The sequence below is a fragment of the Myotis nattereri genome, assembly GCF_964212035.1.
Source record: "Myotis nattereri genome assembly, chromosome: 7".
NCBI classification, from domain to species: Eukaryota; Metazoa; Chordata; class Mammalia; order Chiroptera; family Vespertilionidae; genus Myotis; species Myotis nattereri.
Window position 1 is genome coordinate 34,457,807 of NC_138082.1, and position 121,896 is coordinate 34,579,702.

The following is a 121,896-nucleotide window of genomic DNA, read 5'->3' on the forward strand; positions in this document are numbered from 1 at the left end:
CTCCTGTGGAAACACACTGACCACCAGGGGGCAGCTCCTGCATTGAGCATCTGCCCCCTGGTGGTCAGTGCACATCATAGTGACCAGTCTGTCTGCTGTTCGGTTGATTTGCATATTAGCCTTTTATTACATAGGATTCTGAGACTTCTCTCTTTTTTATTTTTTGGTCAGCCTAACTAATCTGTAGATTTTTTGGGGTTTTTTTTAGATGCCCTTTATAGATTGAGAAAGTCCCCTTCTAGTCTTAATTTTCTGAGTTTTTTGGTGTGTGTTTTTCTAAGCATGGATGGGTGCTGAATTTTTAAAAATGTTTTTTCTGCTTCTATTGAAATAGTTCACTCCTCACCTACCACAGTAAGAAGACAGTAGGTTTGACAGAATAAATACTATTGAACAGGACACACGTAATGACAGTAAGGGCTATTATTTCACTGTAAATATTGTAGTGGTGTTTTACTTTTAACTTGTGTGCATGGTTTAAGTCTTTTAAAATAGTTTTAAAAGAAAGTGTAGAGAAACTAAGATGGCGGCATAGATAAACACCGGGAAATAGTCGCCTCCCACAACAATTGACAAATATCCCAAAGGACGGAGCAAACATCGTCCAGAACAACAGGAAGGCTGGCTGAGTGTAATTTCTACAACTAGAAGAAAAGAAAAGCACGCTGAGAGCCAAAGGAGCTGCGGAGGCTGAGTGCAGAGGTACAGCGGCGGCTCGCGCACGCGGAAAGGGGGTGGCACCTGAGGACGCGGCTGTCTTTTTGAATCACAAGCTCCTGACTGCTCTGAACTCCGATTCTGGGAAGTCTCTGGGGACCCAGGACTCATACGGGGAGAGGCTGCTCTGTCAGGCGGCAGCGGGCGAACTTGAGGGCGGATTTCCCTCAGAGGTGCTTGCAGCCGTTACCGGGACACTGAGACGCGCGACTCCGGATGCGGAGAATCAGCCATAGCTTCTTTCTCCGCCCTTTTGACTCCCTGAGACCCCGCCCCACCCAGGCTGCAGCAGAGGCTTTTGCATGTGAATGTACCTAACTACAGCCCAGCCAAGCAGACCCGGAACTTCCAAGAGAAGGCCCAAGGCCCCGCAGCGGCTTGCATTGCTTCACAGCTGAGCCTCTCCGTGGCTCCGGCTGTGTGGCCTCAGGCAGGGGCTGAATTAGCACCTCCTTAGATCCAGGAGCCACTGTACCCAGTGGTCAGAGGGGGACCATTCTCCCACTTCAGACACAGCTGCTTCCCACAGCCAATTGACCTGGAGGTCAATTCCTCCCAGTGATCCTACAACAACCAAGGCACCAAGAGTGTACCAAGAGTGTCCACCCCAGGTAACTGGGGAGGCTGAGCCACTGGGCCCTACAGGACACCTGGCGCGCAGGGCCACTCTATCAACACAGGGAAGCAGCCAAAATGCGGAGACAAAGAAACAGGTCACAATTGGCAGAAAAGGAGGAGGGCAGACGACTGGATATAGAGTTCAAGGCCACGTTTATAAGGTTTGTCAAGAATTTTATGGAAACCGCCGATAAATTTAATGAATCCCTCAAGGAGTATAGTGAGACCATGGAGGACATGAAAAAGGACCAACTAGAAATTAAGCATACACTGACTGAAATAAAGAATAATTTACAGAGATCCAACAGCAGACAAGAGGATCCCAAGAATCAAGTCAAAGATTTGAAATACAAAGAAACAAAAAATACCCAACCGAAAAAGAAAAAAGAAAAGAGATTCAAAAAATATGAAGATAGTGTAAGGAACCTCTGGGACAACTTCAAGCGCACCAACATCAGAATTATAGGGGTACCAGAAGGAGAGAGAGGGCAAGATATTGAAAACCTTTTTGAAGAAATAATGACAGAAAACTTCCCCCACCTGGTGAAAGAAATGGACTTACACATCCAGGAAGCGCAGAGAACCCCAAACAAAAGGAATCCAAAGAGGACCACACCAAGACACATCATAATTAAAATGCCAAGAGCAAAAGATAAAGAGAGAATCTTAAAAGCAGCAAGAGAAAGACAGTCAGTTACCTACAAGGGAGTACCCATCCGACTGTCAGCTGATTTCTCAACAGAAACCATGCAGGCCAGAAGAGAGTGGCAAGAAATATTCAAAGAGATGAACAGCAAGAACCTGCAACCAAGATTACTTTATCCAGCAAAGCTATCATTCAGAATGGAAGGTCAGATAAAGAGCTTCACGGATAAGAAAAAGCTAAAGGAGTTCATCACCACCAAACCAGCATTATATGAAATGCTGAAAGGTATTCTTTAAGAAGAGGAAGAAGAAAAAGGAACTCTTACCATTTGCCACAGCATGGATGGAACTGGAGAGCGGATAAATACCACAAGATCTCACTTATTTGTGGAATATAATGAACAACATAAACTGATGAACAAGGACTGATCCAGAGACGGAGAGGCTTTGATTGGACTGTCGGGCCTTGGAGGGAAGGTAGGGGAGGGTGGGGGCAAGGGGGAAGGATCAACCAAAGGACTTATATGTAAGCATATAGGCCTAACCAATGGACACAGACAACGGGGGGGTGAGGGGATGAGCGGGGCGGGGGGGGGGGGGGTAGAGGGTACACATATGTAATATCTTAATCAATAAAAAAATATTTAAAAAAAAAGAAAAAGAAAGTGTAAAATAACATGCACGCTGTGTTTTTATAAAGAAGAACCTATGTGAATATTAATGATCTCTAAATATATCCCTAAGTTCAAAGCGATGCAATAAAATTCCAGTGGGAATTTAGCAGGCTGGCATGACAAAAAGAACAAACGAGGGAGAAGAACTAAGAAAAGTTGAGGGTTAGGGAGAAAGGAGAGTAATCAGACTCACCCTGTCAGATACTCAAATGCATTGTAAAGCGACAATGAAAGTTAGAACTGAACTTGACTAGAAGACAGATCAATGGAATAGAAGGTGAGTCAAGAATACAAATAAGCATATGAGAATGTAATTTATGATGAAAGTGTCATTTGAAATCAGTAGGAAAAATGAATTATTCAACAAACATTTTGAGGACATTTGTAAAAAAAAAAAAATCTGGATCTTTGGACCATTCTTAATATTAAAATAAATTCCAGATGGATAAAATATTTCAAAGCAAAATATAAAATCGTAAAAGAATGAGGAATTATTTTGAATGAAATCATTAATAATACTCAGTAGAGTGATTTCAAAACAAAAAAATTATAAAGGAAAAGAAATGGATTCAAATATATAAAATTGTTATTTAGCAAAAAAGAACAGTTAACAGAACTTTGCATCATCAGTGATATATTAAGGAAAAATCTTTGCAACATGTAATAGAAAATGATTAATTGCCTTAACAAACTGTCAGTTTAATAAGAATTTGAATGATTAGCAAATGATTCAATTGTTCCTGTTAAATATTTTCCCTAAGTTTTTAGAGAGTTAAAATGTCAAACTCAGGTTTCACTACAATCTTTTCCTTCGTGATTTCTTCTTTTACTTTTATAAATAAAGTCCCTTCCTATTTTGAAATTAACATTTCCTTGTAATTCCTGTTTCTTAAGGGAATTATGTTTGCATGGAGCTCTCTATTCCATTTAGAGTCTGCTGTGGTTTGACATAAGGTAGAAATTCAAAGCACTTCACTTCCGAATTGTCACTTGCCCAGGACTGCCTGTTGTGCAATCCTTCCCTCCCAATTGATAAGGACGCCGACTCTATCATGTGACTTAGATGAGTCTCCACAAGTTGGACCCATGCTTACATCTGCATCTGTTTTTGTCCACCGAACATCTCGTGGTGATGAAGAAAATCTTCATCAGGGAAAGACCGAGCTTTGCCTCAGGTCACACAGCTGGTGTAGGGTGGAGTGTGGGTGTGGGCCCATGTCCATCCCCAACCCCCAGCATAGTGTTCTTCCCCTAAGCTTCGCACCCTCTCAACCAGGCTTCCTGTTAGGTGGGGAGTGATGAGCCCACCCGTCCCCCCCAGAATACCCCACCCCCTGTTCAGGAGGAGAGGGACCTATCTCTTCCCTCACCATGTTTGTGGAAGGGAAGAGTGTGACTTTGTTCTGATTCCTGGGCTCAGTTAGGTGAAGCCGGGTCCCAGGAGAGAAGGTCAGTCTGGCTGAGAACCAGGCCCTGCTCCCTTCCCCTTCCATAGGGGCCAGGGCCCACCTTCAGGAGTCCACCTACCTGGCGCTGGACTCAACCTATCTCAGTGCTAGACTTGACCTACCTGAGTTTAAATCCCAGTTCTGCTGCTTCCTACTTGGGTGACCTCAGTTCTCCATCTTGAAAATGAGAAGAACAAGAGTGCCTGACTCTAGGGATTTTGTAGAGATTAATTGCATTAACCCATGTAAGGTGCTTAGCACAGAGCTAAATAAATGTTACATGTAAAGGTTAATTTTTCTAATTCTATCCAGCTGAAGGTTGGCATCTAGTCGAATTTACAGTGTTTACTTTAGAAGACACATCTTTTTCTGTTTAGTACTGAAATTGGCATCTTGGATGCTTGTTATCATCTCTTAACAAAACACCCTACTGAAAGTCACACTGTCCCTCCGCTCGTGTGGCCAATGAATTATGGATGCAGGTGGTTCGCTGACTGAAGGGGGAAAGGAATCTCCATGACACACTTCTTGTTGAAAATGCACTTGGGAAATGAGCGTTTGCTCATGGAGAAAATATTTTTTGCATCTCATTGAGTAAAGAAAAATAACAGACTACAGAGACAGAAGGTTACTATTATAGCATTTTTGTCTCATGAAAAACTGATTGGCTTCACTACCTATTGATTAAACATCAATGCGCAGTTATTCTCTAGACAATAAAAATCCTGTTATAAAGTAACCGCGCAGGCAAAGTTCATTTATGGTCAGGGCGGCTTCACCAAAACAATAAATCCCAGTGTTACGATTCTCAACACCAAGTGCCTGCAGTCTCCTTGGGGACTTGGTTCTGATTAGAGCACAAATTGCTCTCGCAGCTACCATTTCCTACTGCTTCCTCAGTTTCCCTAAAACTCAACAATCTGAGAGACAGGGTGAAGTTGGGGCACATTTAATTGTACACCTCTCTGCCCAGTCGCGTACGGTCCAGATGTGCCCAGATGTGTGAGTGGAGTCTGCTCTCAACTTATCTATTAGAAAGGGAAGCAACAACAGGGTGGATCTCTGTGTTTGAACACGGGCTGATATCACCAGCACACTCCCAAGAAATGCTTTCCTGTGCTCAGATAGGCAAGCAAAAAAGCCCTTCTCCCTGCCTTGTGTTGCTGTCCTTACTGCCTCAGAATATTCAAAGGGCCTTTCTCATAGCCTCCACCTAAAACTTCCCTCCTTCTAGATCACCTTACTTCTAGAGAATTCTGTTAGGAGATTTGTTCCACATCCGTCCCTTTTATACTCTGGTTCTGTTGTTAGCCTTAATGGTCTTCTTGTAGGTCCAAATATAAAATATATAGGCAACAATATCAAAACCAATAATTGCATTCTACAGTAAGATGCGTGGCCACACGTCTCCAGCCAAAACAGGATGGAAGAGCTCTATAGAGTCATGCGAACTTTTGGAATTGACTGAAAGCCATCTATTTGTATGTCCTATGCCTTGCTCACATGTCCATCTGTACACCATGCACGTTGGCACACATTGCACACCAACTTTTCCAAGACAATTAAAGTGCAAGGGTCAAAAAGAACTCAGGATCCTAAGGGCTGGTCTCATGACAAAGCTCCAAGACCTGGCTCCTTCTTGAATTGCTGCCAGGCCCTCATCAAGTCTGGGCTGGAAGTACCCAGGAAGAAGGTGGGCCTGGTCTAGCGTGCCGTACGTGGGCCACCCCAGTCATCTTGGCATCTGAGATGGACCTGGATTCAGAGCAAATAGGGATCTATTGAAACCTTGTGGTGACACTCCCTGTGCCCTGGCCAGATGTCTGGGCACCAGCCTCCAGTTGCTGTGATGTTGGCTGCTAAGGACTCACTGCTGCCCTTTTCCAGAGAAGTATCCTTAGGACAATGACAGCTTCCTGGCCCAGAAGGTCACACGCACACACAAGGCAGGCAGAGGCTGATTCCTAAGTACAAGAAAAGGCCAAACCCCTTGCCCACAGTGGGACCAACTCTGGTGTGGTTCTGATTCACATTCCAGTGCTCCCCGCGGGAGTAGCAGAAGCCAGGCTCCAGCCAAGACCACATCCTTGCTCGGCCCTTCCCCCTGCCTTGTGCTGCTGCCCTCACTGCCTCCCCGCTGACAGTGCTCCCTCAATAAACCCCTTTCACATGAGTCCCCTCTCAGGCTCTGCTTGAGAAAACCTTCATCTTTCCACAGATCACTGTGCCCATATAGCATCTCCCATATAGACAGTCAAACTCCCCCCAGATTGGCAGGGACATTGACAATATTTGGACCTTCAAGATGACTGGAACAGCCACTGTCCCTTCACCCTCTGCCCTGCAGTAGAATTATCATCAACATTCACCAAACCCAGGAATAGACTACTCAGACTCGTAGAGCAGGAAAAGAAACACTTCATATGTAAATGGTAGCTTTAAAAATGCATTCAGATATTAATAATGCAATGATATTTATTTATTCAAAAGCATAGAATGTGAGGAAGCTGAAAATACATTCTACAAGAAAATGTGCCAATCCACAGAGATCCAGGGCTCCGAGGTACCACTTGAGTTCATGACCATTGTGTAAAATTCTAATGTGTGAACGTTTGAACTTTATCACTGGCTACAACTGCTATAAATGTTTTCCTCGAAGTGACAGGCTCACTTCATTGTCAGCAATACTCTGTGAAATAGCTATGTCCAAATAGCCATAGTTTGTCAGTTTTTCTTTCAAATAAATATGATGTCCTATGAGGGGGAAAAGAGATTCGTTCAGCTCACAACTCAAGCACTTACACAAGTGTTCTTCGAAGTACCCCGACTTTATATTTCGGTATGCTAACATGCTGTAGGTGTAATTCTTACTTTGACACTCGGAATATTCAAAGGACAGCCCTCAGGGATCAAGACTGAGTAAAAGTGATCATCTGCACGGCGGCAACCACGGCAGAAACAAGGTCCCTGGTGGAGTTTGACGTCACAGCCCAGACTCCTGCGGAGGTGTTGGCAGGTTGTTTTTACACATCAGGGAAAACGTCAACACAGTGGGAAAGGTAAAAGGTATTCTAGTGGGTCTTTTTAAATAAGCTTTGTTATTGTAGAGCACTTTCAGGTTTATAGAGACATTATTAGTACAGAGAGTTCCCATGCGCTCCATACCCATTTGCCGTCATTATTAACATCTTGCATGTGGTACATTTGTGACAACTAAGGAACCAACACTGAAACGTGATTATTAAACAAAGTCCCCACTGTATACAGATGTCCTTAGGTGTCACCTGATGTCTTTTTCTGTCCAGGAGCCCATCCCAGACACCACACTGATTTAGTTGCCATGTCTTATGCTTGACTGTCAGTTTCTCAGACTTTCCTTGTGTGTGTGTTGTTTTTTTATTGATTTTTATTATTTATTTTTTAAATATATTTTATTGATTTTTTACAAAGAGGAAGGGAGAGGGATAGAGAGTTAGAAATATCGATGAGAGAGAAACATCCATCAGCTGCCTCCTGCACACCCACTACTGGGGATGTGCCCACAACCAAGGTACATGCCCCTGTCTGGAATCGAACCTGGGATCCTTCAGTCTGCAGGCCGACTCTCTATCCACTGAGCCAAACCGGTTAGGGATTTTTTTATTGATTTTTAGACAGAGAGGAAGGGAGAGGAAGAAACAGAGAGAAACAACAATGTGAGAAAGACACATCAATTGATTGCTTCCCACACGCGCCCTGACCAGGGCTGGGGATTGAGCCTGCAACTGAGGTATGCGTCTCTGACCAGATCGAACCCAGGACCCTTCAATCTGCAGGCCAAAGCTCTATCCACTGAGCCAAACCAGCTAGAGCTGGGGTCTCGTTTATAAGGACAGTGATCCTATTCACGAGGGTTCTGCCCTCATGGCCTGGTCACCCCCCAAAGACCCCACCTCTAAATACTATCACTTTGGGGATTAGGATTCAACATAGGACCTTGGGAGGGACACAAACATTCAGCCTGTATCAGTAGTATCACTAGTTAACTGCCCCATCTGGACAGTGAGAGGCGGGATCCAGTACATAGATGTTCCATCCTGCCCACAACCTGACACTGACTCCCGCTCAGGTTTCACGTGTCCTCTTGGAAGGTTTCATGGTGAGGAGCGCCCGGTCTCCTATAGCACATGAGCTTAACCACACATCTGACACTGGCTGCCTCTCCTCTGCGGAAACACTTTCCCCAGCACGTAGTTTGTCCTTGGCAGCACTTCCCAGCGGCAGTGCTAATGCACAGGGTTTGTCTGGGGCTCCTCTCCCTAAGGAGCTCAAGCCAATACTGCAGCCGCTGTGATGGGGGCAGCCCGCCGTGCTGCTGCCGCTGGTGGGAGGTGGGCATTCAGACGCATATGCCTTGTCCCGGTCACACACATCGCCCAGAATCCTTGGGGTGCGGGGCTCCCCCAAGCTGGCTCTAAGTGTCTTCCTAGAAGTGACTTCTTTTCATGGGCTCCCTTGGCAAAGCCTTGCACACATTTTAACTCCATTAACTTCATCCGTTAGTTGAGTCACACTTCAACGTGCTGTGGTAGAGAGTCGGTATAACGGCTTTTGTCTCAGTTTCTCCAGGAAACAGCTTCCATGCCTACACACATTTTGCCCGTGGGGAGTCATCGGCTGGGACAGCCAGTGATTGTGACAAAGTGGAACCAGATGTCCAGGGAGTTTCCATCTGGGAAAACTCTCAGAGGTCTGACTTTCAAACTCTGTTTTTCATAAGGAAATGCAATTTTTGAAATAAAATTTTATAAAGAAAATATATAAAACAGGTCCAGGAGGAGTAATTCTGACTAAGAAGCAGAGAGGCATCCCCCAGCCCATCTCCCAAGGTATGAGCATTGAGTTTAAAGCACCTGACCCACCCCTCTGATGACTATGGTCTTCTCCATAAAGGCCACTGGAGCAGGAATGTCACTGGAGCAGCTGGCCCCTGGGTGCAAATTGGGATGGGCCATGGGGAGTCAGAGTGCCTCCCGGTCAGGCCTCTCCCCAGGGGAAAACCTTATCTGTGGCATAGCCTCCCTCCAAACGCATGACCTCTGGATGCCTGAAGTCACAGAGATCGGAGGCAGAAAGGGTCTGCATCATTTTGGATTCTTTGGTTACAAGCAACAGAAATGGACTGACTAGCTCAATCCAAAAAGAAATTTATCAGACAGATACAGGGTAGCTCACAAAATTGGAAAATAGCTAAAGCATCAGGCTCAGAAGGGGAGCCAGAGAAGTTCTAAACACCGACATAATGGACAGTGTGATCTGGTGTGCACACAGGTGAACAGGTCCCATGTGGAAGAAGTGCTGCCTCCAGAGAAACCCGAAGATTCTTGGATAGCCAGCCGACTGCCAACTACAGGACCCACAGGTGACTGGACTTATTGCTAACAAGGTCACTAGAAAACTCAAGCTTCTAGTCCCCCCACTTGTTGCTCTGTCTGTCCCTACAATGCCTCAGCCTCATAGGTAGCACCTAGATCATTCGGCAGTCAGGTATGAGAAACTATCCTGGCCGAGATCCATATAGCTTTCAGCTCTGATGTTGGCCATGTGACCTGCTCTGGAGTCTCCTGCAGCCTGGACACTCTTCAACTCTTCGCTCATGTCATGTTGCTGTCTCTCCCAGCTGTTCCTGTCCCACCAGCTCCCCCCCAACCCCCAGCTCTTACGCTGCACCCACTGTCTCAGCAGAGAAACACTTCTCCTCCCACAAGGGCCCCACTGATTTCCGATCTCCTGTTGGACTCCAAGGCTGTCATTTCAGGCTGCATTTTGGGTGGGCTCACCTGGCTATCATCTCATACGTTGAGAAAATCAAGAACAAAAAAAAGAGTGAGTAGGTTGTATGGCCAGGCACTAGGGAGCATGAACAAAGGACCAAAGTCCCATCCAAGTGAAGAGCACAGCCAGGATGTGGTGGCCTGAGTCTGGTGTTGGAGCAAAATGGTGGGTCAGACTGCAGCAGGACCATCGTCCACATCCCACAGAGGTAGACATACTGAGTGAGCATCAAGGTGTGAGTCCAGGCTGACGCCTTGCCTGGGGGCTTGGGCAGGCAGAGCCTCACTGTGAGGGAGCTTCCCGCCCACCTCAGCACCAGTGTCACTCACTGTCTGGAGAACCAAGGACGTCTTGCTCAGCCGTTCCTCTGGGGACCCTCTTGTTTAGGTTGCCACCCCCCATCTTAGCCAAAGTCACTTTTCTTCATGGCCAGGCAGTTAGGTTGTCATGGAAACCTTTTATTTGATGCCTAAGGAATAACAGTGCTTCAGAAAGATCTTCCTTCTCTCTCACTTTGGGTCAAAGATCCTTATTTAAGACAACATAGCTGAGAAGGCTCGGCTGTCACCATGCAGCTCAGAGGAGCTGTGATAGATGATGCAAAGGTTGGAAATGATGCCAAAGAAACAAACATGGGTCAGCTCGTGAACATTCTGGAAAATGAAGCCAAGGAGTTTGTCTCTTTTCGCTGGTGCTAAAAAATGAGAAATCAGTAAATATTTGTTGAATGGATAAATGAGATGTATTAGAATCAAAATGTAGGTAATATTAGTGACAAGAGTGACACGGTGGATACTACAGGCGAGCACTCTGGTTCTGAAACAATTGTTAACACCTGGAAATGGGAGGGAGGCCTGGACTGGGGCAAGTGCAAATGGAGCTGAAGGGTGGGGTAAGGTGGACAGACCTTTAAGTGGAATTGAAAATTGACTGTGGGGAAGTAAGAGGAGCAATCAAGGAGACCTCCAATGTCATGAGGCTAACAAAATGTGACAGTTTCAACAGCAAGGGAGACTTGAGGAGAGAGATGGATTTGGAAGATAATGCATTTGGTTCAGTCATGAATGTGCCATATGGAAGTGTCATGGCACACCAAGAGCTCAGGAGAGAGAGAGGCTGTGTCAGAAGGGCACATGGCAGGAAAGTGAGCAGGAGTTGCAGAGCTTTCGCCATGCCTGTCCCGTGAGTCCACCACATCCTGACCTCGGCTCCCCCACTGCCTCTGTCCTATCTGTCCCATTGTGCGGTTGGCTGGCTTGAGCTGTGAGCCCACCCCAAGAAAGAGTGCCTAGCCCAGCTTCCTCCCAGCACCCTCCCCTGAAGCAGAGTTTGACTCAGAACTTCTGCACAAAAATTTTATGTGAGATGAGATCTCAGAGAATAGAGTGAAGGACCAGGAAGAGCAAAGGAAGGAGAATAAGTCAAGTAGATGTGGAGCTCATTTTAGAGGTCGCTGCTGTGGGCAACTGGTGCTCAGCCCATCCTGGACCTCAGCACACAGAATGCCCTTAGAATTGAACCCTCAAGGGTGAAAAAATAAATCATTTGTTTATCAACCCCATGCCACAGTGGGCATCCCCAAGGGAGTGTATTACCACTCCTACGCTTCTAGGCTGCCTTTGTATGTGTGCCACATGGGAACCAGCCACATCTGCAGCGCTGGAGAAACTCCAAGGCAGAAAGTGAAGGATGTGGGCTCATGCTGGAAGCCAAAGATGTCTGCTAAATGTGAATAGAAGCCCCACAGAGCTGCCCACCACAGTCACAGCTGGAATCTGCAGGAGGGGCCTGGAGGCATCTGAGACACGAACCCCTTTTACTCCTCAGATCCACTCCTGCCCTACATTACATCCCACCCAACCAAGATCAAGATTTTAAGACTCAACAGACACGTTCGTGGAGCCAGGTACTGTCCCACTGTTGCAGTTGACCCAGAGACCTTTATCACCTCCCTCCTTCACCATCCTTCCCAGATCCCTCTCTCCTCTACCTAACACTTCAGCTGGTCTAGGTTGGTTGCCTGATCAGACAGCCTAGACCAGGGTGGGCAACCTTTTTGTGAGTGCGTGCCAAAACCAGCAAAATCTCTGACTTAAAATTCTTCTGTGTGCCAACCCTTATTTTTTGAGAACATGTTACGCCTACTTGATATCTCTTAAGGTGTACATATGTGGAGAACCTTGAAGAAATAATAAAATTCATTTGAGCGACAAAAACACAGTATATGATGATGAAAAATACATTTATTTTTTAATGTATACATGTACACTGATAGTCCAACAGAAACTTTTATGACTCCATTTGATATTATCAGGGGGACTTTTCTGCTGCATCACTGATGACAGACATTTTACATCAGGTTTATATTTTGTGACCTTCAGAGATATGCACGAGGTACTACTTTCATATATCAGACTATTCCTATTATGAGACTTAACAAAATTCATCACTGAGAACAAAGATTCACAAGCGTATGTGGATGAAAACATGGAGAGTAATGCTGTTGCAAAGTTTTTTAAACAGAAAAATTTTCTAGAATGGCATTCCAAGCCCTCAATAGTTTGTTTTCGACACTATTGAAATTGCTCTTCCCCTCTCTTGTCAATCCATGTCTATGGTCTTTAAGATAACTTATTATGTAAAACTACTTATTTATCTAAGATGCACCTACACTGAATTTATCTGAAAAATAAAAAAGTCGATATTAAGAAAAAAATTGTAAATGGAAGATTATAAAAGAAGGTTTCGCGTGCCAGCATAAGTTACTGGCATGCCATGTTTGGCACGTGTGCCAGGGGTTGCCCACCCCTGGCCTAGACCTTCCCCTCTGAAGGGCGTGAACACTTGGCTCCCTTGCCTCTGGCAGGCCATGGTGGCTGCAATTGCCTGTTACTGACATCACTGGCTTAACAGTACCAGGAAAGGTTCCAGTGAGCCCTGTGAGCTCCAGAGGCCCTTCTCTTCCAGGAGCCACCCTGGCTCCTGTTGACAAGAGTCAGTGACCCCTCCTTACTTGCTTGCTGACCAACGGCCATGACTGGTCCAAAATGAACACGCTGTACTCACAGCTCTGAGCCAGTGAATTCTGTGTCTCTGGGGGAAATAAGTTCCAGGCCTGCAAATTATGGCCTATTTTCCATCAGAGCCTGAGAGTAGGAAGTGCAAATCCCACAGTGGATCACTGGGGGTGACAGTGTGAGAGGCCACCCCACTTCCACCCCTTGGTGACCACACTTGTATGTTCTAGCTGATGGGGACCACACACCAACTGTGAGCGTAGTCCATATGTTACAACCTGGGCACGACACCTCCCACAAAACAGAAGGCCTCTGCCTCTCATCTGTTGAGCCAGATAAATATGTGACATGGTATTGTGCTATATGGTAAGGTCTTTTGGTCTGAAGCAATGTGTTGTGACATTGTGTGTCAGAGGAATTGTATGTAGTTGTCAAAGGAATCTATGTGGTGGAGGAAAACTATATCCAGACCAGGTGTTCATCTCAGCAAAGATGAATCACTGCCCTTCCAGGTGTAGGGATATGATGGAGTCAAGACCTGCAGGTGCCTGGCTCTTATCCTGTAGGGATAGTGCCAGAGGGAGGGCTCAGCATGGAGTCCTGCTGCTGACAGTCTAGACAGTCATTGGTGGTGGCAGCATAGATAAGCCTGGTGAGAGTGAACTCACAAGATGGGCCCATGAAAGGCCTCCAACTTTACCCCCGAATGACACTGAGGGCAAAGGAATCTGCATGTAAGTACTGTGCTCTAGTAGATAAAGCTGCTTCCCGAGTATACAGCTTCACATCAACAATGAACTGGACAGATGGCAAATGGTGGGAACCTGGGTTCTCATGCTGGAGAAGGAATTCACAGATAAACAGGGAATGGAGGTGGCGATGATTCACGTGGGAATAGATTTGCATTGGAGACATCAGTATGGAGACTCGTGTTTAGTTTAATATAGACACAAATATTTACATACAGAATTATTTACTGGTATGTATGTATACACGGGTTACCATACACATGTGTACTTTTTTGCTCTGTTGACAGAGAGGGCCTAAAAGACACATAACAGCCGGAAGCAACGAGCACAGCTAGTTCTCAGGTCTTAGTTTACGAGACCATTTTCCAAAAAAAAGAACCAGGACTCCTTGGAGAAATGGCTGGCTCTCGGGTGGACAGGAAATGAACAAGATAAGCCTGAGTGTCTTACTTTGCCAGAAATAAGGAAGTGATCAGACATGGAGGGAAACCACACCGACAGGCGTGTATTGAAGGGGCTCAGGAGCCAAGCAAAAGGGCTGGAAAAATAAGAGCAAAAAGTCAGGTGGTACTGTGTTATGGCCCAAAGTATAAAATACATACCCATGATTCACCATGATATAAACTGGACAAGTAATAAATGGGTTAGAAGTGAGACAAATCTCCCCTGTAGAATAACTTCAAATAATTTATGAAGATATCCTGCCCTCTGGGAGGTGGATGTGACTCCCCACTGCTGAAGTCTGGGCTGCACATGGTGACTTCTTCCACAAGAAGGGATGTGCAGGGACAGAGAGTAGCTCTACTGTGGATACTCTTCAGCCCGGTGATCAAGGTCATCAGCAGTCATAAGTCACACTGATAGTGTGCATTCTTGATACAAAGTGATGAGAATGGCCCCTCTCCTTCTGTGGTCTTCCTCTTAACCCAAAATCCCAGTCTTATTATAAGAAAGCATCAGACAAATTCCAATAGTGCAACATCTTTCAGGACACATACCCAGGCCTCCCCCAAACTGTCAAGGTCACCAAAAACCAGGAACGTCTAAGACACTGTTGTTGCCAAGAGATGTGATAATTAAGTATAATGGCACCTGGGTGGGCTCCTAGAACAGGAAAAGGATATTAGGTATATATATATATATATTTGAAAAAACACACGAAAAAACAGAGGAAATCTGAAAAAAGGTATAGACTTTATAATGCACTAATATCAATTTATTAATTATAAAAATCCACCATAGGTCTGTAAGATGATAATAGTAAAAGAAACTAACTAGGTGTTGAAGGTATGGGAACTTTATGTGCAATTTTTTATAAATATGAAGCTGTTCTGATGAGTAAAGTCCATTATTTAAAAATGAATTGTTGTTACACAAAACAACGTGGCTGAATCTCAAATACATTCTGGTAAGTGAAAGAAACCAGGCTCAAAACATCACAGACGCTAAGCTGCAGGTCCACGGCTTCCCCACCGGACTGAGCCTGGCTGGAGAAGTGACGCTCTGAGTCCCCAAACACACAGGTGGGCGGAAATGCTTGCTGAATGGAGGCGTTTGCAAAGTATGGCTCCCAGGGAAAAGCAAGCTGGCCCTACAGAGAAGTCACGCAGTGTTTGATCAAAGGGTGGGGTTGAACATGACTTACTGGTTTTCGAGAGGAAAAACACACACATGCCAACATCAGTCAATGTTGCTAAGGCACCAAATTTCTATTTTAAAATTTCGTGTGGAGCCAAGTATGAGTTTCACCTCCATAAAACAAAAGGAAGCTTATATATCTTAGATTCGGCGTATCATGCAAGTTCGAAGTTAATAAACCTGTAAGCGTAACAGCCTGCAGGAGGTAGGACAATGGAAGTGGGTCAGGTGGGCAGAAGCAGGGTCCTGGCAGGACTGCGCCCATTTCCACAAGCTGGTCTAATCTTTCCTGGCTTTGCTCTCACTAATTAGTTCTGTCCTTGATGCTTGTAACCCTACCTGGGCCTCTGCATCCAAACCCCGCCTCTGAGCCTGGCACAGACCCTGCCCTGTGCCCCATACCCAGAGAACCCCCAGGATAGCTCTTGTCCCTTCTCAGATCTCTTCTCTTTCCAGTGGATAGTGAGCCCCGTGGGACAAGCCCAGCGACCAGCAACATGTGATTTTTGAGTGAACAAATGAATGAATGAAGTGAAAGAATGAATGAAAGATAAAGGAGTTAGTTCTGGATCACCCTTTTGCCTCAGATGCCTTGGCTGTCCATCCCAAATTCTCCTTTCTCCTGAAGTCATTCAGACTTTGGAATCCTGACACTGTCCCCCAGTGAGAAGCAGAGCCTAAAGGCATCATTCTGAAATCAGCCACCCCAGCTGCTCCTTCCCCACCACTTCTTAACCCCTGTAATCTCGGTTCAAACTCAATTTTCCCATCCGTAAACCTGACGTATGAAGAGGACTAACCTCATGAGGCCATGGTACCCAAAGTATGTGCCAAGGATGTCACTGCAAACTCACAAAGGCACCAAGGGACACTTCAAATTCTCAAGGAATCATGGAGATGTCTGCCAGATACACAAGGACTCTCGGTGAACCCTCAATGGATGGTCCTGAGTGGCATAGACCCAACAACAGGTAATGGGTTGGTGTTTCTCTTGTTCTAGGGGCCCTGGGACAACTTCTGAGAAAGGTTGGGGATCCATGTCCCAGGGTTACTGTGAGAACTTAATGACAAACTACAGGACACATTTGCTACTTGCTCGGTGACCCACAACATTAGTAAGGATCCTTAATTACCCCCATTCTCTGGACAAACTTCATCACAGGATTCTACTGGTCATGTAAATCATCATTTAAATGATGATCAAACTAAAATTTAAGCAACCAAATTATAAATAATAATTCAACTTTCCTTATTTTCCCTAATTACAAATTAGAATGACAGAACAGTTTAAGAAAAAATATCTACGTGGGAATGGGCAGGCAGAAGAACTCCTCAGGGCGTTTCTTATAGGAAATAAAACCCACAGCACCACCCAGACTTCCTGGGGCACAGACCACAGAGGAGAGTCAATCGTCCCTGAGCCCGCTGCACTGGAAACGCACACCAGAAATAGCCTCCGTCCCATGAGAGAAACCCTCTGGACATAGACCATTCCAAACAGGAATTTGAATAACTCGCTGATTGTTATTAACCCAAATGTCAAGTGCTCTGCTTCTAAAACACCAAATGTCCTAGAAACTGTTAATTCCATTACCTTTTTTAAAAAAATGGATGTCTTGTTTGTTTGTTTCCAAGGTATCCACCATTACGTTCACTACTGTTTTTAAACCAAATGCTGTGACTTGGTCAGTGATTAATAATATATAAATGGTATGGGCTTGGGTGGGAGTTGCCATGTCATCTTTACAAGAAGATGCTCAAGAATCACTACAGCCAGAAATTAGCTCTTTGTTCAAAGGCACAAACACCAAACAAGACATGCTGGCTTTTTCTTCCCAAAAGTGTCAAACCAAGTGCATTGTTGAGTCTATTCTTTTAAAATGGAAAGACTAAGCACATTCAGTTACTCTGGAGTCCTGCCTATGGTCCGAGCCCCTGAGGAGTGTAAGCAGGAGTGGATGGAGCCGGCCACTCACTTTCCCTGCAGGCTGTGCTGCCTTGGTGTTCCAGCTGCTGCATCTCTTTTGTTAACTGGACAGAGACCCTTTCTTTTCACAGGCCAGCAACTTCTTGCACCGGGAGTACCAGCCGTGGGAGATAAAAGCCTTAGATTCAGCCCTAGCCAGTTTGGCTCAGTGGATAGAGTGTCAGCCTGTGGACCAAAGGGTCCCGGTTCGATTCTGGTTGAAGGCACATGCCTGAGTTGCGGGCTGGATCCCCAGTAGAAGGCATGCAGGAAGCAGTCAATCAGTTATTCTCTCTCATCGTTGATGTTTCTCTCTCTCCCTCTCCCTTCCTCTCTGAAATCAATAAAAATATATTTTTAAAAAAATTAAAAAACAGCAACCTCAGATTCAGTTCGAATCTAAATTGACCTTAAATGGTTAGCTTGTGTTGTAAACACTCAAACATTTCCAAACAGCAGATTCTTCTATGATAAACTGTAAGTGTGAGGAGCATGCAGACTTCAGAGATCTGAAAACCTCCACTCCAGCCTGATGGTTTTATGTTATTCATCATCCAGTAAACCCAGACGTCTTGAGCCCATACAGTCACAAACACATACTAAGGGTTGGAGCACGCTGTTATCTGGGATTTCAGTGCTAGAACCAGTTCTGAAATCATTGCCTCTGAAAAAAAAAACACTGGAAGTTGTGCAGTCACGCAGGGAGCTTGTGTACCTTTGCTTTATGACTTGCGTCATCAGAACGTAATGATGTTAAGGGTGGGTGTCGTGCCCTCCTTTCTTACTTACTGCTGTGTGTCCAGTGTGTGCATAGCCTCAGGTCGGTAGTGAATGCTCCATAAACAGTGGTGCGATCAATAGTGTTGGGAAGCAGGTTCCAAGGTGATCCATTCAGGCCTGCATGCATCGCTTCATTTAACATGCACAGCACTCTACAGGAAGTTAATATCATCTCTGTTTTGCAAATGATAAAGCTAAGATTCAAGAAGGCAGGGCGATCACCCTAGATCACCCAGCCAGCAAGCACCAAGCACAGGCCCGGAGCTTGCCACATACTCAAAGCTCAAGAGAGCTCTGTGGACATGAACAGAACCATCCCTGCGGGACCACACATCTCCTGGTTCCACAAGTACTAGTATTTCCCATGAGTTAGGGTCTAGAGCTTGTGGAAAGCCATAGCCAGAGGCAGAGGAAAAGGGGTAGGAATATGGCGAGGAGGCTGGTGGAAGGGCAACCTCTCCCCACATGACTGGGAATTGGAAGACACATCTCCCCAACCACCTGTTCATAACCTATTTCTTTTTTGGAAAATGGCAGGATCTGTCTAGATTGTGAGGGGTTCCCAGGGCTGGGGTCTCACCATCTCCTAAGAAGATTGGCACACTCCCATAATGCACTGAGGGGCCCAGGAATGAGGCACAGTGGGGTCTCCCAGAAAATTCTCCAAATCCCACGGGAACTGTGCTTGCCCCCATGGGAATGGCAAAGCTCTCACCTGCCCCTTCTCCCTCACCGCCCACAGTGGACCCACACCTGAGGGCCAACTTCCCTCCATCCCCAATCCCGACCCACACGGAGTCTTCTGCCAGTGGACTTCCAAAGCCTTGATCACACACTGCCCTTTCCGCTTTTCACAGACCACCTCGGGGAATAATGTCCTTTAAAAACATAGCCATCGCCCTAACCAGTTTGGCTCAGTGGAGAGAGCGTCAGCCTGCGGACTGAAGGGTCCCGGACTGAAGGGTCCCAGTCAAGGGCATGTACCTTGGTTGTGGGCACATCCCCAGTAGGGGGTGTGCAGGAGGCAGCTAATCGATGTTTCTCTCTCATCGATGTTTCTAACTCTCTATCCCTTTCCCTTCCTCTCTGTAAAAAATCAATAAAATATATTTTAAAAACAAACAAACAAAAAAAACGTGGCCATCTTTGTCCTGCGGGTGGGAGTAAGGGAACGTGGTGTTGTGCACATCTCACAAGCTGCACATACCATTGGCAAGAGGAATCCGTGGCTTATTGCTGCCACGGTCTTTCCAGGGTGGAGTTCTTGACCAGGAATTTGGGAGCAAACATCAGGTATTACCATTCCCGAGTTCGAAGGAATCCTAGCCTCTCTCATTGCCAGTGTGGACACGGCCCAGAGCAGGCAGGCAGCTCCCAAGCCTGCGCGGTGAGTTCACCAGGGGGGAAATTCATATTTTCCTCCTGGCACACCACACCCTCATCTTCCCAGAAAAATCCCAGACGCACTGGGAAGAATGACAAGGCTGCAGAAGGCACGTGGATGTGAACTTTCTGGCCATCTCCGGGGAGATGCTGTCCCCTCTCGTTTCAGTTCGCTCGCCTGGCACGCGCGGTCTGTCCCCAGCTCGGGAATGGGCACAGCACACGCATCCACGTTTTCTGCTTCTGATTCACAAAGCAGATGAGAAAGGGGCTGTGAGCTGATCGGAGTGTGCAGACAGGACCTGGGGCAGTTCAGGCCCATGAATTCAACAAACAACACAGCTGCCTTAAAAAAAAAGTGACAAATAATATTTTATTTAGCAGGTGGGAGAAAGTAACACCAGCTTCCCTGGGAGAAAACTCCCAGAAATCCAAATCAGGTCTGTGCCGGCCTGGCCGCCCGTGAGGGGAGCTCCCACCTGGCGGTCCCGACGGCGGCCTCAGAGGCCCGCTGTCAGGAGTGCAGGGACTTCCCAGTTCATATCCGGTACAGCTGTGTGGGCTTCGCTCTCAACTGCCATCCACCAAGAAATTAAAAGGCAACTTTCCTTTGAAGCCCTGGGCTTTTTTCTTCATTTAAGATTACAGCTGGAGGTCAGAAAAGGAGACACGAGGATTTCACAAACACGCACGCATCCTCCACACCCCATTGTCAATGGTGACGGCCCAGATGGCCGACCGCTGGCCACGCTCAGACCTGCACGCGCTCGGCGGATGGGCGCACCGCATGTTCCTGAAATGAAGGGATCTTATGCACCCCGCTGACGGATGCTGAGGAAAAGAAAGCCTCGGACAGCCCTTCCATCGTATTTTGTGAGGCTAGCCTAGAGATCAGAGCAGAGCAAAACACACGCAGGAATCACAAGTAGAGCCCGTGAGGAATGTTTCCCATGGCAGCCCAGTGAGCACCAACCATGTTGCCTATTCAAGCAGAACTGAATTTTACGTTTTTCAAACTTTCATTTTTTTCTCCTCAAAAGATTATAGTCGTGTGTCAATTACAGCTCAAGCAGGAGACAGAAACCACATAGCAATTTAGACAGGGAAAGTCGAGTTTGAAGAATTAAATAAAACAGGGGACTGGCTAGTAAAGAGTAAAAAGACCCCTGAGGAACATGGGTCCGGCCGGCAGAGGCCACTCTTTCCCTGGGGCTGAGGTCCAGCACTCAGGGAAGTCCCGACCCCACCAGGGCTGAGAAGGCCCAGGTCTGTTGGAGAGGGCACAGTCCTGTCTCATGGGATAGCAGAGTGGTTGCTGTGCTGTGAACCAGTAGAACTTGCTGGAAACCAGCCTCTAGGACTGGCTGGAAAGGTGTTATGAGACCGTGTGCTGATAGAGGTACTGCTGTCACACCACAAACACCACGAGGGAGGTGCAGGGGGCTGCCGTGGCTGCCACAGTGCATGAGCAGGCGCCAGGAGACTGTCCTCGCCGCAGAAGGCGCAGGACAACCCCGCGTGTTGCAGGAGCTGAGCTTCTGGGAAGCCACACACAGCAAGGGAGCCTGCCAAGAGGACACGCTAGACCCACCAAGGAAAGTCCCTTCCTCTGGCAATGTCTCCCCAGGGGCACTACTCACAAATATTGTGATAAATGCGAGCAAGGGAAAGTATTTAAAGGGTCCAGAAAGGGTAGATTTGGAGCTGAGAGGCAACAAATTGGCTACTCAGTCCACCTCTTTGGCTACTCAGCTTTCATGGGCACCTTCTGCACAACTGTAACTACTGTGTAACCACAAAGCAAGTCAATATTTCTTCCTACGAAGTACAGCTATACAGCTATGTGTCTCGTTCCCCAAAATGTGGAGGCACGCCATCACAATGCTTGCATTGATTGTTGGCTATTTTCACCATTTCTCAAATTCAGTCACAGTCTGAGTTTTTTGCATAAATTATCAAATTAATGTCCAACAACTTGTACATAAAATGAAAATGGGGAAAGGTGTTAAAAATGATTAACATAGCCTCAGCCAGTGTTCCTCAGTGGTTAGAGTGTCAGCCCACATACCAAAGGGTCTCAGGTTCAATTCTTGGTCAGGGCCAAGTACCTGGGTTGCAAGTTCCATCCCCAGCCTGGTTGGGGTGCATGTGGGAGGCAACCAATCGATGTGTCTCTCTCACATCAATGTCTCTCTCTCGCTCTCTTTCTCCCCACTCCCTCCTTTCCACTCTCTTTGAAAAAGCAATGAAAAAAAAATTTCCTCAGGTGAGGATTCACACACACACACAAATAAAAAGAATCTATAATAATAAAAGCTTAATATGCTAATTAGACCAGGCAGTCGAACGATCTTCCGGACGTCCTTCTGGATGAGCCACCATGGTGGGAGCCGAGGCAGAGGTGGTTAGGGGCAATCAGGCAAATAAGCAAGCAGTTAGGGGCGATCAGGCAGGCAGGCAGAGTGGTTAGTGGTGATCAGGCAGGGAGGCAGAGTGGTCAGGGGTCATCAGGCAGGCAGGCAGAGGGGTTAGGGGTAATCAGGCAGGCAGGCAGGCAGAGGGGTTAGGGGTCATCAGGCATGCAGGCAAGTGAACAGTTAGGAGCCAGCGGTCCTGGATTGCGAGAGGGTGCAGGCCAGGCTGAGGGACCCCTCAACCTCACCCCCCTCCTCCCATGCACAAATTTTGTGCACTGGGCCTCTAGTACTTATATAAAGAGCAAATAGAAAACATACAAAGCGCTTCAGTCCTGCTTCTGTCATTGGTCATGAAGTCTATCGATGTCCACGGCTTCTTTCTCCCACTAGCTCTGGAGAGGCTGCTCTGGGCTCTCTATGTGGTAGACGAGCCCAAGTCTTCACTCCAAAGGGTATGAGTCCTCGGCCATCCTGTCTTTCCTTTGGTTTCTCTAATTTTCCATTAAACTTTAACATTAGTTAGTTCTTACATGGAAGAACTAAGAGGCACTCAGAAGATCCCCTGGTTCCAGACTCATTCCTTGGAGCCCCCACGGGGGTCTCAGCAACCCCATCTACCAGTGACAATCAGAATCGAGAGTTCCTGCCAGAAGACTCACTCTTTTCGGCTGTGGTCCAGGGGCATCAGGACCTCACAATGCCCATGCAGGTCTCTTCTTCCAGTTGAGTGGAGTCGTCATCATGTCCCTGATGGAAGCTTTCTTACCTGGGAGCCTGAGACCTCCACGCCATCAGGACTCCAAGTGCCAGCATGTCAGCTTCCTTCTCGGACCCAGAATGGCTACGGTGGTCTCTGATTCTAAGTGCATAGGGACCCCCCTAAGATAGAGTCCTGCCTTTGCATAATACTGATGTTGTTCTTTCAGGGATGCAAGCAGAACAGAAAATTCACAGGAAGTGAATATGAAAATCACTCAAGAACACTTCGGATTCTGAATGTCATTCACTGATGCTGATTTTTTAAAATTTCAAACTTGTGTGTTCCCCCCTCACATCACCATCGCCTGTAAAAGGAAACGCTGAGGGGGCCTCTGTCCCAGGCTCTGTGCTTTGATGCCACGTTTGCCACCTATTTTATCATCGTCATCCCACCTCGCGAACAAGCACCAGACTCCAAGTTTTGCAGAAAACCAAAAGGCTCTCAGATTCACTTATTTCTGTAACCATAGTTTATGTCACAACTTGGAAAAAATCACATAAGTAAAGGCAAAGTAAGGTCAAATTTTAAAATATGGTTTAATAACTGCAGACTTCTGGGAACATTTTTATGATTCTGGCCAGTGATCCTGACAACCATGGCTCCGAGTTGCCTTTGGTGGGAGTGGTTCTATCAGCCAGGATTTGGGTAAAACGATGTGGGCTGGGCTTCCACAGCCACATAGACTCTTGAGGAAAGGGGGGGACTTAAAATGACCTCGCTGGGGGAACTCCTTTGATGCCTGGGGACGTCATTTACTGATAAGTCTCCGAAGCCTGAGGATTCCCTGGGAAAAAGTGTTTCTCATTCTGTTTCCTGTAAGAAGTAAAGGAGGAGAAAGTCAGGAAAAGAGGGAGGAGGGGGAGCAAAAGATGGCAGGCAAAAGAAGCAGGATTGCTACATGTGAGATATTTTCTGACGCGTTGCTAAGAATTCCCGTCTCCGAGAGATTGGATCACTTCCTAGGAGTGGTGGAGCCATAAGTTATAACCTTCATCTGCCAGTGGCTTGCTCGGTGGGCTGGCAAGTTGGTTTCCCCTCCACATCCTGCTGTTGGTGTCGCACTTTATAGGGGACTGACTATTCAGGGCTCTGCACAGTCAGCTCTTTCAGGACCACTTTCCATAAAACCAGTGGTTCTCAACCTTCCTAATGCCGTGACCCTTTAATGCAGTTCCTCATGTTGTGGTGACCCCCAACCATAAAATTATTTTTGTTGCTACTTCCTAACTGTCATTTTGCTGCTGTTATGAATCATAATGTAAATATCTGATATGCAGGATGTATTTTCATTGTTACAAATTGAACATAATTAAAGCATAGTGATTAATCACAAAACAATATGTAATTATATATGTGTTTTCCGATGGTCTTAGGCGACCCCTGTGAAAGGGTCTTTCGACCCCCAAAGGGGTCGCGACCCACAGGTTGAGAACCGCTGCATAAAATGATTAAAAACGAACATAAGGTGAAGTGGGGAGGCAAAAGGACAAGTGGCTTCCAGGCTAGCTCACTAAGGAATTTACGGTTTTGTACCCTGTGGGGTTTGACGGCAAAGCAAAAAGGGGAGGAAAACATGGGTGAAATCATGTGGTTCTTGACTTTTTCTAACTTGTTTTGCTTGGCATGCTGTCCTCAGGGTCCATCCATGTTGTCACAAGTGGCGTATTTCATCTTTTCTGTGGCTGAGTAGTGTTCCCTTGTGTGTATGCACCACATCTTCTGTGTCCAATCATCTCTGGGTCGTTTCCATGTCTCTCTGCATCCTGGCTTCCAGCCAGACCGCCCACAGGGGCTGTTTTGCTGGAGGACATGCGTCCATACTGCTCAGTCCAGTTGACACTACTCATCCCACATCTTGTTAGACGTTTCTGTTGTATTTGGCATTGTTGATGGGATCCTTTCTCTTTCAAACTCTTGGGCTTTGATTTCCGAGCACCAATCTTGTGGTTTTCTTCCTTCTCTGACAAATCCTTCTAAATTCACTCTCTTCCACCTACTCCATAAACATTACTATTTCCCAAGTTTTCCCTCCAGAGTGACCTCAACCACACTCACAGTTTTAGTAACTATCTGTACTGGCAACTCCTCACATCATATCTCACCTCTGATTTCAATTCAAACAAATATTCTACTAGCCTGCAGGACACTGAATGCATCGTCGGTCCCCAAACCCATTTCTCATCAATAAATGTCATCGCCATGCATCAAAGGAGTTCCCCGAGCGAGGACATTTTACACTCCTCACTCACACACGAAAAGGGGGAAGAAAACAACAGCTTATTTCAAAACACGCGTGGAGAGACCCCACAGCAATGGGACTACAGGACAGAACGAGCGTGGTGGGCGATGGCAGCCTCACGCATGAGCCGGCCCTCGCTGATGAAGAGCTAGTTTCTGACACCCACCCTCAGTCTGGCCTTCAACGATAAACTGAACCCTTATGTTTTACAAAATAACAAAATCGGGCATCTGCTCTGAGCAAGGACCTTCTGAAGCTGTGGCCACCCAGAGTCCTCAGGGATAAGTAACGGTTTACTTGCTCCCCGTTGGTGGATATGAGTATATACCGTCTTTAGGAGGGAACAAGGGATGATAGCTGGGTGTCCAGGGGACACCACAGACCAGAGCAGGGTCAACAGCCTGTCTGTAGCCTCTCCCTTCTGGGATGAGCAGTCATGATGGGAGTGGGCTGGGCAGGAAGAGCCCAGAGGCCCTTCCATGGCCAAGAAGATGCAATACACCTGTTTCTCCAGCAGAGGTGACAGATCAGCTCACTTTGCAGCAGTTCTCCACCTGTGGGTCGTGACCCCTTTGACGGTCTAACGACCCTTTCACAGGGGTCGCCTAAGACCATCCTGCATATCAGATATTTACATTACGATTCATAACAGTAGCAACATTACAGTTATGAAGTAGCAACGGAAATAATTTTATGGTTGGGTCACAAGATGAGGAACTGTACTTAAAGGACCAGAAGGTTGAGAACCACTGCTTTAGAGGTTACTCCTGCACATCTTGAATTGGAGAACAAGTCCAGCATTTGGAAGAACTATTGAGGACCCCAGCCTGTGATCACATACATTAAGTTTGGCCAGCTTATGTTAAATTTTAAGATTATTCTCAATATTTCAGACCAAGCCACTTCTCAGACAGCTGGGCCTTCTTGCACGCAGCTCCAAATGTTCTGTACTCACAAAGAGTCTCCCTGACACTGGGAATAAATATGGCTTCCTGGGAGCATTATTTATATCTGGACCCTCTCCAGTTATTACAAAATGCTGCAAACTATTATAACTTCTTCTTTTTTCTTATAACTTGGACTGTAAGTTCTTACCAGGATTCTATCACACTGACAGCAGTATTTCAGTTATGTTTACATTTCTAAATATTTTTCTCTGTGCAGAACATATCATTTCTGCTGTGCTCAAGCAGCACTCTTTAATGAAATTGCCATTATGTCTGGGTGATTTTTTCACTTAATTCATATACACATTTCCCAGCCACATCAGTTATTCAATTAAAATTAAAAGGGCAAGTCAGAGAAAGGCAAGTATCACATGATCTCATTTATATGTGGAATCTAATGAACAAAATAAACTGATGAACAAAATAGATCCAGAGACATGGAAGCGTGTAACGGACTGAGTAATCACAGAGGGAAGGAATAAGGAGCAAGGAAGAGATTAACCAAAGAACTTATATGTATATATGCATAACCCATGGACACAGAGGATAGAGCAGTAGGCCTGGGGATTGGGTGTGGGGTTGAAGGCATCATGGGGTGGGCGGAGGGGGTGGGGGAGGGAGGTGAGAGGGACACCTGTAATACTTTCAACAGTAAAGATAATTTTTTAAATTAAAAATTAAATTTAAAGGGCCTCTTGAAATTTTCCTTCTTTATTATTTATTAAATTTTCCATGATACATCTTTTCCTTATATTGATCATAGATCTTATCTTTATAATTTGTTTCATGCTATCATAATTTGAATTCATTTTGCACAAATATACTTGTTAAGGGAACATAGAATTTTTTTTTTTTTGCACATCACTTGACTTGCTCTGATTTTTCTTCTTGGAACTTTTCTTGTTCTTTTATTTTTGTATTTTTAATAGGGCTCAAGAGAACATATGAAATATCTTCTCATTCTCCTTTTTACTGCACGAGAAACAGTTTTTAAAAAACACAAAATGAAACATAAAAGGAGGGCCATCAAAATGACCCCTAGAATCAAGGCTAGGTTGTAGAATTTGGGCTGCTTTTTATTTTCTCTTTCACGTTCTTTATTCTTCCAGTGTTCCTCAATAAATATTTATTACTAATAAAAATATTGTTAAAAATACTTTTTACCTCCACTTCTTTATAAAAGGAATGAAATGGCCTGGGAAAGGACACAGACAGCATTTGCATAACCACAGGAAACAAATTCTACTGTTCAGACGTTTACAGGTTTTCTTTTCATGCAATAAGTAATAGGTTGTTGTTCAGCCTCTAACTCATGAATCTCACTTTTCTGTGATATTCAGTCCTTATGCTTCATCGGCAATAAAATGATCAATCACTTTCTTCTGGAAGGTCCTTCAGACCCACCAGTGTGGTGGGAATTTATATACTTGATCCTCATGCACACGGGCAGAGTCTCTCACTCGTCAACCAACCGGCAGAAACGCCTGCAAGTTGCTTTATTCAGGAACAAATAGAAAGGTGAAACGGTTCTATTTCTGTCCCAAGTGACCTCAGGCAGTTTCTTTGGTAAAGAGTCTGTTTCTATGGAAAAGGTTTGCAGAGAACTCTGGGGCTGCCCAGCTCAAACGTGGTGCCCTTTCTGGAATCATGAGGAATGGATGATGGTGCGTTTGGATCAACTTGAAAGCATCGTCTGCCAAAGAAAATAACTCGGATGCTGTCATGTCGGGCAAGGCATTTGCCTCTTCTGGAAGTTTCCAGACCTCCTCTCCTATTATCAGAGACAACCCTTGGCACCCTGACCCAGCTTCGGTGCAGCCGGCTGCCCTGTGAACAGGAACTCAGGGACCTCTTCACTGAGCAGTCACCCCGAAGCTCCTCCTTTAGTCAGGTCCCAGGACTCTGTGAAGACCCGGCTCTCCTCTCTAGTGCCTCCCCTGCCCCTGTCCCCACTCCCCTCCGCCCCTCTGGGACCAATCCTCTCCAGCGCCCAGAGACCAGGTCTGCCTTCCTCTGCAGGCACAGTCTCCATTCCTGTCTCTCTTTCGCACTTGCCTGCTCTGTCCCTCGTACTGGGTCCTTCCGGCTGGTTGTGGGGTCCCTCACCCACCTGACCGCTTGTTTGCATGAGCTCCTGAGAAGGCAAAGAGCTGGGGCTCTGGGGTTGGATCCTGGCTCAGCCCCTCAGCGGCCGTGGGGTCTTGGGGAAGTCCCTCAGCACCTCTGGGAAAGGGGGTAGTGATGGGCCCCGCCCCACAGAGTCACTGTGGGAACAAAGGTGAGGAAGCTCAGAGCGCTGGTCCCTGTGTCTGAGAGCGCCCAAACCTGCGCCAGCTGGAAAGAACGAAGCAGCCAGCGTGTACTGAGCATCTAGTTACGTTTCATATAGTTCTAGTTCATTCCTGTAAACCTCCTCTGAAACGTTACCGACAGGGTAAACATAAGACTGAGGCTCAGCGAGTTCCAGTGACAAGAGCTGATGGGGTTGCAGATACACCTTGTGCCGGACTGTGCTCCTCTCTGCTTCTCTGTGCCCTTCCATTCAATCAGAGGACGGCTCCAAACACAGTGTCCCCCAGGCGCTCTGCTGGATATAACTAGACACAATAACCACCGAGTCATTGGGTGCAATTATTGTTTATCCACTTGGCTAATAAATAATCACAGCCACGTAAAAAAAAATCCCAGTTACTGAATATGTAAATGCAGCCACGAGGAAGCACCCCCGGGGTGATAGTTGACAAGGTGAAGGGCAGTGGCCTCCTCTAGTCACAGTTCACCTTCCGAGGTTTCAGCTCCACGGTCCCAAAGTAGTAAATAGAAAATTTCGGAAATAAGCAATTCATATGTTTTAAGCCGCTCACTGTTTAAAACATACGAGCAACTGGCTATCAGACCAGTTGCCAGGAAGGGAAAGTGAGAGGCAGCATTTAGATAACTTTTATGACAGTATGTTGTTATAATTGTCCCATTTTATTATTAGTTATTGTTAATCTCTTCCTGTGCCTAATTTACAAATTAAACTTTACTATAGGCATATTGGAAAGGAAAAGTATAGTCCCTATGGTGTTCAGTACCATCTGCGGTTTTGGGTGTCCACTGGGGGTCACAGGACGCATCCCCTGTGGAGAATGGGCTTCCTCCCCGTGAACACAGGCTCGGGGGCTGCTGAGCTCCGGTGGCCTGCCCCTGGCCTTGGCATCTGTGAAAGGCTGGCTGCAAAGCTGTAAATGGAAGTTTGGCTTCTTTTCCAAACTGGGCACTTCACTGCCAAGTGGGGAAGGAATTAGCCTCCTGGTGCCAGCTGGCCGGATCCCGGGAGGCCACAGTGTCCAGTCTGGGAGAGGAGAGAGCGCGCTCAGCCCTCACCCAGAGGTCAGGCTACCCAGGCTTGCGAGCCCCTCTTTCTGTGTGTGCTGGCAGGGAGGAGCGGGAGTCCCGTAGATGGGAGAGGACCTGGCAGGCTCCAAGGAGGCCACAAACTCAGAAAGAGGTTTCCTCTTCCCTTGGTCACAAAAGGAGGCCGGTGCCTGTGTCCGCCAGCGGTCACACCCTGTGATCACCGAAATGCTGACCTGTGTTCATTTGTGACCCACCTTCGGGAGAACAATTTTATAGAAAGAGATGTGCCTACTACACGTCGCTTTGTATGTGACCCAGCAACGCTGCCTTAGAGTTGCTTTGCCGCATATTTAAACACCGAATGGGCGGTGGCTTCATGTCATACATCACATTCGCATCCTCACGTGTGTACTGAGTGCTGCTCCCGCTGCCCGGGCACCTGTGACTTCAGACTGGAGGGGAGACCTCTCATTTTATCTCTTACTGCCTCTCAGATCTGGGCCTGGTTCCAGCTATCCCATCACCCTCCCAAGACCTCCGAAACCCCAGTATTGGCACACGTCCTCCATTCCTCCGGCACAGAGAGTGGGAGGAGACCGGAGACCCACACACAGGTCCGATGGGGCAAGGCTGTGCAGTGAATGGCAGGAAAAGCAGGAGACGGCAGTCATGGCCGCTGAGGGAGGAGGTCTTCAGGTGGTCAAGGGCACTAAAGCCACGGCAGTTTAGGCAAAATGACAGCAGCGTTATACCCATGGAGTTTGGCGGCATGGAGGGCACAGGTGATCTGGGAAAGAGCCACTTCAGTGGGCACAGAAGCCCGACTCTAGCAGTTATTTATTCCAGAGCCTAGAGGCCACAGGTACCTGGAGAAGTTTGTGGAATTAAAGAAACTGGCCGCACATTGCCTTGCTTTTGTTTGTTCTTTTAGGTAAGGGGACCCTAGAGCTCATGTTGTGGATGGAATGATGGGAAGAACATGCTGATGGTGTAGGAGAGAGAGACACCTGTAGGATCCAGGGTCGCAGAAGGAAGAGAGGAAATGACTCAGAACTCTGATGGGAGGGGAGCCGCTGCCAGGTGAAGGTGGGCACAGGTCTGCCCGGGTGCGGGCAGGGGGACCATGAGGGCGTGAGTCCTGAGGCGGCACCGTCAGAAGGGCCTCTCACTTCAGGTGCCGGCTTTAGTCAGAGATGGCTGTAGACTCATTCATGTGATCTGAGCCAGAAACCTAACCTCAGATGAAGTGAGAACAGGAAGAGCTTTTGTCACTGAGATGTCATTGCCCACGCTCACTGGTGGCTCCAGAGCAGTGGTTCTCAACCTTCTGGCCCTTTAAATACAGTTCCTCAGGTTGTGACCCAACCATAAAATTATTTTCGTTGCTACTTCATAACTGTAATGTTGCTACTGTTATGAATCGTAATGTAAATCTCTGATATGCAGGATGGTCTTAGGCGACCCCTGTGAAAGGGTCGTTCAACCGCCAAAGGGGTCGCGACCCACAGGTTGAGAACCGCTGCTCCAGAGGAAGCTCTTCACAGGGTCCTGTCCGCATTTCTCCTGGCCTCTCCCATCGAAGCTGGGCATGTGGCAGGACCAGCAGCCCAGCACTGGGGAGAGTTAGTGCAGGCTTCCGGACGCCACTCCAGTCCACTCACTGTATGGAGTAGGAGAGAGAAAAGTGAGCCAGAACAGACTAGATGTAAATGTCTGCCCTTGAGTTAAAACCTGACATGGGTTTCCGTACATGTTCGCCATCAGAGGACACTGGACAACTAGCATTGGTCATGTGGGGGCTGAGCTGGCTGGGAAGACCCAGTACACCCTCCTCCCTCCCTGTGTCCGATTAAAGTGTCCCATGAACCACAGAGGGAAATGTCTTCAGCAGCATCAATACGAACCATGAGAATTGCCCCCAGCTGTGTCCTGCAGGAGAGCAGAAGATCCTGTGGTCACCCACACCAAGGGCTGAGATTAAAAATTGGTCCTAACGAGCCAGCTGACCCACAGCCTCTGGGTGAGGTCCCTCCCACAGGCCCGAGCCGGGAGGAACTCCCTCTGGATGAGCTACATTCTGTGCACTCGATGACCGAGATTTCTTATTTCGGCAACATAATCTAGGTCATTCTTTCAATGATTTTTCATCTCAATTTCATTTTTAAACCCCCATAGCAGATAGAACAGGGTCTCCACACAGGACTACTCAAAGCTATGTGTCTATCCCACCATATAATAAGACCAATAATTCCTATATTGCCGACCGGATCAGGTTACCAGAGGCATGAGGGAAATTACTACCAAGAGGCTTAGCAAATGTGGAAGTCCTCCGGTATTTAGCCCTTTGTGATGGCCTGTGTAATGCCTCCATTAACTAGAATTCATTGTGATTGGGTTTCTGATTCATTTAATTGGGGGGTTATTCAAATAATTTGTTTCTTTCAACCTATGCTTTAAAATATCCTATATAATAAAGATGAAATATGCAAATGGTCATTACGTAACGACCGGCTGTGTAACAACCAGATCACAGATTAGCAGGAGGGTGGGGCAAGGAGCTACAAGTGAGTGGCAGAGAGCTACGAGGGGGCAGGGCAGCAAGGTGTGGGGGGGGAGCAGAGGGAGCAGGCAGCGAGTTACTGGCACACAGATGTACACAGGGCTATCAGTCTATAATGTTTGTGCACTTTCAATCATTGGCAACACCATCTTTGGGCAGCTCTTGCTGAGTGGAGGGACATGGGACACAGGGCCAGGTGTGAATGGTTGGAGGTGAGCTGGAAGGATGCTGGCATCATGGAGATGAGTGCCATGGAGACAGGATCCTTAGTGCAATGCGACTTCCCTTCAGTAGCCACACAATAAATATCTGTTACATGAAGCCACTCCTGATATTAATCTTGTTTTTATTTTTTTCCTTCTAAAATAGAGAATAATTAGTAATGCTGATATTCTAATAAGTTGAAATAATTTAGGTTCTTACCATCTTCAGGAATTAATACTTTTCAAATGGAAAATCAGAATATTCAGAAAATGACCGTCGATTACCCTGTCCACAGAATCAAAGGGTAAAGTGAATTAAGACCGTTTAAATCAATGAATCCTAATATCTGGCATTATGGCAGCAAAACCCAGAGGTTCTCCTGGGCCTGGGGCAGGAGTCAGGGTCTGAGTGGAAATGTGGGCGTGAAGTTGGACATCAACAATGGGCCACGTTAATGATGAAGACGAGAAAAGTCCAGACAGAAAGAGTCCCCAGGAAAGCCATTCTAGAGGAAATTTGAGGGGCCTGAAGAAAATTGTCTGCATCTTCTAATATCATACAGTCAGCATCATAATGAAATTACCATAACTTTGAAACAGTGGAACCAGGCAACAAAAGCCTTGCCCTAAGTGTACATGAGAAAGGGCCCTGCCTTGGCGTCAGGGTCACTGAAATGTCCGTTTACTAATAAGGGTTCAATGTAAAATGCAAGTCATTTTGCTTCCAGACTGGTCTCAGGCACCGAGAGCGTAAGCAAAGACAAATGGTAAGACTGTGGCTGGGTCCTTGGCACCTTCCCCGGGGAGCCCCAATGACCACAGCTCAGTCAGGAGCTCGGCCACTGCTGCAGGGTAGGGTTTCTCAAAGACAGGCAGGCTTGGAGGTGAGCCCAGGCAATTCATGTCCAAGTTCCTTGACCTCAATTTGGAAATCACTCATGTCTCATCTTACAGACAAAGAAGCCCACACACAGGGCACTGGATTATAGGATCTAGGCATCTAACCACCATTTAAATGCCAGAAAGCTCACTAGATTGGCAGTTTCAGCTATGTCTACATGGGTAATAGCACATTAACTTGTGAGCAGTGCACACAGTTTAAGCTGTGCCTACATGGGTAATAGCACATTAATTTGTGAGCCGTGCACGCAGTTTCGGCTATGTCTACATGGGTAATAGCACATTAACTCATGAGCCGTGCACGCAGTTTCAGCTATGTCTAGAATAAAATTATGGGACACCTCAATGCTTAGGGTTTTATTATTGTGGTTTTTTAAAGGAAAAGGGGGATAATATATGGATCATAAAGATTTACTTTCAGTTCCTTTGCACCCTGCACATTTATGTCCAACACTTCACACTGAGCCTTTCTACGTTAAGGAGCAATAAAGGCGATGGGCAAGAATCTGTTCCGAGACCACGGCTCTGCCTCTGAATGGCTAGTTGACTTTGGAAATGCTACTTTGCCTCTGAGTCTGTTCCCTCAGCCTCACATGGTCATTATGAGAATTAAATGTGATAATTCAGGGGAAGTGCTTAGCTCAATGCCTAACACAATAAACACCCACAATTTTAGTTGCAATTGGATAAATATTGTTTTTGTTTATTACACTATTATTCTCATCATTATTCCATCAGAATCACTTGCGTCTAAGCAAGCATATAATCAGGTAACTGCCTGTCTTTGTGTGCCTTATTCTTCGGGTCTGTCCAAAGCCCAAGGCACATTCCCTGGTGACGTTCAGGCCCCGTTGCTCATTGCCGTTTACGAGGTTTGAGAGGTGAGAGCCAGCTCTGCTCTTGGAGCCGGCACAGCTCTGCACAGACCTGAACAGTGTGTGCTTTCCCTGCGACCCCAGAGAGAACCTCTCCATCCTGCCTCTCAGCAGCCTGCGCTGCCTGTCAGCCTGGCCCAGCTTTGAGGACAAAGCACAGTGCGTTAGCATGAGGGGCACAAATGAACTTTCACCCCACCGCGCTCTCTGGGTCTGTAAAAGGATTTCTAAGAACCGTTTCATTTGTAGCCGTCATTATCACGCTGGCCGATGACACATGCTAGCTTCCCTTGCCATGGCGCACATTCCAGACCCAGACCCAGGATTAGTCAACTTTCCTACAGAGGATGAGATAGTAACTATGTGGGGCTTTGCTGGCTACACACAATCCTGTTTCACCATCTTCTTTGCTTTTTTCCCACAGCCCTTTAAAGATAGACAACCGGTGGACTGCACGTAAATGGTCTCTGGGCCAAAACTGGCCCACAGGCGACAGTCCCCGACCCCTGTTCCAGATCCCGGTTTTCTTTGTATCAGACAGCTTGGCCCTGGAGGAGAAGACACATTGAAGTTCTTCTCTTTTCCAGATCACACTGAGAGGTCGTCTCCTTGCAGCGGCAGGAAACGGGGCCCTTCAGAGATTTAATCAGAAGAAAAGAGGCGTTTCGTTGCAGTGCATTCTGAAGCACACGGTGTATCTTCACACGCGCTCGCGCACATATGGTCTCCGTCTTCCACGTGAGTAGAAACATCTGACCTTTTCCAGCTCGTTTCCCTGGGAACAAATGTTAAAACACAATGTATATTCTCAACGAGCTCCAGGCTCCTGGCTGATGCAACGTTTTACGAGTGGACCCTGGAGGGTGTTTCATTTCCATTAGTGCCTGCCTGGCCGGCTGTCTCTCCCACCCCGTCCTCTCTCTGTGTGTCCCCTCGGTCACATGTGCTCTTCCTGTCTCCCCCCTCCATCTCCTCCCTCCTCTCACCGCCTCTTTGTGCGGCTCACTCTGCGGCCTCGGAGCCGAAGGGCCCACATCTGGTTTCCATCCACCGCGCTGTTTCACTGAAGCCCGGCCGACCCAGGTTTCCTGTTCATAAATCATTACTCATCTGGAACGCACTCGGGACCACTTCGGGGACTGTTTACTCAGCGCAGCTCCTTTTTTAGAAGAAGTTTCCCTTCCCCAGCGTTTCAAGTTGGCTGCCATCTTCTCCGTTGATAATTTTCTCAATTTATAGTTTTGAAAAGTGAACAAAAGGGGAATTCACTTGGATAAGGCGTTTGAACAAGTTGCATAAAAATTAGAGTTGGGTAAAATGTAGGAGTTTATAATACTAAAAGTGGTGAAAAAACTGGAAGTACACATACTGTACTGAGGAGATGTGATATTTGATATTTTAAATAAACTTTTCGGAAGTGGAGGTCGTTAACACAATCATAGCTTTGTGCCAGGTCGTGCTTGAACTCATTGAATTCTCTCAAGAGCCCTACCAAATAGGCACGCTTGACCTTACTTTACAGATGAGGAAACTGAGGCACAGAAAAGGTAAGTAGCTTGCTCATGCCGCTGGTATGCGGCAGTCCTGTGGCAGGTCCCAGACAACCTGGCACCAGAGCCCATGATCTCAAGTGCCTGATGTGGTTTCTTCAACGATATGGCTCAAAATTCGGTATTGTCTCTATCCTGATCTTTATTTCTTCAGTCTCTCTCTTGCTCTGAAAATACCTTTTTTTTATTGGTTTGATTTCTTTAATATAATTTGTGCCACTTTTACTGTGTTAAGTGGGGTGCATAAATCATGGTGAAGGATGTACACGTAGAATAAAAGAAGAAAATTATCTTCTATTTATTTTTACAGACAGTATCCAGATGGTATTTAGTCTCTTGTCTCATACGCCAACTTAAGAATCATCAAAAATTCCTCTATTGCTTAGTGGAATATTATTCATAAGCAAAATATTTATAACTAAGAAAAACCAGAAATTCGTTATCAGTAACTGATTCTAACATAGGGAATTGGCTCAATAGAGGTGGGGTGATAGTCCTCCAGGTCTCTCCATCCGGGAAGGAGAGCTGGCAGCTGCTGTGATCCCCTGAGGCTCGGATGGCTTGCCTCCTGAGCCTGGGACTTCATAGTACATGATAGCAAATCGTGCTTTCCTGCTGTCCATGCACTGGGTCATATGAGGAGCGGGTAAGCAAGTACTTGACCCAAACCGGGCAGCTGGACCCCTTCACCATTCCTCAGAAACTGGCGCGAGGGAGTCCCGTAGCCGTGGATCTGCATCCCAGTGGTGAAATTTTTGGACGCAGGTAAAACAAGCCATGCGTTAAGAGGTTCCACAAGATGGAGGAGGAGGACACTGATGACTATTGGGGATTTTGTGATGGCTGGGCCAAACTCACCCATAGAGCCTGTTTTTCATAATAGTGATTGATGGTGACTGTCTTTTTACTGAACACACACAATGTGTCAAGTGGGGTACTAGATACTTCACTTGCAAGAATTCTAGAAATAGATATTACTATTTCCACTTTATACATGAAAAAACTGACTCAGAGAGGCCACACTGACCCAAGTGGATTGATTTTATATCGATGCTGTAACAAGTACCACAGAGGTAGTGGCTTCAAGCAATGTATTATTTCACAGCTCAGGAGGTCCGAAATTCCAAATGGTCTCACGGTGAAGATTAAGGTGAGGCAGGAGCTGAGTCCCTTCCCGGGGGCCCCAGGAGAGATTCTGTTCCCTTGCCCTTTTCTTCTCTAGAGGCTGCCAGCATTCCTGGGCTCATGGCCACCTGCTCCACCTTCAAAGCCATAGCACTCTCTGCCTTGCTCCCATTATGATACCTCACTGACTGACTCAATCTTCTGTCTCCTTCTGCCTCTTTGAAGGACCCTTGTGATTGCATTGTGTCCACCCGGATCATCCAAGATAATCTAGCGAACGTAACTCCCTTTTGCTATATAATGTAACATACTCACGGGTTCTGGGGATTAGGACATGGACCTCTTTGGGAGGCCCTCATTCTATCTACAACATCGAGGTTGCATAGCTAGCACCTGGCAGAGATTACAGTCAAACACGAGCCTGACTACAAAACTCATATTCAAAACCATCCCATTCTCCAGCCTCTCATCTGGTTTCCACGCTGCTCCTTCTGCCCCTTGAGTGACTTCCTGAGACCCTGGAGCATCCCTGCATCCACAGCCTCCTCACTCCTTAAAGTTCCAGGTGACTTTCATCTCTGCTGTGGAGCCTCTCCTGAGTAAACTCTCCCACAGAGCGTCCGAGTCCTGCAGTCAAACCCCCGTCTGCAGTCTTCCAAGTGTTTGTAGACTCTGGAATAAAGGACTGGCTGGTCTCTGTGCTGCACACCTCATCTTCGGCCATCTAGTCATCTGGCTTTATGACTTAGAGATAAAGAGAACACAAGTAATCTTTCTTCTGCCAGAAAGCTTTTCACATCTATGAAGGTAATGACCAATGACCTCTCACCCCTCATCTTCTCATGGCCACGTGGAAAAGCTCTGGTTCTTTCAGCCGTCCGCAAGGCCAGGACACATTCCCCTGCACACACTACAGTTTACCAGTGGCCCCTTACAGAGCAACAATTCCTTAGGTCAATATAATCAGATCTCCACTTAGATACCACATTTCTATAAGCCATGTGAGGGCAAACTATCATGGTCTATCACGGTGTTTACTCAAATTTAACTGATACTAACATGAATTAGAAGCATTAAGATATTTGCAACATGCTACCACTGCAATACTATTTTTTATCTTATATTGGGAGGTAGTTTATTTGTGGGATTTGGGTGTGCAGACCCAAATAAAAAGACCTTACATTTATGCCTAGTAAACTGTATTTTTACAGAGTCAGCCCCTTTCCACCAACATCTGATCGCTCCCCCTCCCAGTTTCATGCCATTTATAAATATGAAAATCATGACTTATGTGTTTCTGTCCATGAACAGTTTGGAATTGGGTCAGAGCTCTATAACAGAAAGATCAAAAACCTTTGGGTTACTGAGTCAACAATTCCATTGGACCATCAGCCAGTTAGTAATTCACCTCATTCTACCAGCCTCCACCTCATATTTCTCCAGCGTGTCCACAAGTAGATCATGAGAAGCTTGTCAAATGCCTGATGAAGAACAGATGGTGCCCTGTGTCAACCACATTCCCAGCTAAACTTATGTGAAAGAAGGAAATGAGATCTGTGGGTAGTGGCAGCTGGAATTAGAGGAGTTATTTCTCCCAAATCTTCCACAAAGTGAAATGCACTGATAGGAATGACTGCCAACCTTACACAAAATGACAATTATAACCTTTAATATTATGGAAATATATAGAATCAACGAGCAAAGTCATATAACCAGCTCTGCTTCCTATGCCTGTGGACATGTCCCAGAACATCTTTGGTGTCCTATCAACGAAATAAACACAGTCAGCTCTTCCTGTCTCTCTGGGTTGTGGCATCACTTTAGCTGAGATAATGAACATTCGCTATAAAAACCACAGACATGCCCTCCAGCTCTGTGTATCTGAAGCAATCTTGACATCATCCAAGCACACCTTTCCTATCATCAACCAGCTCAGGAATGCCACACATCTGGCTGCAAACCTCAAGGACGTTCTACATGCAATAACTTTCTTCAAAATGCACTTACTACTTAGGGACAGTTTGGAGGTGAAGAACAAATCATATAGCTGCAAGAACAATTCATACAGCTGAAAACGAATAGAATAGCACTATTCCCAAGAGAAAGTTAATGTCACTTTATTTTAATAGAACAAATTTCACACTTCACAACCCAATTTGTATTTATGACATAGCGCTGGCATCTTTGGAATGGTTCATCCAAAGAAAGACATTAGCCAGTCACATTGAAAGGACACTTCTCAGGTATGTTCTGTCACACCTGGTGGTTAGTGCCATTCAATAACCAAAGAGATGATAAGCACAGAGGATGAGAATGTGTTTTCTCCCCTTTCATTTGAACACGCAGAGCAGTTAACTGGAGGCGTGTGAAATGTGGTGAAGCAAGGATCATAGGCAAAAGACCAGCATTCTTCACTCATCTCTTTACGCCTTTGAGATAAAGAGAACACCTGGCCACTCCAAGTCTCAAAACTTAATTTCCTCATCTGTAAAATGGGTTCTTTGTATCTTCTTTACCATGCCAGCTTCTTCTTCATAGTACCTTCTTCATCATTCCACATTCTTTACCTTTGTACTTCTTCACCATCTACCTTCTCTAACATCTTAAGGAAAACATTTGTTGCTGTGTTAGTCATGGAAAGTCCTGTGGTCTAGCCTGGCTTTAATTCCCTTACCCCTCACAACACTACTGTACCTTCTCCAACTTATACCTTCTCCACCATCATACTTCTCAACACTACTGTACTTCTCCACCATTCTACATTCTCCACCATCGTACCTTCTCAACACTCCGTACCTTCTCCACAATTCTATCTTCTCCATCATTCTACCTTTTCCCCCATTGTACCTTGTCCACTATTGTACCTTCTCTACCATTCTACCTTCTTCATCATTCTACCTTCTCAACACTACTGTACCTTCTCAAAACCATTCTACCTTCTCCACTGTTGTACCTTGTCCACTATTGTACCTTGTCCACCATTGTATCTTTTTCACTACTGCACTTCTTTATGGAACTGTTGTGAGGGGTAAGTGAAATAATGTATATAAAATTACCAACTCTAAAGCCAGGCTAGACCACAGGACTTTCCATGACTAACACAGACACAAATGTTTTCCTTAAGATGAATCATAGATAATTCATACAAGACCAGCTTCTGTGGATGAGTGAGTACTGCCTTTGATCCCAAGCTCACCATTTGTCATGCTGTCTGAGCTTTCAGTCATTATATCACAATCCCAAGCACATTGACTTGCAGTTAAAATAGAACCTTCTATGATGTATAAGCACTGCAGAATAAACTGAGCATGTTTGTATTTCCAATAACAAAATTCCAAACTTAAGTAATTTGCAACAACATGGGTAGATCTGAAGGGTATTATGCTGAATGAAATAAGTCAGACAGAGATAGACAAATACCATATGATTTCACTTATATGCAGAAACTATAAAACAAAATAAACAAACAAGACAAAAATAAACTCACAGATACAGGAACAAATTGATGATCGCCAGATGGGAGGGTGGTTGGCAGGATGGGTGAAAAAGTGGAAAGGATTAAGAAATACATATTTCTAGTTATAAAATCAGTCATAGGGATATAAACTACAGTATAGGGAATTTAGTCAATAGTATTTCAATAACTATGTATAGTATCAGGAGTACTAAACTTACCAGGGAATCACTTCATAAGTCATTTAAATGTCTAATCACTATGTTGTCCACCTGAAACTAATACAATGTTGACTGTCAACTGTAATTAAAAAATAAGAAATTATTTTTTTTAAAAAGTAGAGTGCAGCGAGACCATTCACTCTTACCTTACATTAACATACCTTAGTTATTGATAATGAGGAAAAAATAATATTATATAACAGTAAAATATTTAAAGTGAAAATTATACTGAACTGTACAATATAAAGAACATTCCACAGACCTTAGCTCAATGAACAGCTTTTGCAACTGGGAAGACTGAAGCTTAGAGAGGTTAGGAAGCTTCCTCAGGGCCACAGAGAACTTCAGAGCCAACCTGGGGATTCAAACCCAATCTGTCCTGCTCTGAAGCCCTGGCCTTTCTGCTCTGAGCCCGGACTCCTCCCAGTACAACAGCTGCCTCCAACTCTAACTCACCTCTTCCCTGTTCCTTAAAATGCCTACCTGAATCCACACCACTATTGTCTCCCTTTCTGGTTTTTACCAAGAGGACTCGGGCACCAGGCTAGCTGGAGGTTAGGATATTAGCTACACTGAGACATGGCTGGAGGAAGCCAAGGAGACCTTGTCCAGTGTCCAAATGGGAGAAGTGTATTCAGACGTATCCAAGCAGATTACACCATCTAAGGATGAGCTGTCAGGTTGATCCAGAAGTAGATGGGCTTCCTCCCCGAACAAGTGGAGATGGTGCTCCTCACCCACCTGGCTCAGGTAATCTGCAGACAGAGACTGGAGCAGAGGAACCAAGGCCCCCATTGTCCTAGAGAGAGCAGGAGTCAGGCAGGAACTGGGACCAAGGCCAGGAGATGGTGGTTGGGGCTGAGCTCTGGAATCAGGTGAATGGCAGCCCCAGACAAGAAAATAAGAAAGTGCTGTCACACCACATAGTCTCACTAGAGGCTGGAGAAGCAGGAATTGGACATCAGTCAGAAGAATAATTCAGGAACCTGTGGTGATCGGCCAAGGATGCTGACATGTTGCCTGCCCTGGTCAAAACTGGCACAGGAAGAGTGAGAACTGGCCCCCCAAGGAAGGAGCCAAGGTGAGTACAGCTAGGACAGGTTGATAAAGGAGGGCTCCGTGCTCATCCTGCCCCCGTGACCCTCTTCAGCTCTGCCCAGTGAACACTGTGTTGTTATTATTATTATATTGAATTATATGTTCGTTTATCAACCAAGAGCCATTGAGTTCCTACAATAGGCCAGGTGGGATTATACAATGTAGCTGAAGCAGACATGATTGTGTGGTTTTTGGTTTTCTAATTAATAGACTTTATTTTTTAAATATATTTTTTATTGATTTTTTTATAGAGGGAAAGAGAGAAAAACATCAATGATGAGAGAATATCATTGATTGGTTGCCTCCTACACATCTCCTACTGGATATCGAACCCACGACCCGGGCATGTGCCTTTGACTGTAATCGATCCTGGGACCCTTCAGTCTGCAGGCTGATGCTCTATCCACTGAGCCAAACCAGCTAAGGCTAGACTTTATATTTTAGAGCAGCTTTAGTTTTGTGAGAAAACTGACCAGAAAGTACAGTTCCTATGTATCTCCCTTACTCAGATTCCCTATGTTAACATCTTGCATCAGTGTGATACGTTTGTTACAGTTGATGAACTTGTTTGATTGAGGTTCCTAGCAAAGGAGGAGCCTTTTCCTCCATCAGTGAGGAGTCTGAGCCCTTGGTGGTCCCACCTCCATGTAACTGTGCTCAATCCCTGCTCCTGGTGATCCAGGAGGCACCACGGGGAATCCTGAGGTGTGCATCCACACTCCTCTGCACCCAGGTTGGGGAACATCTGGTTTGAGACTGGTACCCTAACTGACATGGCTACCTGTCACCCACTAGTATGACAGCAGCTGTTTCCAAAGTAGAGCCCTTATGTGCTCAACGGGGTGCGGACGGGCTCCCAAATCACGGGAACACTGCTGTGACTCATCAGTCCAGGCTTGTCACAGCTCCTCGAGGCTCGCTCACACCCACAGTTTAAGCAGAAAGCTGTACTGGATCAAAGAGACCCAGCACGGCCTCCCAGCTGGTCCCCATCTGCCACCTCCATGTGTCTGTCGTATGATCAACCAAAAAGTCTTTAAAGAAAATAAGCTAATAGCTGTACAAATAAATTTAAAGATACAAGCCCTGAAGTTCACAAAACGATTTTCAAAGAAATAAAAAGAAGTAAACAACGTAAAAAGTGTTTCAATTTAGAAAGGCAAAATGAAGTAGCATAGACTGAGGTTATGAACCTCCAAGACGCCATTGGAAAAGGTGAAGAAGTTGCCCGGGTGATGCTTTGAAATGATTCAGAGGATAAAATAAGAGTAATGTGAAGGCTAAGGGTTATGGAACGCTGCTTAAAGAACAAAGAGACAGTAGTCCAATAAGATGGCAGGTCTAACGCCAATGCTTTACTTGATAAAGTAACGGTCCACATGACCACTCTGACCTCTGGCTTAGTGAGGGGCCCAGGCACAACCCTCAAGTTTGGGTCAAATCAGATACTTGGCTTCCTGCCTCACCAAGGAAGGATTCGGAAGCCAACAGCCTTTGTAGTTGAGGCAAGTATGCCCTCAGAAGCACTGTGTCACACACCCCAAGTGTCCCCAGAGAGGTCCCTATGGCCTTCAGCACCTAGAAGCCAGCGTGCACTCATTCGCTCACTGTTCTGTGGCTGTGCGCTGAGCGTGAGGCTCTGTGGGTCTGTGAAGGACATGCACAGGGAGACTAATCCACGCCCCGGCTCCCAGAAAACCGGGAATATATGAAAACTACCGAAACCCAAGTGTTTTTACCCACTGGCCTTCAGCCTGGATCTGTTCCCATCAGCAGCGTGTTACTTTGCTTTGGTTCCGCACCAACTTTGAAGTAGTCAATGTTATCGAGTTACTTAATTTTACTCCAAATCCATGGGCTCATAGGGGGCGATCCATTCATTTGGGGCATGTCACTGGCACAGTCCCCTCCTGACACCTTTGCACCAGAGCTCCCGGCCAGTGGGTGCGTCCTTACGCCACAGGTCAGGCACACAGACCCGCTATCTGAGATGGAATCTGCATCAGAAAGGCACTGGGGTGTGCTGGGGGGAGCAGTACTGCCATCTTCAAGGATGGTCACAGGTATTGGGGAGACTGCAGCGAGGGAAATGGCAAAGAGGTGGGCAGGTGATAGCCAACAAGTGGAAGAGAGTGGTTTCCATGAGGTGGGGGAGGGCCGGCTACTCTGGGAGGTGGTGATGAGGAGAAGGTGGCAAGCCCTCCTCTGGGCGGCATAGCTGAGATTCTGCGGCTGGAAGAGGTACTCAGAAGGCACAGTGGAGAGGAAGGAGGAAGTGGGCGCAGAGGCTAATTAGGAGACTCAGCTGGTGATGGTTGATACTCCTGGCCCCTAATAAAAGGGAAAGAAACCTAAGCTCTGGGGTGCGGGAATCAAGAAACAAAAGATACAAGTGGCACAATGGCACCTTCCCATGTCCCTACCAAAGACATGCTCTCGGTCTGGGCGTCCTGCCAGTAGGGCCGAGGCTGGGGCAGATGCTCTGCTGTGCCGTGTCTGCTCCCGACCCTGTTTTTCGGCACTAGCTGGCCATTGAGAGCTGAGGCTGGCACAGAGACTTTGGTGCCCGGATGACCTGAGATGCTGAGACACCTGAGCCTCAGTTCACAGCACCAGGGATTTCCCTGAGACAGGACCTTGGGGCGCTGCCTTGCAGCTTCAGCTGTGGTACCCGTGGTGTCTGAGCCAGGACCTGGGACCGCTGAGTCAGCCACACTACATACGCCCCAACCGCCTAACGTGACAACCAAAACTCACCTCGCTTCCGGTGATTAGCTGACCCTTTTGCCCTTTGTTGCTCTTTTGTCCCTGCTGTGGTTTCTTGAGTTAGACAGGCCTTCTGACCAGGGGATTGTCAAGGGCGGGGGGGAAAAAGGGACACATATGTAATACCCTTTGTAATACTGTAAGCAATAAAAAATAAAAAATAAATAAAATTAACCATCATGGTCCACCCCTTGTCAACCCATACTCATCTCCTTAAACTATATTCAATCTCCAAATAAATACCATAATGTCATAAAAAAGAAAAAAGAAAAAGACAGGCCCTCTGACACCAGGAGGTGGGACCTCAGGTAGGTGTCAGAGAAAGGCCCTGGGCAGGAGCAGATGTTCCAACAGCAACTACTGCACTGTTTTTGGACAGGAGTGAGGGAGGGCATTTGTGAGCGTGGCAGCAGAGAGGAAGTGTGTATTGGGAAGAGCAGCAGTAGATATGAGTTCAGCAAAACGTAAAGCCACATAAATAAAAGAAAAATGCTGCCCTGACCGGGTGGTTCGGTTCCTTGGAGCGTTGTCCAGTGCACCAAAGGGTTGCAAGTTCGATTCCCGGTCAGGGCGCATATGGGAGGCAACCAATCAATGATGTTTCTCTCTCACATCGATGTTTCTGTCTCTCTCTTCCTCTCTCTCTAAAAATAAATAGAAGCACATTATCAGGAAGGATTTTTAAAAAGAGAAAAAGAAAGTTAAGTATTTTAAAAATGTACATTATCTATGAAAGTCATTCAATAAGTACAGAAATCTTTAAAATAGAAAAATAAATACGTCCAAAAGAAAACTAGCACACTGGCAAGACAGACACTCAGACTGTGCTGAGTTTGTCCATTTAGCAACTGTGACAGACTGCTCTGAGCCCCGCTGGCCTTTCTGCAACGCGAGCGGGAAGCAGCGTGCGGGGCGGGGGAGCATGCCGTGGGCCAGGCCTGGAGAGCAACCTCCGGCCTGGAAAAGCCAGCGTGTGTGTTCCTCTTAGACTTCTACAGCTGTTTGGGACACATTCAGTTTGCTTCAAATTTGGACTTCACTGGCAATTCAAATAATTGAAAATAATGCAATATAAATTCTCATCTATGTAATTTATGTATACAGCAAAAATGTAATGAAATGAGCACATCCCTAGCAGACATTTCAAAGAGGAGACATTTCAAAGAATGTTGGTTGGAATGCAAATTGGTGTGACTTTTCTGGTAGGCAATTTGCTGACGCAGATCAGCAGTGCTGTATAATTTTGCCATATATCCTATTCTTCTCATTTGTGCTACGGTAACAGTTAACCGTGTTAGCATCTGCACGAGAGGTTGCTTATCACTGTCTTCTTTCCAGTCGCGGAAACGTGGAAACAGAGCAGGTGTACTCGCCACCCAGGCCAGCCCTCAGTCCCTCACTCTGTCCCTCATGGCTCCCAGCCCTCACTCCTCCCGCTGCAGGGGCCCAGCCCAGGTCAGGGCCTTTCCCTCCTCCTGCTACACTGTTCATAGCCTCCTCTCTGCCTCCCTGCCCCCATCTACATAAGCCTAACAGTTCATGACAATAGTCAGTGGGGAGTAGATTGCCCCGCTTTACCGAAATTAAATGTTTACTCAATATCCTCTGACTTTGTTGTCTTAAACATGAACCCTTTTGCGTGATGAGCGGGGCCCTTCAAGACCAACCTTGTCTCTGTCATCTCAGGAAGGGCCCACAGTAACAAAGTTCGCATTCCCTGAATACTTCCTCCCCCAAAGCCTCAAGCAGTTGCCATGCTCAGTCCACACTGAGCAGGGACACCCCTTCCTTCAAGACCCCATCTGTCTCCCCTGAACCCCGGGGTGATTCAAATATGCTCTCCTCAACTCCCACTCTTCTTAGTCTCACCTCCGTAGGAACAAATGTTACCTCATGTTTGCTTGCCTGTTTATCTGCCTCTAAATGCTGGTTAAGAGCAAGGGCGAAGATGTTCCATGTAGTCATCCCTAGCGGCTTTCCCAGGGCCTGGTTGTAGGGCCTCCCGGGGGTGCACGTGCCTTTAGCAGAGCTCAGCCTGTTGCATTGGCCTGTGTACGAGGCTGGACAAAGACTATCATTCCGTCGTCGTCCACGCAGAGTCCGCAGAGCGGCACCCTGGTGGAAGCACTCACACACACCAGCATAGTCTTAGACGTTAAAACTCACGAATGTCCCCGCCTTCTAGCATGGCTGTTCTGCAATCTGCTTGGCTTATGGAATGAACAGATGTGCTGAAGGCCAGTTTGAGGAGGAGGACCCGGTCTGGACGTCACCCCCAGAAGCATCTTCCTCCAGGGGCTGCATCGATGACCACGTTGTGGGCATTGGGCCCACGTTTTAGGTCGGTCTCCTCTTCCCTTGTGGCCCTGACTGCCCAGCACACCCGGGACGCTCGCTGCATTGCACCAGGTGCTGTTTGTTCTCTATGAAAACAGTGCTGCTGAGCACAGTGACTGCCCTACAGCGCCGGCAACTCCCACAGTCAGGCCTGTGTTCGCAGTGAGACCTCTAGACCTAGATCTGCTCCTCCTGGGGTAGGGGGTTTGGGGCGGGGGGGGGGGAGGGCGGGAGGGCGTGTTTGGGGGAGGACTACTTTCAAGCTAAAGCTTCAAGGTTTTGCACAGTTGTATACAGCCGACCAGACACCGCAGCCATGGCTTTCAACCCCGTGCCTCTAAATCAGAGGTGGCAGACTGGTGCCCAAGGGCCAGATGGGCCTAGAGGACGCATATTTGCATCAGTGTGTTTTGTTAAAATCTTCAAACCTGAATGCCTGTAATGTGGACATTTCCCCTGTAAGCCTCAAGTCCCAGCAGTGCCCCCTCTGGCCTTACTTATCTATGAATCTGTGTGCCCTTGAGGCATTGTGTCTGTGTCCCCCTCTAAACCAAACCTCCTAACTAAGCTCCACTCACAAAGGACTGAGCCCACGGTGGCCTCTGAGGTGCGGCCACAGTGGCTGATCTGGCTGCGGATCCCATGTGCTCGGCGCTGTCCCATCCTGCCCTCTTCGGAAGCTGTCGTGAGGCAGGTGGGGACCCGAGGCCCAGGAGCCTAAGGAAGCGTGAGCTTCACTTTTGGGGCCATAACAGTGGGGAGTGGCCTGGGGGCGCCCGGCTAGTGGAGCACCTCTCTGAAAACCAAAAATTAATTTGGGGTGGGGTTTGAGTAAGAAATTCTGCCCAACAAGGAAGGACAGCGTCCCAGTGAGACCCAGCCAACAGCTCCTATATTTTCTCAGCTGATGGAAACGGTGGCCACGGCAGAGCCTGGAGAACTCTGCCCACTATTTTTAGCTCCTCCCTGCCACGCTGGCAGAGGCTGCCTGTTCACTCGATGGCAGGCGATGGGTTCCATGTGTGCGAGCTGGAATGGGGCTGCTGCTCCCCACAGGCCAGCGTCTTCCTTAAAAGGCAGGAGAAAGTCCAGTGGGAGGCTACAGGGACCAACCAGCGCGTGGCCTGGGCGGAGGAGGCACTTCCATCCTCCAGAGCCCTCACTCCACACTGAACTCTCAGCGTGTGAGCATCTTCAAGTGCAAATGCATCTTTATTTTGAAACTCAAATAAAGACAGGGATCTGAGCTGACAGATATGTGCATCTTTCCCCTGAGGAAAGATGATGCCTGCGTGAGTCATAGAACACTGTCTAAATTCCCTTCAGACATTTACATTACAAATCAAAGCTGCTGGGCCACTGGGTTAGAGTGTGAGGCTAAACAGACCTAGTACTCAGCTCGAGCCTTTCCCAGGGCAATCTCACAGAAGGAGACAGTTTTCTGAATGTAGTCCAAGATGGATAGAATACAATAGGAAGGACAGAATACAATAGAACAGAATCTATAATAACAAAAGCATAATATGCTAATTAGACTGGACCGCTGAACGTCCTTCCAGAGGTCCTTCCAGACAAAGCCGCAGCAGCTGCGAGGGCTGAGGGCAGGCAGCCATGGTGGACAGTAGTGGTGAGGTGATGGGTACAGTGCCTTCCCCTGATTGGCCTGGTCTCCTCCCACAGATGGAGGCCAGACTGCTCCCTGGGGGAGTGAGCCTAAGCCGTCAGTAGGACATCCCCTGAGGGCTCCAGGACTGTGAGAGGGGGCAGGCAGGGCTGAGGGACCGCCCCCGCCCCCCAGTGCACGAATTTTTGTGCACCAGGCCTCTAGTTAGTATATAGTCTAATTTGGGAGCTTAAGTCTGAATAGTGTAAAATGTGTGTAAGCTTTTATTTCTGGAAATGTTAATATTTACTTTTTGTTCTCTTGAAGCTGTGTCTTATCCTCAGTAGCCTCAAGCCCCTTGATGAGTTGGGAAGTCCAATAAACTCTTTATAGAGAGTAACTAAGGGCCACGCACTCCATTGCCAGTTCCCTCTTTTGCCCGCTGAAGTAAAGAGCAATAATATGGAGACATTTTTGAAGTCTTCCCACACAGCCCTAAACACAAACTCAATCATTATACTGTTTTCCAAGACGTTGTCCTCTGTCACAGCATTAGCTCTGGCCCTGGGATTAGGGATGTCCATCAGAAAGTCAAGAGGGTGGGGAATGCAGTGTGGGCTGGAGTGCTGGGCACAGACCACTGTTGTGAAAATCAAGAGCAGCAGAAAGAGGTGCTCACGGAAATAGCTGAGTTGATGGTCATGTCAGGGCTGTATTCTTGGCCCACAGACCACACTAGGCTGGACATGTCAATAAGCCCCATTATTCCAAGGGCTCCTCTTTCGCAGAAGCTATAGAGTTTGCTCCTTGTTGTTCTGGTTTTATTCCTTGGAAAATACCATGAGAGGTCATTGGTACAAAAAAAAGCTTACACCATCCAGTGGGCTACACACAGCTTGTTAAATGTCACGCACATACACACCGACACCCCCAGCCACAGACATGGTCAGCACACATCCTCCAGAGCAGAGCCCACTGATCCTCGGAAGGGAGATGGGCTTGTTTGTCAGTCCTCTTGCCAGTGGTTGGCATAAGGAGGCCTGGGACCTGAATCTGGCCCCTGGAGTGCTGGGGGCTGTGGTGGAGCCATTAGGAGACACTTTCTTGGTCCTGAGGCAGCCACAGACAGTGGTCTTCCTTCTCCATTAAATATTGCCGTGTCCACATGAGACCATCTTGTTACCATCCTGCGGATGGAGCCCACCCTGAAAATAGTAAAGAGAGATGGAAGGAATCTGAGTTCTTGACGACATCATTCTGCCATCTAACTCAGCGGTCATCAACCGGTGGTCCCTGAGGTCTGAAAGGTTGGCGGCTGCTGATCTAACTCATCAATCCCACTGCCCACACTCCGGACGTACTGAGAGCTGGGGATAAAAAATGTCCCTACGGGCCAGGCCAATTCCAGACTCCAGAGAGGGGTTCATTTCCTGGCCGCTGAGAGCATCTAATCCCCTGCCGACCCCACACGGATTCTCTCTAGACTCCCCTGCCCTGGTCTTGGCAACTTTCAACACAGTGGAGCACTATTTTCTTGAAGCAGTTTCCTTTCCTGCCCTCGGTGACATCTTCTCTCCCGGTTGTCCCTATTGCTGCCGCTGCTCCGTCTCAGCCCCTGCTGCTGTCACTGAGACCAGAGCCCTCTCCCGACTCCCTTCCTCTTCTTCACCCACAAGAGACAAGGCTCCCATCTGCTCTCACAGCTTAAAACTGGATAAATTGCCAAACTGCCGAATTCCTATCCCCAACCCCAACCCTTCCCCTGACCTTCCACTGTCTTCCCATCTCACCACGTGAAAGTTCATGCTCCCAAATCAAAAAGCACAGGAGAGATTTTTGAGGACCCCACCCACCTCTAAAAATAAGCAAATGGCACGCCAAAATGCCATTCCTTCCCCATTTTTCCTCATCACACTAGACATCATCAACCATTTAACTATATTGCTTACCCCCCTGTCCAATTCAGAAGCAAGGCTTATTGTCTCTACTTCCAAAGTAAGTTTAAAGTCATCCTCTTTTCTCCCCCCGCATGGCCAGCACCTGGTCTAATCCCGCATCTTCTCTCACAGTGTTGCATTTCCTAACCCCCGCCCCGTTTGCCGGGCCACACCAGCCATGCTGCCCTTTCGCCATTGTCCCAGACTCCACACAGCAGGCTCAGAAAAGCCTTGGACCCTGTGCTTCTCTCAGCCTGGAGACCCCTCCCTTCAGGTCATCCCATGGCTGGTTTCCCTGGCCTTTTGGGTTTGAGGATCTGGTGAGCTTATTAACCACCCAGGAGCTCATCAGATCCTCTCTGCCCCCCGAAGCGTCCTTGGTCATTGTGTGTTTGACACCCATCTTCCTTGCCACTGAGGTCCATGAGGGCAGGGAGTGTGCCCCGATCACCCTGCAGACCAGCGCCTCATACCACACCGGGAGCAGGTGAGGTGCTCAACAGATGTTTGTTGGGTGAGTGACTGAAAAACTTAATGTGTTCCAGTCAAGGTTCTAGGTTACAAATGATCAAAATGACTCTGATTAACAAGGACAGAATGTTATTTTATTGGGAGGATACTTGGTATCTTAGAGCAACAATGGGAAAACTAGAAAACCGGATTCAGTTCCAAAAATGGACAGGAACCAGGGAGCTGAGCAGCCAGAGCCACAGCCAAAATTCTCACCACAGACACTATGGCTCTCTCTGCACCCTTGGACTGCTGGACATCAGGGGGTCCTTTACAAAAAGTTTGCTGAACTCCCCGCCTCCGTCCCCCCGCCCCCCCAACACCTCCCCTCCCCCCCAGCTGATGGAGCGGTAGGCCTACAGCAGGCCATGGCAGAGCTCAGAATATCTGCTCAGTCCGTGAATCTCCATTTCTCCCCACCAGACTAACGAGGAGTGTAGTGTCTATTATAGACTCCCCTCTCTCAGGATCTCAATCTTGTGTCTCTGCTTCAATTCTGTGGGTTCACGTCCAAAGGCTGGAAGGCAGTGCTGCCTGTGCTGTGCTCCTCAACCCACCTCAGAGTTCACCTGTGGCCACAGCGGAAGTTCCAGGTGTGCAACAGCTCTCCACCTCACGGGCCCATGTCTCCCTGCTTCTTGGCCTAAGGACCTTCTCTAGCAACAGCCTGGGTAGGGAGTCCGAAAGGGTGAGGACTTAACACCCCGGGAAACCCCCGCAAGAAGATCAGAGTCAAAAGGTAAGCACCCAGGGTCCCTCTCCTCGTCACACTACCTCCCATGCCACCGGTCCCCAGCAGGATGGGTTTGCCGCCACCTCTGCTGCGCAACATTAATGATCTTCTGTTAGCTTCTCTCTGTCTTGCTTCTCAATTCCCTCTTTTGTGCTTCCCACATTTCTTCCTAAACAAACTATCTGCAACCAAAACTCAGTCGGCACCTGGTGTTAGGGAACCCACATGAAGGCTGGGTCAAAAATGACCGGGAACTCCTGGCACCAGAACCCTATCAGACACACTGGACTTATTTGAGTCTTTCAAAACAGAGATATTGTTTCTCAGGGATATACTAGAAGGCTCCACCAGTGTGTGTGTGTGTGTGTGTGTGTGTGTGTGTGTGTGTGTGTGTGTGGTGCTATTTCTGTTTCTAACATCTCCTGGAAAATGTGTGAACACTGCATTCAGCATTCCTCTGGAATGCAGACACGCACGGCTGCTGTCCTGTGCCAAAGCCCACGTCCCTTCCACTGGAGGACTTTTGCAACAGCGGCTTGAAGGTCTTCACAGACATCTCCAATGAAAGACAGGAAAACTGTGCCTGTTGTCCAGGTTGAGTATCACTTGGCAGGTGTTCCCACTATGCACAGAGGCCTTTTCTTTCTCCCATCAGCCACAGCCAAATGTCGTTGGGCTCTAAGGACTGGATTTTAAAATACTCCTTCTTTGGAGTTTTACTTTTTGGCAATTTTATGCCTAGTGTGTGGGTCCCAGAATCAGGAACGATGTGGAAAGGGGTCCTTGAACTGGCTCCAGGCTGAGCCTCAGGACCTCTGAAGCAGAGCCCAGCTCTGGAGTCCTGGTTCCCAACAAACAGGAAGACCCCCAGGGCCCCGATGGGGCTCAGAGCAGCTCACCACCAGCACTTTGACTCCAAGGGAAGGCGGGAGGCACAGGCAGAAGCAAGCTCAGACCAGGGAACTAAAGTCAGAGAAGGAGCAGACCCTGGGGCAGACCCTGGGGCAGCCCCTGGACGTGGCCCAGCGGCCTGGCACCACCAGCAGTGCCAGCATCTCCGGAAGCTGCGCCCAGATGAGTGAACCAGAGAACCTGGCTCCTGAGGAGCAGCCAGGCTCAGCTGGAAAACCGACAGCAGGGAACTCTGAACTAATCCCTAAAAATGAGTCACTGTGGGGGAGGAAGTTTAAAACTGACCTTGAGGGATCAGGATATTGGCTTCCATCCACGTTCACTCTGACTTTTTATGTAGAAAGTTGTAAAGGGTGGTGGGGAGGGGAGGAGAGTAGAAGGCCCTATGTTCACAAATCCAGCAAAGATGACAATGATAGGACTGAAATGTGCTAATGGTTGAGTCCTAACAGATGTCCCTATGACTTGACACAAGCAGGCCACCCTCTGCAAGCCCTACACATGAGCCAGGACATTGGCTTCTCCTTCAGATAAAGGCAAGGGGGCAAACTGGAAGGGGCAGGACAGAGGGACTCTCTGTCCCGAGAGGAACAGAAGGAGTTGGGTACATGCTGGGCAGGGTACCCTTTGTGCTGAGAGGAGACAGAGCCATAATTCACATCTGACTTCCAGGGAAACAGTCCGAGGGCCCTGGGAAATGTCAGTGAGGGTCCCGCAGGAGCTAACCCATGTTGGGAGCTCTGGGACAGCCTCTGGGTCATGGTGATTTGCCCAGATACAGCCTCCAGTAGGTCATAGCTGGATGAACTGGACACTCTGACCCTCTGTTTCATCATCTGTGAAGCTAAAATCATGACCGCTACCAGACAGCACTGCCTGACATGGAGCGTGTGAGTCACCTAATGCATCTCCTGACACACAACTACTATTGGACAAAGGTGAAGTGTGTTAACTGAGGTCACACTTGCTGCTACAACAGCCCAAAACCTCAGGGTCTTACCCCAGGAGAAGTTGAATACTTGTTCACAAAATCCAAAACGGGTGTTCTTTACTGGCAAGCCACCCTCCACACCAGCCAGGCTGGGAGTTCTCTGAGTCTTCCCCAGAAAGAACCGGGTGGACACTGGGGCCAGGGCATGCCAGTGCTCGAGAAGGATTCGGATTCCCTGGCGTGGTCTGGCAAAGGCAGTCTGAGAGTTTTCAGGGCAGAAGTCCACGTTTCGCTGAACATAGAGTCAGAACAGCTGACTCGGGGTTTGCTTTTAGTTTCTTTGTGGGAGTAAATGTGGAAAGCTGAACAGGACACAAAAATGATATCAGTTCTTGCGTATTTTGGATCAAAACATACCCAGAGCACACACTTCATTCCTCTGCTATTGCTCTGGTCTTGGCCGCTGCCACCTCTCACCTAAATTTCTGCCACCGCCTCATCGCGGTGTCATCGCCTCGCTGCTCTGGCATCTGGTGCACGCACGGCAGCCAGGGATCCTTCCACACTCACAGAAGATCACGTCAGTCATCTGGAGCAAGCCGCTGAAGGATGGCTTGCCTACCCGGCCACCAACGACCCCTCTGGCCCCGCCCTCCATCTTTAGAGCTCCTCCTCCACTGGGGGCACACTCCTGCTCCCTGCTCTTGGGGTCCTGTCTGACCACAGCTCTCCCCTCAGCTCTCCGCTTGGCTGCCTCCCTCACTGTCTTCGTGTGTTTCTCCAAAGTTGCCTTCTCAACAACAAGGATGGTCACGCTATCAAAATTTGATGGCCGCTGACCACAGCACTGTCAGCCTCACCTTCCCTGTCCCACAGCCGTTGTCATCACCCAGAGCAACACGTCATTTGCTTCTTCATCACATTCCTTACCCTTTAGCTGCCTCCTACCATGAGAATGTAAGACCCTCTGGTTTACTCGCTAATTTACCCCAAAAGCCGAGTAGCACATACCATGTGCTCCGTATCTGTCAAGTGAATCAATATCACCAACTGTGTCTATTGAACAAACAGACCCACGTGGAAATGGGACCTTCATGTAAAATTGGAAATCTGGGGTAGCTGAACCCATTGGTCACTCCTCCAGTCCATTGTGTAACCAACACTGGGGTGAAAGCAGCTTTGTAAAGGTCTAGAAAGGGGAGTGAAAGCCCTATAGCTGCCGGGGAAGCAGCGGTGGGCGTGTCCTTGTGGCTGAGTGGGGTTCTGACAACAGCCACCTTCCTTCCAGCAGTCCCCTGCCCTGCACATCCTGGGTGAGCGTGTGAGATGTGGCCACAGGTGGCACGTGTGCCCCAGAGCTCTCCTGAAGTCCAGGCTTCCTCTTGCTTGGGAGCTCCACCTGCTCACTGTGTAAGGCAATGGGAAAGGCGGACATGCTACAGCTCCTCTCGCCTAACATTCACACATGTATTGGTGTTGTCCTGTTCCCCCACTTACCTCAGTTCCAGGAGGGCTGCATTTCCAGTGCCCAGACCTATGTCTAGCACATTACATAGTCAACAAACATGCAGACAAAGGAATGAGTGAATGAATGAATATATGAGTGAATGAATGAGTGAACAAGTGGATGAATTAATGGTTAAGTACATTCATACAACACAGACTAAAACACAATTTCAGTTTATAAGTACTGCAATTCATGTATGAAAATATTGTCACGTTTAAAATAACTGATAGAGGTAACATGTTTAGTTTTGAAAAAAATTAAGTGTGGGAACATTTAAAGAACATTTAAATCACCTCACCAGAAATAGTCACAGCTTGAATTTTGTTGTATTTCCTTGCGGTATTTGTCTTTGCAAAAGAGAAACATTATTTGTGTGTGCATGTACATACATATGAATGAAATTATCATATTAAATATACAGATTTGTATTTTTTAACATTCTATCATAAACATTGACTGGTTATAGTAGTCTCTTGTTGTCCAGGATTTCCCTTTCCACAGTTTCAGTTATCTGTGGTCAACTGTGGTCCAAAAACATGAAATGGAAAATTTTAGAAATAAACAGTTCTTGAAGTTTGAAGTTGCACATGGTTCTGAGTACCTCACTTCATCTCATCATCATGTAGGCACTGTATCATCTCACATCTTCACAAGAAGAGTGCTTTCAGCACAATAAGATATTTTCAAAAAGAAAGACCACATTTACATAACATTTTTACAGTTCTATCTTACAGTCATTGTTGTAAATCTCTTACTGTGCCCAATTTATAAATTAAACTTTATCATAGGTATGCAGTAAAGGAAAAAAATTTAGTATATATAGGATTTGGTATTCTCCATGGTTTTAGGCATCTGCTGGGGATCTTGGAGTGTGTCTTTGTGGGTAGGGGACCACAGTAATTACATGAACCATTTACCAACTTATGGGGTAAACAATGGCTACCCATCTTTTTCTTTTGTTGGTGAAGCATGATGTATTTAAATATCCTCCTCTTGTTGGCCATTTTGATAATCTCTAATTCTCTTCGTCATTGCAAATAATGACAGATTAAATATCCTTGAACATAAATCTTCATACATCTCTGGTTATTTCTTTGAGATAAATTTCTACATGTGATGCACTGAGGAGAAAAGCTATGAAAACATTCAATGCTCTTTACACACATTGCCAGATGGGTTGTCAGAGATGTTTCACGTCATGAGTGATGAGGGTTACAAGACATTCATTTGTCAAAATTTATCAAACAGTACACATAAGCAGATGCACTTCATTGTACGTAAAGCTAATTATTTTAATGGGGGGTGGTGAATAGATTTTATGTGAACTGGGCAGGAAGCAAGACGCCCACCGTGCTGCCATCTCCTGGGCTTTTGTTTTCCTGGTTGAAGCGCCCACACCCGCCCAGGGATGGCTGGGCAGCTGTGAGGATGGAGGGGATTTTAGGCAGCTGCTGTGGGGAAGAGGAGGAGGAGGAGATGTGAGCAGCTGTGGGGCTGAGACAGTTTGTTAAAGGGCATTTGTATGAAGTCAGTCCTTCCTTGCCGTCCCCTCAAGGACTCTTCAATAAGACACCCACTTCTCACTAATGTATGGTGAAGGCAGATTCACATGCACTATTGAGGTGCCTTGGGGATGCAGTTTTCCTTCTGGGAGAATTAGGGGCATGGAGTGCAGTGTTGAGCCCATCGATAGGGGATTGGGCCCCGGAGCTCTCTGATTATTAAGTGTCTGCACAAGGCTGGTTTTGGGTGCCTGCTGGGTCCTGTCTGCCCAGAGGTGATCCCCGAGGGCCCTGCTCCAAGCACACTGCACTGAGCACACACAGTCACCACGGCAATAGAAGAGAATCAGGACAAGGTCACAGCGACCTTCAGAGGGCAACGCAGCATCTGTGAGGCGGCCACACTCTTCTCTCCCCTCCCGTGGGGAAGGCAGGGAACTCACTGCCAGTGGCAGTAGCAAGGGGCCCTCAACTGGCCCTTCCTTGAAGACAAAACCCTCAGAGAAGCACTCCCAGTTGGGGGCGTGGTCACCACCACCACCAAGGCAGGGGCTGAGACCAGCTGACCGTGTGCCTGACCACTGGACCTGTGGGAGGAGCTCAGTGGTTGAGTGGGAGACCAGTTGATGTGGCAAGGTCACGAGTTTCCTGTGGATTAAGTGACCCAAGAGGGTGGCTGGACTTGAGCCGACTTGATTACATTGTCCCCCAACAGGGTGATCTACTGGATAAAGACGCCCAGCACCAAGAGCCTGTGAGGAGGGATTCCCCCAACAGGGAGCTCCAAAGAGGGGAGGAGGAGGTTCACAAGCCAGATTGCCCAAGCGAGTCCCCACAGATGCTGCTGGGGGATCGATATATGCCTGAGAGAGGCAGCATGGGGCCCTGCTGCAGAAGGGAGCCCCGGGCAGGCAGGGTGAGAGAGCAGCACCCGCCAACAGGAGGTCAACCCCAGCTTTGCCCCAGGAGTCCAGTTAGGAGCTCCAGTGCAGCACTCTACCAGCCTGGAGGACATAGAGGCCTGCAGGAGAGAAGCGCTGGCCTTCTCCACTCAAACCCCCTCCACGGCCACGAGTCCAGCCTGTGCTGCAGGCAGGGGAAAGGCTTTGTGGACTATTTAGGATTGAAGTTTGAAAATGAACAGGACCCCTCAAGGTCCAGTAGGGATGCTTTTAGTAACCAGCATGACTGAGAAGTGACAGAATTCGGCTGAAGGGTCTTCACTGGAGCTGCTGTCAAGTTGTCAGCAGTGTGCCCACATACCAGAGTCAGGAGCAGGTACTGGAAATGCAGAGACGCTGCTGGGGGTTGAATTGTGTCCCCCAATAAAAACATGCGCTGAAGTTCTAACCCCTAGCACCTCAATATGTGACCTTATTTGGAAATACATGGCAGATAGAATTAGTTAAGGTGAGGTCACACTGGAATAGGGTGGGTCACTCATCCAATGTAAGAAGACGGCCTTGTAAAGGCAAAGACACAGGAAGAAGCCACGTGAAGACACAGGCAGAGATGGGAGGCTTGTGGCGGCAACCCAAGAAATTACCAAAAGGTAGGAAGAGGCAAGGAGAAGTTCCCCTGCAGATTTTAGGGTAGCTCGGCCCTGCCAACACCTTGATTTTGGACTTCCAGCCTCCAGAACTGTGAGAGAGGAAATGTCTGTTGTTTGAAGCTACCCAGTTTGTAGTAGTTGGTTGTGGAGCCCGAGCAAACAGATAGACTCTTTCCTGCTATGCCCCACCCCCCCACCCGCACCCCAGTGCACCAGGGACACTCCTTTCCCTAGCCCCTCTACAAGTGTGTCCTTGCTCCAATGGGATGGACTTGGGTGAGCCCGAGGGGAGGTGCACATGCACATTCAGGTGGAAGGGGCTGTTCCCATGGGGCTGGAGAATTTGGGTGGCTGTTGCTGAGAAGATCCCAGAACGCATGCTTCCCACCCAGGGCCAGTATCCATCTGAAGGGAATTCATGACCCCACTGGGCTCTTTGTCGGTCTCATGCTACAAAGGAGGCCCTTCGAAGGTCAGGAGGGTTGGTCTTATCTAGAGGACAGAAGTGGTCCAGGCCCTCCTGACTGTGGGAGCTTCTAAGGAGTCCCCAGAACTTTGCATTTCCCCTGAAACTGCCCTGATGTCCAACCAGGCCATCTCAGTCGCCATGGGATGCTGGTAAAATCAAATCCCTGATGTCATGGACTGTGGAGTCCTGAGTGCTCCCCCAGGCTCCTGCAATTCCCAGCAGAGGTGTCCTCCTTCCACTGGTCAATGCGCTTTGACTCTCTCCCACACGGACTGGGGCAGAGAGCTCCGCTTTCCACCAGTCCTGTGCAGGTGCGCTCACCTGGAGGGCACTGTGAGAACTTAGGAACCTGGGTGACGATTGCAGGGAGTGGTGTCTGTGGTCCCGGTCTTCTCTCCTGTCCCCAGCTCGACACACTCCTCCCAGCTCCCTTCTCAATAGAATAACTGACAGATTCACTGGGATCTCACATACAGCAGCTCTGCCCACACCCGGGTCCTGGGAGCTCTGTCTGCCAGGGGAGACATGGTCTCAAACAAATCCTGTCTCCTTTCTCCTTGGAATGTAGTGACCACCTAACAATGCATTTGTTTGCTTCTTGTGTTATGTCTGAAGACAGGAGGAGACAAAGGTCTTTAAGGAAGAAATTGAAAGACATTCTGCTTTCTCTTTGAGACTCCAGAAAAGGGATGGGGTGCCCTGGGCCACCTGCACATCATCTCTCAGCTACTCATGGGGGATAAAAAGGGGAGCAAACCAACCAAAAGAGGCCAAGAAGGAGGCCAAGGCTCTGGGGCCCCACCAGAAGTTAGAGGAGAGCATGAAAGCCAGCCTGATTCTTAAGACCAGAAAGACTGCAGGAGTCCTAAGCCAGGAATGTGGTCCAGGTGGTTGCAGTGTGCTGGAGCCCTGGGCCTGACCCAGCTGGTCTCCTACACTGTCTCAGAGAGCTCTCTAGCCCCCTCCACTGGAAACCGAAGGGTGGTACTCAGGACCACCAGCCTGGCCTCAGGGTGATTCTAGAAACAAGACAGCGAATAACACCAAACCCAAGACACTTTCCATATACTTTATTAAAAAGTTTCTTTGTATAAATTTCCTAAAAACTTTAAAATTAAAATTAGACCCCACCCACCCCTGCACCAAAAATTAAACAAAAAAAACACAACATTAGAGGAATGCCAAAAATATTCTCTATTATGACTTTCTTTTCACTCTTTAATGAAGGCATTGGTCCCTTAGCAGTGCACAGAGATTAAGAGATTCTGCTTCCTTCCAACCAGATGGTTTGTTAGAGGCTTTAGAAAAAGAAAGTTCTCTTGGACTCTAATCCAGGATTTGGGGAGAAAAATGGAAACATTGGGTAGTTGTTTATTCGCCAGAACAGGCTATCCATCTAAAGTCATGCTTAACTGGGAGGGGAAGAGACGAACCAAGCGGAAGGATAGAGAGTAGCTGTGAAGTTGGGGGCTATTTTCTAGACCTTATGTCTGCCTGGAACAGGCAGAACATGAAACTGCAGAGGGGATTTGAATGTTTAGACATGTTCACATAGACACCAGCAGTGGCTATTACACACGTTCAAAGTATACGTGGTCACTGCCTGGGGACCAGAGCATGGGCCCACAGGCACACTAGCACCATGTTGATAGGTCGTGCAGCAGACGGCTCCCCAAGTTCGAGTGTAAATCAAAGCATGAAATGGTACGGTGCCAGGGAATCAATACCCGGAGCTTCTATGAAGACGGCTTGGACATGGCTGGCTCCTTCTTCTTCAAGAGGTACGTGTCCCTGGTCGGCCATGCTTAGGTCCCGATCACAGCCATGACTTTGGGGTTGACAAGCCCTGAGCATCGACAGAGGGGGCGGGCAGACAGAGAGGAGGAAAAGCCATATTACTGACATGAAATGATCTCACAGCCTCTGGTTTTCATCACCCATTGCTCACTGTCCTGCTCAGCCTTCCCTGGCTGCCCAGGGCTTCTAGGCCTGGGGGTGAGGGGCTCTCCTTCAAGCCAAGCCTTCTCTTGCCTGCACCCCTGGCCAAGTCTTCATGCAAACTGAACACCCACCCCTGCCACCTTCGTAACATGGGCCCACGCTCTGGGTGAAGATGGCCTGTTTTATTACCAATCGAATCACCCATCGTAATGGTGATTTCGGGTGGCCCCAAGATCAATATTGCTTAGAGGAAGCACAATTACTTAAAGATGAGTAGATGGGATTAGTTATCATTGGTGTTATCTACAATTGTTCGTTATACTATTTCCCTAATAATCATGTTTATTACAATATTTTATGAATAACAGGGACTTCATAACATTTCCAATAGTGTGGAGTAATTGGCTATGTGTTTCTTCATTGACAAAAATACGAGGATATGAGGAAGTATTTAAGAAATATTAATCATTCAGAAAGTTCCTTTCATGTGCTTTATTTGAATATCTCCCTCATCTAAAGATACAATCTATTTTTTGCTTTATATCCACCATAATTACTGCAATTCAAATATCTTTAATAAAGGTGAATTACTGCCCTGGGTCTCTTATCTTATTTAGAACACCACAAACACAGAAGGAAGTCACTTACCAGGAGAGCAAACCTTCTCGCATTCTTCCTGTGAATCGAATCTGTTCTCATTTCCACCACACCCTCTATACCAGAACCTCCCACAGGTCTTGGTCTGCGCGTTGTGGTACCATTTCAACACAAAATTTCTGCACGTTCCTTCTTCTTTGGGCAGCTTACAGATATCTTTAACAACGAGAGGAGAAAACACATCATTAGAGCCCGTGAGTGACTATCCCCAGTGCCAGGGCCTGAAGGTCTCATCACAAGGCTGCTGGAGGGAGAAAGAGAAGAGTGAGGGGGAAACTCCCCACAGCTCCCCAAGCCTCAGTTTCCCCTCTGTCAAATGAGCTTTGTAAACACTCAGAGCTTCGTAAGCAACAAATACAATTGTACCGGCTAAAGGGCTCAATGAACTGCACTCGGAATCCCAATGTCAGCTCTCCTTCATTACTGGATAATTTAAGGCAGTGGTTCTCAACCTTGACTGCACATTAGAATCACCTGGGAATCTTTTTAAAATCCCGATTTCTGGGCCTCATCCTCCGGAAATTCTGTTTCTTTGTTATGGGGTGAGGCCACAACATTAGTAACAAAGAAACAGAATTTCCTGAGGATGAGGCCCAGAAATCAGGATTTTAAAAAGATTCCCAAGTGATTCTAATGTGCAGCCAAGGTTGAGAGCCACTGACTTAAGGTAAAATGAGCTGTTTCCCTTTCCAACTCCTGGGTCAGCCACTCTCCAATTCCCTCACCGCTGAATCCTCAGAGAAGAACCCGAGTTTTCCAACCTTGGAGTGTTCCACTCCCTGGCAAAATAACAACTAATACTGTCAGAATATAATTCAAAAATAAGGCTGTCCATTTCACTACAAGCCAACTAGATTGAAAATAAAAATTAAAGTGAAAAACTTATGAGTGTCTGTATGTACGTACATGAGTGTCTGTGTGTGTATGTATGCGTGTGTGCATGTGTGTATGTGTGTGTGTTCCTGTAGCCCAGTGCCTTTGTGACTGGCCAAATTAAACAAGTAAGGAAAAAGATGTGTTGACACTGATGTAAAATTCACAGCAGCAAAAACGCCGCAGAGCCAAGCGGCTCTGAAGGCAGGGGCATTCTTTGTCCAGTTAAGGAAGCTGATTTTGAGTGCACACGCCTGATGCGGCCCAGCTGCCCGCTGAAGCCGCGCTCGCAGAGCCTGGGAGGACCTCCCGCTCACACTCGGGAAAACGTCTGTTTACAGACTTCCTGGCAAACTGCAGGTCCCTGCTGGGAAAGAGAGGCACTAATGTCAACTGTTATCTGAGAGTCTGGAAAACGTAAACCTTTCCACAAAGATCCCTGGCGTGAACGGTGCCACATGTTTCCGTGAGTGCCTGACTGCCTGACTTACCAGCCCTCCCCACGCAGGGCTTTTACCCACAGCTGCGCGGGCCGCCCCCAGCAGAGGTGGTCAGCATGCACAGTCCTGACAGATATTAAGAAAGAAAAATGGAGCCTTAGGGAGAGACCCAAAGCTGGGTCTACTACATGATGGACCAGACTCCAAGGTACACAGGACTGAGGCTCAGAATCCCGTGAGGATCGGTCCCACGAGGCCCCGATCTGAAGCAAACCCGGGAACTTGTGTCTTCACGCTGGTGGGAATCACTTGGTGGGAAGCCCACCATGTGAGATGGTGAAGGGACATTCAGGTCCTGGGTTTGACCATTATGGCTCATCAGAACGCAGGACAGAGGCTTAGATTCATCCAAACAGACGCCTGGGAGCCTTGACAGCCACACAAGCCGCAATTTCAAAAATTCTTTTCTCTCTATCACAGGGAGAGAGGAGACCTAAGGGACAAATGTCTGGATTGAAAACACCCTCTTCTTTCTGAATCTGTGTCTCAGTCTTTAAAAAAAAAAAAAAAAAAAAAAAGAAAGAAAAATGAAAATGACCAGCCCAGCCAGATTCTTGTTTAAAGATTGTGCTGTTTATATTAACTAAACACTGTTTATATATTCTTGGCCCTTCTAGACCACACATAAGAGAGCCAAAAACATCCCCCAAATTGCTGCGTAGTTTACACCCAGTCATTTTCTCTCACTGAAGCACAGAATTTGCTAGAAACTTTACATTTCACATACTCTTTAAGGAGTAAACTTATCAATGGGTGAGAAACAATATACACAGATGTCGGTGACTCTGACGTTATCAGCCCATCTGTCCTGACCCGTGTCTTTGGGGGATTTCTATAAGCTCTTTGTGGTGTCTCTCAGCTCAAGCAGCTTGTGGGGAAGCCTCATGGAGGTCCCTCGGGAGTGGAGCTGGAGTGGCTAGGAGCTCAGGTGCCCAGTGCAGGGGACACAGGCTTCCCCAGGTCCCTTGATGCAGGACTCAGAAAACTGCTTATGAGCAGAAATCAAAGGGTTGAAACTTAAGTTTTCTTCTCCAACCCATCCTCAATTCCACATTCCTACTTCCACTATTTTCCATTTGAGTTGAAAATCATAACATTAAAAGTTTTTATAAAATCTGCCCTGAACTCCTGAATCATTCCCATACATTTACATCCAGAGGAGACAATTTCTTGTTTTTCAATCCATTTTTCCATTAGAAAGCTTTGAGGAGCTTGAAAAACGTGGCTGTCCCTAACACAGACCAATTTCTAAACTTGTTTTCAGAGGCAAACTATTCTAAACATTTTTTCAGTCCTCTAAGTAGTTCATTTATTTCCCTTATTATACATATATGTGCATAACAGTTTCACAGTTCCTGTACTGACTCAGTTACCTTCTTTCTTAATATGACTGAGGCTACATGTCATTATGGATTGTAGCTATATGAATCGATGATAGATAGATGATGGAGAGAGAGAATGAGAAAGAGAGGAACAATGTAGATGTATACATGTAAATGTAAATAGAGATATAGATTATAGATATAGACACATATCCACGGACATAGGGAAAGTCCATTGATGGAATAATGTATTCTAGCAACAGAGGAGGTTTTCACTAGAAAAAAAGTAAAGAATCAAGAAGCCTCTACTCCCAAGTATGGAGTCAGAAACCACCCAATTTTATTTGAACACAGATGAGACAGGGTGCAGACCCTACAGAAATGGTAAAATGGAGAAACAAATAGCACCTTAAAAACTTACAGTGGAAAGAGTAAAATGAGGAATCCTGGTAGATAACTGAAAAAATGATGTGCTGTTGCTGCTGACGTTGCAATACATATGGAGAAAGCACAGCTGCTTTCAAGTCCAGCACGGGACAGAGCAGCTGGGCCCCAGCAAACGCCCTTTATCATAGTCAGGTACAGAAATAAACACCAGAAAGAGCTACGCCTTCCTCCTCCTGACTGTGGCCAACACACTGAAAAATAATGAACTGTCCCCACTCTTAGGAAAACCTTGTGCTCTGGGGCCTATAAAACATGGAATTTGGACTTTGGATATTAGTAGCAACATCTTTTAGGAGAACACTTGAAAGCAAAGCATGTCGACTATGTCAGTCATCGGTTCCTCGAGGGTGAATGACTAGAGCTCGTGCTCTGCTCAGCGAGGGATTACAGGTCTGAGAGAGTCCCACTGGCCAGGAAAAGAAGCAAGGAACAGTGGCCAGTCCAGGAACATGCCCAGCTGGTCCCTGGTTAAACGTCAAACGTGCACTCACTTGTCTCGGGCACACAGAGAGTGGTATGAGAGACCGAGCCAGGTATGTGCTTAGGAAATTGGGACCAGAACACAAATCCCATGGGACATTTCCAAACCATGGGCCCTCATCTGCATGTCTTGTGTCTCTCTGAGCAGTTTGTTGTTGTTGTTGGTCCTCACCCAAGGATATTTTTCCATTGATTTTTAGGGAGAGTTGATTTTCACAAAAGAGAGGGAAAGATAGAGAGAAACATCGATGTGAGGGAAACACATCAGTTGGTTGCCTCCTGCATGAGCCCTGACCAGGACCCAGGCTGGGGAGGCGTCTGCAACCAAGGTGCGTACCCTTGACCGGAATCAAACCTGGGGCCCTATGGTCTGCAGGCCGACACTCTATACTGAGCCAAATTGGCTAGGGCCTGAGCACTTTTTATTAGATTGGATCACTGAATGGGTGACACTGTACTAATTGTAGCATCATAGGCCACACAAATCCACACTAGTCCCAATATGATAAACAATACATGGATTCCTAGCTGCAGCGCCCAAAGCAACTCCCATCCAATTTTCTCCAAGAGCCTGGGGATGGGCAAGGTAAGTTTCCAGGGATCGCTTGGAATATGCAGAATGAGCCCATGCTGGGCCACGCCAAGTGGATATGGAACTTTCCCCGTAGAAGTCATCCTGCTCTGAGAGTTAGAACCTCAGCAGGTGACAGAGTATCCAAAATGCAAGGGCTGTAACTGTTTGGGAGAAGGCCATACTGGGGCTGCTAATGGACCGAATGTTCTCACAACTCACCTATTTCATTCTCAGCCAGCGGTTCTGTGCTCACCATGAGATTGAAGGTTGAACTAGAGGCCGGCCTTGCTGGTTGTGGAGGTGGAGGCTGAGTTTCCCCTATAAAAGAAAAACACATGCAACTCGTAGGTAACTCAGACACTGAAGGACCAGGTAATCCTTAGGGATGAGGCAAGCTTGCCTCTCTGGATTAAGATAAGTGTGGGCCGCTGAAACACAGGGACCCAAGAAATCCGTACACAGAGTCCTGATGTCTGCTGTCTGCTAGTTCAATTCATCTCAACAAGCAAACAGAGCAAATCTCTGTTTGAACAAATCTTCTCATTTTCCAATGTAAACTCTTCTGTTTCTAGCCGAGAAAACAGATCCCTGGGGTGGAAGGGCCTTTGGACTCTTTATCTTTGTGGATTACATGATGGCTGGTGGGAATCCCCTTCCCTCGAGCACAGTTCTTTGATCTGAATAGCACTGGCCGGAAGAGGAAGAAGGTGAGCCTCCCCCTCCACACCCCAGGGAAGCCAGGGTCAGGAAGAAAGTGGGGGACAAGAAGAACTTAGAGAGGAGGTGGGGCATGAGTAATTTAGAGGCTGGAGAAGCTGCAGGGCCAGGCCTTGGGGCTGTGGAAGAGCCAGGGCAGAACCAGAGTATGGAGGGTAGGGGAGGGAAACTCTGAGGTCCTTTCTGCGGTGGCCAAGGATGCCTGTGGCCCCCCAGCTGGTTACTCCCTAAGGAGTCAGGGACCTTTGGTGGTGTTTTCTGTTCACTGAACATGGAAATGTGCTTCTGAAACACAGAGGTGATGGGCATCGAGCCCAGCCAGGTTACATGGGCATATTTCTTTCTCGCAGGGGAAGGGCGGCACCCAGGCCAAATGAATCTGGTTTCTTCCAGGACCCTGAAGGCAGGGCAAGAGGTCACAAGGAACCCCATCTTCCATTCATTTGTTTATAAAGGATTTTGTTTTAACCTTGTTATTTCAGAACAGATTCAATGAATATGAATTGTTCCCTGTATGTCCTGTCAACATTCATGTACAAGTCAGGTACCAACTTTTCTTAAATGGACCCCGTACTCACTTGTACTGAAACTTCCACGGTAGATGGCCTTAACCTGAGACCTCAGGTAGCAGACCACCACCACATGGTACGTGTGCCCGGCGTGCAGGCCCCCGATGGCGCGGTCCGTGACCGTGAGGTTCTGCTTCAGAACTAGGGACTGGTCGTGGGCCGAGGTAACGGTGAGGTCGTAAAAGTAAGGGCTGGGGGGCTCCGGCCTCTCCCAGTGGAGTTTGGCACTGTTCTCGGTGATCTCCAGCACCTGGACCTCTCGGGCAGCCTTGACTAGAAAAGACCAAACACAGTGTGGGGACAGATAAATAAAACCCCAGGTGACGGAGACAGGCAGGCAAGAGACGAAAGCTGAGAGATGTGTATCAGTAGACAGTTGACCAGAAAGCGAGATGAGTCAGGGAACCAGTTTTTTGTTCATGTTCCCGGGAAATATTGGTTTTCTACCAATGTAGATGAGATGTGAAATGATTCATAGTAATTAAAACTTGCATTATCCATCAACAAGGTACATAACTCCCCCTTTTTCCTTCTGACAGCCTCTCTTATTAAAGGATACTATGAAAATTCATGGTCCCGTGTGCTATCTGAAATGTGCTCACTATGGCGTGAACCCCAGGATTTTAAATATATTGAGTCATGAAACCTTAGGGCATGACATGAAATTCTTCTAAAGGAATCTGCTCTCTGTTCATAACATGAAGACTACTTCCATGACCTTTGTAGGAGCACATGCATTCTGCCCTCACCTTTCTGTATAGCTTGTGATACTCCCAACAGTTCTCAACCTGTGGGTCGGGAACAATGAAAATACATCCTCCATATCAGATATTTACATTACAATTCATAACAGTAGCAAAATTATAGTTATGAAGTCGCAAAGAAAATAATTTTATGGTTGGGGGTCACCACAACATGAGGAACTGTATTAAAGGGTTGCGGCATTAGGAAGGTTGAGAACCACTGTAAGTATCTTCTAACATCTTTTTTGAGGAAAAAATAAAATAACACCCTCTGGGCCTCATGGCTCCCCTCCCCTCGATTTCTCCTTCAGGCTGGAGCCTGCTTTTCCCATGGATAGGCCTGGCACAAGGCTCAGCCTGTGGGGTGGCTGACTGTCCAGGTTGCTGAGCTAACCACCAGGCAGCGAGGGGCCTCTTTTCTATGGGTATGTGCTTCACAGCAGGACAAAGTCCGCAATCACAAAACTCCTTGCAGATCTCCTGGAGTCGAATCATATGGGAGGCAGGTCTGGCTCCAGAATCCAAGCACAGCCCATGGCTCAAGAGCTGACAACAGGCTTTTTCTTTCACTCTCACTCCCTAAATGGGGCCCCAAACTCTACTTCTGCTTAGAACTCATCCCTTTTGCTTAAGATCTGGGTTTCCAGGAGAGCGGGGTCATGCCCGCCTGTGAACTTCCCAGAGAGAATGAACAGGTGTGGGCTCGGGTGGGAGTGGGGGAAGCGGGAGAGCCCTTTTGCCTGTTCTGTGTGGAGCTCACCAGGCTCACATGTAGTGAGAGATCTCTTTCTAATATAGAAAACAGGCCATGTTTTGACAATTCCCTGCTCTGACCAGCACCTTTTAGATGTACAAATCACACAGATGTATAAAACCCTGATCAGTGACTATATTTCAATGGCTTTGTAAACAGGCTTTGAGGGACCTGCCATGGACACAGGACAGGTGGGTGTCAGGGGGCAGCCCTCCCAGCAGCTTGCTTACCTGCGGGCTTCACAGTGGCTGGCTTGGTGGTGGCCGGCCTGGCTGCCTGGGGCTTGGGGGCCTCAGGCTTTGCTGCCACTGGTTTGGTAACGGCAGGGGGTCTTGCAGCTGCTGGCTTTGCTGCTGCCACTGGCTTTGCTGCTGCCACCAGCTTTGCTGTTTCTGCTACCGGTTTTGCTGCTGCCACCGGCTTTGCTGTTTCTGCCACTGGCTTTGCTGCTGCCACCGGCTTTGCTGTTTCTGCCACCAGTTTTGCTGCTGCCACCGGCTTTGCTGTTTCTGCCACTGGCTTTGCTGCTGCCACTGGCTTTGCTGTTTCTGCCACCGGTTTTGCTGCTGCCACCGGCTTTGCTGTTGCTGCCACCAGCTTTGCTCCTGCCACCGGCTTTGCTGTTTCTGCCACTGGCTTTGCTGCTGCCACTGGCTTTGCTGTTTCTGCCACCAGTTTTGCTCCTGCTACAGGTTTTGCTCCTGCCACTGGTTTTGCTGCTGCCACGGGCTTTGTGGCCACTGCAGGTCTGACTGTGGCCACCTTTGAGGCCTCAGGCTTGGCAGGCACAGGTCTTGCAGCTGCAGGTCTTGAGGCAGCCGGCTTTGAGGCCGGCAGGTTGACCACGGCCACTGGTTTGGATGTAGGACTTGAAGTAACATTATTCGGTGTGTTTCTGTTAAAACAAATTAAATTTTGCTTCAACCCATCTATAGTTTTGCCCACTATCTAAAATGGACAGGGACATGCCTAGTGAGCTATGCAAAGCATGCTGTTGTATTAAATGAATGCAGTCGTTTTATGTATTACATATAGGCCTGCATATCTCAAATCCCTTCTCTATAGAATCTGTGCCGCAGAGAACATACTGAACAGCATGGAAAGTAATAATCACTAAAAATGAAGCATCTATTGTACTATAAATACATCTGACATCTCTTCAATTTATCAAATAAAAGCAGGGTGAGAGTAAAGAGACAATAAATATTGAAAGGATGGTAATTATTCTTATTGCTAACAATAATAATCAGTTAATAGCTGCCCTCATTATAAAAAAGTGTCCACTCAGCAAAATGCTGTGTTGAGCTGGAAAATTATAAAGTCGGTGTATGCTTTCACTCCCAAGCTCATTGTGCATTTCAGTTGGTATTAAGTTTTGTATGTGTGATTTTGTTTTGATTTTTTTTATAATTTCTTGTTCTATTCGAGTCACCAAAGAAAACAACATAATTAAACACAAGGGCACAGACCCACCCCTTGATCATTTCTTGCCCTGACATGAACATTTGTTATTTTATAGATATATCACACTACATGTCATATGCAGTATATTTTCAAATTGTTATCATACAAATTCAGATATTAGATTTGTTTATTTTGCTTTCCTGGATAAGGTTGATCCAACTTTTGGGAATGTTCTAGAGCAGTGGTTCTCAACCTGTGGGTCTCGACCCCTTTCACGACCCCTTTGGGGGTCAAACGACCCTTTCACAGGGGTTGCTTAAGACCATCGGAAAACACATATATAATTACATATTGTTTTGTGATTCATCACTATGCTTTAATTATGTTCAATTTTTAACAATGAAATTGGGGGTCACCACAACATGAGGAACTGTATTAAAGGGTCTCAGCATTAGGAAGGTTGAGAACCACTGTTCTAGAGGAATTATAAAGGTAATTAAGGCTAGAAAAAGAGAACCTATGGACCAAGATCAACAGGGTAGTACCATAGCACCAGAAAAGGGCCATGGCTGCTTTAGTAATGATTCTCAACTAACGAGACTGAGATCTGCAGCATCCCCTCTGGGGACAAAAGCAAGAGCTGAGGGGCGTAAGGGGTGATGGAGAGAAGGGCGTGTAGGAGGAAGAGGTGGGCTCTCTCTCTCCACCCTGGAGGTCAGCGGGAGTAAGACATTCCTATTTCAAACATAATCCGAATCCACACATCATCTGGGTGCCATAGTCAGAACCCCCTCCTCCCCCAGAGCATGGCACACTGTCGCATTCTCTTGAAAGGTACCAATCGATGGCACATTGCTGCACTCGGTCCTGCCACCACATCCCCCTCACCAGGCTCTCTGTCACACAGCCACACTGCTCTCCCGTCTGCTCCTGGAGTTGGCACCACAGATAGAGCTGGGCATACAATCACTGAGCATGTGCCAGGTGGCCAGCATCACTGTGGGTACCACAGTCCCTCCCATCTCCCAACCTTCTCATTAGCCTTCGTGGTGGAGCATGCACGTTGCCTCCACTTGCTACCACCATCAGCTGTGTGATTACAGCATTAATCATTTTAAGAAGATCTGGAGGCCATTCTTTCCTGAAGGTATCCAATCCTTCCACAGGAAATCATTTCACACCCGAGATGGTTGATCGCTTGGACACAGGGCCTTAACTGCCCACCCTCTCTGTACCCAATGTGATGTGGCAGGTCCTCCCACCAAGTCCAGCTCCCACCCTCAAGTCTAGCAAGGCTGGCCTCTGGATATGCTTTGACCAAAAGAATGTGGCAGAGGTAACAGTGAGCCAATCTTAGCCCAGGCCCCAAGAAGTCTTGCACACTTCCACCTTCTCTCATGACCCTTCCCTGTCACCTGTGGACAAATCCAGGCTTCCCCACAGAGAATGAGAGACCTTGTGGAGCAGAGATGAGCCATCCAGCTGAGACCACCCTAGACCACCAGTCCACAGCTGATGAGTAGCTGACCACAAGCATATAAGTGAGCCCCGTAGATGCCAGAAGAACTGCCCAGCTGATCCCAGGCAAAAATTGCTAACCCACAGAATTGCAAATTAGAAAATATTGTTGTTTTAAGCCACTAAGTTTGGGGTCATTTGTTATGCAGCAAAAGCTAACAGATACAACAGATTCTTCTAAAACGGGGATGGGAAACCTTTTTTCTGCCAAGTGTCAGTTAGATATTTATAACATCATTCTTGAGCCATACAAAATTATCAACTTAAAAATTATGCTGCTATGACAAAAGCTCCGAGATTTGTTGAATTTCAAGTTCCACCTGCAATTTCCTTGGCAGGGCCAGAACAAATGATATGGCCCATGGGCCGGACATTCCCAACCCCTGTTCTAAAAGAATGTCATACGTGACCTTAGGGAAGTCACATTTTCTGAATTTTTATGTCCTCCCCCCATAATGTTAGTCCTTGGAGGACCTCGGCACTTCCCCTAGCACTGTAATTTGTGGGACAATTATTATAATCACTTACACTTGTTTGTGACCAAATTTCACAAGAGTCTTTGCCGGTTGGTCCCCTTGGAACCAACTGCACTGTTTTCTGATATCAGGGGACAAGTAAAAAGCATTTTCACCTAGAGAGAAATAGAAAAAAAAATATTTTAAATGTATGCAAATACCTTCCAAATTAAAATTAATATGCTAATGAGTTCAATGAATCACATAGTATTCAGTCCATAAATATTTGTGGACTTAATTAATTCTTCCAGACAAGTTAAGTCCAGTGAGTTTTGAACATTAAGTATAATGGTACTTGATCCATAAAACATATTAAGCCAATATCTTGTATTTAGCAATATTTGGGTGATTTGGTTAAAGATTATATTTACTCAATGTGATTAGGAAGACAAGAATAAGAGAAAACTCAAGTGCAGAACTTAACAGTTCCAAACCCTCAATCATCAAACTATAACCAAGTTACTTTGAATATTTTCTCAATGCTGTGTTTAACAAGATTTTTGTTTGTTTTTCCCATCTTCTGAGGTTAGTGACAATGGCCTGGGTGAACTTGCTGCCTTACCTTTGTTTCAGATGTTCTCCCCTAAAACTTTTGGGGCACAGGCTTCACAAAAGTGAATGCTGTTTTCAGGGACTAGACTTTACCTTAAATAATAAACTCTCCATATATGCATGTTTATTCATACTTTATACATCTCTCTCATATGTTAAATACAGTGTACCTTCCTGTGACAACTCTGGGCCCAGCACTGTGCCAGGCTCAAGGGGACACAGTGAATGAAACACTTTCTCACCCTAGCCTTTTGGTTCGGTGGGATAGAGCGTCTGCCTGAGGACTAAAGGGTCCCAGGTTCGATTCCGGTCAAGGGCAAATGCCCAGGTTGCGGGCTCGATCCCCATTCGGGGGCATGCAGGAGGCAGTCGATCAATGATTCTCTCTCATCATTGATGTTTCTATCTCTCTCTCCCTCTTCCTTCCTCTCTGAAATCAATAAATATATATATATATATTTTAAAAGGAACACTTTCTCCAGGACCAAGCAGTCCTCTGTGATCATAAACCCATCAATGGATGACCAATGGGCCATGCCATAGATGCAGTAAGTGTGGCATCCTGATTAACAACAAGCAAGCCTTGGGAGTGGGGAGCATCCATGGTGAGCAGGGGCAACTGGAGGTGAGTTTGGAAGATGAATGTGGAACTGCTGCTGAAGCAGAGGTGGAGAGCACTCTGGGGAAGTCACATCAGCAAAGACCCAGAGGTTTCCAAGGGCTGGGTTGGTGGCAAGTTCTTCTAGAAGCTTCCATGAGCCTGATCAAGATATACTTCTCGCCCTGACCGGTTTGGCTCAGTGGATAGAGCGTCGGCCTGCGGACTGAAGGGTCCCAGGTTCAATTCCAGTCAAGGGCATGTACCTTGGTTGCAGGCACATCCCTGGTTGGGGGTGTGCCGGAGGCAGCTGATCGATGCTTCTCTCTCATCAATGTTTCTAACTCTCTATGCTTCTCCCTTCCTCTCTGTAAAAAAATCAATAAAATATATTTTTTTAAAAAAAGATATACTTCTCTGTGACATGCCATGATATTACATCATGCATAATAAATGTGCACTTGACCCATCTGCCATCTAGACTATAAACTCTCAGGGACACTGTCTATGGTTGGGAGGTGCTCAATGGAATTTGGTTGAATAAACAAGTGAACAAGGACAGGGTCTGTGTGCTCACTGCCAACCCTGGCAAGTTAAAGTGTTCTGGGACTTGTGGGTGTTGATACCTACCTGTTGAATGAATGAAAAAGTAAACATCATTACACTAGTTGTCTTTCCCATGCCTGTGCCCCTCCCCGCCATTGCCCAAGGGTGTGGGCTGGCAGAAAGCTTGGCCCATGATGCTGACTCAGGACTTACTGCTGACAAAGGACGGCAACAGCCTCCCAAAGCGCATGAGAGGCTCCTCGTTGAGCTCAGTGGACTTATCCACAAGCTTGAAGAAGACATCACTTGGCTCGCTGGCGAAGCTGTATACCTCCTTGACGTTGACCTTCCTGCCAATGCCCAGAATCACAAAGAAGTACCCCTTGCATTTGGCCTGCAGGATGGCTCTCTGGGCCTCCTCCAGCTGTTGCTTCTGTACCTCCCCTGTCAGCATCAGAACCACAATTTTCAGGTCCCGTGGGTTGGGTGCACTTTCAAAGACCTGATCTATGGTGTAGTCAATGGCACGGCCTAAGGCCCTGGTCCCCTGCAGCTGTGCCATCCTGTTGCCCAGGGCATCCATTAGCTTCTCCTTGGAGCCATAGTCCGTCAGGGAGAATTCCACATTTACAGGTGGCACACTGGCATTGCCCACGGACTCATAGGGTGCATGCTGCACCACGGCCACTCGGGCAAAGTGTTGGGAAGCCTTGGGGTCAGGGCTCAGGTCCAGCTGTCTGACCAGGTATCCTATGTACTTCTTCATCTCATTGAATTGGAACAGGGTGGTGGACTCAGAGCTGTCTAAGATGAAAGCCATGTCGATGTCCACATCGCTGCCTGCTGCTCGCCGGTCCCTAAAAGAAGGCCTCCAGCTGCCGAATCCACAGGATGGGTCAATGTTGCAGATGTCTAGAAAGAAGCATGGCAGCCGTTTATATTGGGACTTTGCAGCGAGATATGACCAATCAATCTGCTGGGAGCCCGGACAGCTGAAACTGTCACAGAACGTAGAAATCTAGTTATATCTTGTCAATATTGTTGTGGTCAGATTCCCATTTTCATCATAGAATGCTTACTAAATAAAACAAGTAAAATTTTGTTGGTATTCTGTGGCATTGGCATTAAAAAGGAAGGGAGAGAGGGAGGAAGGAGGGAAAGGATGGGGAAAGGAGAGGAGAAGGGAGGGGAGGGGAGGTAAAGGAGAGGGGAGGGAAAAGAGAGGGGAGGAGAGGGAGGAGGGGGGAGGGAAAGGGATGGGGAGGGAAGGGAGGGGAGGGGAAGGAAAGGGAGGGAAAGTATAGGGAGGGGAGGGAAGAAAGGAACCTTACTTTTTTTGCCACTGTTTGAAGAAATGTACTCTAGAAAGTCCCAAAGCCAGATAATTAAAATCTAGGCTCCAAGGTCAAAACTGAAGTAGAACCCATGTTCTCCTTCATTACCTATAAAATGAACCATTTTCCATCTAAGGGAAGCTCTGTTTTGAGGCTCTACTTTAAACACGTAAACTACCATGTAGTGTCTGCATGGTAAGCAACAGGCTCCATGAATCTCACTTAACTCCAGCCCTTTGCCCGGATGACAGTGATGTGCTCAAATGTCCCTCCATGGACTGTATGTTCTGCAGCTGCAACTGGACAGATGTGCCCATTGGAGAAGCACCTTACCCAAGCAAACGTGACAAGTCAAGACGTTCTTCAGGAAGTCCGTGAGGTCCCTCCTGGCGGGTAGGACCAGTGCGTGCCCCACAGCCGTGTTATTGATCTGGTCAAAAAAAAAAAAGGAAACACTCAGTAGGAATGTTCAAAATCAGTAACTATTGCAAAATATAGCTGAACAATAAATTAGAGCCACATCAATAAAACAAACTTCCCAGAGGCTCAGTGTCTTCTCACTGTTTTAGAGGGGAGGTTAGAAGAGTCACTGCGTTTAGTAGAAAAACACAGGTTTTCTTCTGCTGAAATGAGCTGGAGTTTGAATCCCACTCCTGCACTTTCTGCCGAACCTGAAGCAAGATTATTTAGCCTCTCCGGGGTTCAGTTTCCTCGGCTATAAAATGGGATGATAGTAAATTCTCAACAGAATTATTTGAGGGATTAAGTTTGGTAATGTGTGTAAAATGCCTGGTCTAGCCTCTATCGAATAGTGGGGACTTAAATAATACCATCACTTTCTGCAATAATAATAACTGGGAAGCACTAGCTTTGTTGCTTCATCTCTCTCCCAGGTCTCAAAAGGGATTTAATGACAAGGCAGTGATTAAATCATTTCCAGAGGATTCACAATTCCTGCCCACCACAGCACACCATCACTAATTGTTTATTTAATGAATAATTAAGTTCAATTAATGAATAATTCATTTTTCGAACTTGCTGAAACTATGTTGTTAAACACATGTGTGGTTCTGGGTCCCTCGGCCGACACAGCACGCCCCTTACAAGAGCACATGGCTGGTGGCCCATGCAGGATCCCACGCCCAGTGCTCTGTGCCCCAACTGGCCTGCTGTTTGGAGAATAAACCCTGAGAAATGTTGGCAATGACCCAGCTGCCTCTCGCTGACACAGGCAATGAGAAAACCATAGACTGTCCAGCTTGGAAGTACAAATCTTGGAGCCCATCTGAACCCGCCTCAGCTTCTACAGGTAAGTAATCTAAGCCACGGAGAGGTGAAATGACGTGACCACGTTACTGTAAGAGACCTAAAGCGAGGTGCTGAGTAGACTAATAACAGAGCCAGGGCCTCCTCACTCCTGGTCCAGCTCTCCCTTCGTGCCCGCCATCCACACCCTTGAACAAGAAGCCCAGAATTTACAATGAGAAAATAATCATTGATTAAGTGTAACAAACAAGTTATTCAAGCAAATGACAAGATTGCCCATGTCCATGTCACAAGCAGATCCTTGGGTGCCAGCCCAGCTGAAGAATGGTTTGAGCAGCAGTTCACCCTGGGGAGCTGGACTCACCAATGTCTGGGGAACTCACTAGGAAATGGAAGACCTCCAGGGTCACCCTGGGAGATTTCCTCCAACACATGAGGAGGGAGCCTAGGACCTGGTGCCGGAGCCAGAGGCTGTCCTAGAAACCCGACTAGAGAAGTTCTCAGTATATCAGTGTCCTCCAGGACCTTCTAGAAACTGTGGGTCATGGATACACCATGGGGGGGTGGAGGGGGGAATGGCATGCCTGAGAACCTTCCCAGAACCCAAGAAGGACAGCAGGAGGTGTCACAGAGCAGCCGGGCACAGACCTGCAGGGCGTTGATCAGCTGCCGGTCCTCCTGGCTGGTGAGGAACAAGGGCGTGATCCCGGCATCCGACAGCTTCAGCACAGCCTCCCTGAGCTGTGGGGATGCCCTCGTGGGCTTATTGCTGAAGAAAACGGCCACTTTCCTCATCAGGAATCCATTCCTCACTCGCTTGAACGTGTTTCTGGCCACAAAGGACATGGCAGTCTCCAGGCTCTGCTGCTTGGACGTCAGAGCCACCTGAAGGTTCTTGATCCTGTCCAGGAGGACGGACTTCTTCTTGGAGTCAGCAAACCGGATCTCCGTGGTCACCTCGTTGTTATAGGTGACCACCGCCACGCGGGCCCCCCTTGGGCAGTTGCTCTCGGCAATGGTCAAGTCGCCCACGATTTTCAAGAGCACGTCCCTCATTCGGCTAAAGGTATCTTGGGTGACCCCCTCAGAGGTGTCCAAAGCAAAGGCCAGTTCCGTGGGGAACACGGGGCACTCCAGGGGCCCTGGGAAGGGGGAGGGGTTTCAAAGACAAACTTTACTTACTGGAAGAGGGGTCTTCTTTCCTCGAAGGAAGTCACACCACTGAAATGAACTTACCATAGCAGCAAGCTACAAAGGAACAGAGAGAGGGAAAGTCACTCCACCATATGAGGACTTCATATGTCAAAATAAAAGTGTGCCCCTGACAGCCGGAAGCCATGTACTTACGACATTTATCTTTGATGCTCTGGACGAGGGCACATTGCTTTAAAAGGAAGAAAAGAAGGTGTAAGGACAGCAGACAAAAGACTTACAGACAATGACTTGTGCTGCATGCATGCAACTTACATCGATCGAGTCGCCTCTGTTGCCTTTGTGACCCTGAAAAACAAGGAAGGACAGGCTGACATGGGGGATGTAGGATGAAGGGAACAGTCTTCGATTCACAGAAACATGACAGAGGAAGCAGAGGTGGGACCTGGCTCATTCTCAGACTCCCTTGTACACTAGACTTCACGGCTCAAAGGACAAAGGGGAGAAGACTAGGAGGACAAAGAGTGTCCCCCTGGTGAAGGGAGTAGCTCCACAAATTCACATAAACAACACATATGAGCTTGAGTCCAACACCATCTCTCTGAGAGAAGGGCTTCTTTCCACCTGCTAGCCCAGTCCACCCTGTCCACAGGAGGACAGCAGGGAGCCTCCTACTTGCCCATCACTCCAGGTCTAAAGCACCTGCTGATTCCACTCAGGCAGGGACCCTTTGCTGCCCTCGTCATCACGTCCCAGCATGTGTCCCCCTTATGGCCAAGCAGTCGCCTCGTGGGCCACTTGGGCATCTCTCCAAGAGGCTGTTCCTACCAGCTCATCCCCACAGTAACTGGTATATTGATCTCCCATTGAATGCTTTATTCACTGAACACCCAACTCAACCTTCTTCTCCCGGGTTCACCCAGGGTAATCCCTTAACCTTCTTCTAGGAGTGACTTTCCATTCCTGAGTTATTGGTTCATTCTTCTTTGAACTTCATCAATGTCAATGTAAGGAGACAGGAGAGGGGGAATTCAAGGAAGGAAGCAAGGAGATTGGTAATGAAGAGATTTTATGGAGGGGCCACAGAGGGACACCTCCTGGCTTCAGGCGGCCAGGTGACGAACGGGTTCCAACTGCTGAATCGGTAGCTCGCTTGGGGGTTTTACAGACCAAAGGAAGTATTCCCTAAATCAAGGTCTGACATAATTATGTCCTCCCACAAGCTGCAATCAAGAGCTAAAATGGTGTGTTCTTTCTTTTGTTCCCTACACAAGCCTCAGACAAGGAAACTACACCAGGGAATCGTAGAGGCAAACCGCAAGTAGGCCCTGGATTGCAGAGTGCCACGTGCTCAAGAGCTCTTTTCCTCATTGTGGTGTCAGATGGGAAGTGGTTAAAAGGAAACAACAATAACAACAAAGATGCAGCACATCGTCTTTGTGAGAAGGAGATAGTGGAAAGTTTTCAGGGACCACACACAAGGCATCCACCCCACGGGCAGCTTAATGGGAACCGGCAGGTACTTACAGATGGTCCCGGGTAGCCAGGGTCTCCCTTCTGTCCCACTGTCCCTGGAGGCCCTGAATTTCCCTGCAAGGGGCAGAAAAGCACCATTCAGCTGTGGCAAAGGAAGGAACATTCGCAGCTCCCACCGTTGGAAAGGGGGGTGAAGATGATCTAACCCGACGCCCCCCATCACCACAGGGAAGCTCTCATTTTCAGGATTCCTGTGTCTCCAAGATTCAAATGTAAGGACACGAGACTCTCACAAAACTCATGTGCATCTCTCACAACTGTGCACTCTGGGAGGTTAGTGAAGGCAGATGCTTCCCTAAGAACCATGAATGAGACTGCCCAGGAATGCACAAGAAATCAGTAGCTGATAATTAATTAGGTCACTGTTGGTGTAGACAACCAATTTAATGTTTACAAACCCCACCTTCATTTAAGCAGTAACTGATCTAATTTGACTGTATTTACTGAGCAAATGAACAGGACAATTATGGTGAGTTTAATTACATTTTAGGCTAAAAATAACTGTTAGAAACTTTTACCTGTATCTAGACCACAATTTGTTCATTCAAGACACAGTGCAATTTTAAGGGGGTGAGTAAACATCCCCTGAAGAGAGGAATGCAGAACCAAACGCAGCTTAAGGAAGAGGAGTTCTATCATGATGGGAGGCGGGAGCACAGGGTCCTAGCCTGGCTTGCCTCTGAGCCCGGGACCCGCATAAACACAGCAGGCACCCCATGACACCCTGTTGCTTCACCATCTGGTGGATAAGACCAAATGTGAGCACACGGACTCTGACATTACTCGTTTTGACACCTGAGTCCCCCTGGTGCCATGCAGGGAGAGAACCATGGACTTATGACCCTTGAAATGTGTTACAGGAAGGGGCTCTCGGGGTCTCCCCAGAAGGAGGAAAACACAGCCATAGCCACAGGTGGTCCTGAAAACATGGGCCTTTGGCTTAGGATTCCTTTGCTCCCACCCCATGCTATCACTGGCCAGGTTGCAGGTGACAAAGGAGAACTTTCTCAGAAGTGGTGGAGGCGTCAGGGTTGGGCCAGCCTCCCACACGTTCTCATTCCTGTGGCAGCCACGGTCCAGGCAAACTTACCCTTCGACCTCTGATGCCTTTGGGTCCTGGTGCTCCCCCTGTTCCTGGGTCGCCGGGGGTACCCTGAGAAGAGAGCCAGGAGGCGGTACATTAGCTCTAGATTGGAAGGTGGAGCCAAGGGTTCTTGGGGCATCTGGACCACACTTCCCGGAGCAGCCAAACGGCTGACTTTGGTTACTTTCCCACTGGGTTACTAGTGCATGTGTGTCTTGCAGGCTTAGCCTTAGCTTGCTGAATCAGTAATAATAACATCATGAAGACACATCATTTTAAGGTCTACAAAGTATTTTATTGCATTTTCATTTAATCCTCAGAAGTACCATGACAAGTGCATACTGTCATCTCCATTGGACAGATGGGGGACTTAAAGAGTGGGCCTTCCCAAGGTCACTCAGTCCATAAGTGGCTGACCCAAGACTAGAGCCAAGATATTCTGCTTTGCAGCCCATGGACACACTAGATTCATACTAAAACAATGGCAATGTGTAACCACCAGGGGACTATTTACCTTTGGACCTGGGTAGCCAGGAAATCCTCTTTCTCCCTATAAAAGATAAATAAACGACTCAATATTTGGTCTCAATTTAAATTTATCTAAAATAAATTATTCCTGAGAAGAAAAAAATACATATATTTATAGAGTCATCAAGAGAAAAAATTCACTATATCACAATAAAATTTTGAGGAAGGGTTCTGTAAAAATACAATATGTCGGACGTATATACCTTTTTGCCTTTGCGTCCTTCACTGCCAATCCCATCTCGACCATCATCTCCCTAATTGTGGAAAGACAGCATTACTGCAGGTTACCATGTTGGGCATGCCATACCCACCTCTGTCTAAAGCCCTGAGCAGGGTCCTTGAGTCCCTGAAAAGTTCCCAGATCGAGGTATAGCTTAAGGCATTGTTCCTGTTCCTACACCATCTTCCAGGTGTGAACAAGACCATGTCTGTAAGAGGGTGGGCTTAAAGCACTCCTATGGCAAATAGTACTGGTGGGCCCACCTATTTACAGATCCACTATGGCTGTTGGTAAAGATACTGCTTGCAGGTGGAATCAAAGACTCATTGAACCTAGGAATCTTAGAGTTAAAAGGATTCTTGAAGGTCACCTTGACTCTGTGTATCTATGAATCTTTAATTCGACTTCAAAGCAAAAACACGGGACTCACTCTCCCATACCCTCCTGAGTGGTCTGTGCTCAGACCTTCTCCCCCCGCCCTGTGTCCCTCCCCTGCATAGATCATCCCACTAGACCAGTGGTCGGCAAACTGCGGCTCGGCAAACCGCGGCTCGCAAGACACATGCGGCTCTTTGGCCCCTTCAGTGTGGCTCTTCCACAAAATACCGACTTCTGCGCATGGGCCATGAAGTTTCAATCGCACTGTCCGTGCGCGCCCGCACATGGTATTTTGTGGAAGAGCCACACTCAAGGGGCCAAAGAGCCGCAGTTTGTGGACCACGGCACTAGACTATCTTCTTTCCGAACACCTCTTCCCGGACTCTCACATCTGTCCCTGTCACCTTCTCATAGCGGCTTTTAGGACTGCACACAATTACTTCAATCAGAAGTTATATGAAACATGCATCAATATCTCTAAAACATGCGTGGAACATGCTACTTAATTTACAGCTTCAAATGGACATCAACAGTGGAAGAGCCATTGCCCTCAAATTTATAGAAACAGAATCAGAAAGAGATTTTCTTTGATAGTTTGAATGGATTTTAAGTTTGACTTTTTTCCCTCTGCTTCTGAAACTAAGAGTAATGGAAATGGATTTTTTTAAACTTCAGTTCGCTGTAGAGAAGTTACATTCACAAGGAAAATATTTTAAAGCTTTAGGGATCATAAGACAGATCAACCTGGTCAGTTCCTCTAGTTTTTATGTATACTGGCTTATTTTAGGAAAAATTATCAACATTCTGCAGATTTCTTTTTCTTGCATAGAAATATATCCTACAAGATCATTTTAAATAACAATTTTTAAATGCGTTATCAAGGTAGCGATTTCTATTCCTGGGATGTCTCATTCAAAGGGAACTGTTTCAAGCTGGCTTAAGACCTGATCAAACCCAATTCCATTTGAACCCAAGGACGTGTATTTCTTTGCAGAAAAGCTCCATGTGGAAGCGCTCACAAAGCATTCATAAGCCCGAAGATGAGGCGGTCAAACCTTATTGGACATTTATTTGCTGGTTATAAGCAGCAGGTTTCACTGTTTTCAATCACATCCCCAATGACAGGAGAAGCAACTACTGAGTTACCTCTGTTTGGAAAGAAACTAATTTGCATGGGCAAAGGCTAGCCTGGCACAAGCCCCACCTCCCGCTTCCTGGGCGTTTCAGCAAAGAGCTAGCGACAACAGCGTATATTGATCTTACCGTCTCCCCACGGGGCCCCCGGTTCCCAATTCCTCCCTTTGGTCCTGGATCTCCGGGCTCGCCCTGCACACAAGAGAGAAAGCTGAGACACCTGAGGGCCCAGGCCCATTTGAAATGAGAGTCCAGCCCTATCGTTCTAGGTGATGCCACTGCCAACTTCAACTTTTGAATTTTGATAAAAATGATCTCTTCAGTGACAACGTTCATGTGTCGACTCCTGGAGAAGAATTGGGGAGGCAGGTGTGTGGCCTTTTCATAAACATGGCATGGGGACATGCTGACAGGGAGAGAGAGAGAGAGAGAGAGAGAGAGAGAGAGAGAGAGAGAGAGAAGGAGAAGGAGGAGGAGGAAGAGGAGGAGGAGGAGGAGGAGGAGGAGGAGGAGGAAGGGGAAGAGGAGGAGGAAGAGGAGGAGAAGGAGAAGATGATCCAGGGAAACCCAACACCAACAAGAGGCAGAAAAAAATAATTCTGGACTCCCAGGAACACATTTCTTTTGCTGAGAAAATGCTGTCCTTTCAGACTGGTTATGTTAAATTGTGGTTTTTCTCAAGGTTTGTAGAAAGCAGGTGCTCAGGTAGTCAGGGCTCTTAGATAAGCTCAACGTGGTCAGCAGAGCAGCAGTGTGGACCACTAATATTCAAACAAAGTGTGTTCAGCAAGTCTGGTGCTGTGCTATGTGCCGCCCCCCCCCCCCGCCCCCCAACACACACACACACCCGTTTTGATTGCCCCGAGATGCTGAACTGTGGCCACGGTTCATGGCAGGAGCAGATCAGACAACTACAGCTGTTGGCGAGCCCCGGCTACTGGAAAGCCAACCCACTGAACATGAGCCATGTGTTCCCTGGTGGCCAAGCGGCTCTCAACAGGGAGGCTGGGTGGGAAAGACCAGAGGGGAGGCGAAGGGATGTGCAAATGAAGCAGGTAGACAGGCTGGCAAATGAGGGAGAGGCTGCCTGGGGGGCTGGCTGGGCCTGACCTCCAGAAACCAGCTCCACCTTTGTCCAGACAAACCTTTCTTCCCAGCGGCCCGGTTCTGCCACGTTCTCCCGGAGGGCCTGCGGTGCCTCCGCTCCCCTGCAGTGGGAGAAGAGGAGTGTCAGTGAAAATTCGCCTTCCAAGCCTAAGGGTCTGAATCCCGCCTCTCCCCCAGTCCCCGGGGGTCAGAGCCCCAGTACTTAGTGCCACCCACGGTGCTGGAGACACAACTGCAAACACACGTGGCTTGTGCAACTCACAGTGTTAGTGTGACCCTAGGCCAGTTTGCACAACGGTGCCGTTTTCCACGTACATTCATATCCCATGTCCCTGACTGGAGGACAAGCACCCAGATTTGATGTGGCTTTTGTCCTTCTGCCTGTGGTTATACAGGTGTGGAGACCTGTGTGCACTTATCCGTTGAGTGAAGGAATGAATCGGTGTCCCGCATGTGGCACAGCCTAGTGAGCACAGGAATGACCCCACGAATATGGCAGAAACCAGCTCTCGGTTATCAGTAATTATTGCAAGAGCTCTGCCTCATCCATATTCCATCTCAGATTCTTGATTAATAAGAGCTAAAATAAATATTGGCAAAAAAACTAATGGTTTTAAAAATAGGTAAATATCAGGTTTCGAAGTTGGGAGGAGTAAGTACACAACGGCTCTCGCCGAGTTCCTGCTTCCACAGCAAAGCACATCTGTGCCCTTAGGGAGCAACAGGCCGGTTCGCTGCCAGGTTCAGTCACTGCTCTTTTCTGTAACAGATGGTAGGGTGGCTCCCACAGTATCCTATCGCACACCAGGGACAGCAGGTGTGTAGGACACCTGGTCCCAGCTCGGCTGTAGCTACATGTCCGCCCATCATCACTAACAGCTGAGATGTTGAATTCTGCAGTCACAGCAGATTTAAGGAACATCTTCTGTGCTGAACTGGAGGACGGAGAATTCCATCCACAAAAGAGCGAACCTCAGAGCCAATCTCCAGAGGCGATTATGAAACCATTTGTCATAATCTGAGCATTTCGGTGGATTGGGTTACATTTATGCAGTTTCACGCTGAGACCTCGGGGACAGGCACATCCTGCCTCGCTGACCCCAGCTGGCCCATGGTGGGAAGGAGCAGCATTGGGGCCTAGACGCGCCTGGGGCACCAAGGAAACAGGGTTCTTCCTTCCTCACATACACTGGCTGTGAGGGCTGAGGTCAACCCAGGGTCAGTGCCACCCAAGAGTCAGACAAAAAGGAAGGCCTGCCCTCAGCAATACCCCCCACGCAGCCCCAGCCTGCGCGGGCCCCGCGCGGTCCGCTTAGCCACACAGAGGGGTGGGCTGAGATGCACTTACCCGAGGACCAGGAATGCCTTGTTCTCCCATCAGGCCTGGAGGGCCGGTGGGACCAGCTGGACCCTGAAAGAGGAAAAGGCCAAGGTCAGTGCTGTGTGGAGGAGACACTCCAGGAGGAAGCTCAGATGACCTCTGCACTTTCCACAGAGCCCAGAGCCTCACTCCCACTGCCAGCGAGGCCCCCAGAGATCACACTTTGTCTCCACTGGGGGAGCAGCAGCCCCAGCCCAGAACAGGAATGGGGAAGCTAGTTTTAAAAAACACAAATGTGTATGCGATGTTCACGGCAGCAATGTTCACAGTCTCCAAAAGGTGGAAACTACCCATGTCCATCAACCAATGAACAGAGAAGTAAGCTGTGGTCTAGCCATGCAGTGGAATATTACTTGGCCATGAAAAGGAGTGAAGCCCTGTCCCATTCTATAACATGGAGAACCTAAAAAACATTATGCTCAGTGAGAGAAGCTGATTCCATGTACATGAGATGTCAAGAATAGGCAAATTCATAGAGACAGAAAAGAAACTTGAGCTGGGGATGGGGAGGTGAGGGGAGACGAGGGGTGACTACGTAACGGGTACTATGAGGGTCTCCTTTGGGGGTGATGAAAATGCTTTGAAACTAGACCGGAGGTGATGCTTGTACAACATTGTGAATGTACTAAACCCCCCTGAATTGTTCACTGTAAATGATGAATTTTGTGTTCAATTTTGTAAAATTTTCACCTTGATTTTTAAAAAAATACAAGAGCATCTGGGGAAATAGCAAAGGGCATGCAATCTCCCTGGGTACCAACCTGTGCACCTCTGGTCCCCTGCTCTCCTGCAGAGCCCGGCTGGCCTGGACCACCCCTGTTGCCCTTGAAAGAAGAAAGAGAAGTTGCAGGATGGGGTCAGGATAGTTTATACCAATGTCAGCTCTCTGTTCCAAAGTCCCATCTGGGTGAGGGAACAGGGCCATAATCCCAACTCTACGAGCGACTTCAAAGCCACTGACACAATCACCACATGGAGGCAGCTGTCACTCTGCTCTGTCACAACTATTCTTACTCTTGCCTCACCTTCTCTGCAGGATGGCTTTGGGAAATAAGGATGCTTTGCATATAGCACAGGTGAGAAGACTAAGATACAGAGACGTTGTGACTTGCTAATGACTGGATAAGTGGGCATGTTGTGAACGAGATGCCCAGGAACTGCCTCCTCCATCTGTCTTTTTCCCTTCATCGCCTCCCCCCACGACCCTGCCCCCACTGTCAATCATTGTCACAAGTTCATTAAAAGAAGCCAAGTTTGCCGAAACCGGTATGGCTCAGTGGATAGAGCGTCGGCCTGCGGACTGAAAGGTCCCAGGTTCGATTCCGGTCAGGGGCATGTACCTGGGTTGCGGGCACATCCCCAGTGGGAGATGTGCAGGAGGCAGCTGATCGATGTTTCTCTCTCATCGATGTTTCTAACTCTCTATCTCTCTCCCTTCCTCTCTGTAAAAAAATCAATAAAATATATTAAAAAAAAAAAAAAAGAAGCCAAATTTAAGGAGCTAGGAAAAGGTGGTAGCTGCTGATCGAGCTACAAGCCTTGATGGCGAAGGACGGAGGAAGTTTTAGCTGGTGGGTGGGAGGCGGGCAGGAGGCCAGTCCAGTAGAGCACATGGTGAGTGACATCGTGCTGACAGAAGAGGCGCCAGCTCCGAGGCTTACCTTAGCTCCTGCCGGTCCCCTTCGGCCATAGCCGCCCTGCGGGAGACGTCACACACACCATTAGGGAGACGGGACCAAGCCCAGACTTTGCCCGACTTAACCCACACATTCATCTGCCACCCACTGTGTGCCAGGCCCTGTCAGCCCCAAGGAAACTCCTTCCTGCCTCATCTCAGTCAAGCTTTGCCTCCACGCTGCCCTGTTAGTCACCCAAGTGGAAGTTATGAGAATTACGTCAGACCTGCCAAGCAAAATAATGACTCCTGGCTGCATAGTCTCAGCCAATTTCAAATAAGGAATGTGAAAGGGGAATGTCAAGCTGTCTATTTTTCTACCATTTTTTCTGACTGTCGGGAGAAGTCATCATAATACGTTAATTATCATGGAAGGGAGTCCCAGACTCTCCACGCCCTGCTGGCCAAGTATAACAGATCCTCTGGTAGGTGAGCAGCCAAGGGCACATGCGTGAACCTGTGAGCCCAGGGGTGCTTAGTTTGGGCTCATGTCTTGGCAACATCTGCATCTATGCTCTAGGGGTGACCCTCAGTCCAAATAAATGTGGGCTCGCTGAGTAAGTAATCTGCTAATTCCCCCATTGTGATTACTTCCTCTGTGGTGGGGAGGTTTGGGATGGGAACATGGGAACGTCCTGGATAAATCTTTGCAAGGTTAGGAGTTGTGTTCTGGAGACTGTAACAACCAGCGGTTACTGGGCTTGACCAATTGCTGCATCACCCAAAGACCACAGTCTCCACTCCCAACAGACCAGCCTGGGATCTTCTGGGACAACCGTTTTTGCTATTATTCACTGTTGTGGCAGCTTCTTTAATGGAAGACTTGGGCCTCTTTCCATGGACAACATATGGACAAGTCGGGGAGGGGTGGGACCAGGTCAATCCTCCAGGGTAGCAATCTGGCTGGCCCCTCCCAAAGGGGACAGCCTAGAGTATGTCCAGAGGCCACCAGTGCTCAATGACTCATTGCTCAGGCCAGAGGCAGCCTGTAGAAGCCCTAAGGGGCCGTGTGAGGAGCGAGGTAGCCCCACAGAAGGATGCGCTTTGTCTGGACCTGGGCCCGACACAGTGAGGTCCCAGGGAAGGATGAGGCCACACCTCCAGGCCTCATCCTGACGCTAAGGAGGCAACTGAGTCCACAAGAGCCCTTGACTGTATTGAATCCAAACCCAAGTGTCACCTGTGCACAGAATGAAAACGAATTGCATGCATGACTGTCTGTCACGAAAACCAGATTTGGCCCTGTTCACAAACAGGTGCATGGCACATTGTAACAATTGGGTAGCTCCTCGTTGCTTTTTCATTACATAGCTCAGCAGCATTATTCAAAAATAATACTCAGAACTATTAAGAGAGCATTTTCAAATATTAAGTCTTCTTCTGAATTTTAAAAACGAAATTATGCCCACAGCATGTCATCTGACTATGGATGTAGAGTCATTTCTTCTGAAAGCCCTCATGTCACATGCTCTCTCCAACCGTCCCACGGTTCAGCCCTTAAAACATCGTTACCACCGGGAACCAGCTGCACAGCCCCAGCCAGTCTCTGAGCAGAGACATGGCTGGGCATCCACCAGCGTCCTGAACTGGCCCCTGAGGATTACAAATTCCAAGCACTCTTCCGCATACAGGGACCATCTTCTCCCACCTCAAGCTCTGAGTACCTCTGGGCCCTAGAAGTTTCCAACTACTTTGTGTCCCTTTGGCTTTAGGTATGAACTCATCAACAAGAACAAAGATTAGGCATGCAGTGAGCTACTGCAGCTCATATTTCTGATGTGTCTTAAGAAGCCACTGAGAGCCTGGCCAGTGTGGTTCAGTGATTGAGCATCAACCTACAAACCAGGAGGTCACACAGTTCAATTCCCAATCAGGCACATGCCCAGGTTTCAGGCTCCCTCCCCAATGTGGTGCATGCAGGAGGCAGCTGATCAATGATTCTCTCTCATTATTGACGTTTCTATTTCTCCCTCTCCCTTCCTCTCTGAAATCAATAAAATATATGTATTTTTAAAAGCCACTGTGAGATGCAATTCTCTAGAAAACAGAGTCTAATTTCATTGATTGGGTTCCAGCAGGACACACACACACAAACACACACACACACACCATCACACACACCATCATACACACCATCACACACAAACAGTTATAAAACCAACAAGCATATGACTCCGTCAGCCTTCCTGCCCTCATTCCCTCACTCCTCCCAGATTCATGCTTCATTTGGATCTTTTAAATATTTAGTGGGATAAAACCTGGCCAAATTTCCTACAGCAGTAAAGATAATATTTTTAAAGCGTCTGTTCAGTGTGTTTTCTGGGATGGGAAGGAAGCAGGTCTGGGGGAGGGAGAAGAGACGGAGCATAGAACAAAAGATAAGAATGAGAGATTTCTCTAAGCAGCACGATTTGGGTGACAATAGTTTCAGAAATTTCTTAATAAGAAGTAGCTGAGTAGCTCTGCCCCAGGCAGGGTTTGGGGGTTTAGGATCTAGGTGGCACCCTAATATCAGGGAGCCTAAAGCCCTCAGAGACACTCACATCCTTGCCAGGATCGCCAGGCCTTCCAGGCACGCCGTCTCTCCCAGGGAGGCCCTGGTGTGGGAGAGAAAACGTGTGAGATTCTCCTCTGCAGAGAAGAGCGTCTAATGCGGCAATATTGCCCAAGACACCACGGGAGATGGGACTGATACACAGAGGGGGTCACCCAAGTAACTTTGTGGGTGCATCATGCTCAGGCGCATTCCCACAGCACAAGCCTCTGGCTTGACAAGCACTTTCTGTGAACATCTGGGGGTTGGAGGGCCTCTTGGAAGGGTTGCGCCATTCCCCAGCGGAGACTTCCTTCACGGGATGCACATGGGCTTCGGGGACCCTCTGTTCCCGACCTCTTAGGTCTACAGCCTGAAAGGCCACTTCCATGGCCTCTAGGCTGGGGACAGGCCCACGTGGGTTTTGTGTCTTGGCCCTCAGCACAGGGAGTCGAGGAACGTAGAGCATCGTACCATGGGCCCAATGTCTCCGGTTTCTCCTTTGGGTCCTCTCTGCTGGCTGTCCCGTCCTGAGTCACCCTGAAAACAACACAGGTCAGGGAATGAGCCTCATGGGCAGGAAAAGACACCTAAGTTTGCTTTAGGAAAAGAAAGGTGTTTATAGCTTTTCTCATCTTTGATTCTGTAAGTGCAAGCAAATGACCATCCCTGAGCCAGGCTTCTGTCCTCCTAGACAGGACAAGAGGGCCCGGAGCATCGTCCTCCCTGGGGCTAAGAATGATTGGCTGACCCATAGTCAGGGCCAGGGAGGGTGGGATGGATGCTGTCCGAATGGGATCTGTCCACTGGGACTGGTGTATTCATGAGCCTTGTATTCATGTCCTCACTCATATTTTTCCTGACCACCCGGTCCAGCTGGATTAAGAGTCCTGAGACCACATTTTAGGGAAATCCTCATGTCTTCCCAGGAGAGGCCTTGCAAACACTTATCTCCACAGCCACACAGCAAACACGTCCCCAGCAACCCCAAAGTTAGGGGAAAGGACAAACCACATCTTTTATCAACAAGTTTTAAAGCAGCATCAAAAGTAAAATTCCCCCTTTCAGCCCTCTGTTCCCACAGCCCTCTTCCCCAGACTCGGGTCTCAAATTGTCCATGAGGAATTCTTACCGGGTCCCCTCGAATTCCAGCATCTCCTCGTTCTCCTCTGTCCCCTTTAGGTCCTTTGTCACCCTAACAAAAAACACATGTGGAGCCTAACCATTAAATAGAACTACACATTTTTGTCTCATTCTTAAAATCCCATTCTTCAACTCACAAATCTAAATAGACCAATGTCAAGCATTTTCTCATTGGCCATGAAGGTAAAATGACTTCCAAATATTTACAATTTGTTCAGGTAATCCACAAATATTTATTAGGGACCCCCTCTGTGCAGACACTGGGATTTATTTACAACAAAACAAACTCAGTCCCTGCCCTGTGAGACAGTCTCCAAACAAGACAATATAATGTAATCTGCCACAGCTGCCAGGGACATAGGGATGCCAAGGATGCAGCCCAGAGGAGGTCAGGGGAGGTCTCAGAGGAAGTGGTCTTAACATACATCAGTGAGAGACCTAGTCCCTCGGTGACATGTTGATAGCTCCTCCGTCCCAGCAGCAGTGGAAATGCACCTACCCTTCTCCCGGGATTCCCTTTCTCTCCGGAAGAACCAGGCACGCCTTTGTCTCCCTGCCAAAGACAACGACAACATGTCATTCCTGGCACAGCGGCTCCCAGAGGCTGAGTACAGTCCCTGGAATCTTCAAGACCAAAGCTGCTAGGACTTAGAGCACAAAGTCACTTACATCTTCCCCGTTGAGACCATCCAGTCCAATTTCCCCCAATTCACCCTGCGAGGGGACAAGACACACAGGTGAGTGTAGATGGCTGTCAGACAAAGAAGAAATGAGAAACGCTGGGAAAGTTTTCAATAGAAGAAGGAAAACAAGCTGAGTACCTTCTCTCCTGGGAATCCTCGAGAGCCCTAGAAAGTAAGGGAAAGAGGACACATTAGCTCCTTTTGGAGGCTGGTCCCTGAGCCACAGGATAGCGCTGCCCCAACCCCAGTGAAGGCCATCTTGGCTGAAAATTTAATATTGGAGATTGATTTGTTTGGGTTGTCCTCTCACCATCGCATGGAGGTCATAAAACTAATTTTCCTGGACCTGGGCACTGGGTAGTTTGGCTCCCTGGCCAGGAGGGTGGTCCCTGAGAGCCAGGGACCGGGCCCCAAGGCCCCTCTGTGACTTTGCAGTCTGGTGACCTTCCCTTCACCACCTGCTCTCAAACTTCAGCAAATGGAGGAGAAAGTTCATCAGCCCTTGAATCCAAGTATTTCATGCAAAGGACCGGCAAGTGCAGTGGTCTCTCCCTTTCTTTTGCTGCCCTATCTCCTTGGCTTCTACTGGGGCTGAAGCCACGGGCACTGGCCTTCTCCCCACCCTGGCTCACGTCCTGTCTGTCCTCGTGATGGTTTCCTGGCGGCTGCCTGTTTCCATAGGAAACTATTTCTGCATTCCCAGGCTCCCTTCCCAGTGCAGCCTGCGCTCTGAACCCACCAGACTATGGGCTGCCTTCCCAGGAGAGGCCCCAGCGGCTGGATGCTGAGAGCGGAGAGACCCAAGCCCCACCCTCCCCCAGGCACTTGGAGAAACTGTCCACTTCTGCACATGCTGCTGACCCTTCCCTTCCCAGATGGGCTGATGCTGTGGTCCCCACACATGTCCCCCAGCCCACTATACACACACGCACACTGTACCTTTATTCCTCTCTGGCCGGGGCAGCCCTGGAAACCTTGAGTGCCATTCACACCAGGAGGCCCACGTTCGCCCTGTCAGGGGAGACAAAGGTTTCTGGTCACCATGTCTCCACTGAGTCCACAGCACGGTGAAAGCTCTGCCTTCGAAGCAGATTTGCTGCCAGGAATGCTGCCTGAGCTGAGGGACCTCAGCATCCCTGCCCCCCAGACCCGGTGCATAGCCTCCCTGGAGGAAGGGGGCCGCCAGGCACCAGTTCTGGGTGGGACCTGGGCCCCCCTAGAAATGCTTGGCCTGACCGACCCTCTGTGTGACCCTGGCTCCTGGCTCTCCAATGAGGCTGTTCCCAGCCCTGACGCTGGCACTGGGATCTGAGACCCCATGACCTCACCTGCTTCCTGTGGGGCCCTTTAATTCCAGGGCTGGGCCTTCTTCCAGAGTCTCAAAGCCTCTCAGACCATGTCTGTCCCTGGTACCGTTTCCCAAAGGCTCTGTACATCCTCAACTGGGCCCTGAGGCTATGGACCATCCAAACCTTCTCTGGGAGACTTGTCCTAAAGGGCATTACCCCGATTAAGCCTGATTAGGGTCCCCCTGTCCCCCGCTCCCACCCATTCCCATCTCTGCTTGAGTATCAGAGCTTAGCAGACACTGAATATGCCAGAAATGTTGGCCCTCTGCCTCCGAGGCACTAACCCCTCCCGGAGAAATGGAAAGAGTGGAAGCCCGCGCTCCGTAGCCACTCCTGTCACACTTGGGGCATCATGCTATTTCCATCATGTAGAAATCTGGGTAAAGTTAGAAATTTTCCTGGACCTGGCTGAGGAAGTTAGAAATTAATGTCTTCCCAGTGGGGTAACCAAACAGATTGTGAACTCCGAAATCCAACCCCAACAAGGGACAAGGAGGGAATAACAATTTCAGGAATAAAACAACTTCACTTACAGGTCCACCCTCGTCACCAGGATAACCTCGGTAGCCATCTTCTCCAGAAATACCCTAAAAGAAAGTAAATCAGTTCCTGGGTTAAATCGGTGGGTTTTGAAAGGGTCTATTCTATACGTAAGCATCTCCCTGATCCCTCTCCCTCCCTGCAGTACAGTAGTGCTAAAATTCAGCATGGCTTTAAGTGCTCCCCTGAACTTAACAGTTTTCTACGCATTATTTCAGTGAAATTACTCTTTCTATCAGGATCTTTAAGGCTCCTGATCTACCCAGAAATCCTGTCCATTTCCTGTAACTGAGGCAGATGCTGAGCATCCCAGCTGACCGTCCACAGTGAGTCTGCTTATTGGATCTTCTGTCCTATAACCTGGGCTCCCCCCCCCCGCCCCCCCGCTTCCCCATCTCTAGCCAAGGTCAGGACGGACTTCTGAAATCCAGCCTCAGGTATAAGAAAAGGACAAAGCTGCCATACCTTTGGCCCGATGCTGCCGATGGGTCCTCGGTCTCCCCTTTGTCCAGAGCATTTGCAGGGCACCCCACAGCAAGCTTTCTCAGCGATGTTGTCCTGCCAAAAAGTAACAAAAAAGTTCAAGTCTCAATAAGCCTCCAAAAAAACATAGATGTGCCCTGAAGGTCAAGATCTAATGTGGATTCCACGGTGAGATGCAGGCACCCCCACACAGCATCCACTCACAGACCAGCTTAGTGGCTTAGCCATCAAGATGGGGGAGGGAAGTTACTAGTAGGAGACAAAAGAGCAACCAAAGTAGAATCAACCTGATTCACAATGTCACTCAGGCTGGGCCTTATTTCTAGAAGATTCCAACTTACATAGTCAAGTTTCAAATGGCAAGTATAACTTATGTATTTTTAAGCTCCAAGGAGCAAAACAAAGGAATTGCAGATGGTCAGGTCAGAAGGTGGTTCCAAAATGAAGATCCATATGCTTTTCCTCAGAACCACAGTCAGAGTCATGGACTATGGCGCCAGCCTGGAGGAGGCCTGGGGGCAGTCTGGTGTGGGCAGACACAGGCAGTCCTGCCTCTAGCCACAAGCAAGCGACTCTGGGTCACCAGTGCCTCTATGGCCCATCACACACCTTGGATGCCCCTTCCCACCCCAGGCCTGGACTTCGCATGGTGAAGCACAGACCCAAAATCCATGCCCATCTACTAAACCCATGATGGTCAAATGTGCTTCTGACAATGAGCTTCCTAGTTTTCACTGTCTCCCACATCCCAGACTCATCCCCTAACTCAACGTCCTTCCACCAGTTTTCAAAAATCCTAATTCCTGTGCTGGGAAGAAGACAGAGAGAGGGAGGGCAGAGTCCATTCATCCCACGCCCCACTGCCGCCACCCCCAAAGGACCTCAGGGTCAACCACTCAGCCCACATCTCCCAGGGGCCCCACCCACACTCCCAGATCCCCGGCTGAGAGAGGCTGAGCTCCTGAGGGTGCGGAGCCCCAATGGCGCCTTCATTTGCTCCACAGGAAATTGGAAGGGACGGCAATCAAAGCACTTCTCCGCCCAAAAGTGATCCTCCTTTCCTGCACATTCTTGTTTCATCGTGCAAACTTCCTGAGGACACTTTCTGTTTGGGAACAGGCAATATCAACCCTTTGCCTTCTCAACAATTAGGCATGAAAACATTCAGGAAAGGGAGCCGAGGAAATGCCAAGGCGGCAACATCGCATGCCTGGGCACCCGGGGCCCAACTCATGGCTGCTCCAGCTCCCAAGTATCTCCAATTCCAGGACTCATACTTGTTATGGCAACAAGGCAGGTCCCAAGCGTATTTAATGGGTTAAATCACCCACCCAGAAGCCCCTCTCCCATCTCTCTGACTTCATTGTCTTGAGAAGACAAACGCTGTGGCATCTGCACTCATCTGTGTGTGGAGACGGAAAACCTCACCAGCTGCTCCGCGAGCTCGTAGTCCAGGTCCAGCAAGTTGAGCCTCAGGGGCCTGTTGTACGTGAACCCTCGCCCGAACTCCAGCTGCATCAGCTGCTCCAGGTTGGCCACACGCTCCAGGCCCACCAAGATCAGGGCTCGGACACCTGCGAGGATGGGCGTGTTTCCAAGGGCTTCCTGAGGCCCTGAGAGCCACAACGTCTTTTGGGGTGTGTGTGTGTTTTTTTTAAGAAAACTTTAGTATATAATTTGCCCTGTAACTGAACCATGTTTAAACAAGCTAGTCAACTACTCTGAAGTGCTTGGAACTCCTCAGAGCAATGGTCTCAGATGTGTCAGTAAGTCAACTGGTTAATAAAAATACAGGAAGTGACACCATGAAGCGTATGCATAAACTCTCCAACTCTGGTCCTACCTCACACAGATATAATGTGGAAAAAATTAAAAGTACCACATCCCCCAAATCAGGTCGGAGTGTTCTTATCTCCATGGCTCGGGAAAAAAACAAGCAATACACAGAATGTTCTTATGATAAGGTATGCTTCGTAAGTCCTTCTTAACCCCCTGGTGTGGACATCTACTTTTTGGTAGTCAGAGCTACCAAATTCCAAAGTCATGGACAGACAAATATTACATCCGGTAATAGGCACCGCAGCTTAACCAGTCACCCTAATTTGGAAAGTATGCTGTTATTTACTTTCTATTAAAGTATGTGTTTACTTCATGCTGTAGTCTTGTTGAGCTGTGATAACTGCAAACTGCTACAAAATTAATCCCTAGTTTATGGGATGTGGCTAAATGAAGCAAATCTTCATGTTCTTTTGCAATAGCACCACGCTTTCTAGATGTTGCACCACCTGAATGAGTCTGAGAACCTGCGGGGCCCGTGCCAGGACTTAGTCTGTGGTATGTATGGCATCCTTGGTAGCCCCTTCCCATAGCCCCAGGCAGGCAACTGAGAGCCAAGATGCCAAGGAGGAGCTCGCCCCAAGGACCCGGGAAGCAATTCCTGTCTCCCCAGCAGAAGAGTGTGTCTGCCTCCCCCACGTCTCCACTTCCCGTTTAGAAAGCCCTGGAATCTACCTTCTTGTCGAAGTTCCTCCGACGCCTTTTGTAAATCAGCCAGATCTCCGTCCACCCCATCAGTAAAATGAATGACCACCTGAAATTAAAGGGTGGGGGTGTCAAACTCCAGCCGAAATTAAAAAGAAGCATCACAGAGCCTGGTAAGGGAGCTTAGCCAGTTCAAACCCCTCAGGTTACAGTTGAGAAAGCTGAGGGCCAACAACCCCACGTTCGTAGCTCTCTGCTCTTGTGCAGTCAGGCAGGTGGAAAGTGAAGGGATTGCAGTGGTTGATTTATTCAAAAATACAAGCAGCGATGAAAATAAGAACAGTTATCTCACTCTCCTACTGATGTGATGTCGTTTCTAGGAATCGTGTGTGTGTGTGTGTGTGTGCACATAATAAATACATATGTATGTATACACAGGGAGAGAAATATGTATAGAGAACAGAACTATTTAATGGGTAGGACTATAAATATAAATTAACCACAAATTAAAGTTATTCAAACTTAATTTCTGATTACGAGGATTTTTTTAGAGCTTAAATAAAATTATAAAAACAAGGGAGAAATTACACTTCGGAATGTCATGAGTTGAATACAGGCATGAGCAACCCATCAAATGTGAAGAGTGTTTAGGGGACAACAAGGTGTTCCTCCTGACAAGGCAAGTCCAAATATGGCACAAGAAGCTGAACATGGGCCCTGCTCACCTTCACACTGTCGGGCGAGGACTGCCTGAACTTGCTCTGATAGGCCTTCAGCGTGTCCGCAGTGAGGACGTAGGGGTGCTGGCTGCGCATGTTCCGGAACTTCTCAAACAGCTCTGGCTGGTACTCGGCAAAGTCGAAGGCCTCCACAGGGCCCGAGGGCGTGTTGGCCACCACGGACACCCGCACCGTGGGCATCTGGCCGCCGCTGCAGCTGAGTCTTTGCATCTGGCTGATTCTATTCAGGATGATGTCCACCTTAGACTCAAGGCCTTTCTGAGTCACAAAGACATTCTGATCTCTTGAACCATCAAACCCCAGAATCACATCCAGATTACAGGCTATAAAGGGAGAAAGCAGGCAATGAGCTCTGAGAGGGGCTGCACAGGTGAGTTCAAGGTACAGGCACAACCCCAGGACATGAGCCAGACATCATGCTCAAGGGCAAAACGAGATCTTCTATGGATGAGCTTTGAGAAGAAATTAGACCTCTCTCACAGGGAACACCGGTGCTGACTGTTAGGAACCAGAACAGTGGGCCATTTTAATCTGTTGCTCTTTTCATGATATTAATCAATTTTGGCATGATATATAGTTGCTGTTTACATGCCTCCCAAGTTCCTGAACATGAGAACTCAAATACTCTGGTCTCACATAATTCATATAATAAGGCTACAAACAGAAACAAGGACCATCTGAATTATTTGGGGGATTAAAGAATAGGGAGAAAAGGTAAATCTTATAAGGGCATGAAAGGCAAGCTTCCACTCTTTGAAGAACATCCGAGACCTGGCTAGGTGCCCACCAGGACCCCACCCTCAGTGAGATGAGGAAATGCCTGAAGTGAGCAATGCTTAAGGAAGCCACAGGCCAGCGCCGGGGACCTAGGTCACCAAGTCACATCAACAAGACCGGATGGAAAACGTGCTCAGGAAAAGGATTACCTTTGGAAACATCCGTCACCCCCGGACACAAGATCTCATTCATGGCATCGTCCAGAGTTTCCAACACCTGCTCCTTCAACTCCGACAGCTCCTGGATGTTCCCCACACGGAAGGCCGTGGCGCTGTTGGACGCAATCTTCCCGACCTCCACTGAGTCGATGTTTCCCAGGCCCACCGCAAACACTTTGACACCTCTCTGGGTGAGTGCCAGGCTCGCCTCCTGAGCGTCCTCCATGGACTTCCCGCCGGTGATCACAAACGCGATCTGAGGGACCCGCTGATCCAGGCGGCTGCCTGCCTCCGGCACGAAGTGATTCAGCCGCAGGTGCTCGATGCCCACCTTGGTATTCGCGTGCCTCCCCCCTTTGTAGACCACCTTGTTGATGGCGTCGATAATCTGCTGCTTGGTAGAGAAGTCCTTCAGGAAGAACTCGTCGGTGGGGTCAGAGTTGTACTGGACCAGCCCCACCTGGATGGAGTCGCCCTGTCCATAAACCGTGTCCACGATCTCAGACACGAAGTGGAGCACCTCCTGGAAGCTGCTCCTCTGGAAGTTGATGGAGCCATCCAATAGGAACACAATGTCTGCTTTCTTTTTATCTAAGAGGGGCCAGAATGAAAAGGAGGAGGACTTTGGTTTCCATAGTCACGCATTAATAAGCAAACTATAAATTAAAATAATTGACATGACATTCCTGTAACTCATTCACATTGAACACCTTAGCTCAATCCCATGCCTCTACAGCTTCTGAATTCACAGCCCTCAACACATTATGCTAAAGACAAGAAGATAAAATGATAAATCACTGAAACAAAAAGGAAAGGACTCAAGAACTCATGAAACTGAGTCCCCATTATCCCTTACCAAATGGTACTCTACTATGGATTCAGTGGTCCATGGCCTCAGTTGTTTTAGGAAATACCATTGAACACTTTCCTCTGTTCAAAAACAAAGGATGATGTCTGACAGGAGTCAGGGGACATGTGCTAGAGGCAGAGCAAGGAAAGGCTTCAGATACAAATTGGAAAATGGGAAGCAGACCCCATGCCTTTGGAGGGTGGCCTGCCAGTATGCTGAGAGCTTCGTGGGACCCTGCTGAAAATCAGTGGCATTTGGGGTAATTTCCCAATTATATCAAGTGGTCAAGATCAGAGTAGAGAAGGTCATAGATTGGCCAATTTCAATGATGTTGTCCTATTCTGAGAGCCAACAAGCCTGTGGTTATCCCTCAATGCACCTTCATAGAACCTTTCAATGGGGCTACGTTAGCCTCACGGAAGCTCATGGAAGTCTCATGGAAGAATCAGTGACCATATGCTTTCTGGGATGTTTCCTTCTACAATTTCAACTGTTTATTATTCTGGTATTTACTTTCTAATACTATCTGCAGCAACAACCCCATGAGATGAAAATTATTCAAATAAATGCTATTTACATATCTCAGTTGAAAAACAATTGATGTCATACTCTACAGTCATGGGTTCCACAGTTCATACCTGTCCGAGGGGGGGAGGGTATGTCCACTCCCGGTGGTGCAGGTGTGACCCCCGAGGGTCCAAATGAGTTCATGATCCTCTCTTCTACACTGGGGAGATCTCTGAACTCTCGCACTGTAAAGACCAGTCTGGGGTTGTCGGTGATTGCCTGCAGCTCCAATCTGTCAATTTTTTGATCTCCAACCCCTAAACTCACAATCCCCGAGCTGCGTATCATACTTGAAAACTTAGAAACCTCATCCTGGGATTTTCCACCCAGAAACAGAACCAGGTGTTGGGGCACCCCGTCTTCTATCCGGCTCCCAGCAGACTTGATAAAGAGATTTTTTGCCACATATTCCAGAGCTCTGCCGGTGTACAGTGGAGATCCGCCTTTGAACCTCAGGCGGCGGAGGGCATCGAGCACAGTGGCCTGCGACTTATGGGTCTTCAGTTGGAATTCCGGGAAGACATCATTGCTGAACTGCACAACCCCAATTCTCACTTTATTGGGGCCAACGTTGAGCCTTCGGACAATCCTGATGATAAAGTCTCGGATGTGTGCAATGCCGTCAGACGTCACACCGTCGGAGCTGTCAATGAGGAAGACAATGTCAGCAGCATCGCTCTCGGCAGCTGGGGAGAAAAGAAGAGGAAAACTCAGTGTGTGGCTGGCACCCATCTGTCTTGATTTCTGCCTTTGCTTCTGAGGTTTGTATTGTATTCTGGACTTGGCGTGGTGTTGCACCGTAATATTAACATTAAAACTGTCACCCGAGTCATCGGTGTTTATTTCTTGGACTTCTTTAAATTAATCATTAAAACTGGGCCTTTTTTGCCTAAACAATATCCACTTCTTGATATATTTTAAGTCTCCAAGACTTTCTGAGTTTATTTGATTTTAATTTTGGCTTTGGGGTCTGAGTTACAACTAATTTCTAAAATAAAAGCAATATTTAGAAACAAATTCTGGAAGCCATAATCTACAGAGTCATGAACTGTTACCACCATAAAGAACTGAGATCATCCAGACCAACATCCTTGCTGTACAAGAAGAGAGAGGCAGCTGAGGTCAAAGGTCCTCTCCTCATCCATGGTCACCACTCAGCTGCTGAGCACCCAGGTAACCCCAACTGTTCCCCAGAGGGCCACTACAGCTCCCCAGGTGTTACAGTCATAGTATTTCTTTTTGTTCACATTTCTCTAAGGTTTATAGAAAGTTTTTATTTTCAATATTACTGTTTCCACTTCTTTACATGAGTCCATATTTAACTATAAAACCAATCAGAAAACGCTGTTTTCCTCTTAGAATTCTAGGTACTTCATGGATGTTATGTATTAAACTACTCATATGTTTCCACTCTACAAATTCAACCTGTCTTTTGCTTCATAAATCACTGGGCTACTTATAGTGGAAACAGCACAGCAAAAGGTGAGCAAGTCATGGAATTGAAACGTTTATACTAAAAAAGAGGAAATCTCTCCTGGCACACACAGCCAGGCCACATCAACACCAGGGAAAGCCACACTGTGGCCACCATGGAGCAAGATAAAAATGAGGTCATGCTGGAATCCTATGTGAACACTGACAAAAAAGAAGACAAAAATAACCAAACACCCCTCTATCCTGGCTCATAGGAATGACCACTGCTTCTTTACCAATTACAACTTTAGCCATAAGATTTAGCAAGACACCCAATCACAGAAGTACTTTAATTTCTTGACAACATCTGATCCTGGCAAAGTCCCACTTCCTTAAGCTTTCCACAGACTCACCTACCATAAGCCTGAGACCTATTTTAAGTCCTTTCTAACACTGAGCTATCCCGTGGTTCACCATCCTATGCATCTTTCCTTCTGGCCACAAGCAATAGGCCCAAGTGACTCAATCACAGGTGTGCCTTTATTTTAATTTAACTCGTCCTGAGGACCATGGATCTTTGAGCCTGTTATTTTGTTATATATTGAAAACACTCAGAGAGAAGCAACAATACATTCAAACCCACCGGGAGGAGGGTAGGGAGTGCGGGCCAGCATCTGCTGAATCTGCTCTAAGGTCAGGGTCGTGATGGGCGTCAGCAGCCTCTGCTCCAGGCTGGGCAGCTCCCGGAAGGTGCTCACTGAGAACACGTACTCAGGGCTCAGGGAAATCTTAACCAGCTCCTCCTGGTCCACACTCTTGGAGATGGTAATTGGTGCCACGCTATTCCGCTTGAGCTCTGCTGCCGCATCGTCCACCTCATCCCCGGATTTTCCAGACGAAATGAGGACCAGGAACTGAGGAACGCCCTCTTCAATCCGGCTCCCCAGTGGCCTCTTGAAGATATTTTTTGTCACATACTCCAGGGCATTCCCAATGTTGATCTGCCGCCCGCCCTTGGGCCGCAGCCGCCTCACCGCATTCTGCACCTCCTCCTTGCTGGAGTATTCATTGAGCAAGAACTCCACACTGGTGTCCTCACTGAACTGGATGACTGCCACCCGGGTCGTGTCAAAGCCCACATCCAGCGAGTCCACCAGCCTCTCAATGAGGGTGCGGATGTACTGAAACTCAGGGCTAGCACGTAGGGACCCATCAATGAGAAAGACCACATCCTTCTTGCTGCCTGCACCTGCGAATCAAACCGAATCAAACCATGGGTTTCACCTTCGTTGGCACCTAATTCTCAGCATTAACAAACCACCTCCCAGGTTGTCATGGAATCACCACAGGCAAAATATCCTAATTCTGAGTCCTAGCACAGCAATGACAAGTCAGGGAGGAGAAGAGGAACCAGCAGAGGATAAGGAAGGGTAACTAAGGGAGGCAGAGACTAGGCACACAAGACACATGTGTAGACGAAGTGGGGATGGTGTTTCGGGAAGGAGGGGGCCTCAGCAGTGACAGCAAAATGTCACTTATGAATTGCCCATGGGTTGGAGGGGCCTTGAGAAGAGCGCTCTGGGTGGAGTGGCAAGAGTGAGGGGCAGAGAGGTGGGTTCAGAGCCGAGTTGTAGGGAGTATAGGAACTCACCTAAGAGGAGACTAAGGCGCTGCTGGAGGGAATGCAGGGCACCGGGAGAGAGTGTTTGACAGAGAGAAAGCAACAGGTTTGAGCATGAAGGAAACCACCCTTCCCATTCTCAGTGGAGAACTGGTGATGCAGGAGAGAGAAGAAGCAGATGAGCAGGCGACAGGAGAGCCCGGGAGCAGAGGCGGGTCACCACGGGCACAGGAGGGAAGCTGAGATGGGGATACGGTGCTGGGATGACCACATGGTGCTTCTGGAAGTTCTTTCCAATTTACTTATATTTCTCAGTGAAATTGGGTTTCAGCCACCATCTCAGACTAAGCTGAGGGAGAAGAGCATAGAAGAAGTGGGTGGGGAGAAAAGAGGAGGAAGGATATAGTCACTTGAAAGAGGGGGAATGTGAGTGGGCAGGAATCCTGTTATTAGAGAAATATGGGCTGCACTTCTGGTAAAGGAGCCGCATGTTCCCAGTGCTGACATTTCCAAAGGGCGCTCTCGGGAACACTGGTACTGCAGCCGCGCTGTGCCAAAGGCTCTGGCCCCACTGCGCTGGAGGCACCATGCAAATCGATTAGGGGGGAAGCTCTTTCCCTTTGTTTACCTCACTGATGCCTACATTCATCTGGTGTCAAACCCTTTAGACGCCAGCAAGGAGAAGCTGACACCCACTCCCTCGCACTGTGTCCATCACCCTCGCCTCCCTCGTCCACCCAAAGGCATGTATCCTGCATCCCACTTTTCTCACTGGCTTTTTCTCCTCCCTTCCTTCCCCCTCTCTATGCCATGAGGCCATGGATGGTGTCCTGTAGAACGGGAGCCACAGGGAGAAGCCATGGCTGTCTCTCTACCACTGTGACCAGCCCCGCCCAGGGGCCCAGGGAGGACAGGCCCCTGCTGGGTATTTTTGGAGGGGGTGGCCACATCTCAGTCCCCTTCCTTCTCAGCAGCCAGGCTGCCATCATTTTCTAGTTTATTGTAACCAGGCCTAAGAAAACAGATAGGAAGGAGGGTATAGGGCAAATGCCGTCACACAGCCCGGTGGCCTTCCTGCCAGCTAAGACACTTCTCAGTACCAAGCAAATTCAAAAGCAATCCTCACACTTCAGCTCTAGAAACACCAACATCTCAGAGACTGTGTTCCAGCTTGACGAAGAGCCTGTGTTCTAACCCCCTCCCTGGTCATGGAAGGCTGGCCCTCCTCTGGTCAGTTCAGAACCACACTGAACTGCTGTTGTCAGTGAGGTGGCTCCGCCCTTTGGATACCTACACAACAGCCTTCATGCAGAGTCAGAGCACCTGCACTGACAGCGAGGCACATGCCCTTCCTCAGACTTTGGCCAAAAACATGAATCTTAGCATCTTCCCAAGTCTCTACCATGTCTGAGACCAAACAAGGTTCCTAATTCTTCATGGAATTAGGTATAAATAGAGGAAACAAAATGTGCAGGCCACAGTCCAAACAAGTAGCCCCAGATGTTTCAAGGAACGATGATCCAAGAGTCCCCTCCTTACCTGGCCTCGATGGAAGAATCAACTCTGGCTTCAACGTGCTCAGCTCCTGGCTGGTGAGCTGGGTCACCCTCTGGGAGATGTCCTGCTGGACATTCTCCAGCTGCCCGAAGGTGGGAACGGTCACGGCGAAGCCTGGGATGTAGGAGATGGTCTGCATCTCCGTGATGTCGGCATTTCCGATGCCGATGCCGATGGGCACAGCCCCGCCCCTCTTCAGGACCACCGAGGGGCCTCTCACGTCATCCCCGGACCTGTCTGCTGTGAGGACGATCAGGAGCTGGGGGACGCCTTCTGCTATCCTGCTTCCGGCAGAGCTAATCAGGATATTCCTCAGGACAAAGTCCAGGGCGGCCCCGGTGTTGGGGGTCGGCCCTCCCAGCAGTGCCAGCCTTCGAATGGCATTGACCACACTCTGTTGATCCATGTATGAATTCAGGTAGAACTCGGGCCTGGTCCGGTCACTGTACTGCACCACGGCCACACGGACTCGGTCTGGGCCCACATCCAGGCTCTCCACCACTCTCTGGACAAAATCCTTCAACAGAGAGAAGCCGCTCCTGACACCGTCAGAGCCGTCGAGCAGAAACACCACATCCTTTTCAGCTGAAACTGGAAGGAAGACAGCCCAAATGACTCACACAGGACATGAGAGGGACAGTTTCCTACTGATGGTGGTGGGCTGAAGAATGTCTGATTCAGAATCCCCAGAACTTGACTTTGGGGATGTCCTTATAGGTGGGAGACAAGAGGATCAGGTTTAGAGGAAACAGAGGTCAGAGAAGAGAGAAGGTACTATGCTATGGTTTTGAAGCTGGAGGAAGGAGCCGCAAGCCAAGGAATGCAAGCTGCCTCTAGGAGCGGGAAAAGGCCAGGGACCTCCAAGAGGGACACACTCTTGCTGACACCTTGATTTCAGCCCAGTGGAACTGGTTTTGCATTTCTGACCTCTAAAACTGTCAGAGGATTAATTCCTTTTGTTTTAAGCCACTCCAATTGTTACAGGAGGAACCAAACTCACCAGTTTATATAGATAGCCCTTTCATTTTAGAATTGTCCAAGGCTTGAGCAATAAACTTTCAAAGGTGTACTCAAGAAAAACACTGAGGGCTAGAGAGATCTGGATGGAAGAGCCTGCATAACCAATGACATTTTATACATGGACAGTTTCAAATAAATTGCTGCAAGTCATAGTGGATCAATAGGGAAAAAATGTAATCCAGATGTCCAGGTTATAATCCAAAACCAACAGTGTGTGGGAGCAATAGTCAATGTAGAAACTCTAGATTCTCAGCTTTTAATCAAAAGGATTGTAGATGAAATTAATTACTCTTTTCATTGCATTTGTATCAGCAAATGGAAAGTGGTTAAACACAAAGGCATGGTACTGTAGATGAAACAGTTTCATGCAGTGGGAATATATCTGTCTCTCATCATGCCTTATGTCCTTAGTGTAGGGAATGAATTCTAACACAGGGACACCCACGTAATATGATGGGGGGAGGGAGCAGGATATGAAGATGAAGACTGGCTTAGCTACATTATAACCAAGTCATGTGGCTTTTATTATGCATATAGTAAAAATTGTGTGTCTTGAAAGGATTTTTAACCACTAATATGTCTAAATTTTTATCATGTATCTTATTGTGAAACTAGAGACCCAGTGCACGAAAATTCATGTACTCGGGATGCGAGGGGGGTTCCCCTCAACCCGACCTGTGCCCTCTCGCAGTCTGGGACCCCTTGGGGGATGTCCACTTGCTGGCTTAGGCCCGCTCCCCAGGGGATTGGGGCTAAGCTGGCAGTCAGACATCCCTCTGGCAGCCCAGAAGACTTCAGGGGATGTGTCAGACATCCTTAGCACTGCCAAGGAGGCAGGAGAGGCTCCTGCCACCATCACTGTGCTCGCAGCCATCAGCTCAGCTTGTGGCTAAGTGGAGCTCCCCCTGTGGCAGCACACTGGCCATCAGGAGGCAGCTCCTGCATTAAGCGTCTGCCCCCAGTTGGTCAGTGCACGTCATAGTGACTGGTCATTCCTGGTCATTCTGCCGTTAGGTTAAATTTGCATATTACCCTTTTATTATATGTCCTTCCAAATAATCACCCTGATTCTCCTGTTTTGCCCTAAGCAGCAGTTAGGAAGTCCAAGTGAGGAAGGAAAAGTCATATTTCATTGTTCCTACAGAAATGATCGTTAGTCTTCCACCTTCCCTGGAAACCCAAGGACGGCTTCGATCTCAGGACCTGGAGCCAGCAGCCCACCATCAACCCACACCCTGGAGAACTAAGCTGTAGGCCCAACCAGAATCCCTATGCCATACCTGGTGAAGGCACTGTTTTCAGGAGATTCACAATCTGTGGTTGAAGTTCTCCAATCTTGGGAAGTGACTCTGCAGCCAAGATAAAGGCGGGGGATGGTACTACCAGCTCTAACTGGGCAGGGTCTGCGTTCTTGGCCTGTAACACGAAAGGCACCACCCCCCTCTCCTTCAGCAGGCGTGCCGGCCCTTCCACACTATCAAACGAGCGTCCCGCCACCAGCAACACCAGGAACTGGGGCACTCCATCCTCCATCCGGCTCCCGGCAGACTTCACATAAATGGATTTGAGTGCATAGTCCAGGGCATAGCCCACATTGAGGGTTTTGCCAGTCTTGATTTTCATTCTCTTCACGAGATTCAGGATTTCAGGCTTGTTCTGGTGCTGATTAAAATGAGACTCAACCCTGACATTGTCGCTGTACTGAGCCACTGCAATTCGGGTCCCATCTGGCTTCACATCAAGCTCATCGATCACCTTGTAGAGAAAGTCACGGACGACATGGAACTGGCCCACAAGATTGGCTGAGCCATCAAAGAGGAATAGAATGTCTCGCTTGCTTTCTACAAGAAAAAGGAGGTTAGGACACCATGAGGTTCAAGAATTTAACAGGCACCAAACTGACGTCAGCCCAGCACCACCAGCATTTGGTAACAGGAGTTCACGCAATTCATCTGACGATCACTGTACCAACAAGGGAGGCAGAAACCTCACCGACTGTCAGTAAAATGTCTGTTTCGGCCTGGCTGGTGTGGCTCAGCATCGACCCATGAACCAAGAGGTCATGGTTTGATTCTGTTTGGGGCACATGCCCGGGTTGCAGGCTCGATCTACAGTAGGGGCGTGCAGGAGGCAGCTGATCAGTGATTCTCTCTCATCATTGATGTTTCTATCTCTCTCTCTCCCTCTCCCTTCCTCCCTGAAATCAATAAAAAACATTTTTAAATGTCCGTTTCAAAGCAGTGCATACTTGCTAAGGACCAGAACAATAAGCCGGTCCACCCAATCGGAAAGCTTCTCAACAGAGCGAGACAAGGACAAGCCCACGGGGTTCTATTCTTGCACCAGGGGGCCACCACTCTAGGGCAGTGATGGCGAACCTTTTGAGCTCGGCATGTCAGCATTTTGAAAAACCCTAACTTAACTCTGGTGCCATGTCACATATAGAAATTTTTTGATATTTGCAACCATAGTAAAACAAAGATTTATATTTTTGATATTTATTTTATATATTTAAATGCCGTTTAACAGAGAAAAATCAACCAAAAAAATGAGTTCGTGTGTCACCTGACACGTGTGTCATAGGTTCGCCATCACTGCTCTAGGAGAACAGACAGTGTTTTCAAACTATAAACTAAACTATCAAACGTGATCCTTATTGTCCTTTTGCCTAAAAATTGACCTATCTCTAATGACAAAGGCTGATGTGGGTTAATTACACAAGGGTAACTGAGTTGACACATTATCAGCTGAGTCAGTGATCAGCTCTAACTGGATTATCTTTTCATTAAATTGGAGGTTATGGATGAGGACCAAAATGGCGTCTGTCATTGCTCTGTGGTCAGGCAGGCTGTCTGTCACTGCTTTCCAAGCTGCTGTGTTTAGACAACAAGAAAGGATGACCGCCCATATGGGGCTACAATGGGTAACATGAACATGATTTTCAGTTCACACAATGGGAATTCATTTGATTAGGTTCAGTCTTGCTACCTGTCCGTGTGATGTCAGCTGCAAGATCCAGTACTCCATATCTCACCACCAAATTAATTTGCAATAAGAACAACTATCCAAACTTCCTTTGGAAATCGTGTTACCGTCACATAAAGTGGCAGGCTTTGTTGGGTTTACAACAAATAATTGTCTAGATACAGCAGATTTTGAACATAACAAAAAAAAAAAAAGTCATATAAAGAAATGAACTGTGATTTCTAACCGACGCCAAGGCACCTTCATGTGTGACAGGAAACCCACCTCTATCTATCTACACCCTCTCACTTCCATCTGGATTTGCACCCCAGAATCTTCACAGGCATTGGGGGTGAAGGAGACAGCTTTTGAATAAACGGTGGCATAAGATGCAAGGAATGTAAGCTGAATTTCCTAGACTCGCTTTCATCAATGAACACCCTTTAGATAGAGAATGTGAACTTGCCGGTACAGTGTCTCAGACCCCCAATCAAAATATTCCAACCAAAGGGAGTCAGTCGAGTTTCTAGGGTTCACCATGCTCTTGAGTTCGGGTTGGGCCACCTGCCTGCCAGGGGAGGGAGCCCCGTGCAGTGGGGGAGTTTTACCTGGCTGGGCGAGTTGCACCTCCTCCACACCTCCACTAACATATGTGGTTAGGGGCTGAATCAGCTGCTGCGGCAAAGCTGACAGGGAGCTGAAATCATCCATGAGATACACCAGGCTCGGGTTAAAAGCAATCTGCTCAAGCTCGGCCTTATCCGCCTGGTTGGCTCCCACACAAAAGGTCAGGATGCCCTCTCGGGCTAGTGCATTGGCGGCTTGCAAATAGGAGTCCTCAGACCGCCCTGCCGTGAGCAGGAGCAGGAGCTGTGGGACGTGTTCGCGGATCCTGCTGCCGCCAGCTTCGATGAAGTGGTTGGCATGGACATAGCGCAGGGCCGAGCCCGTGTTCAGGCCTGACCCACCCTGGAGCTGCAGCTGTCTCAGGTGAGCAAGCAAATCTGACTTTGTCTGGTACGTGTTTAGGGAGAACTCCGTGACCGGAGTGTCACTAAATTGCACTAAACCCACACGAATACTGTCGCTTCCAACATCAAGGCTGTTAACTACGTTCATTACAAAGTCCCGCACATAGGGGAAGTTGGTCTTTCCAACGTTGAGCGATCCATCCAAAAGAAAGATGATATCCCTTGGGTTTACGTGAACTGCAGTGAAGCACAGAAAACAAAGTGAGACACACACATTCATGTGTGCCCGCAACCGGTGCACACATGCCAACACATAAGACACAAGACATCAGTGAGGCAAAGCACATCCATCTGGTAAAATATGGCAGAGGGGCACATATTTTCCTCCATAGTGACTGGTGCTATGAGGTATGTCCATAGCCAAGTTTATGAGACCAAGTTGGCTCACAGAGAGACACAGCGCCAAAGGCAGACTGCTTTCAAGCAACAAAAAGGATCCAGTCCTTGAACCAGAACATCCTTCCTAGGGAATGAATTCTGCAAGAGTGCTGTCAAATTCTATCTCACTCGTGTCTCTGAACCAGGTTCACAGCCAAGTTCACCTGGGTCCTTGGGGGTTCACCTCTACACATTCACAGAGATTTCCCTTACAGATAGGTTAGAAGTCTTAACCCAAGTTAACCTGAGAACATGAGTTCCTTATGACTAAAAATCTCAATACTGTTAGTCTGTTCTCATCATGAAGGATTCCTAGGGGCACCCATTTGTCATTTCCTACTGTTCTCTTTTCCTAACAGGGCATCACAGGATTGCCAGATGTTAATCCAAAAGGGTACCTATGGGAATCCCTCTGGGTGAGATCACAGAATCCTGGAAACATGTGAAAATACAGAGTCTACTTGCTATGCTTGGCTGAGGCTGTACACATGAAGAATCAAAAGTATAATTCTCAAATTAGAGTTTTTTCCCAACACATTTAGTACATGTCCTTTGAAAAAATTACTTCCCATCTCTTCCCTGGTGTCTCACTGAAATTTAAACCTAACAACTAATTTTATCCTATGTTCTATCAAATTGTACTTTGGCTATGAGAGGGTGGGTTAGAATTTTTAAGAAAATAAAAGAGAGGGAGAGAGACAGGCAGGCAAAGACAGAGAGAGAGAGAGAGAGAGAGAGAGAGAGAGAGAGAGAGAGGCTTTTAGAAGACCAGAGAGCATGAACAGAAAGCATGCACTCATGCAACATGGGTCCTACAACATGGGTCATACAACATGCAACATGGGTCATGCAACATGGGTTGTGCACTGAACACCCTTCCAGTGGTAAAGCTTGTGAGGTGGAAAAGCTTGTTTCCATAATATTAATCGTCACTGAGGACGGCGAATTATACTTATTCAATTCATGAGGTCATAGACTGCTAGAATGTGTTTTAAAATAACTTCCCACTGACAATCATATTAAATGAGAGATTGAAACAACCACTGGGTTTTTCTCTTCATGCCCATTCCTTCACTATATTTTGCACTTAAGGAAATCCCTTAAAGAGAGAGGAGAGAGGGTTAATGTTCTACGCTGGTCGGGTTCGAATCACTTAGAAGTGGACTGTGAGCTCAGGAGAGGAAGGTCCAGGCGACATGTTGGTGGTGGGAAAAGGAGGCCAGACAGGTGTCACCAGGAGAAACTGAACACTGGGACCTCACGAGGGACAGGAACTGAGAAGTGACCTCCTCAACTAGAAGCTTCAAAGACAGGTGGCCCTGATCTTATAATTCGAGTCAGATGGTTCTTATGACATTTGAAGGCGTACAATTCTCGTGTGACATCTTAAGACATGCAGTTGTGTCATAGTGCATCCAAGTCCTACAATTCCCTGCTCAGGGTAAACGGAAACCTGAAATAAAACTCATGTGTGGCTCTTGCTTCCACCATTTCAGAGTTGTCTCCTAACTGAAGACAAGTAAAACTTCCTTTTGTTTTGTTTCTCAAAGGCTCCGCCTGGAGGCACCCTGTGGTGTGTCTGACACCTCCCACCCCAGCCGTACCTTCCGTGGTTCCAGAGAGGGTCCTGAGAGGCGCCAGCAAGCTGGGCAGCATGCCCTGCAAAGGGGCAGCTTGGAACTCAGCCGGGGTGAACACCAGCGACGAATCAAAGGCCATGTCCGCCAACTCCGCCTGGTCGGCAGCCTTGCTCCCAACTGCAAAGCACAGGATGCTGCTCCTCTTCAGCTCCTGGGCCGGCTGGCTGACTTCATCTAGGGACTTACCGCCTGTAATCAGCACCAGGAGCTTGGGGACCCCCTCGGCGACCCGGTGCCCTGCCGCACTAGTGAACAGGTTGTTCCGAACAAAGTCCAGAGCGGCGCCCGTGTTCAGGGCCGAGCCTCCCATGGGCTTCATTCTCCGCACGGCGGTAATGACCTCCTTCTTGCTGGGGTAGCTACTGAAATAAAACTCTGGCCTCACAGTGTTTGCGTACTGAGCCACTGCCACCTGGATGAGATCCTGTCCAATTTCCAGCCTCTGGATGACCTTGATAATGAAATCACGGATGGCATTGAAGTTGGACAGGTCCAGTGCTGATGAGCCATCCACCAGGAAAAGTATGTCCCGCTTGTTGACTTCAATGACTGTAGGTAGCAATACGAGAAGGTGAGTGGAGCAGTCTTTCCGACCACATTCAACTATGACTCTACACAGTTCATTCTGTTCAAAGAACTTCCCCATTAGCTCTGGCTAAGGTGACGTCGGGGGCGGGCGGGAGCTTGTCCTTACACACACAGGAGAGTGAGAGCAGTGTCCTTCCCTGTGGGGTAGCACATCCCCCACCCACTCGGCACTTCTGTACAAAATTATAGCCCAAAAACAGATTCCGTTTCAGTAGCCACCTGTTTAACATGCTGTCACTAAAAAAGTCAGGAAGCTCTTTCCTGCCATAAATCTAAGGCTTGGGTTTGCGAGGCCAGAATGAGGCCAGAGCCCGGGTAATGGAGGAAGTGATCAGTGGGGCTCAGAGGCCCCCGTGGCATGATCGGGAGTTCATGAGCACCTACTGCCAAGTGCAAACGCTGAGAGCGCAAATGCCCGTTCCTTCCGCTCTAGTCTCCATGCCTTGGTTTTCCAGGCAGAGGGGGAAGTAACATACCAATTACTTGGCATCATAAAACTTATAAAAAGGAAACCAGTGTCAAAACCAGTCAATGGCACAGAGCATTTTCTGTCGGAGCCCTGTGCTGTGAAGGCACTAAGTCTCATGCTAACTGTGTGATTACTTAAAGACAAACCACGAAGCAAGGACACCTGGACAAGGCCTCTGTGCCCTGCGTGTCACCGCGTGGGCAGTGCCTGAGTCACAGGACCGAACACTTGAATCAGCCCACCACACCCCACCCAGAAACCGGCAGGGCGTCCGGACTTACAGGAACACCAGTGCTGACAGATGAGGCTGGAGGCCTCCACTTATTCAGTCATTATCTGGCCACAAGGAGCCCCTGTCACTCGAGTGGTCAGATCAATAATATGAAGCACTCTCACCTACTTGACATGTGACTACACTGACATTTATCAGCCCACACTCTCCTCTTTCAGAGAAAACACGGAAATGCACACTGACACCAAGGATTAGGGGCAGGCACACGGAGACCATGGCTTTGGTGCCAAGTTGTGGCGTAAACAATACATTTCAAGTCCCTAGCTCTCCTGGAGACCTTGCAGATGCCTGGGGTTCTCACTGTACCTGCTGCTGAAACACAGGAGTATCCCATGCCCGCCTTCTCCTTCTCCCCCTCCATTACTCCGTGGAGGACATGTATGAGCCATACAAACAGCCATATGCCTGCTTTCACACACAGACAAGGACAGCGAGCACACCTGGGTCCATATGCACTCACACACGCCCGCCCCCCTTATAACCACAGACAGAGGAGCTAATGCTGATACCCTGTGAGCAGTTTCCTGTGCTCAGCGAGAGGTGTGCACTGTATGTGATGGGTGATTAGAAAGACCAATCAGCATCCCCCACCCCCACCCCGTCCCAGCCCACTCCCGGCATCTGCTGGAGTGGCAGCCCCTTCCTCGTGAGATGCCTACCCAAGTGGAGCCTCTTGCTCTTGCACCTGGTTCTGCTGGGGCTGGGTTTGCAGTACCCTCGCTGGGAGGTGAGCCTGAGGTTCCACTAATCTGTTGGCTTCAACCCTCACCTCTCTGTTGACCGATACCAGCACGTCCCCCAAAACGCGGCTTCCCTGCAGCCCTGACAGCCCAGGACGGGCGACTGTCCCCGCACTGTTTCCAAGCAAATTCTCTTCAACTGTCCAGACCCCCGCCCCCTTTCTCAGGGCTGTCTCCTCTCCACCCTACTATTAGAATGACTTAGGGCTACTCTTAGGCTGCTCTTCTCAGTGACTCGGGGACCCTGACTTCTAATAAAGCACGTCCTCCTGTCCCCAGTGCCCGTGTCCAGGGCCACAGGTAGTCAAGTCTTCAGGAATGGCTCTGAAATCTCTCACTCACCGCCCCCTCCTGGCCTCATCCCTCCAGCTCCCTCAGGCTCCACCCTCCAGCCACACCTGAAGCCCCAAATCTGCTCACCCTGACTCCCAGTTGGCCCCTTGCTCACTCACTTCCCTCTCTCCATCTTCAGAGCCTTGGCCCCAGCTCCCTGGCCCTTCCCTCAGTCAGACACTCCCAGCAAGCTTTGCACTCTGCTCAAAGCTGTCCCGCCAGCACTGCCACACAGCAAACTCACAGGTGGGGGGATGCCCTCAGCTCCCATTGCACCCACCACAACCTCCCCTCCCTCCCCCACACCAATGACTCCATGTCTTCATCCTAATCAGCTTCTTGGCAGTTCGGGCCCCCAGTGATCTCTGCCTCCCTGGATTCACACTGCCCTCGCCCGGCTTCCAGCACCCTCCCTCTCTCCCTTTATCACTGACTGCTCCGCCAGGCTCCTTTCCAGAGCATTCCTTTCCTCACCAGCTGTACAAGCACAGTGCCTGCAGCCTGGTCCCCAGCCTGTCTCTCCCCATCCACTCCCAGACCTCTCCTCTCAGCCCACGAGCATGTCAGCCCCAGCGCCATGCTCCTCTCACTCACTCTCCGAGTACCCACAGTAAAGCTGTTCTCCCACCTGTCAATTATCGCCAGCCCCGCTGGGAGACGCCAGGCTCCTGTGCGCTGCAGGCAGCCACCTGGGACTCTCTCCCCTCTGCTCCTCACCTGCTTGCCTCCTTTCTTCATACCCCTCTCAGGCCAGCCTTCCCCAACAGCCCCATCTGAAGCTGTTGGCCCCATTGCTCCTACTCACCGCCCCCTCCTGGCCTCATCCCTCCAGCTCCCTCAGGCTCCACCCTCTAGCCACACCTGAAGACCCAAATCTGCTCACCCTGACTCCCCTGTAGTGTCCTCATCCAACTCTTCACTTGGGGAATATTTGATGTGGTCGCTGGTTTATAGTTTTGTCAACTATTTCCCCGTTATACTCTGATGCACCAGCAGCCACATTCGTCTGGGTCACCAGTCCTGTAACTCCAGGGCCTGGCATACTGTTGGGCTCATACCAGAGAGCCAAGAATATTAGTTGAATATTTACAAACTAATCGCAAAGATTAAAGATGATGTGTAAACGAGGAATTCACACTTAATCAGCTAGTTAGCTTGGGAAAACTGAAATGAGGGCAGCGTGCTGGCCCAAATAAAAATGTTTGAAGCTTTGCCTGGAACAGAACTATCCGCTCACCGAGGGTGATCCCTGCGCCCCAGCCCAGCATCACGCAGCTGGTGAGGGTGGGATTTGGGCTCAGAAGCCCGTTCACCATGGCGCTCCTGCAGTGTTTACAAAACCTGTGGAAATCGTGTGTTTGTTTCCAACAGTGTGCAAGCCCGGAGAAACCTTAGCGGGTTGTATTCCCATCAGAGGGATGTCTGTAAATATCAAGAGGCTCTTCAGAATGTAATGCATCGATTCTAACTTACCTGCCCAACTACATGCCTGGAGACATTGTAACAAGATCTGATGGACAGAGGGTATCCACAGCTCATACCACTTGGTACACCTGTGTCTGCTGGTTCTTTCACTGCCTTGCACCAAGCACCATTGCATTCTTATTTAAATTCTGAAATCCACTTCCCACCTCCAACAGTTGTTACATATGTATTTATCAGACCTGGTTAGTTCTATATTTTTTAAATGGCTCCCATTGGACTTTCTGCCCAAGACCCTCATTTGAGTGTATGTCATCATCTCTCCATTCAGAAGACCTATTCCTAAACTTGACAGGCGCAGGGAAAAGTTTCTCCTAAATATTGCACCACGTGAGGGCTCTGTTATGCCTTACCTGTGGAAGCACACCTCTCCATACTCAGCACACAGAGGACTTAGGGGAGACAGCCCTCAGGGATCTGTGAGCACACCTCTCACATGCTGGCTCTCAGAGGCCAATGCCATTTCCCTGGAGTCATTTTCTCAGGACCCCTGGGGTCCACCGCTAGCATGACTGCATTATGAGGAGATGACACAATGATGTCTGACGTCTCAAAGGAGCAGGCCTGTTGAATTGACTTCACAGCCTGACAAGAGCTTTCCACTCACTCGTATATCTTCAGCTTTTAAGAGACCCCACCATCCCAGACATGAGTTCCAAGAGCCAGCTCACCTCCAGAGGGCTCGGCTGTGGTACTTACAGGTCCTCCTCAGGCGATTCATTCTGTGAGGTGCCTGCCTTCCTTCCACAAACACCAACACACAAAACACCCCGCAACCCCTCGGATGGTGAGAAGATCATACGTACCTTGTGTGACAATGGTTGGCGGTTGCAAGACAATGAGCCTTTGGGCCACGCCAACAATGTACGACAGTAATTGCTCCTGGAGGTCCCCAAAGCTACGGAATTCCGGGACAGTAAACACCAAGTTGTCATTGGTAGCTATGTACTGAAGCTCTGCCCTGGGGGCGGCCTGGGCTCCGAGGGCGAAAGAGAACACGCTAGCCTGCTTCAGCGCCACCACCCCGTCGTGGATCTCGTCACTAGAAGGCCCGGCACTTATGAGCACCAGCACCTGGGGAACCCCTTCGTCCACACGGCTGCCCCCTGCCCGGGTGAAGTGATTCTCCACCACGAAATCAAGGGCAAAGCCGATATTGGCCAACTCCCCACCAATGAACCCAAGGGCTTTGACCGCATCCAGAACCTGAGCCTTGGTGGGGTAGGTGTCCAAGGAGAACATGGTTCTGGGCTCATCGCTATACTGGACCACCCCCACTCGGATCTGCTGAGTTCCGACTGACAGTCTCTCAAGGAGATTGACAAGGAAGTCGCGAATGACTGTGAAATTGACACTTCCGGTGTTGTTTGATCCATCAATAAGGAAAATAATGTCAGCAGAGTCTTGTGCTTTAAAAGAAAGAAATGCAAAAAATGTGAAAGCGTTAGAACAAGTGACCACATGCATTGTTCAGTGTTCTGACATGTTTCTTTGGAAACCAATAAGAAACACGAAATAAGACAAACAAAACACATGTTGATTAGGGAACGTGGAATTCTCTTTTCGTTCTGCATTCGGAATGAATAAGAGGCAACTTCTTAGAAATGATGATGTGAAATAGGGACCTTTACCTCACATTTTTATCTGTGCCGTCTGTGTAGGGATCACATTCACTTTTCTGTGGGTGAAAATCATGGGTGCATATTCTAAAATTTTCTACTAAACTTGGAGGGAAATGCAGTTTCATGGAATTGTGCACTGCCATACCCACAGGAGCAAATGAAGGCGGACATTAACAAAGGCTCAGAGTTGAATTCTAATTTGGGGGTATTTCTCTTATTCTCCTCAAGTGATTGTAAGAATTTTTTATCCAAATCCACAGCTCCCAAATGGAATGTCAGATTCAGGGGCTGGTGATTCTTCACCCCAGTATGTTAAACTCTTGATTCTTGAGCAACTGTTGGTTCTTCTTTTTTTTTTCTTTAAAAACCAAGATGGCTGCATACATGCAACTTTGTTAATTTGAAAGGTAGACCTCAAACGGCACTTCAAGTTTTAATTTTAAAAACACTCTGATAAAATTTTGATTTGAATTTATTTTTCTCAAAAAATAATTAGTTGCGTAAAACTCCAGTGCAGGTCTGGGATTAGGCTAAATGTTGTGTTCATGTAGTTCTGCTAGTGCCTCTATATTCAGTCGCGTAATGCAGAACAATGTTAAGCAGAGTGATATGAAACCAGTCATGACATAATTATCCAACTTTGTTTTCATGACATCCTAAATTGCTTGCCTAGTGGGACCATGTTCATCTAATGAACCCTTAATCAGAATTAGCTCTGGGGTTATATTAATGGACCAAAAAAATGGCCAATATGAAACTTCCATTCCGATACTAAGAATTGGAATCTCATAGAAGCACTGAGCAATCAATAAATCTACAAACCTGAGTAGAATATTTCAAAGGCTCAGCTAGAATATTGAAATTACATTGATTTAAACTACAGGAAAAGCAAAATTATTCTGGTAAGAGTTTGTTTGATAACTTAAGTGCATGACAGAATAGGAAGAGATTCATATGAATATATATGACATTTACATTCCAAGATTTTAGGAACCTATATTTTGGGTATAATTATAATACTATCAATAGGACCATTTATTCTGATCTTCTTAATGACAGTGAATATTTTATATTTAAAACTATTTTTGTACCAACAAAATTGCTTTTATTTTCACTGCAGAAATGGGATATAAATCTTGTCTCAGGAAATTGAAAAGTTTTGCTACAGTGAAATTATATTCTCACCCAAGCTCTCTCACTATATAGGCTGAGCCTGTGACTGCTCAAATCAGAATGTCTCTCACATTTTTCTCAAATACACACAATCCCTGTCAACATCTTTGCAGATGAATTCCTGGCATAGGGAAAGATATTAACTTGGGAATATCTTATAAGATCTTTTAAGATTAACTGGAAATATAAGGTCTAATGAGCATAATTTTTCACTAGAGTAATTAAGATCTTGCATTTTTGATCATGGCATACAGAATAATTAAGACCAGGCCTTTGCTAAGAATGCGAAAACATTCAGCACTCTTTAGCCAAAACCTGGGATTCCTTAAGGATCTGTGGGAGGGTGGTACTAGCAGTATGACTGCAGAGCAGGCCAATGAGATATCTCACATCATCACATGACTTGAGGTTCTGCCAATCACATGGCAGAATTCCTCAACATTTCTCAGGCCTAAACCAATGACCCTGAGGGACCAAGGAAGGTTTGCCACATATGTAGCATAGGGAGACATTTAAAAGAAGAATCAATGATGATCCCAGAGTCAATAATAGAAAATATCATAGGATGAGGTATTTCTTACTAATTTATTACTTACTTTTATTGCCATTTGCAATGGTATAAATAAGAGCAATGAACCCTGAGGTAAAACCCTTGAATATTTCTCTTCTCAAAGGCTGAACAGCTGCAGGTCATAGAAAAATGTTGGATAATTTGTCATCACTGAAAAAACAACCTTGTCCTCTTATGCACACATGATGGGACACACACGGGCATGCTGTGTTATCCAGGAGAGCCGAAGCCTCAGGAAGACACAAGAGCCGGGTTCTTGTGTACAACAGGCACACCAGTGATCCATGGGAACGCGAAGGGTAATCAGCTCTACCTAGAAGTAAAACTGTGAACCTCTCTGGTTTTCTGCCTCTATGGCTCACATCTCGCATCCTCCGTGGCATTTTCTACAGGAAAGTTTCACAATGTCCATGGAAAAATCAAGGGCTCCTTCAACACTGCTTTCCTGAGCACGTGAGCATGGGCACAGTGCCTTCCTTACTCACGGGTTGCTTCCTTTTTGTTTTTTATTGCTTAAAGTATTACAAAGAGTATTACATATGTCTCCTTCTTTTAAGGTAAATTTAAAAGAGCACCTTTGCATTTCCTATGCAAATGCAAAATGGTTGATAGGTTCCATGAGTTCTTGAAATCTTTATATTTTTCAGAGAAAAGAAAGCTGGAATCCTCACTGAATATAGATCACGTTTAGCTTTCGCTTCAGTTTAAAGCTTTTGTGTCCTATATCCACTTAAAAACACAACTTTTAGAGCTTCATTGAGTAGAGTTCATTTAGAACAGTGGCAATCATTAACATTTTATACACACACACTCACACACACACACACACACACATATATTTCTGGGGAAAAGTTACCTGGTGGACACATAATGGGAAGAAATTGCCCCACCTCATTAGACATCTCTGGAATGCCTTCCTATCTGATTGCCTTTCCCCAAATGATAAGCAGAGAATTATTATTATTATTATTATTATTATTATTATTATTATCTTACTGTGGAGCATGCAGTGGGACATGGTTCTGGAGAAATTGCAGAGTGAAGTTAATTAGAAAAGACAGCATAAATGGATTAATAGTCCACCCTGGTGCTGCTCGTGGCTTGGACACTAGAAGACAGAGATGCTTTCTCGGCATAAAAACAAAGGTTTCTCATCAGTGTGGAAACATGCTGTGCTGATAGCTCACTTAGCATTCAGACTTTAATTATCTGCTCATTTATATAATGATTGAACATAAAGGCAAACACATCCACTCTTTTTCCTGATTTGGCCATCGATAAAGGTGCCCCATTTCTCTACTGATCTCCTTTATTATTTTTGACATAAATTAGTTATTTTACCTATACTCAGAAATGCAATGATCAGTGAATTATTGATTCTGAGGATAGTGTATCGAATGGAGTAGGTTATTTCCTTGCAACCTGGACTGTTTGGTTTGGGGTGCTCCTAAGGTCCCATGTTCTTTTTCTGTAATCTGGCAGGATCAACACTAGCACAGAAACGAAGCATGTCTTTCAAAGGAGAAGAGCATTTTAGTGTTAAGTAGAAATAATCCAGCCTGTCACTCACTCCTCTCTATTAGAAGTAAGCCCACTGGTAGGGCATTAGCCCTCTCATGCCATCAAATCTGAAATCATGGGGAACCATTGGGGCAACCATTCTATGAACAACCTAATGAAACACCTTGGGGTTGGTCAGTTTTGAAACCCTTCTCGTAACCAAGCTCTGCCTGTCCAAGACAGCTGGCTCCGTCCTCCTGACACCAAGCCTCCCTGCTTCCCTTTCTCTTCCCTGCCCTCCATCTCAGAGGACATGCGTCTCTCTCTCTCTGGAACTCGTCTCTCCCCTGAGGCCCTGGATTCCCCCTTAACTCCCTGCCCATGCTCCTAAAATCCTCTGTTCTCCATTGTCAGTTGGCTTCATGGACTAGTTCCCTCCATCCTTCCCATCACTGATGAGGAAGCCTAGCCATGGGTACTGGTCAAAATTGCCATGTACCGTACACTTGGCATTTTACTTGTCAAATCCCTTCCCTATTGGTCTTTTAGACACTCAGCGCTGCAGAGAGAGCTCACGGCTTGGCTGGTTAAATAACTTGCCAGCCAGTTCATTCTGCACATGCCCCTGTGTGATAACCCGCCAGTGCCGTATCAGCATTATCAGTACTTGCAAGTGGCACTGACAGGGCTTTTGAGTCAGGAGAACCTCTGTGGGCACAGCCATGGTTGTAGCACGGACATGTGAGAAACCAGACCCAGAGCCAAGGCCTAAGGGCCTCCAGCTGGACTCTAACTATAGGTCACTTACCTTCTAGGACTCAGTTTCCTCCAAATGGACTTGGACTAGATCATTTCTAAGGTTTCTTACAATTCTAACTCCATCAATTCTCCGGAATAAATTTCATGGAGCAAAAGAGAGGAGCTCTCTTGTTACCCTGCTGGACACTAAAGCAGACACCCTTCCTCTCTCCGTCCTCACTCTTTCCCACACGGAGCGTTCTTTAAGGAGACGGTCCCTCTATTCCCGTCACAAGTGGCCACACTGATGCTTTCTTTTGTGGGATGTGGTTTTTTGAGTTAAAGTGTAATTGTTTGATGTGGGTGAGTGCTTGGTCTCCGAAGGCGACTAGGAGACTATTCAAACCTTTGTTTTTAAACCTGCGAATGCTCATCTCCCTGATCCACCCACCACGGTTTAGCCATAGTGGTGCTTTACGGCCAGCAGGAGCCAAGCTTATCTCAAGGAACAGCAAGGCGGGCAGCAGCGTGGCAGCGTTGCCATTACCTGTGGTGTCTTTAAGGGTCTCTGTGCCTCCAGCCCTTCCTAGAGCCACGGATGAACGCACACAGGACACTAAATTTCCTACTATGTCATGAAGGGAGGTGAAATTCTCTAGGTTGAAAACATGCATATTGAACGGTTCGCTTGCTATTTCTTTTAAGGCTCCTTCATCTGCATCCTCAACTCCAACTGCAAACACGTTAACGTCAGCAGACTTAAGTTCCGCTGGGGGCAGAGCGAGGCGGCGGTCCGAGTGTCCAACGGTTAACACTACGATAACCTGAGGGACTCCATCCCTGGCCCGGCTTCCAGCAGCCTCAGTGAGATGGTTCTGTGTTACGTATTCTAATCCTGTTCCGGTCTGATTGCTTCCCTCAATATAAGACAGGTTGGAAATATGAGAGAGAACCTCTTGTTTGGAATGATACGTATTTAACAGGAACTCGGTATGTGGGTTGCCGTTGAACTTGACCAGAGCAAAACGGAAATCATTTTCTCCCACAGCTAAAGATTTTATAACATCATATAGAAACTCTCGAACAAGTTGGAAATGTTCCTTTCCAATGCTCCAAGAGGAATCCACTAGAAATATTATATCGGCAGCGGCACCATTTCTGACATCTTTAAAAAAAGACATTGGTTTAGATTTTTCTCCTGTTCAAGCACTTACTTCCTATCCGTGCAAAGCCTTCCTAAACTACATCAGTTTGCGCTATGCTCTCACTAAAAAATCCACACCTCACCGGCAATGCAGACAGGCAGGCTGACTTACCTGAGGAGTGGGGACCTGGACCTCGGGCTCAAAGGCTACGGTGCACAGTCATTGGCCTGAGTTCCCTACACAATCACTGATTGCATACTGCTCTGGGGCAGGTCCAGGGTGTCTTTTATCTCAAGCACGATTTTTGTGGTACTTTGAGCCCCAACACCTACTTGACCAGATTGGAAGGATAGCCTATCACAAATGAGCAACCATCATTTTATGAATTCAGTCTTCACTTTTGGGATCTGAAGCGGAGCCCTGATGAGAAGGAATGGTGAAAACGACTGCTTTCTTACAGTAACTAGCCTCCAATGCTTTGGGTAATTGCAAGAAAAATACACGTCGTAAATAAGTCTTCCTTCAGTGAAGATAACTTGTGTTACTGTAGAGAAAGGCAACACCTCATGTTTCTCAGATGGTTTAGCATGAAGAAAGGGACCTTAACATATTCATTAGGGCCAGAAAAGCCTTCATGGGTGTTGGAGATAATATCCCTCTCTCGAAGATGAATCCAGTGGGCCCTCATCAGTGGGAACTGGAGGCTGAGGGTGCGGGGACTGCCCTTCCGCAGCCGTGGCCAGGCTGGCTGATCACAGCTGGCTCCTGGTCGCTACTTACCTCGGGCTGATCTGATGCCCAACCAATGGTCCCCTTCCACTGAGGTGGCGCCCATTGCCCTCCATCTAACCACTAGCGGGCCGGGCTCTCTCAGCAAAGGAGAGGAGACCCAGTCATCCCCCGAGCTTACAATGCATGAAGCATTTCTCCGTTTTCTCAAACTCTGCAAGCAAATTCTTAACTGGGTTCATTCGGATGGATTTTTTTAAATAGTTTGGGGAAACTGGCTTTTAAAAGTTTAGGTGATTGTAAATGACAAATGTTTCTGAGTCCAGAACTGCAGAGACAGGGTACTACTCTCTGTGTTTTGTTTCCAAGGAAAACGATGTTTACTCTCCATGGTTGTCTTCTGGTTTGAAGCACTCAGAGACCAACAGGTGCCAGAAACATGGAAAAGCTGTTCCGATGGTCAAGTATTTGCGCTACAAACTTTCTGCTCCTGCTCTGTGTAAGAACCAACCACTGTTGCGCCAACTTCAATATATCAAACCCAAGTTCTAGTAAAAGCAAGCCGTCTCTCACTGGGTAGAGTGTCTGAGGTCTGTAAACTAGAACATTCTGCAATGATCAGCCTAGCTGGCTCCTAGAGGAATCTCTAAGCTCTACAGCAAGCGCCTGAGGGCTAAGGTCTGAAATCAGAGAACCCTGCTCCTTTTATAATGGCTTTAAGAGACAGTTCTGGACCTTACCTGCTTGTTGCTGCGCACGAGTTAATGAGAAGCCTGAGAGAAAAAGGCAAAAGATGGCCACCAAGGGCAAATGTCGGTGTTTCCTCATTTTGAGTTTGTCTAAGCACCACGTGTGAACCTGAAAGAGAAAATAGGGCAGAAGAGAATGAGCAGCGTTTGACTCTCAGATTACTACCCAGTGAATTAAGGACTTGTTGCTCTTAAGAAAAATAGTTTTGAGTGAATATGTAAATGAGACTCTTTGAATCTAGTGGTTGCATTACTTTGGTCATAGCTAAAAACTGTGCTACTTAAACTTTTTTCCTCTCAAACAGAGGCAGGCAGCAACAACGTGTCAGAGTAGGAGAGTCAGGGGTAAGGTGCCCACAGGCTCAGAAGTGGCGGTTTGGGGACACCCAGATTAACTTTGTGTTTCACATTTAGAGCAAACACCACTCCACCC

General features: G+C 47.7%; 1 protein-coding gene across 2 annotated transcripts; it reads right to left on the reverse strand.

The window, feature by feature from the left end:
- Nucleotides 1-58,953: 58,953 nt before the first annotated feature.
- Nucleotides 58,954-121,542, reverse strand: COL6A3 (collagen type VI alpha 3 chain; the record flags this gene model as incomplete). Of its 2 annotated transcripts, XM_081096107.1 has the most annotated exons (43): nucleotides 58,954-59,745; nucleotides 60,489-60,653; nucleotides 64,913-65,011; nucleotides 65,989-66,252; nucleotides 67,707-68,371; nucleotides 70,927-71,029; nucleotides 72,823-73,521; nucleotides 74,277-74,373; nucleotides 75,858-76,351; nucleotides 76,446-76,457; nucleotides 76,557-76,593; nucleotides 76,677-76,709; nucleotides 77,889-77,951; nucleotides 78,988-79,050; nucleotides 79,496-79,531; nucleotides 79,713-79,763; nucleotides 81,371-81,433; nucleotides 82,387-82,449; nucleotides 83,697-83,759; nucleotides 84,491-84,553; nucleotides 85,391-85,426; nucleotides 87,948-88,001; nucleotides 88,412-88,477; nucleotides 89,070-89,132; nucleotides 89,580-89,633; nucleotides 89,750-89,794; nucleotides 89,902-89,928; nucleotides 90,703-90,774; nucleotides 91,646-91,699; nucleotides 92,118-92,210; nucleotides 93,564-93,709; nucleotides 94,647-94,725; nucleotides 95,342-95,679; nucleotides 96,283-96,882; nucleotides 97,780-98,394; nucleotides 99,765-100,370; nucleotides 102,282-102,890; nucleotides 104,600-105,160; nucleotides 106,892-107,491; nucleotides 109,297-109,881; nucleotides 114,043-114,645; nucleotides 119,388-120,005; nucleotides 121,455-121,542. In XM_081096107.1, the coding sequence occupies 43 exons, from the start codon at nucleotides 121,540-121,542 to the stop codon at nucleotides 59,705-59,707; spliced, it is 9,786 nt and encodes a 3,261-aa protein (XP_080952233.1). In that variant the 3' UTR covers nucleotides 58,954-59,704. The 2 variants fall into 2 exon arrangements, with proteins under 2 accessions (XP_080952233.1, XP_080952234.1); XM_081096108.1 differs by lacking the exon at nucleotides 119,388-120,005.
- Nucleotides 121,543-121,896: the final 354 nt, after the last annotated feature.